General features: G+C 43.2%; 7 protein-coding genes, 2 long non-coding RNA genes and 1 other non-coding gene across 15 annotated transcripts; 2 read left to right on the top strand and 8 right to left on the bottom strand.

The window, feature by feature from the left end:
- The first annotated feature begins 2,723 nt into the window (after positions 1 to 2,723).
- On the top strand, positions 2,724 to 24,371 carry LOC135538297 (junction plakoglobin-like). Its single transcript, XM_064964207.1, has 16 exons — positions 2,724 to 2,902; positions 16,301 to 16,353; positions 16,748 to 16,918; positions 17,165 to 17,418; positions 18,342 to 18,580; positions 18,854 to 19,055; positions 19,477 to 19,621; positions 19,808 to 19,911; positions 20,126 to 20,464; positions 20,789 to 20,941; positions 21,080 to 21,199; positions 21,315 to 21,465; positions 22,396 to 22,517; positions 22,873 to 22,915; positions 23,280 to 23,435; positions 23,612 to 24,371. The coding sequence occupies exons 2-15, from the start codon at positions 16,341 to 16,343 to the stop codon at positions 23,426 to 23,428; spliced, it is 2,205 nt and encodes a 734-aa protein (XP_064820279.1). The 5' UTR covers positions 2,724 to 2,902; positions 16,301 to 16,340; the 3' UTR covers positions 23,429 to 23,435; positions 23,612 to 24,371.
- Positions 24,372 to 24,420: 49 nt separating this feature from the next.
- Positions 24,421 to 27,779, bottom strand: LOC135538305 (uncharacterized). Its single transcript, XR_010455387.1, has 3 exons — positions 27,703 to 27,779; positions 27,263 to 27,486; positions 24,421 to 27,149 (listed from the first exon to the last, which is right to left on the bottom strand). It is a non-coding gene; the product is annotated as an uncharacterized LOC135538305 (long non-coding RNA).
- A 378-nt stretch (positions 27,780 to 28,157) lies between these two features.
- LOC135526463 (uncharacterized) lies at positions 28,158 to 29,695 on the bottom strand. Its single transcript, XR_010453294.1, has 4 exons — positions 29,652 to 29,695; positions 28,709 to 28,819; positions 28,331 to 28,456; positions 28,158 to 28,209 (listed from the first exon to the last, which is right to left on the bottom strand). It is a non-coding gene; the product is annotated as an uncharacterized LOC135526463 (long non-coding RNA).
- Positions 29,696 to 29,909: 214 nt separating this feature from the next.
- On the bottom strand, positions 29,910 to 35,535 carry LOC135538274 (cell division control protein 6 homolog). The gene is made up of 9 exons (XM_064964192.1): positions 35,014 to 35,535; positions 34,082 to 34,381; positions 33,473 to 33,739; positions 33,066 to 33,265; positions 32,651 to 32,805; positions 32,340 to 32,446; positions 31,847 to 32,087; positions 31,228 to 31,450; positions 29,910 to 30,478 (listed from the first exon to the last, which is right to left on the bottom strand). The coding sequence occupies exons 2-9, from the start codon at positions 34,338 to 34,340 to the stop codon at positions 30,248 to 30,250; spliced, it is 1,683 nt and encodes a 560-aa protein (XP_064820264.1). The 5' UTR covers positions 34,341 to 34,381; positions 35,014 to 35,535; the 3' UTR covers positions 29,910 to 30,247.
- On the bottom strand, positions 31,714 to 31,784 carry LOC135540537 (small nucleolar RNA SNORD58). Its single transcript, XR_010455828.1, has one exon. It is a non-coding gene; the product is annotated as a small nucleolar RNA SNORD58 (small nucleolar RNA).
- A 347-nt stretch (positions 35,536 to 35,882) lies between the features above and the next one.
- On the bottom strand, positions 35,883 to 51,008 carry LOC135538285 (WAS/WASL-interacting protein family member 2-like). Its single transcript, XM_064964198.1, has 9 exons — positions 50,617 to 51,008; positions 48,894 to 49,027; positions 48,289 to 48,421; positions 46,852 to 46,971; positions 45,351 to 45,596; positions 44,803 to 45,315; positions 39,006 to 39,242; positions 38,253 to 38,363; positions 35,883 to 37,892 (listed from the first exon to the last, which is right to left on the bottom strand). The coding sequence occupies exons 2-9, from the start codon at positions 48,954 to 48,956 to the stop codon at positions 37,849 to 37,851; spliced, it is 1,467 nt and encodes a 488-aa protein (XP_064820270.1). The 5' UTR covers positions 48,957 to 49,027; positions 50,617 to 51,008; the 3' UTR covers positions 35,883 to 37,848.
- Positions 51,009 to 51,763: 755 nt separating this feature from the next.
- Positions 51,764 to 55,996, bottom strand: LOC135538228 (UPF0669 protein C6orf120 homolog). The gene is made up of 2 exons (XM_064964185.1): positions 55,390 to 55,996; positions 51,764 to 54,501 (listed from the first exon to the last, which is right to left on the bottom strand). Exon 2 carries the CDS (start codon positions 54,435 to 54,437, stop codon positions 53,886 to 53,888), a length of 552 nt encoding a protein of 183 aa, XP_064820257.1. The 5' UTR covers positions 54,438 to 54,501; positions 55,390 to 55,996; the 3' UTR covers positions 51,764 to 53,885.
- Positions 55,997 to 56,086: 90 nt separating this feature from the next.
- Positions 56,087 to 77,132, bottom strand: LOC135538200 (puromycin-sensitive aminopeptidase-like). 4 transcript variants are annotated; one of them, XM_064964168.1, is made up of 23 exons: positions 76,763 to 77,132; positions 73,705 to 73,795; positions 73,449 to 73,526; positions 73,124 to 73,245; positions 72,570 to 72,677; positions 72,049 to 72,249; positions 71,771 to 71,867; positions 71,633 to 71,666; positions 71,281 to 71,395; positions 70,934 to 71,098; positions 70,678 to 70,782; positions 70,446 to 70,506; positions 70,207 to 70,316; positions 70,014 to 70,077; positions 69,728 to 69,867; positions 68,447 to 68,581; positions 64,207 to 64,447; positions 63,594 to 63,736; positions 63,052 to 63,108; positions 62,523 to 62,630; positions 62,029 to 62,184; positions 58,510 to 58,557; positions 56,087 to 58,400 (listed from the first exon to the last, which is right to left on the bottom strand). In XM_064964168.1, the coding sequence occupies exons 1-23, from the start codon at positions 77,054 to 77,056 to the stop codon at positions 58,254 to 58,256; spliced, it is 2,820 nt and encodes a 939-aa protein (XP_064820240.1). In that variant the 5' UTR covers positions 77,057 to 77,132; the 3' UTR covers positions 56,087 to 58,253. The 4 variants fall into 4 exon arrangements, with proteins under 4 accessions (XP_064820240.1, XP_064820249.1, XP_064820256.1 ...); XM_064964177.1 differs by having other exon boundaries at positions 73,711 to 73,795; XM_064964184.1 differs by having other exon boundaries at positions 64,228 to 64,447; positions 73,711 to 73,795.
- On the top strand, positions 77,121 to 84,187 carry LOC135538244 (large ribosomal subunit protein mL45-like). Of its 3 annotated transcripts, XR_010455372.1 has the most exons (5): positions 77,121 to 78,234; positions 78,777 to 78,978; positions 79,284 to 79,476; positions 79,940 to 80,038; positions 83,744 to 84,171. XR_010455372.1 is itself a non-coding variant. In XM_064964186.1 (4 exons), exons 1-4 carry the CDS (start codon positions 78,172 to 78,174, stop codon positions 83,751 to 83,753), a joined length of 390 nt encoding a protein of 129 aa, XP_064820258.1. In that variant the 5' UTR covers positions 77,121 to 78,171; the 3' UTR covers positions 83,754 to 84,187. The 3 variants fall into 3 exon arrangements, 2 of the variants coding, with proteins under 2 accessions (XP_064820258.1, XP_064820259.1); XM_064964186.1 differs by lacking the exon at positions 79,284 to 79,476 and having other exon boundaries at positions 78,777 to 78,994; positions 83,744 to 84,187; XM_064964187.1 differs by lacking the exon at positions 79,284 to 79,476 and having other exon boundaries at positions 83,744 to 84,173.
- Positions 84,025 to 106,100, bottom strand: LOC135538192 (metabotropic glycine receptor-like). Its single transcript, XM_064964162.1, has 14 exons — positions 105,199 to 106,100; positions 104,182 to 104,290; positions 97,113 to 97,197; positions 96,582 to 96,805; positions 94,723 to 94,791; positions 93,655 to 93,764; positions 93,193 to 93,431; positions 92,701 to 92,839; positions 92,048 to 92,150; positions 90,403 to 90,552; positions 87,948 to 89,976; positions 87,114 to 87,887; positions 86,106 to 86,759; positions 84,025 to 85,823 (listed from the first exon to the last, which is right to left on the bottom strand). Exons 1-14 carry the CDS (start codon positions 106,098 to 106,100, stop codon positions 85,441 to 85,443), a joined length of 5,970 nt encoding a protein of 1,989 aa, XP_064820234.1. The 3' UTR covers positions 84,025 to 85,440.
- Between the last annotated feature and the right edge of the window lie 1,677 nt (positions 106,101 to 107,777).

The following is a 107,777-nucleotide window of genomic DNA, read 5'->3' as shown; positions in this document are numbered from 1 at the left end:
TCCCACTGTCCATTCTTCCGCATTAAACACAAGACTACAGTGTCTCACATTGGGGAAACAGACGTTAATAATTTACAACACTCTCCATCAATCCAGCCAGTGAGCTGATGGGGCTGGTCCGGTCCTGGACAGGCGGCCTCATCCTCTCCCAAGGACAATGGGGCCATTTCCTGTCGGGTGTAAAAGCACAGACAGTGGAGTATTGTGAGGCAGGACATCATATCAGCCAGCCATGACCTTGGAGTGAAAGACTGACTCAGTTATATACACTGAGATTCATTGGTCCAGTTGCTTTGAGGTCGGAGAGGGCTGATTGGTCACTGGCACCCAAATGTAGTCATCAGAATGTTCAGATGACCCCTATGTAGTAAGTTCAGAGCAGCTACAAGCCTTACTACAAGCCAATGAATACATCTGTGATATCGCATAGGAGGCATTGTGGTGTGTGCATGCGTGAAAGAGAGAGAGAAAATACAGAGGAATAGGGTGTGTTATGCTTGCCCATACAAGAGAACCAGATGGATGTTCTGTTTTTGATTCTGGAGAAAATCTTTAGAAAATCTACCGCAATGGTCCCACCTTTACAAAGAGTCAACACCCGTCTTTGAAGGCCCCTAAATAGGTGGCAAGACCGAGTCAATGAGTCAGAAACCCACATGAACCCCACACTATAATTCCTCCAGGCTAATGTTCAAGGACAAGGCATGCAGTGTTTAAACAATAGGACCATTCATCTCACTGAAAATCCTATGGCCACTTATCCACAATATCCATTCATCTTTAAAGAAAGTTTAGCAGAGTTAATGATAGAATTGATTTCAAACAAATGAATGAAATTCAGCCTTTTTTTTATTGTAATACACAGTTGTAATCATGTTACACCACTTCAGAAGAAATTTAAAGTGAGTTATTGTGATATGAACAATCATGTGATCTCTTGAGCCAAAGTCCAAGTGTTAATTCACGAATGGACCAGTCAAACCATTTCTCAACTTTGGGAGAAATTGCAGGTTCCCTCACCAATAACTTATTGATCCATTCTTCCTAATAGGTTTGCATGTTAGGTTCTAATAGGTTCACTCAAAACGACAATTTACTAAGAGTAGACTAGGCAACACAATCACAAAGTACACAAGTTTGTGATGAGAAGTGTCAATTAGCCCTAAGGCTTTCAGACATTAGTCTGTCAACCACACACATACTTTTACACCCAGACGCATGGCCTATATAATCGCAGCACTGACCCAATATGCCGTGCCACCGGCTCTGGCCCCTGTCTCATCCAGCTAAGGGGATAGAATATGGCTGTCACAATGGACAGCTAGCTGCTAGCCTGACAACAATACACCCCGAGGCAGGATATGGACTGACCTATTTCAGTCTGTCACATAGCATGCGAGAGACAAACACTTTCCACATGCTCACTTTCTCTCTGTCACTTTCCTCACACAACCTCATTCTCTATCCTTTCTAGACTCCTAACAACCATGCAGGGTGTCACTTTGAATTTTCATCCACAAGTTACTAAAACTCTCTCTGTGCCCACTGAGTTTTTTTCTTCTCGAAAAGACGAATGAGAGTGTGAATGTGGGTTAAAATTATGAATCCAGATTTAACTTGTATTTTGCGTCACTGTCTTGCACTTTCTCCTTCTCCCTCTCCCATGACCTTAGATGGGTGTCTAGGGGCAACAACACCCCATCATCACTGTCTTGAATGGTGTTTGTGTGATTTTCCTCATGGAAAAAGCAGACAACAAAGCAAAAGTGTCAGGTTACGTTAAATCCATGGTGAAAGTCACAGACGTTTGTGATTTGTATGAGTGTATTTGTATGCAGTAGTGTAAAGTACTTAAGCAAAAATACTTTAAAGTACTACTTAAGTAGATTTTTGGGCTATCTGTACTTTACTATTTATATTTCTGACAACTTTTAATTTAACTTCATTTCATTCTTAAAGAAAATAATGTACATTTTACTCCATACATTTTACTTAGCAGGACAGGGAAATTGTCAAATTCATGCACTTATCAAGGGAACATCCCAAGTCATCCTTACTGCCTCTGATCTGAAGGACTCACTACACACACATGCCTTGTTTGTAAATTATGTCTGAGTGTTGGAATGTGCCCCGTCTATCCGTAAATAAATAAAAAGCAAGAAAATGGTGGCGTCTGGTGTGCTTAATTTAAGGAATTTGACATTATTAATCATTTTACTTTTGATACTTAAGTATATTTAAAACCAAATACCTTTACTCAAGTAGTGTTTTACTGGGTGACTTTCACTTTTACTTGAGTATTTTTCTATTATGACAATTGGGTACTTTTTCCACCACTGTGGGCTGTCTTCTCTATAAAAATGTGATACGAATTTATGCCACCACTTCGCGACATAAAAGCCAGTCTACCCATGTGACTCACCTTCTGTCTCGGCAAGTTTCATGACGTAGCCAAAGGTGTGGCCATTCTGTCGGCTACTTTCTCACACAGGTAGACTAATACCCTGTGTGAGCAGGGCATGCTAACCACTAGCATTTTATCCATAGTTGTAAATTCGAAAAAACTAAATAACAATGTTTTATTAATGTAGTTGACCAAAAGTAATATTACTGTACAGAGGTATAATATTAATTGGTCGGTAGACTCAAGTAAACACACCTTTGTTTTGTTCTGGCCAATTGCGTTAAAATTCCAAATTGTGGAGAAAGGGTGGGGTCGGGTCGACAGCGCTTGTGGTAAGAGGGGCGGAGTCTCCGATGTTAGCCTTTTTACTCATTGTTCTGAGGATCATCCTACCGCAGTTGAGGTGAGGCATAGAGAACAAAGTATATCGGTGGAAAAGTCTGTTTGTGGACCTGCGTAGACTTGGAATATTCGAAACAACTTCTTGTTTTTTGACAGGTAAGAAAGATATGTATTTATGGTCACATTTCCGTGTATTGACAGTCTTCGGAGAGAGTAAATTCGTGTCAAGTGAGTCGAGTGGGATAGGATAATTGCAGTTTCTCCATTCCTGTGTTGCGCTTGTCTCTAAACTGGAAACATAATTTCCCAGCGTTCCATAATGTTCTTCCTGGTCAGGCTACATTGTATCCAATCTCAGACATTCTGTCTCCGTCAATTTTTACATTTGTCTCTGAACCTGATGGCAGAATAGCGTAATGTTCCTTTCCTATTGTCAAGTGTCTAGTCGCCACCCAAACGTCGTTAAAAAGTAGGACATTAGTTATCGTGGGTGTATTCATTACACCGATACTGTTGCAAAACGTTATGCAACAGAAACCGTTTACTCCTTCCTGCCTATTTAAGAGCAAATGTTGATGGTTTATGTCGCTACAAGGTTCTGTCAAACGCTGTTCCTGCCAAATAGATGTGCGCATTTTTTTTTTTGACAAACTATTGATCAACTTCTTGACTTCATGTACATTTGAATAGAGCTGAAAGTCAATACTGGTGTGACCGTGTGGGTACACAGTAGAGAGTGAGAGATGATCGAAGTTCGTCTACCCCTCATCCATTGTCAAATCCACTGCCCCCCCGCCCCCCTGGGGCTTTGACAACCCCAGTGAGTTGGGGGTGGGGCATGACATGAGTGCCTGCATGGTTCACACATACATAATGGGTTAGGATGAATAATACTGATACCTTAATGTCCTTACATGACTTTCACACCTACAATACATTCTCTTTTAGGGCAGTTCACATCCACAAGGGAAGTGGTGACAGTAATGTCCAGGTCTTTGTCCCAATTGGCTCCCTATATAGTACACTACTTTTGATCAAGGCCCATTGGACACAAACAAGGTGTTCAGGCTGACATTATCCATACCAGTGAACCTCTATTGCCTCATTCATCCTTTTCCAAAGGGAGCCATATGCCATTAGTTACAGTAGTTTTACTACCTCCTCTATGCCACTGCAATAGCAGAGCACAGATCCTCTCATTTTATTTCACAAGTAAATCCACTTTCACTTCCAACATGCAACTGAAATAGCATTATCTTGTTTGCTCATCTTACATGGTTTAGTCTTTTCAAATACACCAAAGACCAACTTTAATAACTGTCCAAGTCAAATTTGACATGGCACAGTCTGGTATTAGGGCTGGACAGATGTCTGCCAAGATGGAGAGCTGTCACACCAGTCATGATCATGCCATTCCAATGACCAGAAACAACCAAGAACAATCGCATCAAAACAACTAAGTTTTTGGCATTCAACAGCATATTGAATCTGGGCCAGTGAGCCCAGCTGATGTTTTGAATGGATGTCAGGTTGAATTGAGTTTCATCCTTTCACACATTCTCTACACCAGTGCATTCTCCTGGTCTGCCCTGGCCAGGCCTGCCATGCTGCTGGTGCTGTGCCATGAGGTGCAGTCTGGCTCGCCTGGGGCTGCTGACTGCCTCTGGGGGGGTTTAGGCTGAGATTTTCAGCTGCAGCTGGGGTCATACTGGCACTAATCCTTCCCCCTGCTTAATTCCTTGATATTGTCCTACATTAGGCCAGCATGGGGTGAGGGGATTACCGACGATTCAACCAACTTCATATATCTCCTCTTTCTTTTCTTTCCTTTTTATTATCATGCTGTCTTGTTACGTGTGTCTCTAACTTGGTTCCACGTTTGCAACGTCTAAAATGTGACCCTTCCCTCCCTCCCCGGTGGCGTCTGAGCAGAGCAGAGGGCTCAGTTACACCACAGAACCTAATCAGGCCACGCGTGGGACCAGGCCTCGGTGCCAATGTGTGTATCCAGGTCGAGTGTGTTTGCGTGCATGCGTAGGCTACATATGGGGATGGAAGACTGTTTTTTTTTTTTTCTTCTTCTGGTCAGCCATGATATGGACTCGTCTTCTATCTGGGGTTAAAGAGGAGGTGGGACGATAGCGACCTAATCTCCTAAGGGTTAAATCGCCAGGCAGGGGCTTAAGATATCTTCTCAGACAATGCTGTTATCAACTCAAAGCAGATTTACTCTGACTTCTACCCTCCCCATCACCACCATTTTTTAAAATTCGTGGCATAGAACAACAAAGGACGTCAAAGACAAAAATCCTTATCTTTTGATATGTTATCCCCAGACTAAGACGACTTCCATATTGGACGGCTGCTGCAAATGTCAAGGACATTACACAAGGGCAGAACAGAAGATATGAAGTTAAATTAAACAAACAATAGAGTCCCAAAGTGTCTTGGAACCCTCTTCCCAGTCATCAGTGGAGTGGCAGAGGTGGCACGATATGAAAGAATCCATCCAAGCTGTGCTCCCATTACCGTCACAAATATGAATTATTCACTTAACTTTTTTTTTCTTTTCTGGGGAGGCCTAACAACCGTTTTTCCCCATCACTCGGTGCTCTGGAAGTCTGGTACTGCTCTGCCATGTGTATTATTTTCAAGTCGGCTCCTATCAGACAACTCTTCATAAACCACCACGCCACATCTGCTGACAGCACGCTGGAAATGGCTGCATCCATTACTGTCTGTTTCTTTTATGAATATATTACCATTGATCATTTTTTTCATTTACTGACATAGTTTCACAAGAAGGGAGGGACTGGAGTGGACTGGATTCCTGAATCCATGAGTGACTTAAATAGAGATTTTACAGTTGGGCTGGTTCGTTTAGCCTGCACTGAGCAATGCTTCTCAAGAAGTTGACTCGGATGATTACTCCTAGTCATTGCTGTGGTGTCGCTCTTCACTCTACGCTCTCATCTCCCACTTCCTACTCATCCGTTAATTGCACTCCAATGAGCGGGAGAGGAAGGGAGGAGTACGGGTGTGGTGGAAAAGGAACGCTAACGACTGGGAATTCTTCACCGTCGAGACATGCAGTATCTGAGAAGAGAATCATCAGCCTCCATCTAGAAGAGTGACTATAAGTCACACACAGATATGAAGTGTCTGTTAGAATGATTGATGCACAATGACGTGTAGGTGACATTTATTTATGGAAGCAACACCTCACAATAACCTCACTTCCATCAAAGAAAGAAAGTTATCTGTACTCTTCCGTCCGTGCCTCAGTCCCCATGTCGTCTTTTATATCGGTCACGGTTTACGTGAAGAACATTTTTAGAAGTGGAAGCATAAACACTGCAGGTAAATGTAGCTATTCAAGCTTCCCCTCCAAGGATGTCTGGTACATCTTTTGGGCAGGGGGGTTCATTATTTAGCGTCCCCTCAGATTTAATCCCCTCCGTGCTCTCCCTAGCCTCCCTTCCGCCTCTGATCTTTCTGAAATATTCATCATCTGTCGCATCGCCTCAATGCTCACCAGCACAGCCATGCATATATCCAGTATCCACGCTGCAGCAGGTGAAGCCTCCCCACTGACCCTAAAGGAGGGCTTTAGATGGAACCAAGCCAACCTCGCTGTCCAAACGGTGACACATTCATTCTAGATGCTCTGTAGAAAACTCTTGTATGGTCCCCATCGAACTGAGAAACAAAGCTCACTATAAAATACTTATTGCCGTCCTCCCATTCGCCCTAGATAGTGTGACACCAGCCTCCTCGTCCGTTCTACCTCCATACAGAGTAATTGTGGACAGCAGCCCAGCATGTTACATCAGTTCATGCAGCATCTTCCTTCCTTGCAGTGACAACACAGCCTCTCGTTACTCTCTAAACAAGGATATTCAACTCTTACCCTACAAGATCCGGAGCCTGTTGGTTTTCTGTTCTACCTGATAATTAATTGCACCTGGTGTCCCAGGTCTAAATCAGTCCTTGTTTAGAGGGGAACAATGGAGGGGGAAAAAGCAGTGGAACTGGCTTCGGGTCCAGAGTTGAGTTTGAGGGCTCTATAACAATGGAGACCGGAAACAAGGCAAGCTCAACTCTTCAGATACCACAATGACGGCTCAGCCTTCTTCCATAGACCACACAGCCTTCCAATGGCCCTCAGTCGTTGTTACATCAAAGAAGCCACACAGACACGGAGGCCTAGTTCTACTGCTACACACTTTCCTCCTGCCCTTTGCTCTGGCCCCTCCTCCTTCCCTTCTCTGTGTAATCTGATCCTAGTCTGCACTTCCACACTTCAGAGACAACACAGACCTGCTATAATTCATAGTGAGACGAGCGTACAGGGAGTAAACATGAATTACCCATATAGCTCGTCCCAGTCGGAGCCAACTCTACCCCCCTTTGGTCTGATGTAACACTCTTTCGACACATCTACCGATGGATGTAAGCCTAATATTTTAGAATGATTATTTAATCAGTTTCTGGTTAGACATTAGTGTAACGCTATGTCCAATAAAACCTACATTGACTTGGTGAATGACTTGCAAGTCATTGTTTTATTTTTATTTGTCAGTTGACTGCTAGCTGTTTTCCGGCCTGTTTCTTGGGCTATGTCAATTAACACAGTAATAACATTAGCTAAGGCATTGCATTTCTCCTGATGAATCACTGCTAATGACACCATGTAGCTGCTGTAATGTAAAACCATGCTGTTAATTAAAGTCTTGGGAATGGCCACCGTTTTATAATGCTGCCACTGTATTTTAGCTAGGGTGGTAATGAAGCATTTCATCAAGTCCAGTAAGCAAAACACAAACTAGGCCTAAATCCTCTTTTTAATTACATTTTTTTAAACTCCGAGAGACTTCATGCTTCGACTCTTGAAAGCATATTATAAACAGACGTAAAATGTCTTTGACACGCAGGTTCTCTTAGACATGGATTTTCACAGAATCAGATATCGTCCCCTCTTTCAAGTTGGCGAATGTGCGCCAGGGCTCTGGTTCACATGTGATCCTGCCAGCGGGGCCCTGCTTTGTGTACTTAAGCCTTTCAATGTGCCATACTGTAGTGGGGGTTTGGCATGCTAGTGGAGCCGAGAGGGGAGTTCCATCGACTGGCTGTTATCGGTGGACTGATAAATGGACTGTAAGAAAGTAGCTGGAACAGCTCGTAGGGCAGGAGCCTATGAGTGAACCCTCTGGACAGGATGCTAGTCTATCGCAGGGCCTTACCGCCAATCTATCTCCTGAGTGCAAAGCAGAGACTGATCAGGTCCCATTTTTACAGTCGGACTCAGCCGAGGATCGAACTCCCAACCTTCCAATATCAGGGCGGACACTAACCTCAAATCAAATGTTATTTGTCACATGCGCCGAATACAACAGGTGTAGACCTTACCGTGAAATACTTACTTATAAGCCCCTTAACCAACAATGCAGTTTTAAGAAAATATTTACTAAATAAACTAAAGGAAAAAAAAGTAACAATAATGAGGCTGTATACAGGGGGTACCGGTACCAAGTCAATGTGCGGGGGTACAGGTTAGTCCAGGTAACATGTAGGTAGGGGTAATGTTACTGCATAGATAATAAACAGCGAGTAGCAGCAGTGTAAAGACAAGTGAGGGTGGTTTCAATGCAAATAGTCCAGGTGGCCATTTTGATGAATTGTTTAGCAGTCTTATGGCTTGGTGGTAGAAGCTGCTAAGGAGCCTTTTGGACCTAGACTTGGTGCTCCGGTACCGCTTGCTGTGCAGTAGCAGAGAGAACGGTCTATGACATGGGTGACTGGCGTCTTTGACAACTTTTTGGGGCCTTCCTTTGACACTGCCTTGTAAATGGGTCCTGGATGGCAGGAAGCTTGCCCCCATTGACATACTGGGCCGTAAGCACGAGCCTCTAGTGCATTACGGTCGGATGCAAAGCAGATGCTATACCAGGCGCTGAAGCAACTGGTCAGGATGCTCTCGATGGTGCAGCTGTAGAACTTTTTGAGGATCTGGGGACCCTTGCCAAATCTTTTCAGCCTGCTGAGGGGGAGAAGGCGTTGTCATGCCCTCTTCACGACTGTCTTGGTGTGCTCCACTACAGCCCCATCAATGGGAATGGGGTCGTGTTCGGCCCTCCATTTCCTGTAGTTTACAATCATCTCCTTTTGTCTTGTTCAAGTTGAGGGCCACTGAAGTTGGTATAAATGGACTGTAGTCTACACTTAAGTGGGCGCATTCACCTAAAGTAAACCTTCACAGATAGTAGATTCCTGCACCTTTCTTCAATTTTGACTGATAACTGTAACCAAATATTGGCCCAACATTAGTTTTTGATGTGGTTGTATCTGCATGGGAAACTATTCTCTCTGTGTAGCAAATGTCGTTGAGCCTATCCCTCTGACTGGGGAAAAAACAATCCAGACCCCCGGTGCTGCTGAGTCATAGCCTGGTCTGACCGTGGAATAACCAACTTCCTGTAGCCCACACAGTAGATCCATTAGCATCACGCTCCACACCACTGCACATCCTCCTGTATAGATTTTTATACTCCACAATTGGCCAATTAACCCCCATTTCTTTGTGTAGTCCCACAGCGGACAATGTGAAGGGTGAGTGGGAGAGTATGAATAAGAAGGGGAGATGGTGGTGAGAGGATCCTGAGGGCTTTAAGCTTTCTCTCAGCAGGCTAGCTGGACCAAGACCACCTGCCAGACACACAGGGGGCACACAGCTGTGTGTGTACCATGTCTAGAGAGCACTTACTGACCGCGGGGCTCAGCTGGCAAGCCAACCACTCACAAATCCATTTTAGAGAGAGTATATGTGTGTTGAATTTTTTTCCCCCCGGTATTTTACAAGTGTTCATCCCGATTTTAATAAATATTTTTTTCTCCTGGGTAACCTGGTATTTCTCAGCAACACCAAGTAGCTATGACTAAGCAGGACCAAGCTCGTCTCTTTCCTGGCACCCCAACGGTGGAACCAGCTTCCCCTTGAAGCTACGACAGCAGAGTCCCTGCCCATCTTTTCCGAAAGCACCTGAAACCCTACCTCTTCAGAGTATTTTAAATAATTGCCCTCCTTGCCACAACCCCGCCCCCTTACTAACCCAGTCTTTGCTGATCGCTACTTTGCAGGAAAGTGTACTCACTCTGCCTGTGATATGTGGTGGTCCCACCTAGCTATCTTAAGAGGAATGCGCTGACTGTAATTCGCTCTATATAAGAGTGTCTGCTAAATAACATTTCCGTCCAAAACCAGGAGTGTCATATATAAATATGTTAGGATTTGATTAGAGCTCTGATCGGCATGAAAATTCAAGCCTGATGCAACATGAGCCAGACGAGCCATTCATTAAAGACAATTTATTAGCCCGAGCCCCAAAAAAGCCCAAATGATTGTGCCGTTATCCAATAGGCTACTGCACATTACGCACGAAAGTAAAACGATCCAGTAAATTTTTTAACTGGCCTGTATTATTGTTGACATGGACTGGAATTATGTACCTTGTTTAAACCATGAAGCTGGGGAGGACACGTGATGCTGGTGCGGGACATTTGTAAGCTAGTAAATTAATTTTAATTTGAAATATATGGCCTATTTTACATTTTGTATAATTAGTAGGCTAACTCATTAGCTTACCTTTTGTAATATTTCTCCTAATGTTGTACGACGTGAGTAATGCATATTACCTCTCTCGCTCTTGTTGCTTCCTCGTTCTCGTCAGTTAAATCGTTGGCCCTCCTTGTAATGACATGCGTGAATAATATGGGACCAGAATAAGATGCAGACGGATTTAGCTTCTCTTCACCGAGATTGAATGGTTATGGGTCTGAATAAATAAACTGCTATAGTCTATCACCATAGTATTTAACGTTCAGCAAGCTTGCATCCCTCTTAGGACGCAAATATACTGCATTCTAGTCTAGCTTTTCCTGGGACTCCACAAGAGTTAAGGAGAGAGGCCTGCGGATGGCCGGTGAGTATTGTGCAAGAGTGAAGACGCGCACTGTGAATTGCGCTCCATATGCGCTGTCTGTCACCACACAGTGTTAATTATCATGTAGAAAAGTCTGCAGAGAAGACCGATTTTTAGACATGACATTATAAATTAACATTTCCATTTCACATCATGTGGTCCTTAGAAATTATTTACCGGTTTCTCAGTTATTTATCCCGGGAAACAGGAGTAGGTTTGGATGGAAAATCTCTTAATCTTGCTAACCCAGTTCCCACTATTAAACCCTAGTGTGTGTGTGTGTCACGGTGCGTATATGTGTGTGGGGAGGCAGGTCCATCTTATACACAGATGGTGAACGCAGCTTTACAGATGTGTGGTAATGGGACTTAATCTGCTTGATCTGTACCCCCCCCCTCCACCCATCTCTGTCACAACTGTCTCTAGTCTCTTGATCCCTCTGTCTCTTATGGCTGTCTGTGGAACAAGTCTACCAGGATCAAGGATCAAGAAAACAAACCTCTGTCTACGAGACCAGAAAGAAATTCTGCACATTGTAATACTGCTCTCAGATGTAGATTTATGATCGGCTTTAGAGACCCACAATGTTTAGACTGAAGGTCTATGATGCCTCGAGCCACACCTCCATCATTGCCCCCCCCCCCATCAGGCTTTTGACACAGATTGAACCATTTTTATCTCCTGAGATCTGGGTTCTTCCACTCCGTCATTTAGCCCTCTTCATTCCTTTTGTGTGTAGCTTAGGCTATAGCCTGGTTCAGTCAACCTTATCTTGGTAAACCGCTGGATCTTTTAGTGTGTCAAGGCTTAAGCTCATAGCCATTTTTGATTTCAAGTCAGTGTATAAATGGATAGGGCTGTAAAGAGGTTCCAATTTAAATTTAGCAATGCTGCGGTTTATACACTCCAGCGAATGGGTGTGTTTTGCCAGATAGGAGCCAAAGACCACACACACACACACACACACACACACACACACAGCCACACCTTGCCAGGGTTATGAGGACACTCCCCAGTCTGGCATGCCTGTGTGTGGAGGCTGGAGATGATGAGCAGTATTCACACCATCTGTGGAACCTAGTTAATCATCCACTGACACAGCGTCTGTTTTAGTCAGGAAGGGATCGTTTGGATGTGAGACTATAGTTATTATGACTTGTTTGTCTGCGAGGAGGTGATGGTGTTTGTTTGCAGTGGAGAGAGAGTTTAGCTCAGGACTATTTTGGTTGATGTTCGCAGCGGGAAAGTGTGTTGAACGAGGCTAAATGTATGGGGCTAGTGTGGAATGTCACACCAGGATTAGAGCGATTGGGCCAAACCACATTCAACTCTTTCACTCTTGTCCACTGGGGGCTCTCTGACCGTCACATTCCTGCCCTCAATGTGCTGTGCTTCCTGGAAGGCCTGACCATCAGTCCAGAATGCTCTAGGGTAAAGCTTCCCCTAGCTATAGCTAGGATCAGATTCCCCTCCCCCAATCCTAACCTTAACCATTAGTGGGGGGAAATGCAAAACTGACCCAAGATCAGAATCCTCAACTCTCCCAGTAGCTCAGGAAGAACAATAGTGGGGGTGGGCATGGGTTTGGAGAAGGAAAGTATAGCTCCTAGTACAGTGGTGAAAGAGAATGGAACGAGGTACAGTAGGAGGGAGCGAGTCCATCAGTCATTAACCACACTACTTAGAATGCAGGGCCGAGGAGCAAAGTCCACTCCGAAGTACACACCATGAAATCCAACAGCAGTTCCTGGTCACTACCCACGATGTAGCAGTGTTCATTGGCAGGTATACACAGTGTTTTTCAGTCAGTAGACGACATTGCAATACGTCTACTTTTAACTTGTGGTCCACACAGCTCAAGCAATCTGTGCTTTTCATTTCCAGTTGATTCTTAATGGGGGGGGGTTGGTGAAGGAGCCACAAGTTCTAGGTCTGATGTTTTACCAGCACCCAGAACACTGTAAAACACACTCAACATGCCTCTCTCTTATCCGTTCTTCTCTGCTATCATATCAACTGTATCACCATAGCCATCTATAGTCTGGTACAGTCAGGGTCAAGGCTGCCGAGGCTGTTTTGCACAGTGTTACAAAAACGCGTGAGAATAATATTGATGGACAACCAGGAAGAGTTGATAGACCTAGATAAAGTCAACAGTATAGTGTGTGTGAGTGAAGTCTTTGTTACTAAGGTGACGCGATGTGTGTCGCAACAGCGCGACAATCAAATCGGAACGCGTTTGAACCTGCTGCCTTGCCCAGGAAAACAGATGGCACAAACTGACAGATTCACCAAAAACAATAAAGTTAATTTTCATCTTCCAGAGGTGTAGGTGTGTGTGCTTGTGGAACCAGGATATACAGCATGCCCAGTATTTTGGATTTTTGCCATGGTATAATTTTTTTCTGTATAATTTAATTTATTATTACCTAATGGTAGTTGGCACAGTTGAAACGACGAGACACTCCCAAGCTTGGGAATAGAAAAGAGTGCCACACCTCTATTTAAACACACAGTGAGTGAGAGAGAGTAGGAGAGGTGGGGAAAGAGCCTGGGAGACATTTTCTGTGTCCATGATGAGTCAGCTTGTACCTGTACAGTACAAGCTCAGACAGAAACGCCAACGCCCCGTTCACTGTGAACCCCCATAGGTCAGCTAGATAGCTGGCTGGGCTGTGACTTGACTATTCCCAATGGAGCTGAGCTAGGCACAAGTACCTCTCAAGGGCCTAGAGTGAGACCGATGCATACTATATACACACACACACACACACACGCGCATACTGACACTCCCATGGCAACATGGTGACTTGCCTGTGACTCACCAGTCTGTTGTTCCAAATGCCAGTGAGATAAGTACACATGAGGGCTCTCTGGGTGGAGGGTCTAGAATAAACACACACAATCTAATTTCTCTCTGAACCCGGGGGAAAACACAGGAAGTTCATTAGTGAGAATTATACACGCATCACCACTACACTTCTGGTCTCTGTGGGAAATGCATGAAAACTCCCCAGTTCTAGAGATTGAAACATACACACACACATCCCCCATTCTGAGCCCCGGGGCTAACGCAGAAGGGTGTGGTACTATCATTCACATCCGTAACAGGGCTCACTTGCTTGGCAGACCCGCAGAGCAACTCCAGACTCATTTCAGACAAGAATAGTTATGCACGCTGGTACAATAGTTCTACTACCTCGCATGTACAAAAATACTTTGGAGCGGCATAAAATAACTTGTGTTACATGTGATTTCCAGAGGGATGGCAATTATATTTCTAAAACGGTCCTATATATGAGATGATACTAATATGCTTTTGCATAGTAAAGCCATAATCACATATATGCAAATACAGTACCTGTAGGTGCCTGGATTGCGTACAAGGTAAGGCAGAGGTAGCCAGGAATGTTAGTGCATCGCCCATCAAGTACAAACACGCCAGCGGGACATGCTGTCACGACTTGCCACATTATCTCTCCTAGCTACTACAAGGTGGAAAATGGATCTGCTTTCCTTCATTCCTGTCATCCTGCCATACGGTAGTCAGCCCAACCCTCCACCTCATTTCCATAGCAGCATATATTTGGAAAGAAACCTATATTTGTCCGACTTTTCTATTGATGGCAATATTAAGTGAATTTGTAGGCTACTCTGTCTCATGCCTCATAGGAAGTATTTCATATTGTATGTGTCTGCGGCCTGAGTCTAGAAATGAGCAGGTAAATATAATGGTTTTAAAAGCGACAGGAATACCCACTCTCGTATCAGTAAGGAAAGGCGGTGAAAAATAAATCGACTTCGTCATACGTAGTTGATCTTCGCTAATTCTTGGTCGTATGGCGCATTCATGTGGAACTGTGTGACGTCTCAAGCTGCTACATTCATGCGTATGAAAATGAGATGCACGTAAACAGAAACGTGTAAACCCACACTTGGCCTTTTGCTCTTTGGGAAAATGTCTCTAAACAGCCTGACTCTTCCCACCGACTCTCCCACAATCCGATCCAGTTTACAAACACACACAGCATGTCAGTAATGTCTGTGTCCAGCGAAGAATCCCATCCCTTCAATTACAGTAACTCCCTTCACCGCAAACATCTGAACCACACACTGGTGGCATTGTAGAGTGGACTGTGGCGTCACGTGCCGCTCCCATCGCATTTAACTGCAATGAACGAGCCATCATTGATCATGTATTGAGTGAGTTGTGGGTTGAGTGTAGAAGTCGTGACGTTCAGTGAAACTGAGTTTTATATTGAGTGGATGTGGGTTATTCTCCAACTAGCTTTCTCCTGCACCAGAGGTTATTTTGAGTCTGAAGACCATCAGAATTAGGAATGTGTGCAATGTGAGAGACACACACACACACGGAAAATAATATGCCCATAAACACACGCTTAAACACTTGGACAGACTCACACACTTGTAAGAAATGTTTAGAATATTGGTGTAATTCTAGACATTCAGTTAGATAGCGTTGGTTAAATATCCCCATGCAATGTTAATGGTGAGCTAACATGGCTGCAATAGAATGAGTCAGCATGTAACTGCATCATAATGCAGAAAGCACGTTGGGCCAACTGAGTGAACCAGGAGAGGAATCCTTTTAAATGGGGAAAGAGTAGATGAGGTCCAAACCAACACTTCAGAAGGAATGCACTTTAGCTGCATGACGGATAGTTCAGGAGAGAAAGGGGGATATCTAGTCAGTTGTACAACTGAATGCCTTCAACTGAGAAGTGTCTTCTGCATTTAACCCAACCCCCTCTGAATCAGAGAGGTGCGGAGGGCTGCCTTTATCGTCATCCACATCTTCGGAGCCCGGGTGTATGATAGATGGTCACAACAAGAGAGCAGAATAGAGATAAGAGGCAGGTACTGCCGGGAAAATGACTTGATAAGGATTGGGGGGAAAAAAAACTGAGGTGGGAGTGTTTATTTTAAATCAGCCAGTGATAAATGGTCATTAAGCGTTGGGCCTGTATTTACAGGTGGAGGTGTGTTGTTTTGAGGAGGAACTGTGTGTGTGTGACTGTGTCCACTATAAAGGTGTTGTCTTAGGAGGAATAAGGTGTGTATGAATGACTACTTACTTTCTCTCTCTCTCACACACGCACATACACACAAGAAACCTGTCTAGTGGGTTCTGGTGGCTGATACTGTGAGTCGGCATGCAGGTGTCTAGCTCCCACAGCTGTATGTATAGGCGGAGGCTCTGCCCGGGGTTAAAGGCCGCGGGGGCTTAGCAGTTGGCGTTCCTGTCCTGCAGCTGTCCCTCTGCCCCTTCACCCTCCCCTCCTATCCCAGCAGCCTTTGCTGCTGACTCGGCATTGTCATTTCTGGCACTGTTCAGAGGGAGGGCATTCGTTCACCTATCTGTATTCTTACCTGGGAGAAAGAATATGAAATCAAATGTATTTTAACTAACGGCCTAATTAATATTTAGTCTTAAAACCGGTTAGAAGAATATGAAAGTAAACTGTATACTGTCAAATAGTGGTATGATTGTAATTTGTAGCAAAATGTGAAAGATAATTATTGATCTAAATGTTTTTTTTTGTGTGTATTTCAGGACTTCTCCATTGTTGTTGGTTTGAGCCCAGGAGGCCACCATGGAAATGCAGAGTGGGTTCATAATCTGGCTATATTATTCTCAACCTTTTTTATTTCTTCCTTTTTCTTCCTCTTAATTCCTCCTCTCGCTCATATTCCTTCCTCTCCTTTGTTCAACTGAACACAATGTCTTCCCCTTAGTGCAATAACAAGTATGTTCGACGCATAATGGCTCATAGGTAACTTGTAAGTGCAGTGTTGTCTCTTATAACCCCTCTTTGCTTTCCCTCCAGGTGCATTAACAAGTGTCGGCTGTTATTCTAAGTGCAGTCCATAATAACCCCATACATTTTCCCTCTGTAGTGAGCGAGCCCTGAGGGCACGAACAAGTGTGTTGAACATATTATAATATATTACTTCAAAGTGCACTTCCACTCTAACCTCGCTGCCCTCTTTCCCTCCGTAGTGGGCAATGAGGGGAGGGGGAAGGTGAAAGAGTGGCAGCAGACATACTATTCCGGGGACTCTGGGTTCCAGTCAGGAGCCACCACAGTGAGGACCGATGACGACGGGACCGAGTACAGCACCAAGCAGTACAGCACCGTCACCACCACCGTCGTCTCAGAGAACCCTGCTGGTGAGACGCGCTCAGTTTAGTGCTTGAAAACACGCTCTCAAATTGACATAAACAAACATTCAAAAGTACAACCCGCTACAAACAACCACTGTCACTTAGGAACATGGAGTTAAAGTGCACACATCAAAAAAACATTCTCTCACACACCTTATTACTACTTAATACTGAACTATCATTCAAACCCACCATCTAAAAATACAAACCACTCAACCCTCTCCCCCCCTCCTCTCTCCTCCCTCCCTGTAGAAGTGGAGTCTCAGTATGCCCTGACCCGGGCACAGCGTGTCCGAGCGGCCATGTTCCCAGAGACGGTGATGGAGGGCACGACCATCCTGTCCACCCAGACTGACCCGTCCCAGATGACCAACGTCCAGCGGCTGGCCGAGCCCTCGCAGCTCCTCAAGACGGCCATCGTCCACCTCATCAACTACCAGGACGACGCCGAGCTGGCCACTCGCGCCATCCCCGAGCTCACCAAGCTGCTCAACGATGAGGACCAGGTACAGTACTGGTTGTTTGACACGTCTGTCTTTGCGTCAGAGTTGGGCTCAATTCAGAATATTTGAATTGACTCCCATTCAGCTCATTGACTGATTTGGCCACACAGAATGTAGAATTTTTGAGTTTGAGTAACAGGAAGTACAATTTTATTCAGTGCTGTTCAAAGAAATTGCACTCAGTCATAGAACATGAAAGTTTAATTGACCCTGACAGGTCACACTTCCAGATACCAAGGAACATATCACACTTCTCTGGAAACAATGTTCGTGTAGTCTTTCAACCATAGTGCTTAGAATAGACCATTATATTCCCACTAATGATTCTATTTGTTTGGCTTCTTTTTGAATGTCTTAGTTTAACCCTCAAGTTGACCCTAATGCATTCTTGGGGGGGGGGGGTGTGGTATTAATGAAATAACTTTGCTCATTCATTTGAAGTTTGTCCTGAACATCTGTTGTTGAAACAACATTTTATATGCATGTATTTAACATGTTTGATATTTTATCAACTAGATATTCATTTGAATTTCACATTCTATTTCCTTTAATTCATTTGAATTGCAATTCTGTACACTGTTTACTACTACAATTCAAATGTATTAATTTAATTGGAATTTGAGGCATTTTCAATTCTGAATTGATCACAACCCTGCTATGCATGTGTATTTTTCTTTATCTAGCCATCAATCCACCTTTGTCATTTAGACATTGATTAATTAATTCAGTCATTCATTGATGTCATTTACCACCAGTAATCACACTTTCCCCATAAACCTAACCCATCTCTACCCCTCCTTCCCATTAGGTGGTAGTCAAGCTGGCTGTCATTCACATTGCTATACTTTTCCAATAGTCAACCCTTCCCTGTTAATTACTCTGCATTTTCCCTCCTTTCAAACTAACCAAACCTCTCTGTCTTCCAGGTGGTGGTCAACAAAGCCTCCCTGATCGTCAACCAGCTGACCCGTAAGGAGGCGTCTCGCCGGGCGCTGATGGCTTCCCCCCAGATGGTGGCGGCGGTGGTGCGGGCCATGCAGAACACCGGGGACATGGAGACAGCCCGGGCTACAGCCAGCATCCTCCACAACCTGTCCCACCAGAGAGAGGGCCTGCTCTCCATCTTCAAGTGTGGGGGCATCCCTGCCCTGGTCCGCATGCTCAGGTAGGAGTCTGAGGGTCTGCGGGGGGGTGGCTAGGTAGGTAGTGTGTGGGAATGCTTCCTCTCGTCTCTCATTCTCTCTCGTAGCTCTTTTATTTTGTGGCCTTCTATACCAGGGTGGGGGATGACATGTTGGGGGTGAAAGTTGTTGCAAGTCTCTCTCTGCTCGCTTTCTCGCTCCGTACAACCACAAGATTGACTAAGCATTTCAAAGTAAGACTCGTAATGAACTATGTTTATCTAAATCCTTGCTCTCTCTCTCTCTCTCTCCATCAGTTCTCCCATGGAGTCTGTGCTGTTCTATGCCATCACCACCCTCCACAACCTGCTACTGCACCAGGAGGGAGCCAAGATGGCGGTGCGCCTGGCCGACGGCCTGCAGCGAATGGTGCCTCTGCTGAAGAAGAGCAACCCCAAGTTCCTGGCCATCACCACCGACTGCCTGCAGCTGCTGTCCTACGGCAACCAGGAGAGCAAGGTGGGGGGGGGGTGGTGGTATGTTATGCATGTCAATATTGTGAGTGAGAGTGTGTTTGAATGATAGCCTTGTTTTGGCATGGGTGTGGCTACCATAGTAATTTTGTGACTGCACGCTTATGTGCATGTGATGATATCAGACAGGTGTGGCTGGGTATTGATGTCTACCCTGTGTGTTGCCTGTTATTTAATGGGTAAGTGCATGTTTGGACAGGAGCGATACATGGAATGTTTTGACCCTTTGAAGATGTTCCCGTTAACCTTTTTAACGCCTAAACCCCTACTGGAAAATGAGGAATTGTGCACATCCAAACATGCCACGAGCTGTACTAAAAGTGAATGTCCACACTGTTTGCTGCTCATAGAAATGCTATCGCTTGATTCATATTGTTAAACTCCATTTCCCATCATCTCGCCCTCAGCTGATCATCCTGGCTAACAGTGGTCCGGAGGGCCTTGTCCACATCATGAGGAACTACAGCTATGAGAAGCTCCTGTGGACCACCAGCCGTGTGCTCAAAGTGCTCTCTGTCTGCCCCAGCAACAAACCTGCCATCGTGGATGCTGGTAAGTGTTTGAAACACAGGGAGGGGGTGTATTAGATTTGCGACGACTGATACTGTGGTTTTAATAAATAGAAATGGGCTTCTTTATTTTCAGTTGTAAAGCTATGAGATTATGAATGACGTTCATATTTTGCAGTAAAAGGAGTTTGATGAGATTCTATCCCTCTCTCTGTTTCCCCTCTGTCAGGTGGGATGCAGGCTCTGGGGATGCACCTGACAGGTTCCAGTCCGCGTCTGATGCAGAACTGTCTGTGGACCCTGAGGAACCTGTCGGACGCTGCCACTAAACAGGTGAGACTTCTACCTTTCAACCTAGAGACATATAGAGACTGTTTCCATCCTGCTGTCTGTTTCTCTCGTGTTTGTCCTAACCTCTGACCTTTTAACGTGCTATTTTTACCTCCCTTGCATTTCCCCTAAATGTTCTTATTGCAACAGCTATGTTTTTTTTAACAGTTTTTAATAACCACTAATATATTAGATAAACTAAACTCTGTCTCTCTAGGAGGGTCTGGACAGTCTTCTTCAGACTCTCGTTGGTCTTCTGAGCTCTGACGACGTCAACATGCTCACTTGCTCCACTGGCATCCTCTCCAACCTCACCTGCAACAACGCTCGCAACAAGGCCATGGTCACCCAGAGCAACGGCATCGAGGCCCTCATCCACGCTGTCCTGAGGGCGGGAGAGAAGGAGGATGTGGCGGAGCCGGCCGTGTGCGCCCTGCGTCACCTGACGTCGCGCCACTCCGACGCCGAGGTGGCCCAGAATGCGGTGCGCATGCATTATGGCATTCCTGCGATCGTCAAGCTGCTCAACCAGCCCTACTACTGGCCTGTCATCAAGGTGAGAGAGTGAGGGGTGGTGGGATAGAGGGAGATTAATAGTTGACAGATGGTTTCCAAGGGAGAGGGCTTAACCATTCACGTAACCGGCTGCTTAATTAGCTATGAAGTGAGAATTAGGACGAGGATGTGATGGAAGGAGGAAAATGAGGGATAAGGAGGAAGCTACGTAGCGAGAACAGGGAGAGAAATGGTAGCGCGAGATAAACGATGATGAAATGGGTGAAAATTTGTAAAACAGTCTCGAACCAAAAATAATGTTGCTTTCTTTGTGATCACCAATCAAAATGGCGCCCGTCTCTAACCCCGCCTCTCTTGTCCTCAGGCTGTGGTTGGTCTGATCCGTAACCTGGCACTGTGCCCAGACAACCAGACCCCTCTGAGGGACGCGGGGGCCATCCCCCGCCTGGTCAATCTGCTGCTCAAAGCCCACCAGGACGCCCAGAAACACGGCTCCGCCGCACAGCAGACATACCAGGTAGGTGTAGAAACAGATCTATGTACTTAAAATAAAAATATATCCAACTGTTACATCAGTAATTCGCCCTATTCTTAACCTCCCTCGTCTCTTTTGTTGCTGACTGACTCTTGCTTTCTCTCTTTGTCTCTCTCTCAGGATGGCGTGAGGATGGAAGAAATCGTGGAGGGGTGCACAGGGGCCCTGCACATCATGGCCAGAGACCCCATCAACAGGAGAGAGATCGCCAGCATGCAGACCATCCCACTCTTTGTACAGGTAAGTTTTTCTTTCTTAAATATTTGTTTCTTACTTTTAAGACATCAATATCTCTATTTTGCTGCTTTTATCTCCTGTAGATTGTGTTAACCATTGTCTCCCTCCTCCTGCCTAGCTGCTGTACTCTCCAGTGGAGAACGTGAAGCGCGTGTCAGCGGGGGCTCTGTGTGAGCTGGCCCTGGACAAACCGTCTGCTGAGATGATCGACGCAGAGGGAGCCTCCGCGCCGCTCATGGAGCTGCTGCACTCCAACAACGAGGGCATCGGTGAGACCACTTCTCTTAAAACATCAGAAAACAGGATTTACAATGGATGCGTCACTCGTGTCCGTTTTTTTTTTATTAGCCTTACGGTATTAGAATGGTATACCTCGTCCAACGAAATCCTTACTTGCAGCTTCCTTCTCGACAATGCAACAACAAGAAATAATAAGAATACGAACAAAAGTAAATGGCTCAGTAGAAATAGAAAACATTTTAGTACAATGCAGGAAGGCACAATTTATAGTCCAATATTTCCATGTTTTGGGGATGTGGGGGTGGGGGGGGGGGGTGTGTATAACAAGAGTCTGGTAGCAGCAGTTGTGATGTGTGGAGAGTCAGAGCAGGTGGTCAGTCTGAAGGCTTGTAGTTAGAAACTGTCTGAGCCTTTTGTTATCAGACCGTGTGATCCGATACCGTCTGCCCAACGGTAATGGAGAGAATAGCTCGCGACGGGATGTGTGGGGGTCCTTGATGATGCTGCATGCCTTCCTCAGACACGGTTTCCAGTAGATGTCCTTGATGGGTAGAAGCACGGTACCAGTGATGCACTGGGCCGTCATCACCACCCGCTGGAGGGCCTTGCGGTCCATGTGAATAGATTTAGAGGTTGTTGTTTGGTATCCATTTGAGAGGAAGATGTTTTTATTTTTTTAGTCTGACTGCATTTCCATAAACCAGTGGAACCTCAACGGGTGCAAGTCTCTGCTGGCTTTCATCTCTCTCTCTCATAATTGACCAATTATTGAGTCTGGGCCACATCTGATCCCTTAACTCAGTTGAATGAGAGACGAGGATTGAGAAGAAGCATTACACACCACAGCCATTTGATACATCATCTCAGATCTGGGTAGAGATGAACTTTGTCTGTCAATCAATGTGTACATGTGATAATATGACTGTTAGTAATCATGTCACCTTTTTCCTCTCTCCCAGCCACCTACGCTGCCGCCGTTCTCTTCCGCATCTCCGAGGACAAGAACTCTGACTACAAGAAGCGTGTGTCTGTGGAGCTCACGCACTCCCTGTTCAAGCACGACCCCGCCGCCTGGGAAATGGTGAGTGTACCTATGCTCTAGGCCTCTAGTGCCATCTATGGCGAGGAGGGAGCCACTGCAGGATCTAATAACGAATTGCAGCTTTTTTCAATTCCGATGAAACTGAAAAAAAGACTTTGCTTCGATCGGTAATTTAACATTGATAAATGCATGTATTACATTTTCGTATGTTCTTACATGTGAAGTTTTTAGTTTCTGTAAAATGGCAAACGTGTAATATTTTGTATTAAGAGAAAGGTAGGTAGACGATGCAGTTTAAGAAAACAGGTGACAGTGTGACACGGTTTCTGTCGACCATGTATGGGCAACTCGCTGACCTCATTTTGACCTTACACCTCTTGTGACCCCTCCCCAGGCCCACAATGCTGTCCCCATGGAGTCCGGCTATGCAGCAGACGGTGAGTAACTCACTCTGGCGGAAAGGTGCCCATTCTGACTGACTGACACATGGGGCAGGTGTGCCAGTGGGTTAATGTGCTAGTTCGTCACTGTTCCAATGGGCGGTTTCTGTGTAAAGTTAATGTTAGTCAATGTATTGCTTTGCTATATTTGAATTTCTGACATGATTATACTATATTGACAAGGAGAGAAAAAGCAATTATTCTATATAAATTCAACGGTTAACTTAAACCATGTTAAAAGTGAGCCCCCCCCCCCCCCAATTGTTTTATGAATTAAATATAAGGGTATCATCTCCAGAAATGTAAATATTTTGCAAAGTGTTGATCTGAGTGTGTGTGTGTGTGTGTGTGTGTGTTTCAGAGCTGGATGCAGGCTACCACCAATACGGAGACTACCCTGGTGACATGCCCATGGATGGAGAGATGGGGATGTCCGACGTTGAATACCAAAGCGGTGGCGGCGGCATGACCTACGACATGAGGCAACCGGGATGTGCTGAGCGCTATTAGGACAACGGTTAGTGCATACACCCAATAATGCAGACAAATGTACCCATGCTCTTATGGTAAAGCGGCGCAGACACACGAAGACAGAGCAGCCATTAGTTACATACACCTATTATTATAAAAACAAGTCACACACCAAGTCAACCAGTTGGACCCCTTTTAATAAAGATGCTGTTCTCTCGACAGACACTGAAGGGATGAGAGGAGAGCTGGGGGGGGGGGGGGCAGCCGAAGAAGAGGAGAGAAGCGGGGGGGAGCAGAAGAGGAGAAATCACAGAGAATCTTCAAATGGAGTGATGTCAATCTGTCTCTGCTCACCTCGATGTAGTATATGCAATTATCACTGACTGTGGGGCTCAGAATCTAACAGGGCTTAACTTCTGTTTTCTAAGAATGATGATGCACAGGTTTTTAGTCAAGTACGTTTTAAGGTTGTTTGCGCTTTTCAGGTGGGTAATCTATGCCAAAGAGATTTTATTTTGTGACGATAATCATGTAGATTCCTTTTTTTTCCCCCCCGATTTCAATACTAGTTGAAAACACTGCCAGAGGTGACTGGACAACGATGTGTACTATACAGCTCACCTGCTCACATGTTTGCTTTCTTCAGCCTTTGTAATGGACACTGCTGTTTTTAACTTTCTTTTAACACTATTTGCTGTTAACATTCTTCCCACTGTGTTTCTCGAAAGTCTGCATGAGTTAATTCACAAGTTAGTGAGTTAATTCATGAGCTAGTAGGGAGTTAGAGATGGTACTGACTCTGTGGTGTAATATTCTTACATTGACTCACACAGTAGAAGAGAACAACCCAATAGACGGGAGTCTACTGGAGGCCCTAAATCAAGAACCTTAGGTGGAACGCTACTAACAGGGAATTTGTCTTTCTACATAAAGGTTTTTACTTCAATTTTGTTTAAGAAAATAAAGAATATATTAAAGTACAGGCAGACTGAGTTGATTATGATTTTACTGTAGGAATATTGAGTGTGAAATACAGAATATCTGGGGCAATGCCATACTGTTTTGTTGTTGTCGCTCTCTATAGCATATAGGCAAGTAAAGTACTTTTTTTTTTTCCTACCAAAATTTAGGGGAAGTACTCTTTATCCGATGAGGATGCATAATAGCTAGTGCTGCTGATGTCAGAACCGCCACTCATCTTAGGACGGTAGTAGTTACTTACATGTATTTATCGCATCACTATCTAGCGGGATAACATTTTCAGTGGTCTCTCAGCCAAAACTGTCACATTCTCCTCAACAGCATTTTTCATCCAGACACTTTCACTACATAAAATGGTTTGTAGCTCTGAGACCAGGTAACAGAAGTTCAATGGCCTAGATATCTGGCTATAGTATGTGATAACTCAATTAGCCTACATTAATGTTCAACACATATTTCCTAAATTTACAAGTGGTGTTTAAGGCTGTGATCTGGGCACATCTTAGATTTTTATTCCAGATAAAACATAAAAATTCTCTCACTCAGGATGCTTAACTCCTAAATTCAACAAAACCAAAAATGTTTGTAGGTGAAGCAGAGTAGAAAAATAAATGCCATTTTATTTAAGGTCACCGAAATTGTTTGATTTGCACAGTGTGTCACAGATTTAAAATCTGCGTGACTGCAATGAATTATCAAGATAAAAATAGAAGGGAGTGTGGCTAACAACATCCTACCAGGGCTTCCACTAAAACGTGAACGTGAACGTACTTCTAACACCGCAATGCCAAAATCAACTAGATGGAATTCTGGCCTGAGTTTCAAATTGGAGGCTGCTCTACCTGACACAGGCACACTGTCATCATTCCCAACCCTAAACCCTGGGTAAAGAGGGTCAGAAAATGTGGAGTATAATGTATGCAGATGGGTCAGTGTACCAGAGGAGACACTGTAGAAGGACAGAGTGCCAGCCAGTCCAGATACACTCCTACTCTGTTCGAATAAGACGAGGGAGCAGGTAAAGCAATACTCCTAGCATTTTGGAAGGCAATGTAACTGTTGTCAAAGCATCGCAAACTCCAGGACTTGTCATTACGTCCAAGCCAACAGTCCCCAAACTCTCCACTCCTGCCGATTTTTCTCTGTCATTCCCATTTCCTCTTCGATCCGACTCCCAATAACTGCGCCTATTCAGACCCTCTTTACACAGCACCTGCCAACAGCCCTCACATCTCTCTGGGTGATCAGGATACGGCTGCTCTTCTCTCCCCCATGTTCCCCTCTGACAGAGTTTTCTGTGTGCCGTGTTTGCGTCCAGTGTTGGCTCACAGGCTTCTAATGGAAAGACACGATTATTAGTATTTTGTTTTAATTACTGTCCTTTTAATCTTTCTATCCAACAAATAAACATTTTCAAGTATTCTCACTGAATCATTTGAGTTTGCAACTTTCAAGAGAAATCAAGTTACATTTTCTTAGGCCAGATTTTATCCAGCGTTCTGCATCATGGTTCACACTGTAAAAGCAGAACACCCAACAGTGGTTGAGAAACACAGGGAAGATCTCAATTGCATAATGCTTGCGTCTTCATCTCCTCAAAACCCATTCGAGGAGGTCAGAGGGGAGAAACTTCTGGCTTTCTCATCATATGGGCTTTGAGAACGACACGAGAGGATTATTCAATTGAGGTCTTCCCATACAGTACAAAGGCCAGGCAACAATCAATTATGATCATATACATATTGCATACCAGAATTCAGGAGTGAAGCTGCTTTGCTGGACTGGAGGGTCTAAACTGCAGACACTCAGGTTAGTAAAATCAGTTTATGATATTAAAATTACTAAAGTAAACTCACATTTTAAGCATCAAACGGTTTGTTACTAGATTTTCACTCAACGTGGATCGAGGCGGATCACACTCTAGCCTACTTCCAACCAACTACTTAGAGTGAAATTCATATTATTTGCAGTTTGTCCTTCTGTGGAGTCGCAAAGGAAGGCTGTGCTTCTCTAGCTGAAGCGCTGCGGTCCAAACCTTCATGTGAGAAAGCTGGACCTGAGCTACAATCACCCAGGAGACTCAGGGGTGAAGCTGCTCTCTGCCATACTGGAGGATCCACAATGTACACTGGGAAAAACTCAGGTATACAAATTCAAAGTGACTAGCAGCTGCTGGTCAGGAGGTTATCCAGATGTGAGCATAGGGAAGCAGATTCCCCTGAATGAGGTTTGTCAGCAGCACTTCCACTGAGGTTGACTTTGAAACATCACACCAGGACTCGTTGTTCTGGAAGTCAAGGGGAAGTCGACAGTCACCCAGACCAAACAGCACATTATAGTTGTTGAAGTCTGAGGTTGCGGACTCTTATTTCCATTTTTTTTAAAATCAGCTCTTGAAAAGGAAGTGAAAATAACAACTGGATATCTTGATTGGCTTTTCCTTCAGCCCAGTCCAGAATTAACTTCTGCCAATGCCAGCAACTCCCTTTGTCAGGACAGTTCTGTTAGTTTGTCTTGCTCAGGTAAGGGTTCAAAGATGTCATTGCATTTTGAACGGTGTCTCTTGTATTGCTGATCTCCTGGATGCTGTCTTAATCTGTTTCACCTCATGTTCATAATTGACCTCTCCACTTCCACCCTCTGTGAATGTAGAGCTCGGTGTAGATCTGATTGAGAAGTGTTGGGTTTCCTTGTGTAGCCATTCCTTCAAACACACATTCAAACTTCCTTTTTTTAAAGTTGAGTTTAGGTTGACACACAGCAAGCTCACCTAAAAGATCTGAAAATGACAAGGACAAATGTACTTTGAAGCATACTATTAAAGGCATAGTACTTTTAATGCATATTTATGTACATCAAGCCAACTGTTTGTGGGCATATTAAAGATCTTACTGTTCTCCAGTGTGTCAGTGAGCTCTTTCTGGTTCATGTTCCTCAGAATGTGCAGTGTGATCTTCAGAGCCCCCTCTCTGGCACTGCTCTCCTGGTTCTCATCTTCACCGTACACCACCACCCTTCCCCTGACTGTTAGAGCATTCTGGGTGATCTGGACTCTGAATCTTCTTGAACTTCTTTAATTCACTCTTTACAAATGTGATGACTTGGTCTTCAACCAACTGGAATAGGCAAAAACATGACTTAATATGTAAAGAACAAATATTATTTATCTGAAAGTTTAATGCTGTAATCGCATTTCATCATTTGTATTTCCTGGTGGGTCATTGAGCCTTGTGGGGTTTAAAGACTACATACAGTAGTCAGAGGTTAAAGGTCACAAAGATATCACAAAACTATCCATTCACTTTTAAACTGTAAGACATGAGTCAGCTCACCTTGAATATGGAGGACATGTCTGCCGTGGACCGGCCACGGGGAATGTCTGACTCCGATCTCTCTTGCAGGTCTCTGCACACATGACATAACACGCATCACAAGTGCTACCTTATCGATGATCATCATCCCCCCTAGAAAGTATCTGGCACATGGTGGAATACAGCAATTGTCTGTCTCGCTCTAAGATCTAAAGCACTCACCTTTGATCAGTAGAAATGCCTTCCTGCCCGAATTGTGTTTTAGGATGAACCATTGACCAGTCACTCTTAAAGGACTCAAAGCTTGGTCCAGGAGAATTGGCTCTCTCCTCTTAGATCCTGTCAGCAGAGAACTTGGACCTAAGATCAAACATAAGGGAGTCCTGACTCCATGCTTTAATGTGGAGACATAAAGACGATAAAAGAGGGGACCGTGATAAATTCTTACGCATGCCCAGTGTTCCCATCCCTGAAGTGTTCTTGATGTCCCATTGACTGGTCACTGTTCGTGGACAGAACTGGTCTCTGCTGCTGGGCCCCGTAAAGAAGCACATTCAATGTAACTCATAAAACTACAGGACGTTGGTGATTAACTGTTTGCTTCAAAATATTGATTAGAAACAAATGAGCAGAACAAGAGAACACAAACCAGAAAGGCTTTTGATCAGTAGATATATTTTCTGTCATGAAGTTGAACGGAGGATCAATAGACATGTCTGTTTGCATGGACAGACAGCTGGGTACAGGTGAGACTGGTCTCTCCTGCTGGATTTGGCTTCAACACAACAGAGACAGATCTTCGGTCAATATTATCTTCTGCCTTAGCCTGGTTTCCAATCTGTTGGTGCCATTACGCCATTCCTTGCCACTCCTTGTATGCCAAGGAGTGACATGATGGCACAAACAGATTAGTACCCAGGCTACTTCTGCCTTACAATATAATATCACTTCTGAGCTCTACAATTAATATCAATATTTTTGATAGATATGCTGTTTGGAATCTGTCAGTCCCATACATACAACGCACCTTCCAGCTTCATTGTAAATGTCAATTCCATCAGAGTGACATTTCTTTGGAGGCACTGCCCGCCTCCGCTTTCTCCCCAGAGAGACTCCTTTTAGAGCCAGTATGCTCATACTGTGTAGAGAGAATAGAATTGTGAAGGCAGTTAAAGGCCCACTCCTTCATTTGGAAAACAACGTTGCGGCAGGTCACCACTTGGTTTACTATATAATGCATCACGTTCATATGAATATCAGCAGTGTAACTATCCAAGCAAATACAGTCAACCGTGTTTGTCATATGGCATTGCTTATGAAAACTGCTAAGAATAATAAAAGCTGCACTACATTATAGTTGAGATGTTCTTCAAGTGTTGGCAAGCAGGCGGTTGGTAGTTTTCACCCATGTTGAAATGGGATTTCCACCCCGTCACAAACTGTGTAGAACACGTTAAAGGATATCGCCACTAACTTCGCACGACAGCTTTCCGCAGTTCGGGCGATTTATCATGTTTACTATCTTTATAAATACACATGTTGTTCAGTATTATATTTAATATGACTGCCATGTGGGATAGAGTAAAATGTATTGCTGTCCAGATCAGGTGGTCATGAGCACAGGCATTTAGGCTGGTTCTGACGGAAACCTACGAATAAAGATTTCTGTTACAGGAAATTGCATTTTGCAGGCTATAGGCCTGGTCTGTCTTGGAGGTACCCATGCTCAAGTGTGAATCCAGAATAACAAATAAAACTTCCTTTATAACGCAACCTGATAGTAGGCATCTTAACTACAGCATGCTATTCAGATGGACCACAAAGGAGAAAACAGAAATTGCAACTGAACTCACAATATGGATGTGTTGATACCGTTTCCAAATTAAAACTCAAACCTCGGCTTCAACAGTTGAAAGTGCACTGTACAATGATTGTGGGTACTGTATTCAATCAGCTAATGAAGGATTTACCTTTGTTTGCTTCCCTCGGCTGTTTGGTTGTCAATGGATTTGCTGTCTTAAATATTTTACTTTCACTTTTTGTCATTGCACCCGTTTTCGTGCACTGCATATTTCACGGAAAGCTCATTAGTAGCAGGCAGGCCTTTAATTTATTTTTTAATAAGGACTAAGGCTAGATTTCCTAAAAAGTTAATGATTTTGATAGGTATGCCGACAGTTTGCAAAAACATTGTTTTTATTTGAGTTTCTTTTTTTGATTCATCATGATTAACAAAAAATAGTAGACCTCTTGCTGAATTAAAATAAGAGCAACACATTTTTTTTTTTTAAAGTTTGTACATTAATTTATTACAACATAAATGTACATCAGGTTTTCACCCCCCAAAAATAAATAAGCATTAAAACTCAAGTTAAAAGCAGCTGGTCAGTTTGACTGACCATTTGAAATGTTTCCAGTCCATGTTAATCTGTCAATAAAAATCTAACAAATTGCTGCATTTCCCATTGTTCTGAAAAGGGAGGACATAGTTGGATATGCATCATCCCACCAGAAAAAAAAGTAATCCCAAAACAAACAAAATTAAGGCACAAATAAAGGTGAACGGTCATGGTAGGCCAGCAGTCAGGATACTGCCCAGCAGGGTGCGATCCTTCAGAGCATTCTCCACATCCTTCTCCTCAATCTTCAGAGAAACCTTGGTGAGGCGAGCCTCCTTGGCTTTTTTCAGGGCAAAGATGCCCCGGCTCTCCAGCAGACTGCAGAGGGAGAGGCACTCGCCCTGGCCCACACCGCCCACCTGTCTCTTGGCACACAGACGGCTGTACACCTCGTGGAGCTGAGGGATAAAGAAGAAGAGTCAGACTTGAGAAATAATTGGTACTAAGCTTCAGCAACCCAATGACTTTCAGTGGTAACCAGGTCAGTGCAAGAGAAAACGTCTGTAACTGTCGTTTACGTTTAATTCTTACTAGCTACCTAGACTTGTATGATGCATGTACACTGAGTGTACAAAACATTAGGAACACCTTCCGAATATTGCACCTCATTTCACCCCTCAATTCGTCGGGGCATGGACTCTACAAGGTGTTGAAAGCTTTCCACAGAGATGTTGACTACAATGCGTTCTACTCCTTTGGGTGGTGGGACCATTCTTGACACACACAGGAAACGGCTGAGCGTGAAAAACCCAGCAGCGTTGCAGTTCTTGACACAAACTGGTGCAACTGGCACCTACTACCATACCCGTTCAAAGGCACTTCAATATTTTGTCTTGCCTATTCCCCCTCAATGGCAAACAGACAATTGAGTCATGGATTGTGTAAGGCAAAAAAATAGATTCTTTAACCTGTCTCCTCCCCGTCATCTACACTAATTGAAGTGGATTTAGCAAGTGACATCAATAAGGAATCATAGCTTTCACCTGGACAGGGTCATGGAAAGAGCAGGCGTTCTTAATCTTTTGTACACTCGGTGTATATCAAGGTGTATTAGAAAATGATTAACAGCAAAAAACAATGTTTGCTCTCAATTTACAAACTTGTGTTGTAGTACTGTGTTCGCACCAATGCAGTGCCCATCTCTCACCTTGCCCAGTGGGATCTCCTTGTTCTTGCCGTTGCGGGTAAGCAGTAGCAGACAGCAGACCAGGAGTTTCTGCTGGATGGGCAAGCTCTCTCCCTCTGACGAGGACATGCGGTCCCCATACACCTCCGACAGCACCCTGGCCACCTGGGGCACGCTCACACGAGACGATGTAGTTTCTGCTGCTGCCTTTCTGTCATCAGATTCCACAAGCTCTATAGCTCTCCTGTAACACAGAGGAACCGGCTTCATGACACTTTCTGTTCTCAAACAAAACTTCAACCAGTTAACCCACTGTTCCCCGGGCGCCGAAGACATGGATGTCGATTAAGGCAGCGCTCCTGATTCTGAGAGGTTTGGGGTGAATGCGGAAGGCATTTCAGTTGAATGCATTCAAATTGTACAACTGACTAGGAATCCCCCTTTTCCCTTCCCATACCAACTCTCCGAGACCACTTATAACTAGCCGTAGTAAAACGCACATTTTTAGTTGCTCATATTTGATCTTACATTTCTTTTCATGGGCAATCCAAAGGTCTCCTAAGAAGTCATCATTGCAACCAACATGTTATTTATTATTAATACAGTGTATTTAAGATATTTCGTCAATTCATTCCCTTACCGGCAGATATCCAGAACTTTGCGTGCGTCTCCCGACACAGCAGACACCTTCCTGGCACAAAACTGCACGGCCGATGCGCCTAGTAACCCCTCTCCGGACACATGTCTGAGTCTGTCCTGTACAATGGCGGCGAGCTCCTGGCGGCTGTAGGGAGGGAAGTGTAACAGCTGGGGCCGACAACGAGGCAGGGCCTGGAGCCTGGGGAGGATCCTGTCCGTCAGGTCCAGAGCGTTGGCGATACCTAGAATGGCACGACACCTTCATTACACCTGCCTGCATACAGGAAGACCTAACGACAGCCCACATGAGGAAATGGCTGAGAGTTGAATGGATGGAATTTAAATATAGGAGACGGGCAGATGTGTATATGAAGTTTTAGGGTGAAATCTTCAGATGAATCCTTAGATATTAACTAGACATTGTAACATCCAATAAAATGTGTATACCAGAGACAGTGTATATTGTTTAACACTGTATATTAGGGGGTTCTTACCAATGAGACAGAGACGGGACTTGGGCAGGTACGGCCACTCAAAGATGGTGTAGAGAACATCTTGGGCCTTGCTGTCCAACTGGTCCATTTCATCCAGGACTAGAAGACTGGGGAGAGAAGGAGAAAGAAGGCTAATAGACCAAACTTATCGGGCGGCAAAATGCAATTCCTTTCTCAAATATGTGTTTTTTTTAACGGTGTAAATTCAGAGTTGTTGGATAAAGAAAAACTCTACTTTTACCTTTCGGAAAGTGTCATGGATTTAAGTTATAGTTCCGGGTTATGGTTTGGCACAGTAGCTAGATACTTACACAGTAGGCCCCGTGCTGGTCAGCAGTTTCTGCAACTTGGTGTCAGTGTGGCCCCCAGAGGCCCCCAGTTTCTCTGCCAGCAGGGGGAAGATGGCGTGGGAGCTACGCAGAGCCATACAGTTGATCACCACTGTCTGAATCTCCTTCAGTTCATCCTGGATCAAGAGAGGAAATAGTTAAATTCACGTAACAGAAATCAATGGGGTTAAATTTACACAGGGTTCAGGGCTGTACACAAGGGGTGGAATTAAGTGATTCTGCACCTTATGGTAGAGGTATTGGGATCCACTCAAGAGCCAACACTAGGCTAATGAGTGTTTGAATCCTGTCAAGGCAACAGATCCAATGCTAGGCTAATGCTAACAATTAACCCATCATTAACAAAGCGGAGACTAATGCAAACAGTGATGCTAACCGTCATCTCCTGCAACACACAGTTGAGGCAAGCGGTCTTGCCAGTGCCGGGGGCTCCAGAGATGTAGAGGCTGGCTGGGCTGGCCTTTAGGGTCTTGTCCTCCAGGAAGGAGCGGATTGAGGACCTCTCAGCCTCCCGGGATAGCAGGCGCTCTGGGACAGCCGTGTGGAGGGCCTGCTTCACACTATGGAACTTAGACTCTGGAGAGGGATGGAGAGAGGGACAAGGGGTTCATAGTTTGCCTTAAGTCTATATGAAGTGAACATTAGAATAATGAACAAATCAAAATAAAGGCACACATTTCTCTTTGGAGTTTAACGCTTTTCATTTGCACTTGAGAAAAAGCTACGAGGAAGAGAACGTGAGGGAGGAAAAAAGGAAGAGAACGTGAGAGAGACATGTCTTACTTTCAGCAAAGAGGCCGACCACCGTGGCCTTCTCTGATCGGGGACATGATGGGCTCCCACTGGGGGTCTCATGGAGTCTGCTGGGGGAGGCCCTGGGGTGGGAGAGGCGCTGCCATTTTGGTGACAGGGGGGTCAGTAGACTCCTCTGGGATAGAACGGGGGAGTTCTCATCAAAGCCCAGCTTGCGGGGGGAGGCCAGGTTAAGACAGGGCTGTTTGGGAGGAGAGCCCAGTAGGTTGGCACTGAGGTTACAGCCATTTTCATCTCCTGAGAAACACACAGAAAACGCATGGTTAGGTTAGAAACAAGATGTCTGTCTTTCGGATAGCATGTCACGTTTGCATCAAGAGTTTAAAAAAATTACTTAGGTTTCGAGCATGGTGGTTTATCAGCTTAAATGTTGCACAGAATTTGTAAAAATCAAATTACCTAAAGTGGTTTAGCAGTTTAAAATGTTGCACTGAATATGTAAAGATCACAAATGACCTAAAGTGGTTTATCATCTTAAATGTTGCACAGAATATGTAAAAAATGAATAAATAACAAATTACCTAAAGTTTTAGACAGTGAAACACTTTCAAAGTTGTGTATAATAACACAATCCCATACCTGTGCGTTTGCGAGGGCTGAGGGGTTTTCTTGGAGTCCGCCTTGGGCACAGAGTTATGCCTTTGGGTGCCACGGGCCTGCTTGAGCGGGGCATTAGCTGGATCTTCTCTGGAAGGGGCTGTGGTTTAGGAGACTCCACGGAGCAGAGGGACTGGGTCTCAGTCTGGGATGTGCTCTTGGTGCTTTTTAAGTCAACCCTGGAGGACTTGCGTCTGGGGAACTGGAGGATGGGCTGAGCCTGGGAACGTGTGCTGGGCATCTTCGCTGTGAGCACTTAGCGTGTAGATGTGTTTCAAAAGACTAAAGGGGGAAGAGATAAGGTCAGCCATTGTGACAACACCCATGAATAGATAGACTGCAAGAAAAACCATTATCTTATGATCAAGAGTGATTTGAAATGAGTAGATTTCGTTAGAGGTACGAAACCACATAATAGCAAATGATTACCATGCATCCTAGCTATCAGGTCTCCCCTGATCAAATTAGTTTCAGTATTTTCCACACAAGTTAATGTCATTACTGTTAAGCGTGACTCTTTATCTTTGCACGGTTGTAAAAAAAAACTTCCCATCACAAAAGACAAGGGCCATCAATCACAATGGTGTGAATTCTCAGTAACTACTGTATCTGCAGACTCAATGGCGACAACAATATGTGTCCTCATGTGTGGCGCCAACAGCACAACTATTATTAAACACTGAAATTATGTAAAATACCACAGTCAAAGAAAACATGACATATATTTATTGGTGTATTCGACAAACTGTTTTATATCTGACTAACGAGTTTAACTTTACGGATTGACCAAACCCCCCCCAGTACGCAACGGCAACTCGCTCGCCAACATATCTCCCCTAAAATTCTGACAAAACATTCAACAATATCTCGTCAAATCAAGCGTAATGCTACACATGCATTGAAGGTAGTGATACCTTATTTTAGTTATTAAGAAGTATTCGTCTTGATGGATTTCGTGTGGTGTCTCTGGCGCGCTCTAGTCTAAGAAACAAGACTTGCGCCAAATGTCTCAAAAATCCTCCCCCAGTCAGCTGGACTTCCCGCCGCTAAGGTCTGATTTGTCAGTCTTGTTATTTCCCAGGCTCTCATTGGTTCATCTTCGATTGTCAGGGGCGCCAGTGTCTACGTCACACACGTACATGGTGGCGGGAGTTTCAATAATATACATTTCGGCGGACTGGATATTTCCCGGGAAATTCAGCATTGTCTGGTGTAACATTTGACACAATATTCTCTGGTGTTGTTAGTAACTTGATTGCAGTTTGAGATTATTACTATAACTTATGCATATGTGCTCTGGTAAACATGTAATGTGTGTAACTGTACAACCAACTAATTTGAGTTATTTATGTTTCTGTGTCAGCGATATCGAACTTCCAAAATAAATTACTGTAAATTGCATTTACAAGAAGCTTAAAATATGATTGACATGGTGATAGAGTAAAATACAATGGACAATCATGTACCCCTTTCCCCCCCAAAAATCATATATTTATTTCAAAATGATAAAACATGGTTGATTAACAAGTGAAATGACCATGGTAGGAATGAACAGGGTGAGAACATGAGGATCACAGTCAATGACTCACCTGTGTGAGACAGAACATATCCATCAATTACATAAGTTACACACACAGTCAGGCATATAGAGAAGTGCTGCAAAGAGACCAGTCTCTCTGGCTGTCAGACAACACCCACAACTGGCCTGTTGATAAACCTTTTAATCAATTTACTCCCTATATTACAAGCTTTTTTACAAACATTAAAATATTGATAACTACAATTTCCATATTCCTCATACTTTATTTAAATATACATTAATTATTGCATTTTAAATATTTTTTAATATAAAAAGTGAGTATAATTAAAAATGATATATATCTTCTTTACAAATGCACTGGTACCAATAAGTATGACAGATATGTAAGGCAACAACCAGCCTGAGGACTACATAAAAGGAATGGAGAAGAGAAAAGGAATCTATTCTCATGAAGCTTTCTTTCACTGTAGTGGAATCGTAACAGAAATAACAATGCAACAATGTAATGACAGTATAGGTAGCACACATTTAGGAGCTCATAAGTCATAAAAACTATATAAATCCACCATGATGACATTTCTGGGGCCTACTCTGCCTAAATAGTTCCCTGGTGCTCCAGGTGATGTTTCCCCTAGGTACAGATCTAGGATAAGATTCCCTTCCCCAATCCTAACCTTAAGCATTAGTAGGGAATATAGAAAACAGACCCCAAATCAGCATCTAGGAGCAACTTCGCCCTACACATTCCTCTGGCACTTAAGTGTTTCCTTTTTGGTTAGATGCTACAAACGAGAAGTGCGAATACATACAAAACTGTTCCTTGCATAGGAATGCATTAAAAAACTCGAGCACTATTGTTTCCCTCTGGCCATGACACGGTCTATTCCAAAAGGGCCACCAGCAGTAAAATAAAATATTTTAGTTAAAAAAATAAAAAAAAGAGATTACATTTTTTTTGTTCCTTGAAGGAACTCCTGAAAGATGGGGTTGAATGACTGACAGCCCTACAAAGCTACCCTTGGTCCAAAGAAAGGAATGAGGGTAATAATTTAACCATGATCACCCCCTTGTGGCAAAAAACAGGGACAGCATTGAATAAAGTGAAAGTAGAATTTCATACAGTACTCTCAAACGCCTTCCTTGATCAATAAAAGTAAAGGAGCTTTGGCAGCTAATGCCCATTAAAGAAGAGCGGCAGATCCCTGAAGCATTTCGTAGTGTTTTTGTTTCAGATAAACCTAGAATGCAACCAATCAGAGCAGCACTTTCTGTTCTCTAGTGTAAAAACATGGCAATCATAGGTGCCATGGTTAAGCGGTTATGCTGCCACAGAGCAATGCCATGAGGAAGAATTAAAAATATCTAATTGGGAATGCCCCTCACAATGTAAAGACTGTTACTCACTGTCAGAAAGACTCAACCTCTCATAACATGACAAGCATTCAAGTCATTTCTCCTGTCCACATTTTATTACTCAAAGTAATGAAAAACAAGATACCAAAAAAACTAAGCCATTTCTGTGTGATCCAAACAACAGATTTTCTAAGTGTGAGAGGCCCCTCATTCTACTCCACCCAACTATTGGCACATCAAGAAGGGAGAGAATTTTATTCCACACACACACACACCTTCTCCTCAGGGCACTGGAAGCACGGCATTTAAAAAAAACACCACGTACACCAATTGATACGCATTGTTGGCAACGTTGGTGTGTGTCCTATATTTTCCCACTGGTGGCACAGTTACTGCAGTTAACCATAGAACAGTTTAAAAACATCATTCATAAATCACAGGAAATCAACATCATAACCGTGGATTATGCACACATTTCAAAAGATGAAATGCAGAATTCTTAGTTGGTCCTGCTGCTATAAAGTATAATCAATGCAACGCTTGTGTCCACAACAGTCAAACAGGTCTGTTCTTCAGCACCTCAGTTCAGAGTGGATTTGTTCTATCATGCTGAAACAGAAGTGTCTGAAGTGTTTGTGCAAAAGAGAGCGACTGGTAGTGTAGGGCTTTATAAAAACGTAGCGTCTAACAAGACTATTGAATTTTCTATAACGTTTGGGGTTGACTTGTTTCCTTGTGGTCATATAAAGTGTATGTTTAGACCTGTATGTGTTTCGAGTGTCACGCCACTCCCCTGAGCATCCTCTGATTAGACTGAGTTATTAATTAAAGTCATTTTGTTCCCGAGTTCCATAGTTCACCTAGCCACCGGTGGTGCTGGAGGTACTCCTCGGATCATGCCTACAGGAAGTAGAGGAAATAAAAGGTTACATCAGGTCAGTTCTTACCTCCAAAAAAACAACCATGTGGCTCTTTTCTATTAATCTTTTCTCAATTCCTCACATCATTCTCAAAACAAATTGGAGAAGGGGAGGGATCATGGACCTTCTCTAATACAAGTGCAAAGGAGGCAAGTCGACAGAATGCGAGGAATCACGGAAAGACGATTCGAAAGAGCCCATATTCGCTTTATCTCAATCCCAGCTGACATTCCATATGGTAATAACATTGTGACAGTAGTGCAGAGGCCATATATTGGATGTTGTGTACAGTATGTATGCAGGCAGTGGTGTGGAGAATGAATTAAGCCTAAGCCTGTACCTGGTCCAGGTTTATTGCTTTTGCTGGGGTAGATCTTGTTGAAATTCCTATATTCTTCAGGGGGTGGGAAGTCCTCCACTGGGTGGAAGTCAAACTTGGACTCAAAATCCTCTGAGGGTTCAGAAAAGGTAAAGGTCAACAACACCGTAAATCAAGATAACACTAAACTAGCAAACAAATTAAGGCCAACACCTTAGTACAGTAATAGAATGAATAAAGTACAGTAACATTTTAGCATTGGTCCTGCATATAAACAAATTAGAAGTCATGCTTTTTTGACTTCGAGCTTGCTCTAGTAATGTCCATTTCCATTAACAAAGCCATGCACAACGGTCAGTTCTCCTGGAAACTTTAATCTGACTGTGCAATCTATGAACTCTATGAACGCTCTGGATTGGTCACAATGCAAGAGGAACTACTGGGGGACATTTGCATGACTGAGCTGGCATTTGAATATGGGGCTATAATACCTGACAATCTACTACCAACAACAACTAGGCTACTAATGTCTCCAACATGTCTGTTGATTTGAGAGCTAACAAAATGGCATTAGTGATCGAAAGTAGACCGTGTTCAGGGCTGTGGAGGTTAATACTCAACACAAGATAGATTCTAAAAAGCGATGAAAAGCCATCAATCATATATTAATCAAATGCAGTGACAGCTGCTCAAAAACTGGACTTCCATGAAAACCAGAATGTACAGGGGGCACTGAGGACCAGGACTGGGAGAAATTAGCCTGTACTGACTCACCTATATTGGACTTGGAGGATGAGGAGTATCCGTTGCGGATGGGCGGGGGAGGCGGCGGGGGTCCGGTGCGGGAGGAAGATGAAGGGGGTGGAGGGGGCCTGGGCCCCCGGGTGTAGTGGGGTGGCTCCGAGGAGGTGGTGTTGGGAGTGATAGCACTGTGGATCCGGTAGGGGGGCGGGGGAAGAGGGGCTTGTCCACCACCCCCGTTTCGTGACCCAGGATTGGGTGCAGAAGGGGCTGCATTGGTAGCAAACAAACACACACAATAGTAAGACCATGATGATGCCTGATTAAAAAAATCACATAGCAGCAATTAAGGCGAAAAAATATCCCTTCCAACCTGTAACTTTCTGAAAAATGAATGTACTGTACTCTACAGTAACCTGAAAAAAAGTGGTATAGCTCATTCGGAAAGTATTCGGATCCTTTGAGTTTTCCACATTTGTTACCCTGCAGCCTTATTCAAAAACGGATTAAATTGTTGCTCTTGTTGCTCACCTCCCTGACCAAGGCCCTTCTGCCTGGATTGCTCAGTTTGGCTAGGTGGCCAGCTCTCGGAAGAGTGTTGGTGGTTCCAAACTTCTTCCATTTAAGAATGATGGAGGGCACTGTGTTCTTGAGGACCTTCAATGCTGCAGAAATGTGTTGATACCCTTCCACAGATCTGTTCGTCAACACAATCCGGTCTCGGGGCTCTACGGACAATTCCTTCGACCCCAGTGCTTGGTTTTTGCTCTGATATACACAGTCAACTGTGGGACCTTATATAGACAGGTGTGTGCTTTTCCAAATCAACTCCAAGCGGCCTGTCATGTGGCTTTTACAGAGGAGTGTCTTCCGTCTGGCCACTCTACCACAAAAGCCTGGTTGGTGCAGGGCTGCAGAGATGTTTGTCCTTCCCCAGATCTGTGCCGCGACAATCCTGTCACTGAGCTCCATAGACAATTCCTTCGACCTCATGGCTTGTTTTTTTGCGGATATACAGTTGAAGTCAGACATTTACATACACTTAGGTTGGAGTCATTAAAACTTGTTTTTCAACCACTCCACAAATGTCTTGTTAACAAGAAACCTCCACAAGTCTGGTTCATCCTTGGGTGCAATTTCCAAAACGCCTGAAGTTACCACATTCATCTGTACAAACAATAGTAGGCAAGTATAAACATCATGGGACCACGCAGCTGTCATATCACTCAGGAAGGAGAAATGTTCGGTCTCCGAGAGATGAACGTACTTGTGTGCGAAAAGTGCAAATCAATCCCAGAAGAGCAGCAAAGGACCTTGTGAAGATGCTGGAGGAAACCGGTACTAAAGTATTTATATCCACATTAAAATGAGTCCTATACCGACATAACCTGAAAGGCCGCTCAGATACCTGAAAAGGCAGCCATAAAAAGCCAGACTACGGTTTGCAACTGCACATGGGGACAAAGATCATTCTTTTTGGAGAAATGTCCTCTAGTTTGATGAAACAAAAATAGAAGTGTTTGGCCATAATGACCATCGTTATGTTTGGTGGAAAAAAGGGGGAGGCTTGCAAGCCGAAGAACACCATCCCAACCGTGAAGCACGGGGGAGGCAGGATCATGTTGTGGGGGTGCTTTGCTGCAGGAGGAACTGGTGCACTTCACAAAATAGATGGCGTCATGAGGAACGAAAATGATATGGATATATTGAAGCAACATCAAGACATTAGTTAGGAAGTTAAAGCTTGGTAGCAAATGGGTCTTCCAAATGGGCAATGACCCCAAGCATTCTTCCAATGTTGTGGCAAAATGGCTTAAGGACAACAAAGTCAAGGTACTGGAGTAGCCATCACAAAGCCCTGACCTCAATCCTATAGAAAATGTGTGGGCAGAAATGAAAAAGTGTGTGTGAGCAAGGTGGCTGACTCAGTTACACCAGCTCCGTCAGGAGGAATTGGCCAAAATTCACCCAATTTATTGTGGGAAGCTTGTGGAAGGCTACCCGAAACGTTTGACCCAAGTTAAACAATTTAATGGCAATGCTACCAAATACTAATTGAGTGTATGTAAACTTCTGACCCATTGGGAAAGTGATGAAAGAAATAAAAGCTGAAATAAATCACTCTACTATTATTCTGACATTTCACATTCTTAAAATAAAGAGGTGATCTTAACTGAGCTAATACAGGACAGTTTTACTTAAATTATTAAATGATTAAAATGTCCGGAATTGTGAAAAAATGAGTTTAAATGTATTTGGCTAAGGTATATGTAAACTTCAGACTTTAACTGTACACTGTCAACTGCGGGACCTTATATAGACCGGTGTGTGCCTTTCCAAATCATGTCCAATCAATTGAATTTACCACAGGTGTACTCCAATCAAGTTGTAGAAACATCAAGGATGATCAATGGAAACAGGATGCACCTGAGCTCAATTGAGTTTCATAGCAAAGGGTCAGAATACTTAAGAAAATAAGGTATCGTTTTTTACATTTGCAAGAATGTCTAAAAACCTGTTTTGCTTTGTTCTTATGGGGTAATGTGTGTAGATGGATGAAATTTTGCCCTCATCTATTTTAGAAGGCAGCTGTGCCATAACAAAACGTGGGAAAAATGAAGGGGGTCTGAATACTTTGCATGTCCTTAAATAACAGACCATGCCCAAGCAATCAGGACTGGTCAAGTTGCAATAAAGACAAGATACTGTAAGCTGTCAAAGAGAGAGAATGAGAGCGTAAGGAATGCCAGAATATTCCAGAGAACTCGTGGAATGCAGAGAAACCAGGAGGCCTCATGGCAAAGGCCTCAGCTGTCTCATGACAATATGCGGCTGCGTATTCAAAACGTTCAATTCCAAATCAACCCCTCTGTCCTAATTCATGTAGGTCTTAAAAAGGTGGAGCAATTGTTATATTGCAATTACCATTAGGGCTGCCCCCACCACCCAAAAAATAAAAAATATTGGTTGACCGAGAGTCGTCTGTTCTTTCGAACAATCGATTAAAATTTTTGCCAAAGGTGTATTTTTCTATCCATTTTTCAAAAATCAACTATATGTAGGCTACTGAGCTCATCTGATGCTTCAATTAAAATATACAAATTGCTAAAAGAGGGAAGGAGCCAGAGATCTATACAGCCTAACCAGAAGAACAAAGACCTACTCCCGACCCTCTGCTGCCAGTAATAGACGACACCAGTGGTCGGCAACCTTTTCCATTAACTAGCAAACTTGCAACAGTGTATAAAATATTCTTGGCACTCAAGAGTTTCCCACACCAGTGTGCTCCAGACAGACAGACACAGCTGTAGGCTATTTGCGCAAGGGCTAAGAAGTCATCCATAGGTCTATTTTATGATGTGTCCACCGGGTTTGAACATGATTTTTCCCCCCTCATGCTGAGTGGTAGGATAATCGAAAGGGAGAAAGATGGTTCAAATAGGTACATTGAGGAATTATTGTCATTCTCAATGGATGTAAAAATATACTTTAACTTGCTGTTTGAGGCGAAGAAAAATATACTTTGAGATGCTCCACAATGATGGCAAGTTAAGAAAATCAGAAATGGTATCAAATAGCCACATTTATAGGCCTACATTTGCCGCAGGCCAGGTAGACTAGTCCTACTTCTAAATGTATAAATCAGGTGCGTGTCCTTACTCAAGATTGACAATAGCACTCAAAACAAAAGACAATGAACACATTGACAACTTGTAAATCTAATGATATAAACCAAAACTTCACAAGTGTAGCCTAGGTTGTGTGCTCTGCAAACAATGTGTCCACTCCTACAACGAGAACAGTAAGACCGTAATAATAATTTAATGACGGCATTAACAGAAATGACCGTAACCAAACAATCATTGCAGATTAGAAATGGGAATTAACGGTAAATGTACTACTGGTGTGCCATTCCCGCAGCCTCCGTAATGGATTAGTCCACTCAGACAGGCATGAATCGGACATGATTTTTTGGACATGATTTTTAAAAACATATTTGCCACTGCTCAACAACAACAAAAAATATTGGTCGACCATCAGCCTATCGACCAAACAATCGACTAAATGGGGTCAGACCTAATTACCATAGATAGATGACTCTAGTGCCCAAAAGCCCAATTTAGCATGGGCCGTGCTATTGAGGACTTTCTATGGTTAAGTAAGGATCACATGATTCCATCTGGGTCATCAGGAGGGATCAGCCAATAAATTACAGTGCATTACAAAAATATTCAGACCCCTTGACTTTTTCCACTGTTACATTACAGCCTTGTTCTAAAATCGATTACATTACAATACACACACACACACACAATACCCCATAATGACAGGTTTAGAAATGTTTGCAAACTTATAAAAAATAAAAAACAGAAATACCTTATTTACATATGTCTTCAGACCCTTTGTTATGAGACTCGGAATTGAGCTCAGGTGCAGCCGTTTTCCATTGATCATCCTTGAGATGTTTCTACAACTTGACTGGAGTCACACACACCTGTCTATATAAGATCCCACAGTTGAAAGTGCATGTCAGGGCAAAAACCAAGCCATGAGGTCGAAGGAATTGTTTGTAGAGCTCAGAGACAGGATTGTGTCGTGGCACAGATCTGGGGAAGGGTACCAAAAAACATTTGCAGTATTGAAGGTCCCCAAGAACACAGTGGCCTCCATCATTCTTAAATGGAAGAAGTTTGGAACCACCAAGACTCTTCCTAGACCTGGCCACCCAGCCAAACTGAGCAACTGGGGAAGAAGGGCCTTGGTCGGGGAAGAAGGGCCTTGGTCAGGGAAGTGACCAAGAACCCGATGGTCACTCTGACAGAGCTCTAGAGTTCCTCTGTGGTGATGGGAGAATTTTCCAGAAGGACAACAATCTCTGCAGCACTCCACCAATCAGACCTTTATAGTAGAGTGGCTCGACTGAAGCCACTCCGCAGTAAAAGGCACATGACAGTGCGCTTGGAGTTTGCCAAAAGGCACCTAAACACTCTCAGACCATGAGAAACAAGATTCTATGGTCTGATGAAACCAAGATTGAACTTTTTGGCTTGAATGCCAAGCATCACATTTAGAAGAAACTTGGCACCATCCTTACGGTGAAGCATGGTGGTGGCAGAATCATCCTGTGGGGATGTTTTCTGCGACAGGGACTGGGAGACTTTTCAGGATCGAGGGAAAGATGAAGTACAGAGAGATCCTTAATGAAAACCTGCTCCAGAGCGCTCAGGACCTCAGACAGGACAACTACTCTAAGCACACAGCCAAGACAATACAGGAGTGGCTTCGGGACTAGTCTTTGAATGTCCTTGAGTAGCCCAGCCAGAGCCCAGACTTGAACCAGATCGAACATCTCTGGAGACCTGAAAATAGCTTGAGAGGATCTGCAGGGAAGAATGGGAGAAACTCCCCAAATACAGGTGCATCATACCCAAGAAGACTCAAGGCTGCGTTTTTGCTTCGTCATTATGGGATATTGTGTGTAGATTGATGAGGGGGAAAAAACAAATAAATTTTAGAATCAGGCTGTAATGTAACAAAATGTGGAAAAAGTCAAGGGGTCTGAATACTTTCAGAATGCACTGTATACTTGTGAGCAAACATTCTATAACTGCAGGTGGTAGTAAAATCTGCAACTTTGGCTTCATACCTGTTCCAACAACACACTAAAGGTAATAAACAGTATGCCCCCTTTCAGAAAATTGACTCAGTGGAACTGTCCAATGCTCGGACAGCATAATGGGACATAAACAATGTTGAGATGACTATGGCTACTACCCATCCTTTCCGACCATGAAATTGTGTGTGGAAGAAAGGATTGATCTTCTAGTACCTGATCTCTTGCTGGGGGGCTCTCTGGCAGGTGGGGGTGGTCTGCCAACGCCTGGAAGTCCTGGACATGGCGAGGGGGGTGGAGGAGGTGCATGATTGCGTCCGCCGTAGCTTCCGCCTGAGGTGTTCTTCTTGTGCAGAGAGTTGTGCCTCTGGGGAAGTTTCGGAGCCCCATCTCCACCATGGTCCCCCATGGGGCCGTTGGAGGTGCCCCCAGAGGAGTGCCTGTAAGGTGGGGGCGGAGGGGGCACCGAGGACCCACCAGTGGGCGGCCGCGTGGAGGAAGGAGGCAGTCTTGATGAAAGAGGAGGGCCAGAACTGGGCAGAGCCGGGCCTCTTTGGGGCGGCGGGGGGAGGGGCTTCTCCCGGTTGTTGCTGATGCCTACTGGGGCCTTTTGTTGCGGGGTTGATGGTGCATTGCTGCGGTAACCACCTCGGTTAAATGGCGGGGGAGGAGCTGGGACAGATGTGCTGGGCTTCATGGCCCCTGTCGAAGAAGGTGGAGTGGGTGGGGCTGATGTGCTATGTTTCATGCCTGAAGGAGGGGCGGAGCTGAGCCTGAAGTACTGTGCGTCATGCCCCCACTGGAGGAGTGGGAGGAGCTGGCACTGGTTGAGGGGCGGGAGATGTCGGGGAGAGAGGGGCGGTGGGAGCGCTGGGGCTCCGGGGGTGAAGGTTTATCACTTGGGGAGGGTTTGTCTCCTGGGGAAGGGGAGGTAGAGCAGCCTGGGGTGGGCCGGGGGGCTGCAGGTCTGGAGCCTGGGGGACGCAGGGCGGATCTGCCCACTGAGGCGTCTGGAAGGAAGGCATAGAAACACACATCTTAGAACACTATGCATAAATACACCCATTCACATCAAGATTCATAGCAAATGTAGAACATCTAGTTGCCTGGGTGCCAGTCTGTTTCTGCAGTATATTTATAGTGGTGTATTTATATAAAATCCATGTTGTGGAGAACGTGGATGGAATCCAGACAAAATGGAATTCAACAATATTCATAAAAAATGTATTCAACTAAGTCATTAATTTGCTCAAGTTAATCATATAAGACCTGAAAAAAAAATGCATCAGTGATTCTGAATTTTCATTCAACCTTCTTCTGGTAGAGATGGAAAGGCTTTCCCAAAACGTTAACTACAAAGTAGCCTATCCCTACTTGACAGAATGATATGATTATTTGCATTAATCCAGTGGCCATTTGTTTTGCAAACTCTGCAACTTTCTACAGAAACGTTGCTGAACAACAGTCTCTTGCTGGTGCGAACTTGCATTAAACTTCACCCAATAATCTAAATAAGCATTGCTGTGGACTTAGAACATCCAATTTGTTTATTCTATTAAAAGATGCAATATGTAACTTTTTGGGGGTGACTTGACCAAATTCACATAGAAATGTGAGTTACACATGTTATTCTTATTGAAAGCAAGTTTGTGTTAAATTTTAGCAAACAGGAAATGGCGGAGCTATTTCTGCATTGTGCACATTTAAAGTGTGATTGAGCGTGAAAACTTGGGAAAACAAACCTGGGGGAAAAAAAGAAAAAAAAATTACCCCCGTTTCTCCCCTATTTTGTGGTATCCAATTGTTAGTTACAGTCTTGTCTGATCGCTGAAACACCCGTACGGACTCGGAGGTCGAGAGCCAAGCATCCTCCGAAACACGATCCAACCAAGCCGCACCGCTTTTTGACACAATGCCCGCTTAACCCGGAAGCTCGTCACTCGGAAGGAACACCGTGCACCTGGTGAACATGTCAGAGTGCATTGCGCCTGGACAGCCACAGGAGTCGCTAGAGGGTGATGGGACAAGGACATCCCTGCCAGCCAAACCCTCTCCTAACGCGGACGACGCAGGGCCAATTGTTTGCTGCCCCATGGGTCTCCCGGTCGTGGCCGGCTGCGACAGAGCCTGGACTCGAACCAGGATCTCTAGTGGCACAGCTAGCAACTGAAAAACAAATTTAACTAAACAGAACCAGGCAAAAAATAAAGCTGAGTTTATAGGGCCCCATTTACATTCTAATCCTATTTTGTGAATTCTGCTTACCTCCAGCTCCAACTGATCGTAGTTTTGGCATGCCCCCAGCGAAAAGGCCTCCATGGCCTCCCCCTGACCCACCACTGCTCCCTCCTCCTCTACCACAGCCACCACCACTTTCCTTTGGTTCTGGGGAAAGCAAAGGTACAAATTTCCTTGTTACACTGTTGTGTTGATAATGCTTGCATTTATATTGTTGAAAGCTTTGTGGCAAGGACTTTTGCATGTATAGTACCAGTCAAAAGTTTGGACCACTACTCATTCAAGGGTTTTTGTAGTTTAATATTGTAGATTAATAGTGAAGACATCAAAACTATGAAATCATGTAGTAACCAAAAAACTATTTCAAAAAAATAATAATTAAAGTATATATTTGGCATTCACTCAACCAGCTTCACATGGAATGCTTTTCCAACAGTTTTGAAGGAGTTCCAACATATGCTGAGCACGTGTTGGCTGCTTTTCCTTCACGCCGCGGTCTAACTCATTGCTGGAGAATGCTGTGGTAGCCATGCTGGATAAGTGTGCCTTGAATTCTAAATAAAATCACTGACAGTGTCACCAGCAAAGCACCCTCACACCTCCTCCTTCATGCTCCATGGTGAGAACCACACATGCGGAGATCATCCGTTCACCTACTATGAGTCTCACGAAAACACAGAGGTTGGAACTAAAAATCTCAAATTTGGACTCAGACCAAAAAGAAACATTTCCACCGGCCTAATGTACATTGCTCGTGTTTATTGGCCCAAGCAAGTCTCTTCTTCTTCTTATTGGTGTCCTTTAGTAGTGGTTTCTTTGCAGCAATTCGACCATGAAGGACTGATTCACAGTGTCCTCTGAACAGTTGATGTTGAGATGTGTCTGTAACTTGAACTCCGTGAAGCATTTATTTGGGCTGCAATTTCTGAGGCTGCTTCAGCAGAGGTAACTCTGGGTCTTCCATTCCTGTGGCGGTCCTCATGAGAGCCAGTTTCATCATAGCTCTTGATGATTTTTGCAACTGCACTTGAAGAATTTTCAAAGTTCTTGACATTTTCCAGATTGACTGACCTTCATTTCTTAAAGTAATGATGGACTGTCATTTCTCTGCTTATTTTAGTTGCTTTTTTTTCCATAATATGGACTTGGTCTTTTACCAAATAGGGCACTCTTCTGTATACCATCCCTACCATGTCACAACACAACTCATTGGCTCAAACGCATTAAGTAAAAAATAAATCCCACAAATAAACTTTTAACAAGGCACACCTGTTAATTGGAATGCATTACAGGTGACTACCTCATGAAGCTGGTTGAAAGAATGCCAAGAGTGTGCAAAGCTGTCATCAAGGCAAACAGTGGCTGGTACTGTATGTATAAAGTCTGTGTGAGTGTGTGTCAGCGGGAATTGAGGAGAGTGCAAAAGTTAGTTTCTATCTCCTATATGTTTACTACGCTACTTACTCTCTATAATAGGTGCACTTCGGTCATTGACCACTCCAACCTTCTTCAGCCTGGCTCCTTTGGAGATGTCAGAGAGCAACGCTCCTCTCCCCTTCGCCTCATCCCGATTCAACTTAGGTGCTCTAGTGTTCGCCTGAGGAGAGGATAAACACAAACCACCATGTTAGTTAGGTTGACCACGCAAATGATAACATGAACTGCATACCGTACTGTCGTTATAGCAACAGATAAAGTAGATGGCAATGCAGCATTATGGTGCAAGTCGATAGCAATCCACATGGTGCCTGCGTGGGTGTGTGTTTGGCCAGCTTGGACCTTCTTGGTTTGTGTTTGGATTTGTTTAAAAGGTAAAAACTGCATCATTAAATTGAAGCCTTTATAAACATGGCATATCAACCCTAGAAATCATACCATGGGAAATGTGGGCATAATAATATTAGGCATAGTATCTAACATCAGAAGGTGTCGTATCATCCTTAACAATACAACAGCAAATAATGAGTGACTTCAGTTATTTTATCATGTAATCATGAATCTCTAGAAACCCTTCAGAGGGCTTCTGAGTTTTGTCATGTTCTGAACATCGGTTTAAGAGCTGGACTGACCTGGTTGAAGGTGGGGGGAGGGGGGGGTCCTGGAGGAGGGGGGGGAGGAGGAGGGACGGGCATCCTGTCCCTCTGTGGGCACCTTGGGGAGGAGGCTTGTTCACCGTCTCAGCTCTGGGTACACCCTCAAACTCCTGCGAAACAAGACAGAGGGGAGACTTGGCTCAATTAAATGCACACAACAGGGTCAAAAATTAACACTCCTGAACTGGGGATAGAGTAAAATTGTCAATCATGACACAACAAGGATGTACATTGGTAGACTGTATGGAATTCAGGCAAGTCAAGATATCATTGGGACATCTGTTCAAGGACCATTACAATTCACCTCTATTAGTAGTTGTTGACTACAATGGTGGCGTGGCCCACACTAAAAACAGCTATCCTCAAATTCTACATGCATATACTCACTCTAGAATGATTCAGCTCAGGAGAGCTCCCCAAACCAGTTCGCTGGCTGGGCAGAGCTCATTGTGAATACAGACATACAGCACGTTGAGCTAGGCCGCACAGCAAACCCCACCCTCCTTCGCTCACCCCTAAACTCCATTCCACAAGCTACCTGTCAAGAGTGTTTGAAAAGGTTTTCACAGAAGAGGGAAACAAATGGAATGTCATCGGGTGAGCTTGCCAGTGAGGCGATAAGGAACGGAAACGTAGCAGCCGTTGTAAGTTGCTACCTCGAGCGAAACCGAGAGTGGACAGCACAGCCCACCACTTCATGACTCATCCATTGACAGGATTTGATGTTATTGTTTTTGCCCTACCGGCACCAACCATTTACACCTATCAAAATGTCTCTAGAATCTCCCATAAATGTTCAATTGTGTTGAGTTCTAGTGACTGAGGCAGCCATGACATATGGGTAACATCATTTTCCTGCTCATCAAACCATTCAGTGACCACTCATGCTTCCACACGGGGCATTGTCATCCTATGGGGGCATAGCCATGGTAGCCAAAATAATGGCCTGTCCAGCATTTTTGTACATGACCCTAAGCATGATGGGATGTTAATTGCTTAACTAACACAGGAACCACACCTGTGTGGAAGCACTTGCTTTCCTGATTTACTGTAGTGTTTTCATTATTTTGGCAGTTACCACCTGTACATGCGCCTACTTGGAGAATTGCCAATGGACTACAATGTGAATCCTATGTCGGAGGTTTTATGACATTCTTACAAGGTCGGGGAGGTGTACAGCTCCTTCTCCCACCTAATATGTGACCAACTGAGTTATATGCTTTTTTTGACGGGTAAATAAATTAGGGGGGGAAAAAAGTGCATGATGTCATTAACTATTCTGGGCCTAACGTCATAAAACAAACCAGCAACCCTAAAACGTGCAGGCATGAGTCAGAAGTGTCACTTGAATTTCACTTTATGATATGCAGAAAATGTGACGGAGTTTGTTACTGAACTGTAAACACAGATTTGACAAGGGAACATTCCAAATCAGACGTGTTCTCGAGTCGCTAGCCAATGTCTATGCACACTCCGTCAATCTACAAGAGGTGACAGGTGAGCGAGCCCAAAAACATGCAAGTTAGAAAGAAAATGCAATTCCTTCCTCTTGGCCTAAAAGTTGAACTACCTAACTGTGCAATACTGTTTAAATTAATGTGGCAATATAAATAACATATATAAGGTGTGCTAACTAGCCATTATCTGGATAACATGTTGATCTAACGAAAGTTAGCTGGGTGGATAGGCAGTGACTTACCCCGTCTCGAAGGATTTGAGTCTCGTCTTCAATAACAACATGAATGGACACTGCAGTTGTGGCGAGTTAACACAATCCCAGGCAGTAGGCGGCTCTCTTGGTTACTTGCTTAGAAAATCAAATACAAAACACTAGCAGCTAGTGAAATCAACTAAATCCGATACCCAAAGTTAGCTTGCTAGCTAAGTTACTGTTTACTCGCGACAGCTGTCAAGTGGAATTTAGCTGACGTTTTAACTATGGCTGTAAACAAGTTCTATTTATGTGCATAAACTAATTCGCGGTACGCGTGTCTCCAGTATATATCCTATTTCATGTACTTTTTATTCTGCTCTCGTCTTGACCAGCAAGCAAAGCGAGATTCTCCCTTCAGAACTCGGAAACCCGGAAATGGGCCGTCCAACACAAAATGGAGGCAGGTAACAGGATCACTGCCGACGAGTTTATCAACTGACCATTTATTTTGGGACTGTTCTTGCGTCAAGAGGAGATTTTATTTTAAAAGAAACGACTTAATCTCAGACTGTTTTATTTTGATCCAAAACTATATGGACCCTGATTTAACTTGTTAATTTGTTTATTTTTCTTGGAAGATCCTTTATCCATCAAATGAAGTGGGCAAAAAACAAGCCCCTCTTCACATTGTTTAAATTATATTTTGAAATCAGTAAATGTAAAAGCAATACCCACCATAACTTTGACAAATTGAAAATGTATTCGATATGCAATGCCCGCCTGTTAGGTGTATGTACTCTTGTTTGTATATTTGTTTTTGTATTTGTGTTCATTAAAAAAATAAAAGGAAAAAAAGGAAAATAAAAGGTTTGGCAACTGGGAAAACAGCAACCTCCATGGAATGAAACCTGTAGGACGCTTGAGAAACGATCTATAATTAGTTTAAAAACTTGGGACACCCTCGAGTGTGTGCAGCAGGGTCCTCTTCTTGCTTTTGCCTCATGTCAGATGTGTTCATGCATGCATAATGTTAAGAAAAATGTACAAATATTGCTTGTAAGAGAAACCTATATGCATTTCACTGAGTCTGATACGGTCAAGTGAACAAACTGGGATAATCATTGCACTTAGTGAATCTGAATTCATTTTACAAAAATATTGTGATATCCCAGACAGACAATCTGACACTAGGTATTTTGCAAAGATACATCTTTATTTGAAAATCTTATAAAATGACTCCATTTGCATGAGATGTTGCATTGCCATTCACCCAAGACTTGACAGATCAAAAGGCACTGTTGAACATCTCTGCTCTCTGGTGTACTGATATTTAGTTGTTGCATAATTCAGACCCAGGACACCAATTTAGACCTGAGTCTTGTTCATTAGGCACACATGGGAGCAAACATTTTCAAATGGAAATGCAAAAGATCATTCCTATTGAAAAGTTTCAGGTAGTGCCTGCCGCCTCCACTTCAAGTAATTTGTTCCCATTTAGAACCTATTGAACAGGGCCCGGTTTCACAAAAACATCTTAAGGCAAAGTTCATCGTTATAACCTTTGTAGGCGCATCGTTAAATCTGAGCGGTTTCCAAAAACCATCTTTGGACTTAAATGCTCGTAATCGAATGCCTGGCTCAGACCACTCGTAGCACAGCTAAGTACATTGTTAGATGCTACTTGCCCTCCGGCATCACTTGATACACATATCTCCACGAAACATAAAATCACAGTTTATTTGCCTCTGACTGCTGAGAACTTCAGAACGGAGTTCACTACAAATACAAAGATGCCAACATCTTTGCAATTAATACAAACAAACGAGGTATAAAAACAAGCTTCAAATTAAAACCGAGATGACTGCATTAAAACATAAATAGCCTACAGTAAGTAGGATATAGACCCATTTTAAATCATATTGAAATACATTTCATGTTCAATCAAATGAGTTCCATTTTGCTACTTGTATGATACTGTCTGTAATTTGTCTTACTATACATTTCACGTCGTGCCAAATCTTGGTTTGCCTAATATTTTAGTCATATGTGATATCTTTCTGTGAGCTGATCCATCGTCAGTATCGTGGAATAATTAGAATGTTAAGGTAAGATTTGAATGGAGAAAGCTGATCAGAGAGCAGTGTAGTATTTATCCGATCCTATCAGTATCGACACATGCCTCAAAGACACACTTAGTGAACGCTCTCTGCCTGGTGTTTTGGGATGCATTCCAGCCGGTGTCTATTCTAAAAATTAGCACCGGCTAAAGCTATGACGTTGAAATACCTATCTCCCATTTCTTTTCGACTAGCAGTTGATTTTCAACAGCGGAGACTTGTATACACCTTGCTGTCCATCTCTGACATTTGCAACATTGTTTCAAAATTGAAATTCGATCTCCAGCTATCCCATAGTAATGAATGTGTGTCGGGAGTTGGCAGGCAGGCAGCTATTCTCAGCCAATCGAAATCATGAATCAACTCGCATAATTTTTATGGATATACACAAAGAAATGTCAATAGGATGGGTAAAACGAAATGCAGCTAGTTTGTAGTCTTTCCAGCTTCAGTTTGAAGGGATTGTGTTAGCTTACTCATCTGAACAGTGTCCTGACGAGAAATGTCTCTGGAAAACAGGTTAAACAAACGCAGTTACTTTACTGTTATTCTGGTTGCGCTGTTTGACGTGACTAAGTTCACCGTAGTTGGCTAGCTAGCAAGCAAGGGATAACAATGTTGCCAGCCAGCATGGCAAAGGAACATTTCGAATGAACGACTGGGTTGCGTCCACAGACACAGAACAAAAGAAGTGAACGACTGGGTCGTGTCTCTGGTAACCGATAGAATTAATGACCAGCCTGCCTGGGTAACAACCTAAGATTTGTGTCTGGCTTGCGTCCATAGATACAGAACATAACCCAGTCATTTAAATCAGATGACAAAATTGATATAGATATGCAAATAGTGGTTTGATTCAATAATTTTTTCAGAGGTATGCCTCAGCCTAGAGGCTGATTGACAAGCAACGTAATTGAGGCATTGCCTTTGTCATTAATCAAAAGACAATCAATTGAATTACGAAATTTAAAAAAAAAATATTCCCTTAGATTTTTCCGCTTCTTCCCCTCAGGTTAATTTCAGATCACCAATGCCAGGCCCAGGTTTCCCAAAAGCATCCTATGGTTCTAAGATGAACTTAGCCTTAAAATGTTTTTGGCAAACCAGGCCTAGAGATTAACACATGCGCTCAGCTGAAATAGCCCACAAGTATCCTCATTCTTAATGCACATGGCAGAGAGCAGCAGCACACATTTCTTAGAACAAAATTTCAAGTATAATCTTGAGAATCCCAATTAAAATAGTCCAGAAGATGGACTCCTCTTCCTCAAAGTCATCCTCTGGAGCATATCTCTGCTTCCCCCCTTCCTCCTCAGAGGGGTACGACCTTTTATCAAACGGGTCCTGGAGGGAAGTCTGATCGTAAAACACCCTCATCTCAAACTCGCTCTCCTGGTGCGACGGGTGGCCATAAATGCCAATCCCCACGGGCCTCACAAAGTCTCCAGGCACTACGACCACGTCCTGGCCGCAGGTGACCGACTGCAGCTTGTAGGTGTCGAAGCTGGGCCGCAGAGTTTTGTCCGAGACGTACAGGTCTGCGTCCCCCTTGAGGCTGCGCATGTGCAGGATGATCTTGCCGTCGTGGTTGAGCCGCAGGTAGCTGTAGTTTCCCGCCCCAATGTGGCCCTGCACCACGTGGAGCAGGACCCACTCCTTAGGAAGGACATCCTCTTCCAAAGAGTGCAGGAACCCCCCAGTCTGAGACAGGAGGAACACCACAGCCAGCAGGCTGCTGCACAGCACCATAGTGTAGATGGATGGTCAGAGTCACCAACTGGACAACACCCACCTTCTACCATCTGTTGATAACCTGAAGGGCAACACAGAAACAAATGCATTACCTACAGTACAATATAAGCATGATAAAGCTTGTACAGGGCAAATCCTCAAGGGGAAAATATGGTCTTCAGCCAGAACAGTGTCAGACTGCCAATTGACTTTTAAGGGATGTTTAGAAAACTGACACCTGTCTGTAGAGCACTGTATTGGCTACAAGCCAAGCCAATCTCTGCTCTATAAATACAGTAGCAAGCTAGCTTCTTCTAAAGATTAGCAATGTGTGACCTCTGCAACCTTGTACTATACTACACATGTTTAGCAGTTACTTCTTGAGTAGCCATCTGTAAAGACGTTACGCCCACCCTATCTGTCTGCCTTGCATTGACTGCTGGCAAATGCTCACTTGCACATGTCCGTTTAAATCGCTGGCCTGTGAATTAGTTATTAGAGCAGCCACAGACTGGCTAATCCCATTAACAAAATAGCTTATAAAGCTAGACTCAGTTATGTGCTAGCGCAGAATATAGTCCTAAAGCAATTGTTTGCTTTCCAACGTTTGACAGCGCGTGGCCATGATATGGACACTTTAGCTAGATAGCGAAACGTCAAGTGAGTATTTTTCTTGTGGCTAGTTGACTATATGCAAAATTCATATATTTAACAACACATATGCAAATAGCTTTCACTTGATATGAACATAGCTACATTTCATCAGCCTTGCAAGGAGCAAGCTACTGCTGCCAGCGTTCTTCATCCGAGCAAGCTGGCTAGCTTGCTAACTGGCTACGCTAAATTAACGTTACATTGCTATCTAACGTTAGTTGTCGAGCACAAACAACTTTCCGGGGCGACGAGAAGCAACAATTACTATTATCACAATATTTAGCAGGTTTGTGGAACAACAAAATTAGCTACTCACCAGCACATTGTTCCGAGCACAGATTTAGTAATGGTTATTGTTTTGCCAGTAACTAACGAACCAGTCAGTGTAAAGTTCACTTCTTCCGTCTTCCGGGGTCTCTCACACCTAAACATCCACTGGCGCCGCCTACGGTGCAGGGAAAGTAGCACATTCATAATTGAACACAAACAAGAAACACTGGGCCTATATTAATCACGTCATCCTAAAAATGTACATTTGATATGGGAACTTCTCTATAAATAGACAATTGTGATCTTGACCTGTTCTCTAAGTTATTTACAGTAACCTGATCTATTTATGGTCATGTTCATACCCACACCCCTCAGTAACTTGGTTGTGAACTTCACACAGCAGTAATGTAGTTGCTAGGGGAGCTCTGAACCCCAAACACAATTTTAGAAGCCTACAAAGAGATACAAAAAACGTTACTACACATTGGTCGAATGATGTCAGCATTATTTCTTTGCAGAAAATGCTTCCACATTACATCAATGCATGAAGTGCAGTTAGACCAGCGGTCCCCAACCCCGTTATATACAGCCGTCAAGATCAGGTTTCTAGTATTAGTTTCCAAGCACTGTGCGTTGGTTTATAGAAAGGGGTAAAAAATAAAAACTGGAATTGACGACTCATTAGCATATCAATGCATCATCCGATCAAGGTACTGTAAACCAAGGTGAAAAGAATCTCATAGTGAAGGATATTACCACGTTACTTTATTGTACTGTATCTTAATTTCTGTTTTGGCAACACCAGCGTCACAGCCGTTCTGCCCAAAACGTTTTTTTTTCCTCTTCTCGGAAGCAATGTGACATTCAAAACGAAGTTTGACCAATGAGATGAAAAACGGAGTCCTTTTTCCCCCACCCACTACCCCAAAGCGTTGGACTGCAGCGTAATACTGCAATGAAAATATAACGGCATGTAAATCTCAGATATACCAACATCCCCCACCGCAAGTTTACACCTTGTGAAACAAAATGTAAAGACTGATTTTGCCTCCCACCATCTACACATCATACCCATTTTCTTTATTCTCATTTAGGTCAACTTTAATTATGTACAGCGTCCATTTCTATTGCAGTTTTTCCTAGAACCATTTGTAATCTATTTATGATCATGTATTTGCTTATTAGGATCATACAAAAAATTATTAAATTGTATTAAGAATTGTTAAATTACATAACTGGTTTCCAGGCATGCACACTCACACCTCAATCATAAATCAACTCTACTTGTTTGACATTGAAGTCTTTTTCTTCTTTTTTTTTTTTACTTTAATGAACACCAACTGTATTTTTAAACAAAAGCACAACAAAATGTTCCAGGGAAAGAGGGACAATTATTTTGATGATCTTCTCCGGTAAATGTTTTCTAAGCCACATCAAATTCTATATAGATATACTCGTTCAACAAGTCTGTGTAGATCTGTTATGAAACAATATTTTTACTTTGCAGTGGAATATCACCCACTTCAGTGTAATAATTATTGCAAACCACTTTACCAATTTAAGGCTTCAGAGTTCAATAGCAGTGTTAAGTAAATCCTATCATTTCAAAGTTCAAACTGGGCCAGTACATCATTAAGTTTTTAAACTAAAGTGTCCTGGTGTTAACTGCACTAAAGGCTCAAGTAGTGTTGTTTTACTAATTCTTAAGAATAAATGAACGTTTTTCCTCAACATTAAAAATCACTGCATCTTAAAAAAAAACAGGTTTTTGAAAACAAGATGTAATTTTGTATATAATGTGGCAGATGAAGAAACCATTTAATTATGCATGTTTGTCATTTGCCATACTATACATAATTCTGTAACTTTACCGAGGGCTGATAATACAGGCTAATAATACAGGGGGGTTGATGTGGGGAAGGTATGTATCAAATGCCAGAGTAGGATGATGGATGGAGGGGGAAGAGGGGCAGGTAAGGTAACGATGAACATCGCTATTCAGATTTGTGGAACGTCTTTGCAAGTATGCTTGCATTAAACAGTATACATGTAGTACCATGCTAGCGCTGCTCACCTTTTGTCCTAACCATTATTAGAGATGGAGATCAGTGCCATGAGTTCATTTAACTACCGCCAACAAAACATCAAACGCTATATTATCCCCATTCTGCCCAGCTGTGCTCTCACCCAATCACAACACCTGTTGGGTATAAACCAGCAACTGCGAAATGCCGATGGCAGGAAAAAAAGAAAATAATTTGTTTGTACAGAAAACAAACAAAGTGAACAGCAACACAGGATATATCATATAATTCATGCTTTTTTTTCTCCATAGAGTAGGAGCAGGTGATGAGAAAAATAAATTCACAGTTTTCAAACTACGATGCAAGGCTGTGTGTGTATGCAAGTGTTCATGTGTTGCGTGTCGTAACTGTATGGGAGTGTGAGTATGCACTCAGACTTGGTGTGCATCTCAAATGGAACCCTATAAAGTGCACTAACCAGGGCTTATTTGGCTCAAGTCAAAAATAGTGCACCAACATAGAGAATGGAGTACCATTTGGGATGCACCCTGGGATAGCCATTTCGCAAATCATATCTGGGAGTGTTAAACCCCATTAACCTAACTCATGTATCATCTTCCGATGGGCAGAATGGGGGTAACTACATTCCTTGTCAGACAAATGAATTTGCTTTGTTATTTATGTATAATAGTCTTTTCTTTTTCAACGCTTGGTTAAATTCTTGGCTTGTTTGTTGACGTCATCGTCGTTTGTATTTTTTCTTTTCGAGAAATTAAGCCTGCTTGGAGTATGCTCGCTCTCCGTCCATCTATGGACTGAGAAGGGGGGGGCCGAGGCAGCTATGATGCAGGGAGGTCCGCGCTGGAAGGGGGGGGGGCTGGGTTGTTCAGACCGGGGGAGCTTTGCGCTTCAGTAGATACTGGTGAATGTCGTCGGCGTCGCGCTTGAGCCAGGCGGCATTCAGGAGAATGTTCTCGCAGCACTGCTGCACCGTGCGCTCAGCCGCCGGCGCTTGGTGGCTCTCGAAGAAACTCTGGAAGACACAAAATGGCCGCGTTTAGAATTAGAACTACAGAAGTTATTTAACCATTTTATTGAGTGAGACCACTATATTAAAAGACGTATAAACCAATGATGCTCACCTTCACTTCAGCAGCCATTTTGTCAATGGCGAATCCATCCACAGAGAGCTGTGAAGATGGGTGAAAATACAAGTGAGTTGGCTTAGGTCATTGGGTCAAAGGCAAAAGCTACCAGTCTTCCATAATACATTCCTCTTATAATATATACAGAGCATTCAGAAAGTATTCAGACCTCTTGACTTTTCCACATTTGTTACGTTACAGCCTTATTCTAAAATTTATTAAATGCCCCCCTATACACAATACCCCATAATGACAAAGCAAAAACAGGTTTAAAAATATTTGCAGATTTAAAAATGAAAAACAGAAATATCACATTTACATACATGTTCAGACCCTTTACTCAGTACTTGGTTAAAGCACCTTTGGCAGCGATTACATCCTCAAGAATGACGCTACAAGCTTGGCACACCTGTATTTTGGCACACCTGTATTTTGGCACACCTGTATTTTGGCACACCTGTATTCTCCCATTCCTCTCTGCAGATTCTCTTAAGCTCTGTCAGGTTGGATGGGGAGCGTTACTGGTACCAGGTTTCCTCCAGACGTGACGATTGGCATTCAAGCCAAATAGTTCAATCTTGGTTTCATCAGACCCGAGAGTCTTGTTTCTCATGGTCGGAGAGTCCTAGGTGCCTTTTGGCAAACTCCAAGCGGCCCGTCACGTAGCTTTTACAGAGGAGTGACTTCCGTCTGGCCACTCTACCACAAAGGCCTGATTGGTGGAGGGCTGCAGAGATGGTTGTCCTTCCCCAGATCTGTGCCGCAACAATCCGGTCACTGAGCTCCATGGACAATTCCTTCAACCTCATGGCTTGGTTTTTGCTCTGATATACAGTTGAAGTCAGACATTTACATACACTTAGGTTGGAGTCATTAAAACTCATTTTTCAACCACTCCACAAATTTCTTGTTAACGCACCCATGCCGTTAGTGGGATAATTTTAGTCAACAACAGCTGAATTGCAGAGCGCCAAATTCAAATTAAATTACTAAAAATATAAAATTTTCATGAAATCACAAGTGCAATATAGCAAAACACAGCTTAGCTTGTTGTTAATCCACCTGGCATGTGAGATTTCAAAAAAGCTTTTCGGCGAAAGCATACCAAGCGTTTATGTAAGGACATCTCTCTCAGCAGACAAAACATTACAAACAGCTAGCAGCAAAGTAGATTGGTAATGAAAGTCATAAAAGCAATAAAATGAATCGCTTACCTTTGATGATCTTCGGATATTTGCACTCATGAGACTCCCAGTTACACAATAAATGTTCCTTTAGTTCCATAAAGATTATTTTTAATTTCCAAAATACCTCCATTTGGTTGCCGCGTTATGTTCAGAATTCCATAGGCTCGAGAGGTCAAGACGGGGCAGGCAAAAATTCCAAATAGTGTCCGTAAAGTTCATTGACATGTTGTTTTTTTTAATGATAGAAACATCAATCCTCAGGTTGTTTTTACAATATATAATCGATAATATTTCAACAGGACTGTAGCTTCTTCAACAGGAGAGAGAGAGAAAATGTCTGCTCCACTCTATTGGCGCATGCAAAACGCTGCTGGCACCCAGCCATCCAATGATGGGATGTGATATTTCTCGCTCATTTTTCAAAATAAAAACCTGAAACTATGTCTAAAGACTGTTCACACCATGTCAAAGCCATTGGAAAAGGTACCTGGTTGATATCCCTTTAAAATGGAGGGAAGGCATGCAATGGAACAGAGAGCTTTCAGGAAAAACAGCACTTCCTGTTTGGATTTTCCTCAGGTTTTCACCTGCAATATCAGTTCTGTTACACTCACAGACAATATTTTGACAGTTTTGGAAACTTTAGTGTTTTCTATCCTAATCTGACAATTATATTCATATTCATATTTGGGCCTGAGAAATAGGAAGTTTCATATGGGTACGTTTTTCATCCAAACATCAAAATACTGCCCCCTACACTCAAGAGGTTAACAAGAAACCTTCACAAGTCTGGTTCATCCTTGGGAGCAATTTCCAAACACCTGAAGGTACCACATTCATCTGTACAAACAATAGTAGGCAAGTATAAACATCATGGGACCACGCAGTCGTCATATCACTCAGGAAGGAGACATGTTCTGTCTCCGAGAGATGAACGTACTTGTGTGCGAAAAGTGCAAATCAATCCCAGATGAGCAGCAAAGGACCTTGTGAAGATGCTGGAGGAAACCGGTACTAAAGTATTTATATCCACAGTAAAACGAGTCCTATACCGACATAACCTGAAAGGCCGCTCAGAAAGGAAGAAGCCACTGCTCCAAAACCGCCATAAAAAAGCCAGACTACAGTTTGCAACTGCACATGGGGACAAAGATCATACTTTTAGGAGAAATGTCCCCTGGTTTGATGAAACAAAAATAGAACTGTTTGATCATAATGACCATCGTTATGTTTGGTGGAAAAAGAGGGAGGCTTGCAAGCTGAAGAACACCATCCCAACCATGAAGCATGGGGGTGGCAGGATCATGTTGTGTTCACAAAATAGATGGCGTCATGAGGAATGGACAATGACCACAAGCATACTTCCAATGTGGCAAAATGGTTTAAGGACAACAAAGTCAAGGTATTGGAGTGGCCATCACAAAGCCCTGACCTCAATCCCATAGAAAATTTGTGGGCAGAACTTGAAAAGTGTGTGTGAGCAAGGAGGCCTACAAACCTCACTCAGTTACACCAGCTCTGTCAGGAGGAATTGGCCAAAATTCACCAAACTTTATTGTGAGAAGCTTGTGGAAGGCTACCCGAAACATTTGACCCAAGTTAAGCAATTTAAAGGCGATGCTACCAAATACGAATTGAGTGTATGTAAACTTTTGACCCACTGGGAATATGATGAAAGAAATAAAAGCTAAAATAAATCACTCTACTATTATTCTGATATTTCACATTCTTAAAATATAGAGGTGATCCTAACTAACCTAATGCAGGGAATTTTTACTAGGATTAAAATGTCAGGAATTGTGAAAAACTGAGTTTAAATGTATTTGGCTAAAGGTATATATTAACTTCAGACTTCAACTGTTTACTGTCAACTGAATGACCTTCTATAGACAGGTGTGTGCCTTTCCAAATCATGTCCAATCAATTGAATTTACCACAGTTGGACTCCAATCAAGTTGTAGAAACATCAAGGATGATCAATAGAAACAGGATGCACCTGAGCTCAATTTCTAGTCTCATAGCAAAGGGTCTGAATACTTATGTAAATAAGGTATTTCTGTTTGTTGTTCTTCAGAAAATGTGCAAACTTTTCTAAAAACCTCTTTGCTTTGTCATTATAGGATAGTGTGTACATTGCTGAAGAATTGTTTTTATTTCATCCATTTTAGAATAAGGCTATAACGTAACAAAATGTGTTAAAAGTCAAGGGGTCTGAATACTCTCGAAATGCACTGTATACAGTGCCCTCTGAGGAGCTGAGGAAAATATGAGAATAAGAACAGTTAAACAATGCTTTGGAGAAAAATGTCTTAATGAACGGAGCCTTTACCTTGATGAGCCGTGATATGAGGAAGCCGCCCTGGTAGCGGTTGTGAAGCTCCTCCCAGTTGTCTTTGACAAACTTCCAGGCGGCTTTCCTTCCATGCTTACTGCTTCCGGCCACGCCCCCGATTACTGACACCGTGTCCTGGGGACGCACATCCTCCTGGGTAGGGGAGACAGAGGGGTCTTTTTGCCAATTTCCATTAATTCATCATGCTCATCCTATAAGCAAACTCCTATGACCAAAACAACTAGGAAGGCTACAATTACAAAACTAGTTAACACCAGTGTTAACAATTGCACCGGCTATATTCAAGAAAGAATACCATAAAAGCGAGACCAAAAGAACAAGGTGTAAATGGAACACCAGGTGTAAATAGAACAAAGTGTAAATATTAATGTTTCTAGGGATTTTTGTTTTGTCTTTAATATTCACCTGACAAAATAGCAGGCGCAAGTAACACACTCCAGTTGCTAGGGCAAGAATGGTTGTGCACATACCGAGAGGGCAAAGGTGAGGACTTTCTGGATGAGGTCAGGGGCAGAGATAGCTCCCAGCACTCTCTCTATGCGGTTCTTCTCCTCCTGCATGTCAGCCTGTTTGTGAAGCTAAAGAGGATGGGAGAGATTAGACCGCAATAATGTGAGAGAAAAATATATACATATTATACCTTTGTGACATTTATGTGACAAAATCAAATTATATCAATTGACTGTGATTAAATCTTTATCTGTCAGATTATTGGTGAGGTTTTAACGAGAGTCTAGGACATGGAATGAGCTGGTAATCCTGTTCATCTGACTGAGGAAATGTAATTGAAATCGTTCATGATACAATATATGACTCATGATATTGAGGAGGCTGATCTCCAACCAGCTGTCCTGGCTGGGGTGTATTGTCTCGGAACCAAATGAGCAGAAACAGGGAGGGACTAATCTGAATTTATCCAATAAGAAATGCTTGGTTTCGTCGCAAAACATTTTGCTATGGTGTGCACTAGTGAATACACCATTAGCTGGTGTGACTTACCTTCAGCATTGTGTCCAACGTGGCACTGTCGCCATGCTTCAGCACTGTTAAGTACACCTGAAGAGAAACAAAGACCATACACATGGGCATTCAATATGGTTTCATCACTTGATTTTACAAGCTTTTTATGTCTTTGTCTCATCATAAAACAGCATCTACTTCCAGTCATGATGGTACTAAATAACTATCATTAGCACTTAAATGATCTACAAATGAGAAGTCACTGTTTGAAAGTATAATCAATAACATGACTACAGGCCCATTGTTGAAATGTTGAACACAATTGATTGAAATTAATGGACAGGTGAAAGCAGTACTGAAGAAGCGTCACCTAGCCAACCAGAGGCATAGGTGGAGACATTATCAAATTGCTGACCAATCAAATCCTTTAAACATTCCCGAAAGTCATCAAGAGCCTAGGGTTAGAGGGCAAAGGTTAGTTTGGAATGGGGCCTTTGTTAACGTAACTACATGTTAAGAATACGTGTGTTTCTATAAATAAGTGTGTGTGCGTGTGTGTGGCGGGGGGCAGAACAGCTTACTGGGCTTCTGAGGTCTGCAGAGAGGATCTGCTTGCCTTCCACATGGTCTTTGAATCTCCGCCGGGCCTCCTCCAGCGTGGGCTTGTGTCCCGCCTTCCCCAGCTTCCCCAGAACCAGGCCCCTCAGCAGGGCATCCAGGTGACCTGAGAGAGGGGGGGGGGGAGAGAGGAGAGAATAGAATAACCAGGGGCCAGAGAACAGAAGGTGAAAGGAAAAAAAGCGCCAGTCAGTCTCAAACATGTTAAAAACAAGCGCTTTGATACACTGAACTTCATCCAAAAGGACAGAATTTATCTACTGCTAGGCAATCCAGGAGCCAGTAAATTCATACGTCACCAGCTCTGGGCTGATGCCCCTACTACAGAAAACACTAATTCCAAACCTGACCCTTAGCCCCTAACCCCTAAGCACTTGAGCAGATCTGAAAGGATCGTATAGGTGTCAGCAATGTAACAGAAAATAAATCCCACCAACCCTATCAAGAGTGCAACATAGATTGATTACCATCTCTCTTACACCTATCCAACACAATCAGAGCGACTTCAAGTGACTTGGGGCTTAAGGTTGAGGATCGACTCTGGAATAACTCGGGAGCTCAGTTCTTAGCTCTTACCACCGGCCCCAGGGGGCTCACCTTCGCCCTGCTTGCATTCCCAGCCCAGCTTGAGACCGATGGGAGTGAACAGGTCCCGGATGAACTCCTGGATCTCCTCGTGGAAGTCGGTGTGGGAGAGCAGGGAGGAGAGCACGCCCAGGTTGCAGCTCAGGTCGCTCCACACCGTGTAGTTGGGCTCGTTGACAAAGGCCTCCATCAGCTTCAGCACCTCCACCGTGCTGATCATGCCAGCGCGCGACTGATGAAGATGATTAATAGGATGAACATGGGGGACAAGAGAAGGAATGGGGGGGGTGGAGGTAGAAGGAGAATAGAAGAGGAAAATGAAGGAGCGGTAAAAGAGGAATAGACGAGAAGGAATATGAATAATGAAGGGAAGAGGTGAAAGAGGAATAGAAGAAGTAAGAGCAGGGGAAAAGTTAGTAAGAGTCACAGTATTGTGATGTTATGTACAGTTTTTGTAATTGAGCCCTGAATGGATGGGACAAAGCTTTTGAGGATTAGGATCCAGCCGGAAAACAAGTTGATTAGATTACACAGTTTATCTAACGTCTACAGTAAACATCTTCATAAGAGGCTTTGGTGAGAAAAAAGGCCAAAGAATCAATGCTTAACAATTCACATGACATATCTTAGTCGACGAGCTTAATACTCATGGGTACTGAAGGAGAAAGGAGAAGTATCGTTACCCAATCATAAGTTACGTTTACATGGTCACACAACAATAACATGTACAGGTAACTGCCAAAATAATGTAAACACGAGTAAATGAGGGATACAAAGTATATCGAAAGCAGGTGCTTCCACACAGTAGTGATGTGCGGGTTGATCCGTGGGGCAGGTTTAGGCTCATTAAATATTATATAGATGAAGGGCAGGTTGAATAAAGAGAAAATACATACATTTTTAATTTATATATCTATAGGCTACATTGAGGTTTTTCTTTCATTATTTTTAGGCCATCTGGCATTTGTATGTAAGCCTATAAGCTTTTGGGCCGAACTGTATATGCACCAAATAGCCTACATGCCAATCACCAAATACTTTTGGAAACGGACAGAAAAAGTGAATGTCGATCCACTGAGGAAAAAAGGAAAATGGCGGAGTTTAAATAAGAGAAATGCGGCAAAATGGAGGTGAAAATAAAGAAAAGGGAGGCCCAGAAAAGTAATGTTTGGGGCACTATACATATTCGACAGTCAACACAGGGAACTTTAGCCTACTGCTCAGGTGAATTAAATGGAAACTGAAATGTGGACACTGACTGTAGGTCTATAACCTCTCACGTCGCCTTAATATTAACTCCTGCAGAATTAATTAAGCATTTCTTGCAGCACCAAATGTACATTTTGAAATATGTGGAGAAATATGATATCAGCATCTTGAGAGAATGCGATTGCAGTTAGGGTAACAGCTGTAGATGTGCTCTCTTAAATCAGCATCATAAAAGCTGATCATAATTTCCTACCATGTAAAATATGCATCCAAGCCGAACTGAAAACTTATCAGAAACATGTTGGGTCGTTTTCATAGCTTTCTACTTCCTTCACAACCGGTCAAAATGACAGAAAGCTTGGGTGCCATGTGCAAAAAGATGATTGAGATAACTGGCTTTAAAGTTCCAAACCTTCATTGGTTTGAATGGTGTTAATTTTTTATCTTGTATTCTTCTGAACTTAACATGAATTGGGGTATTTAGAGTACTATATAGGTAGAGACCATTGAACAAAACAAGTCAATAACTAGATTGACAAAAATGTAGATAGAACCTTATTAGGGCTGAACCCATTTAGACGACATGGTCGATAGTTCGGTCAATAGGCTGTGGATTGATCAACCAAGATTTTTTGTACTCGAGCAGTCCCACACAAACAATTTTTTTAAATGGCACATGAGAAACCGGTCTGATTCACACCTCTGAGTGGACTAATCCATTGTGTTGGCTGCGGGGATGGCACACTAGTACATTTACCATTAATTCCCATAATTTCTAATCTACAATGTTTGGCTAGTTATTTCTGTTAATGCATTCAATATATTATTATTACAGTCTTAACGTTCTCATTCTAGGAGTGGGTATGTTTGCAGAGCTCACAACGTAGGCTACACTTCAGAAAAAAAAGTTTTGGTATATTTCATTCCATTTACAAGTTGTCAATTTATTCATTGTCCTTTGTTTGAAGCGCTACTGTCAATTTTGAGTAAGGACACGCACCTGATTACGCATAGAAGTAGGACTAGGACTAACTGTATCCTTATAAGTGATCTGATACCATTTCTGATTGTCTTAACTCACCATTCCTATGGAGCTTCTCAAAGTAATTTCTTTGCCTCAAACAGCAAGTAAACAAAGTCTGTTTTTTCATCCATTGAGAAAAACAATATTTTCCTTAACGTAGCTATTTGAACAATCTTTCCAGCTCTCTCCCTTTCGATTATCCTACCACTCATCATGAAAGGGGAAAGAAAGTAAAGCTTAGATCCGGTGGAAACGTCATAAAATATGCCTTCCAGATTACTACTTAGCCCTTGCGCAAATAGCCTACAGCTGTGTGTCTGGAGCTCACTGGTACAGGAAACTGAGGGCCCAGAATATTTTACACAATGTTGCAAGCACCAGCTTCCGGCTGTTTATACAATATTTCAAGTTCCTGGCAGACAGGCAAAGCCAATGTGATTTATAGGATTTTTTTTTTTAAATCAGGATATTTTCTACCTGCAGGTTGCAATACACATTTTTGGGCCTTATGTAGGCTATTTTTACATATTGGCAATATAAGTTACTTTTAGAATTGTATCATTTAGATTAAAATGTGCATATGAAAATCACAGGGACAACCTGAGGCCCAAGCTCTCGAAATAGCCTTCCAAAATGTCAGATTTATATATATTTTTAAATCAGAAATGCATCTAAATTAAGCAAAAATAAATCCTACACCCCTGTCAAAAAAAACATTCTGCCGTCTGACTGTAGCCTACAGTACAGCGTATTTCCTATATTTGCAGATTAGGGTCCGGCCCAAGGCCTCTTTTTTTAATACATATAGTCGCGTGCAGTTGCGGATGACCCACGCACCACTACCACAGATGTGGTTCCTGAGTTAATTAAGCAATTATCATCATGATGATTAGGGTCATGTATAAAAATGCTGGGCAGAGAATTCCTTTTGGCTACCACAGCTATAGACAGGTTGGCGAAAATGACATACATACGTACGATGCTAAACAACCAATCCAACTACGCCCCCATAGGATGACAATGCCCCCAGCCACAGGGAATAAGTAGTCACTGAACGTTTTCATACTCATCAAACCAATGTAAACCAGGTCTGTCCAACCCTGTTCCTGGAGAGCTACAGTCCTGCAGGTTCACTCCAACCCTAAACTAGCCAACCTGATTCTAATAATTAGCTGGTTGATAAGATGAATCAGGTTAGTTACAACTGAGGTTGGAGCAAAAACCTACACTGTTCTGGCTAGTGGTGGCCCAAGTGGGGAACCCTGACGTAAACCATATGACATGGCTCTCTGTCACCAGATCTCAAACCAATTGCACTTATGGGAGATTCCGGAATGGCACCTGAGACAGTGTTTTCCCACGACCATGAACAAAACACCAAATGATAGAATTTCTCATGGAAGAACGGTGTCGCACCCTCCAATAGAGTTCCAGAAACTTGCAGAAGCCATACCAAGGTGTATTGAAGCTGTTCTGGCTAGTGGTGGCCCAACACCCTATTAAGACATTTTCATTTTTTTACTTAACACGTATTTTTCTTAAAACTGCATGGTTGATTAAGGGCTTTTATGTAAGCATTTCACTGTGGCGCATGTGACAAATACAATTTGATATGACACTTTATGTTGGGGTTTCCTGCACAATTACAACATTGAGCGGCTAGAGTTTATTTTAGGGGAAGCTTTGACCCTGGGCTTCCTCAAAAATGATCTGGTTATACACGAAAGGGTGTGTTTCTTTGCTACTGTAGCGCTAGACAGATGGGGCCTTGCTATATGGAAGAGGAAAGAAGGGTTCTGTGGCAGAAAGGATGGAGAAAAAAAAGTGACTTTCAAGCCATTCACTGAATATGATTGTTACAGGAACTGACCCTTTCCCTGTCCATGACTGACTTTATATACAAGCACCATAACCATACATATCCAATTTATTATTGAGCTTTAGCGTCGAGCTAAAGGGCATGTTGGTGTAGTGTTGACGGTAGTCTGTGCCACTCACCAGGGAGAAGAGGTCGTTCTGCAGGCCCAGACGGTCAACAGGCAGCAGGGTGAGGTCTCTGATACCAGGCAGCAGGCCCTCCAACATGGCCGAGCTGTACTGGATCCTGTAGAAGCCTACTGTTCCTGGGTTGATCTATAGGGGGAGGAGGAGGACAGTTGAACAGCGGCCAAAGACTATAGCCTTGTTGCCAATCTGTTTTCTTCCACTACTTTTGTCAGCGTCATGCCAAACCATTTGCGGTTCCAAACTTGTTAGCAAAAGCAGAAAATAAATCTGCCTAACAAGCAAGTGTGGAAGAAAGCCTTTATATGCTTGAGTGACACCCACCCAACAAATAAACAAAATTAGGTTCTATTCTAGCCACAAAAAGTGCAGCTTAGCATTAAGGAAGAGATACTTTCTATCCCTTTGATCAACTCCGTACATAGAGCAGACTCTGTTCTGAATGGCACACTCATAGTTTCACTCTCCCTACCACAGCCTTGGGCAGTGGTTCCCAACCCTTTTCAGTCACTGTACTGCCAAATGAAATTCGCTCTGTCCGGAGTACCTCTGAAGTATCCACTTGTGCATTTTAGCAGTAGGCCTATGGTCTTATGAGTCTTATCAAGTACCCCTGTGGATAGGCCAAGTACCCCTAGGGGTCCTAGTTCCCCTGATTGGGAACCACTGGCCTTGTGGATCCTCTTTAGCATTGATAACTAGATAGGAACTAGCCAGGCTATGATCCTACTCAAGCAACTACTAGTCCCAATCAAGTGGTTATTCTTTAATAGTTCTCAGTTCCTCAAACTTACTTTGACATTAATGATGTCCTTTCAGTGAACAGCAATTTATATTGTCCATTCACAAATCCTGACCCTCTAGTGACCCCTTCAATATCCATCTGTGTGAACTTTTGACCCCTTTCAAAGACCTTCAAGGGTCATCGTTTCCTTAACTTCTCGTCCACCCTTTTGGTCAGGTGATTGGTTTACTGAACTCCCAATGATCTCCCACCCGTTAGTAAACACTAAACAGACTCAGAATCATGAATGTTAAGGCCCATTCACAAACGTTTATAATTCTCCAAGCATGCAGACCTTCAAGGTCATCAGCATTCTTGTATCCATTACGCTTTTATTAGGCAGATTTCTATTTCCCTAAACATGCAACTCTGTATAAGGGTTATAGTTCAGATTATAAGGGTTATAGTACAGATTGTAAGGCCTCAGGGCTTGGTTTTCAACTCAATTCTATATTAGACAGCTGTAATAGGTGGAATTTTGTTGTCATCACCTTGACCCACTGGTCAGGGCTGATGTTGTTGATCGTGATGGTGGTCTCTGGGCTGTCCAGCAGCACCTTGAGCTTGGTACAGCCGGGGTCCTCACCCGTACAGATACTGATTGGTACCATCCAGTTAGGGCAATCCTCACCTGGTGGATGATTGACACAAGCAAGACCCAATGAGATGGAGCAAAGTAGGAACTTTGTCTCAAATAGCTAATAAGTGACAAGTAGTGAACCAGCGATTTGTACTTGGCTTTTTTGTGTGTTGATTTATTGGAAAATATTATCTTACCATTATGTGGTCCACTGGCACAGAATTTCTTCTGAGATATCTTGAGGATGCGATCATCCCCTTGCTACAAAAACAAAAAGTATTTGATTTAATACACAAACTGCTATATCCACAACAGAGAGATCTCCTCTCACAGGACATAAAACAGTAAATTCATATTGTCCAAAGACAATTTCCATTGTGGTCTATTTACCTGCTCCTGGTCCACTACGATTATAGGGAAGCCCATCTGCTTAGTCCAGGAACTCATCACCAGGGCGATGGGTTTCCCGCTAGCCTGTTCCAGACAGTCCCATAGGTCCTCTGGGAGAGGTGGTGGGGAGAGAGTTGGTCACCAACCAATTACAACGCTCAAATAATAATCTTGTTATAATGGACAAGACATGTCCATTATAAATTCATGAGAAATTATAGGAGACTTGACAGTGTTACCTGTTGCTGCATTTCTATGTTGGAACTTCAACAGATAGGAATGCATTCCTTTCCTGAAATCCTAGAGACAGAAGAAACAAATAGGTTTACAAAAGAAAAACGCCCGAGATGAAAATATACAAATACTTACCAGAGACACTTGTTCACACAATACCCTTTTAGCTAGTATATGAAAGAGAGCTAGACTAATTAGTGGACAACATGGCAGTGTGCCTGGGCAGCAGCTCCTCACCTCGTCTCCTATGTAGTTGTGCAGCATACGGATCACAGACGCTCCTTTGCTGTAGGATATTGCATCAAAGATTTCATCCACCTCCGACGGGTGGCCCACGTTCACCTGCAGTCCAGGGGATCAGTCAGTTCATGCTTTCAAAACGCAGTACGAGGGTCACTTTCATCTGATAGAGATAACTCACGTACATTCAAATCTACTGGAAAACTTTGGTCCAGTACACACACAGAATCTTACATATTTAAAGCCAACACACCTCGATGGGATGACTGTTGTCCAGCGCATCCAGGTCCAGGGCGCGGGTGTAGTCGGCAGACACAAACTGTGTCCAGATGTCGTAGTCAGGGAAGCAGTGGTCCACACAGAGGTACTCGATCCATGATGCAAAGCCCTCGTTAAGCCACAGATGGGTCCACCATTCCTACAAGGAAAGGGGCGATCATATTGACTAAATCCAATTCAGGACAACAATGTATACCCCAATGCAATTGAAGAATGTTGTTCATATAATTTTATCTTCAATAATGTAATGTCCTTCTGTCATTGATCAGGAGACTGCTTTTAGTTTCTACATAAGCAGTAAAGAGCGCAGTGGTCGTTTACCATGGTGACCAGGTTCCCGAACCACTGGTGAGCTAGCTCGTGTCCCACCACCAGGGCTACCCACTGCCGTGAGGACGAGCAAGAGTTCTTCGGGTCAATCAGCAGCGCCGTCTCTCTGGGAAACGAGGTCAAACAGCGAGGTCAACTCGAAGAAAAACCAGCGCAAAAGCGATTCATTTCACACTGCCCCTAGTGGTAGCATGCATTAACACAAAAATACATTGAATATAAAAATCACATACATATCCCGCTAGTGGTAATCAAATAATCTTTTTGTGGAATAACATGACTGGCAGGCTAACTGTGCATCCTCTCATTAGTTGCAAATTTAGCAACATTACTTTAGATTTACCTGTAGGTAACAAGGCCCCAGTTTTCCATGGCACCTGGGGGGGGGGGGGCAGCACCAAGCGTGTTAGATCTTGACTATAATTCCTATTTTTCCATCACAATATAATAATTGAAAGAGAGTCATATGAATTCTACTTACCAGCAGCAAAGTCAGCGATCGCTATTAGATCAATTTTAGGCAATGGGTAAGGAACATTGAAGTAGTCGTTGTAGAAAGGTAAGGTCTTTACAGCAACCTGTGAGAAACATGGATAGAAAAAAATAGATATCATTTCCATTTTACACTTGACGCCAATAGATTGTTGTGCTAGCACAACAGTCATTCATCAATATGACAAACAGTCATAGTGATACATGACTAGTATTTTGTACTGGTCTAACCATTATCCAAGTTTAAAAGAAGTAAAAACAACTCACCTCTAGTGCAAATTTCCCTTGTTCCGCCTTTCCGGTAGGCGTGTAGACGCGTACGGTAACGCCATCCGACGATTGGCCTTCTACAAAGTCGTATTCGCCGATGACGAACGCTACAAGGTATGTGGACATAATGGGGGTGGTGGCGAACTTCACTTCCAAAAGGCTGTCATCTTCTGGATGTGGCTTTCGATCGATGACATTCTGTGTCATTGAGGACAAGGGCATATTAGTACGGACAGAAAATGTAATCAGAAAGTCATAGGGTCAGCAATGCTTTTGAAGAATGAGCTCATAGCCTTTAACAGTCCACAGGGCAGACATCTTGGAAAAACATACTAATTCAGTTGCATTTTGAATGCCAGCAGACTTACTCTTGTAGCTAGATGGGGAGGAAAAGCAGTGACCCAACAAGACTATCTTATGTTACATAAGCCAATGTTAGCAGAGCGCAACAACAGAGTAGCGAAATGTGACTCAAGCTGTTTGGTGTCCCCAGGCAGAAGAGTTAGTGTGACACGTACCATATTTGACAAGGCTACTCGGTCCTTGGGAACTATCAGAGAGATGTCAAAGGTGGCTTTGATAGCTGGCTCGTCCCAACAGGGGAAGGCCCGGCGAGCGTCCGTGGCCTGAGGAGAGAATAGAGGAGAAAAGACCATGGGAGGTTAAGCAAAACAGAGTGGACAACACGTTTCACAGCGTGTTAGGTCAGGCAAACATCCTGGAGGGTGTCTGATGGCTGCTTTATAATAAAGCTCCTCCAATGACCTCTAGTAAAAATGAAAATAAACAACATGCCGTATATAGCAGCTGGACATGTCATCATCCCCCCCCACATTTTTTCTAAAGATAAGACATTGAAGTTGAATTATCAAGAATCTCCAACAATGGTTGCTAAAACATTCAGCCTATAGCCAGGGTGTGACAATCCTCAAACATTGGGGTCAAATGGCAGTCACATTCCTTTTACACTATTTCAACATGGGTTAAGCAATCAACTCTGCTGCCTAGAGAATCGGTCCTCGTTATGGTAACAGAAGTAATGCAGGACAGGAGGAGCGCCTAGTTACTGTACCTCGAACTGTGTGACAGCAGCATAGCGGATTTCTCCTGCAGGAGTTGCATATTTACTTCTGTAGAAACCTTTCATTTTGTCATTCAGCTCCCCAACAAAGTCAATCTTCAATGTACCGGATCCTGGGAAACAGGTGCAAAAAAATCAGCATGTGTTTATTCAGCCTTTGACAAAAACAAACCTCTTATTGTCGTAACTACAAACAAAAAGACATGGCATGGTGTCAAACACCAGGAAGAATAATTAATGGCAGAGAGTGGAGTGTTCATTAGAACCCTAAAAAGCACTGTAACCATTCTGGTTAACGGCGAGTCCTTCAACTTACCTTTCTGTAGAGCACTAGGGAATGACAGAGTGACTTTCTCGTCCTCATTTTGATAGTTGAATCCTGTAGCGTTAATTTCTAAAGAGAAGGAAAAAAATGCAAGGCTGATATTCGCTGCCATAACACACGAAAAGAATATACAAACGTGCCTAACAAGCCTGGAAAGCAGGTCTAATCAGGAAATAGAATACATTAAATATATAATAGTTTGTCTATATTTAAGACAACTGTGAAAAAACTATTGACAGAATCTCACCCTCACCTTCCCCTCCCTCTGGTACAAAGGATGCTGTGATGATGTCGATGTCAGCACAGTTCATCACAATCTGATTAGTTGCCAGGTTAACCTGGAAAAACGACAGAAACACAACTACTAAGTAAAATCGGGGACTAGCAGACCCTTGTATAAATACCTGGGATGACATAAGAAAGCCATATTTTTAATTTGTGTAAAAAACATATATATTCATTCTAGAGTCCCTCAACGACAATACTACCTCAATATAATACTTTTAAACTAGGATGTTTTTTGTTTTTCCTGCCATAAGCAAATCCACTATAAGGGTAAATCTAATCTGTTATGTGTCAGACAGCAGCGATAGGGATCAAACAACTTACAGTAGGCCAAGCAGGCTAAACCTACAGTGGCTCAGTGTCACCGTGAAAACATTGTGGCTTGTCAGGGAGATCGGAACGGGAGCAAAAGATGGTTTGGAGAGAGAGGGAAAGAAAGAGACACCCTGTAGGGCGTCTGACTAGAATGCAATGTGATAGCGGTCGACGTCCGACTTATTGAGGGCGGAACGCAGCAGCACACTCAGATGCAGCTTTGAGAGAGTAGGCTAGTCCCATTTATTGACGGTTGGGTGCTGCTGTAGTTTATTTTGATACTCAAATCGAGAGCTGCGAGGTTGTAACCGAGAAGGCAGGGATGTAATTATAGAGCGCGCTCAGTGATGGCACGGTGCCGCGTCGCTATGCGTCTCGTTGGCTATTGTGCGGTTATCTGACAACTTCTAAATCATGTTCTGGCTTTGTCATTAACTTGGCTAATGAAATTATAGCATGTGCATGCAAATAACAACCATGCAACTGACAACACAGCCCATGTATTGCAGTTGAAATTGCCCCACTTGACAGCCATTTGTCACTTAAACGCTAAGAGTAGCCTAATCTTTCATGTAGCCTAATTTCCTTGGAAAATGCTGTTCATCAACTACGTACAACAATGTGCCATCCTCCTATGGATAGACTACCAAACATAGATCAGTTGCACATAGATAACCATACAGTAATCTCTTAGATTTAGACAATGTGTGTGTGGAAAGTACTAAAATAGTTTAGCCCAGCAAGTGTCATTGAAACACAGCCAGTGTTATGTCCACATGATGACTAGTAACTTGTGTTCCTAGCCTGTGTTCTGAGATGAAGATGGTGTATGCAAACATCCGAGGGCAATATACGCACCATATTCGGCACCAAATATGACATCCATTAGAAACTAATTAAATGAAGCAAGTCTGTAATACACATGTGGTGTAGTATTAGGGATGGGCAGTTAACATATATGTCAACAGATCGCAACAATGCCTAATTCATCATGAACATTACAGATAACAAATCCTAATTGCCCCACACAGACAAAATGTACAAAACATTATGAACACCTTCCGAATATTGAGTTAAACCCCCTCCTTTGCCCTCAGAACAGGACCATTTCGTCAGGGAATGGATTCTACAAGGTGTCAAAAGAGTTCCACAGGGATGCTGACCCATGCTGACCCAATGCTTCCTACCGTTGTGTCAAGTTGGCTGGATGTCCTTTGGGTGGTGGGCTATTATTGATACACACGGGAAACGGTTGAGCATGAAAAACACAGCAGTGTTGCAGTTCAACACAAACCGGTGCGCCTGGCATATTTTGTCTTGCCTATTCACAATCTGAAAGGCACACATACACAAGCCATGCCTCAAGGCTTAAAAATCCTTCTTTAACCTGTCTCCTCCCCTTCATCTTCTACACCGATTGCAGTGGATTTAACAAGTGACATCAATAAGAAATAACAGCTTTCACCTGGTCAGTCTTGGTGAATCCAGCGGAAAATAAGCTGGAGACAATTATTTCCAAACTGCTGTTCGTTGTTGAAACACATTTTCCTACTTCAACCAATCCATTTATAATTTGTGAAAACTGTCATCATTTGGCAATGTTTGTGTATCCCCTCAGTTAGATACATTTTATAGGCATTTATTTATTTAGGACTAACAGGAGCTTGTGATGCGCACTCAGCACGCCTGTGTGTAGGGAGCAGTCAGAACGCAATTGAGTGAATGAGACATGGAGGGGAAAGGGAATGTTGGGAGAGAAACGGTGTGATGTTTGGCTTGCTTTCTTTGTTGTGTCCCGAAAGTCAAAAGTTGTCTTTAAGACAAATGTTCGGGTAGCCCAGGCACATTCCACCAAATAGTTAAGTATATTTAAAAAATAATAATCTATGGTTAAAGAGCGACCTTTGACATTGGTTTGAGAACTCATGCCCATCCGTATGTAGTAATTGGTTAACACCATCAACATACCAACAGGCAATGATTATGAATCATTTAGCTAAATTTGTCGTGCATATCATCAAACAAGATTAGTTCTAGATGTTACACGTCACGGGTGTTGTGAATGTCTAGTGTTTTGTCATTTCGTGGTCTGCTAGCAACACGCTTGCAAAATAGGTTATAACAGAGGCGGAAGCTGGGCGGTCTTCTCTAGTAGGAAGACATTTGCTAGTTATGATTTAGCAAACATTAGCTTAGTTAGCACTAGCGCATGTTAACTGGGTGCGCTGGCATGCAACTAACGTTAGCATTTAAGCTAAATCCACATCTTTGCATTGACGTTGATCATACTATACATTAATTTCAAGTGAGAGGTAGTAGTGACTTAACTCGTTGTCATTTTTGCAAATCGTTAACTGGCTAACGTTAATGTGCTTACCTATCTAACTAACTAGTATTAACAGTTAACTAGCGAATGACGGTTCAGCTAGGTAACGAGTTACTCTGGACAGTACCATTCAGGGCAGGTAAAGTGCTAATTTATTTTCAACCTAGCTAAAGTGAGCTAGGCTAGCTGTTTGCCACCACTATCAGGGGCTAGTAGATAACGTTAGTTAGGAGTTCGCTAGCTAACGTTAGATGACTAGCTAGTTAGCATTTTGCCGTTCGCCATTCGAACGTTGTAAATTAGGCAAAATAGATTACACATGGGAGTCCCCGCCATGCTCAAAGTACTATACAAATTATCTTTCAATTACTTCACCTACCTTCACAATCGCCTCTAGCTTGCCCTCGAAAGTGAAGTCGATGAGGTCGGGCTTCAAGCACAAGCCGTAGTTGACCGGGTAGACGTCAGTGGGCAACCTTACGAAGGGCCTCCTTTCAGGCATGGTGTCTGTATTTTGTCTGGTAGCGCTTGCGAAGACGGTGCTGCTGTGTATTACTCTGAATTTGATAGTTCTGAAGTCCTGCAAAATGGGATTCGACAACAAAACTGGATCTTGGGGAATGACTCGTTTTACGAATGACAGCGAAACCCGACGGCCGAGAACCAGCAACATAAAATCCTTAGCTAGAAATGTTGCCAGCTAGAGTCCTCCCCTCTCACTTCAAATCCACCGAAACAACGTGTGTAGGAGCGCAGTATGACGAGAAATAGCGTCATCGCGTTGAAGCGGAGGACCACTGAAACAAGGGGGTGTATTCAACATTTTTGGTTTTTAATTTGTTTGTTTGTCAATTGCTGTCACTTTTTTTCTCCAAAAATATAGCTATATGTTATGTAAAATTTTTGACATAAATCATAATTGATAATTATATGCTTTCTGTTTGTGGCATTCCTTATTAGTAGTAGTAGTAGATAGTAGCAGAAATAACAACAATGAATGAAATAATCTGCACTCTGAAAATAAGTAAGAATTTGCATCAACAACAGGTTGTTTACCTTGTTATGTTGTGAACGTTTTTATGGTTGCCTAGTAGTGAGTGTGTGTAAATCACTTATGGAAACCAGTAGTCAGAGGGCTTAGCTACTCACATGGCTCATGTAGGTCATTGCAGATATCTCTCTATCAACTATGTGTTGTTTGCTTAAGAATCCTACTGCTGCCAAGAAGACGTGCACTGCCATTGCAGGTGTTCGAAGTAGCTGCTGCTCAAGTCATGAAAAAGCAACCAATTTAAGAGACAATTCCATCACCTAAACGCATGTAACTCTTTATTATCTGTGTCCAACGGCTAAGCAACTGGTATTGTAGCCTGCATCCATAAGAGCCAATTTATGCTTGATCCAAAAATGTGGTCGGATGTGTATGGATGGTGTGTTGCAGTTGCGAAGCCAAGCATAAATTGGCTCTCACCATAAATGCTGAATGGTCTATGCAGACGTTGGAATGACCATGTTGCACAGAAGGTTAAATGTTGGGCCACACCTTGTAGACAAATCTTAGATTGTTGGTCTTCTGATCTATACAGCTTTGATCTATAAACCAACAATAACTGAAAGCAGATTCTCAAGATAAAAAAAACTAAACAGTAATAGTTTATATTAAAATGCAGAGCAAGGTGGAATAGCCAAAGTGACCCCCAAAACGTTTCCAGAAGAATCGTAACAAGGCGCAGCACAGCACAGGTTTATTGTTCTTGAACACACCTCAAACTGAGTCTGACAGCAAATATGGCGACGTCCATGAGAAGGGCATTAATGCCTTTGCATCGGATGAGATTCAGCAATTTGAAGGTATTATTTTAGAGAGTTTTGATTACATTAGCTATAAATTACACATAATTTATTGAAATATTGACTGCTCAGCCCCAGAAAATGCCACCGAAAGCTGTAGGTTTATAATCAGCAGTGGATAGCTAAGTTAACCTAGCTCAACCCAGCAAGCAGATCTTTCTGGAAGGTAACTCAACTGAGTTTTAAACCAGTTTAGCTACCTTGCTAGTCTATACTCATTAATCAATCACCGTAGCCAACCTAAAATACATACAACTTAATAAGATGTCATAATTGCATTTTATAACAGTTTACTTCAGTCTCTTTGACTAGCATTTTTGTATTTATTTCCAAAACCAAGTTGTTTGTTCAATTTAACGCAGAAACGAAAATGTACTCGAATGTGCCATCATATTATGATATCAACCATACAATAATAACGATGTGCAAATCTCTAATCTCCATGAATTGCAAACCACATTAACAAATTATGCTATAACCTTTATGCATAGACTGGTACTCCATGACTTCTTATCTAATCCACCTGCTTTTCCCTCATGCAGAATGCAGAGGCTTCGCTGGAGGTACGGTATCCCCTGCCCTTTGTTGTCCCGATAAGGACCAAGAAGTGCTACTTCGTTCCCCCCGCAGTGGGGATAAAAGGAAAGGCAGCAGCGTCGGCAGATCAGGAGGCCAAAGCCAGAGCGGCAGGTGTTGTCCTAAGGCAGGAGTACATGGAGAGAGACATCAACATCGCCCGCACTGGTACAGACCTGTTTATGTGCGTATACACTTTTCAAAATGTCAGACAGTCTGACACTACTGCTGATTACTGCATATCAGCAGTAGTGTAAGACTGACAGCCATTTTGAGAAGATATGTTGTAGACTTGTTCTCAAAGCGAGCTAGACCGGTACAGTATCAGCCATATGCATTATGGTTATCTTAAAGTTCAAACCTTCCGTTTGTTGTACACAGAATCAAAGTTAAGAGGGTTGCCACTGTTACAATGAAGCTTATAATATACGTAGTCACAATAACCAATATCTCTCTCCTTTCCACTACCACAGCGGGAGTGTTTGACCCCTATATCCCCCCAGAAGGTGATGCTCGTCTCTCCAGTCTGTCGAAAGAGGGCCTGAAACGGAGCACAGAGCAGATCAGCTAGCCTCCCAGCTAGCGTGGGGCAGCAGGGTAGCCTAGTGGTTAGAGCGTTGGACTAGCAACCGAAAGGTTGCAAGTTCGAATCCCCGAGCTGACAAGGTACAAATCTGTCGTTCTGCCCCTGAACAGGCAGTTAACCCACTGTTCCTAGGCTGTCATTGAAAATAAGAATTTGTTCTTAACTGACTTGCCTGGTTAAATAAAGGTAAAATAAATAAAAGCGTAAGACAGTCTTCCTGGGTCACACTCTAACATTTATATTTTTGTAGGACATTGAGCGATCATTCCTTATCTTTCATACACACTCAAATACTCCCAGCTAGCAAAGACTGTCTGTCATGTACTTGTTAGATATTCTTACTCTCCATTAGACTTAGACTGAGTACCTATTTGTCTCTTATATTGCATTAACGTCTTTGGCGTTGAAACAAACCCGGTCACACTTTAAACAAACGTATAAAGGTTTTATAGTCCATTCATGAAAGCCTTATAAAGGGTTTATGAAGGCTTACAAGTTGTAGGTCGTTTAAAGTGGGAACACCAAACCTTCTCTCCACTGCAGGATACGCAAGATCAAAGAGCATGACGCTGAGTTCACCACAATGGCATTCCCAGTGAAAGCTCAGGAGATCTTCGTTGACGCGCACAACGCTCTCACACAGTAAGAGATACACTCACTCTCATATGACCCAAATCAACTGCTCCCTATCCTGCTTACACTCTTGGCTACCAGGCAAAGATGATCTGTGAAAGGGGTGGGTGGTGTCCCAAGTTATTCCAGTGAGGCATTTCTAATGGAAGTGAGATAGTGACTCACTGGTCATAATGGATATATTCCTTTCACTGATATAGCTTGCTGTGAAAGTCTGTTTAGGCTAATCTTGTTTGTCAATCTGAACTACCTGATTTGGTTTAGTTAAGGCTTGGTCATTAAGAAAATGCAGCGGGGGGGTTAATATGGGTGTCTTTTGTGTGTTCGCACATGGTAAGTGTTTGTACATTCACTCTGCTAAAACAGTACACAGTTAGTCACTTGGTCTTCTAGATAACTTGAAACAGTCTAACCAGGTCTTGTCTTGAAGTCACCGAGGCTAGCTAGTGCTAGCCAACTTCTTTTGCCAATTAGCTTCAGCTGACTAGTGTGTCCGTGGCGAAGTTGATTTGACATTGGATAGCCTATCTCTGGGGCTAGTTAGGGATCGTCAATAAATTACACAATGTAAAGGGGACTATATTTTCATATTGCGCATCTTTTAGATGTCTCAAATGCTTTTAATATTTGTATATCAATTTCTACAATTTATAGTTTGTTATTGAAATAAAGAGCTCTTGACATTTAAAATGTTGTCCCATGTACATTGCATTCGGAAAGTATTCAGACCCCTTTACCTTTTCCACATTTTGTTACATTACAGCCTTATTCTAAAATTGATCATATATATTTTTTTCTCATCAATCTACACACAATACCCCATAACGACAAAGCCAAAACATAAAAATAAATTGAAATTGAGCTCAGATGCATCCTGTTTCCATTGATCATCCTTGCGATCTTTCTACAACTTGATTGGAGTTCACCTGTGGTAAATTCAATTGATTGGATATGATATGGAAAGGCACACACCTGTCTATATAAGGTCCCACAGTTGACAGTGTATATCAGAGCAAAAACCAAGCACTGGGGTCGAAGGAATTGTCTGTAGAGCTCCCGAGACCGGATTGTTCCCAGGCACAGACCTGGAAAAAGGTACCAAAAATAACTGCAGCATTGAAGGTCCCTAAGAACACAGTGGACTCCATCATTCTTAAATGGAAGAAGTTTGGAACCACCAAGATTATTCCTAGAGCTAGCCTCCTGGTCAAACTGAGTAATCGGGGGAGAAGGGCGTTGGTCAGAGAGGAGATCAAGAACCTGAAGGTCACTCTGACAGAGCTCCAGAGTTCCTCTGTGGAGCTGGGAGAACCTTCCAGAAGGACAACCATCTCTGCAGCACTCGACCAATCAGGCCTTTATGGTAGAGTGGCCAGACGGAAGCCACTCCTCAGTAAAAGGCACATGACAGCCCGCTTGGAGTTTGCCTGAAAGACTCACAGACCATGAGAAACAAGATTCTCGGGTCTGATGAAACCAAGATTGAACTCTTTGGCACAAGCGTCACGTCTGGAGGAAACCTGGCCCCATCCCTACGGTGAAGCATGGTGGTGGAAGCATGCTGTGGGGTTGTTTTTCAGCTGCAGGGACTGGGAGACAAGTCAAGATAGAGGGAAAGATGAACGGAGGAAAGTACAGATATCCTTGATGAAAACCTTCTCCAGAGCATTCAGGACCTCAGACTGGAGCGAATAAAAAACAATGACTCTAAGCACACAGCCAAGACAGTGCAGGACTGGCTTCGGGACAAGTCTCTGAATGTCCTGAGTGGCCCAGCCAGAGCCCGGACTTGAACCCGATCAAACATCTCTGGAGAGACCTGACAATAGCTGTGCAGTGATGCTCCCCATCCAACCTAAAAGGTCTTGAGAGAATCTGCAGAGAAGAATGGGAGAAAGTCCCCAAATACAGGATTGCCAAGCTTGTAGCGTCATACCCAAGAAGACTTGAGGCTGTAATCGCTGCAAAAGGTGCTTCAACTGAGTAAAGGGTCTGAATACTTATGTAAATGTGATATTTCAGCTTTTTATTTTTAATACACTTGCAAAAACTTCTGAACCTGTTTTTGCTTTGTCATTATGAGGTATTGTCTGTTGATTGAGGGGAAAAACAATTTAATAAATTTTAGAATAAGGCTGTATGTAACGTAGCAAAATGTTGAAAAAGTCAAGGGGTCTGAATACTTTCTGAATGTACTGTAAAGTGTGTATTTTACCGATGGTCCCTAACTAGCTCCATAGGTATATCGAATGTCAAACCAAATTGACTGCGGGCATTAAAATCTGGTTGTGTGCAGCTGCGCTCAAAATTGATGATTACTTGGGTGCTGCCTGCTTTGGGTATGTGGGCAGGATGGAAATAAACACAACCCAAGGAAAACTGTTACAGTACCCTTTATTCCGTCATATACCATTTTTTGCTATCTCGCAAATCTCAGTTTTGGTCGAGACGACTTATTTTATGACCGAAATAATCCTATTTACACTTTAGTAAATTTTGACACCAGAATAAATGTTTTTTGGCTCATCAATGCCACAGGTTGCTATCAAATCAAGATGTTGCTTTTTGGGGGCAGTCGCTCTTTTAAGCGTATCACTCCCTTGTGACAGAAAGATGTTACCCTGTAAGTTCTCCCTCCTTCAGGCAGTTGTCACCATCACCAGTACACTTTCTTTAACTGTTAGCCTGTGTGTTGTATAAACAGTTATTTATTTCACCATGTATATTTATCCTCAGTTCTATTTGCACTGATACAATCCCAGTGTTATCATGATGTTATAAAAATGGCTGCTTCTGCTGCAAATAGTGTGTTTGTGTGGTTGCACTTTAGTGTTGGGCGGTATATGGATTGTCATACCGTTTCTGTATCATACTGTGTTATGCAAGTGCACACATGTGGCTCTGTTTTTTAAATGCTCAAAACAATTTAGGCAACCGGGCTCTTGATCCAAGAGGGAATTGAATGTCCCTGCTGTAAGCGAGACGCTTGATCTTGACGACATCTAGCCATTTAGCAAACCAAATGCATAGCTGCAGCCCTGAGTTGGATATCATTTGTTTGACATTTCTTAGTTATAAGTAGTGGGCTAGCACATACCGACCTCACGTGGTCTCTATTGCCCAAGCCTATTGTACTTAATTCGCAAACACACAGTGTGTCACTCCGAAAAGGGTTGTCATAATTTTGGAATAGTGTCATGATGAGCCGTTAAACAAGTATTTAACACACAGGTTGGGTACTATGGAATCCCACATTTTGAAACATTAAAAGGAGACAATGGCGCTATGCTTAGCTTTAGCTATATTTATAGACTGAAACGTTCACATTGCAATAGCATTAGCATAGTAGTAAAGAGTGAACCAATTAGTAATGAGTGAACCAATTCTCTCTTAACGCATTCGCTTTTTTCCTTTCCCCCCTACCTTCTCCGGACCCCTCAATCTGTCCCACTCATGGCTACATCATCGTGTCACCGTAATCCTCTAAGGGTTGTGTTACCTTGATGTGTTACCTGAATTAACATCATTCCTAAATTGTTAACCTGTCTGTTCTGGGGGTTAGACCTTGGCCCTCTACGACCGCTTCGGCAGACTAATGATGGGGAGCGAAGAGGAGCCCAGGGATGTGCTGGAGTACCTGATTCTGGAGAGGCATTTGCGCCCATTTGTCTGGTTGTAATTTCTGCTCACTGGCTTTTATTTCCTCCGTTTCAGACTGTTATGATCCCTGGCCTGGAGCTCAAGCAAGGCGAGGAATTCGAGGGGCTCAACTATGAAGTGCCCAAGCCTAAGGCTGTGCAGTGGCACAATTAGACCACAGGTGGGAGCTGTAATTCTGGGCCAACACGTACAGACTCAAAATCAACTGTTAAAATGAACATTCCATTTTTTTAAAGAAAACATCATGAAGCTACATTTAGTTTTCTGCCTTTTTATATAAAAATGCACTGTTGTTCCTTACATCTAAAACAATAATAATCCATATTGTCCAGATCTGTACAGATTGTATGGTTTATTTCAATGGTGAATATATTCCATGTTAATTTAAAGAATACAAAAATAAAATGTCCCATCTCTTTTTTCATACCTTTTTGATTTCAGTGAATGTACTTTTCATAGGCAAAACATACAAAAATAACTGAAATCAACAGAAATCACTTTCAACTTGCATACAAAAAGGATGCATTGTGTAATGATGGTGTTTCATTCTACTTAACAAAAAGACAGCACACCCATTCAAAAAACACTCACAAAACTAAGTTAGTCCATTGCGAATAACATGATATCACCACCGCACAAACTTTAATTTCCACTGAATGCGGAGATGTGGCCAAGATGGATGGATACATTTGGTAAATAAAGCATGGAAATGGTGAATAAATCAATGACAATGGCCTTATGTACAGTTTTAGCAGGACTATACTGGGGTGCAGTTCTTTTTAGGGCAACTGTTTCCAAATTGAGTTGTATGCTTTAAAAAAAATAATGTGAAAAAATGTTTGGTCTTGCATTCTCCTCAAAGTGTAGATCTACTTTAAAAAAAATGAATTAATGTATTTATTCTTCTTCTAATAAAATTGGTATTGCAAATGATTCAAAAGAACAGATCATACATAGCTAGTTCTTCACAAGTCAGTATTGAATTAGTATGATTTAAGTTCTCTGTTAAAGTTAGATGTATTATTAATATTAGCTCTGTGTCTGTGGGGACATGATCATGTTGTTGATCCACATTACTGACATTACATTTGATATCCTTGTAGCCACGACTTTGTAATTGACACAATTGACTTTGAAAAAGCACAGATTTATATTACAGCTGGAAAGCTGTCCTTAAATTGTTTGGAATGTGTTTATAGCAGACAACAAAAGGACATGCATCACCACCATTGTAATCAGTGATTTCCAAAAATGCTGGATGTGCTTACAGGTTAACCTGAAGGAGCACTGGTCTAGTGTAGATTATTTCCCTGTGTGTCTATAAGGAGTTATCGGCAGCTTCGTCAAGCTCAGGCTGTTATTTAAGCACATTGTCAACCTTTCACAGCCATGGCGATGGGGTTTTAACTGTGTGATACAGAAGAGCCCATTGTCACTTAAACACAGAAAGACTGAAAACAATATACATTTCTAAAAGGGGTCAAAGTGGTAAGAAGAAGAGGGACTGCATCCAGAAGCTTTCTCTGATTGAGAACCTGGGAGGGTAAATGTACCTCTGGTGGGCAGAGCATTTGAAGATCCTGGCCCAGGGGCGTATTGCTTGTGGAGCAGTGTTTTTCTGGGGAATGTTATGGATGGACAGTCCAGGGGCCTTTGCTACATTCAGGTTGGCAAAGGTCATGTCCGATTCATTACCCCCCCTGCTATGGGACAGCTTTGCTGTTCTAGCCAGTAATTGACAGTCTTGGCGTTTACAAGTCAGATGGGAAGACGAAGGCTTCAGCAGCACTCTCGGCATCGTCTTCCTCCTCTTCCTCTTCCTCTTCAAGAATGTTTTCAGGCTCCCATGTAAAAACGTCAGAGTTATTGTCGTGTTCTGTGATGGATGACGGGGATGATGGTGATTTGGTCCCTTCCATCTCCCAAGGGCACATAGCATCACGCCGAGCCAGGGGCATATTAGCTTTGGCTGCCTCTGCCGTCTGTGTGCTGCCGGCTACAGGTTCTGCAGCGTCACCCTCTTCCATAGAGAGTGCACCCTGGGTCTCTGTGATGTCCTGTATGACACTGGCAATCATAGTTTCCTCTTTCTCTACAGACTTTTCTGGTTCATCAGTTTCCCATGAGCAAACGTCTTCTCGAGCACTTTCTTGATGTTTTATCTTCTCTGGTTCTATAGGATCCCCGGTCTCCCAAGGACAAATGTCCGCCTTGGTGCTGTCCTGGCTTTTAGTCTTTTCTGACTCTTCAGCTGGACCAGTTTCCCATGGACAAATGTCTGCCTTGGTGCTGTCCTGGCTTTTAGTCTTTTCTGACTCTTCAGCTGGACCAGTTTCCCATGGACAAATGTCTGCCTTGGTGCTGTCCTGGCTTTTAGTATTTTCTGACTCTTCAGCTGGACCAGTTTCCCATGGACAAATGTCTGCCTTGGTGCTGTCCTGGCTTTTAGTCTTTTCTGACTTTTCAGCTGGACCAGTTTCCCATGGACAAATGTCTGCTTTGGTGCTGTCCTGGTTTTTTGTCTTTTCTGACTCTTCAGCTGGACCAGTTTCCCATGGACAAATGTCTGCCTTGGTGCTGTCCTGGCTTTTAGTCTTTTCTGACTCTTCAGCTAGACCAGTTTCCCATGGAAGAATGTCTGCCTTGGTGCTGTCCTGGTCTTTTGTCTTTTCTGACTCTTCAGCTGGACCAGTTTCCCATGGACAAATGTCTGCCTTGGTGCTGTCCTGGCTTTTAGTCTTTTCTGACTCTTCAGCTGGACCAGTTTCCCATGGACAAATGTCTGCTTTGGTGCTGTCCTGGTTTTTTGTCTTTTCTGACTCTTCAGCTGGACCAGTTTCCCATGGACAAATGTCTGCCTTGGTGCTGTCCTGGCTTTTAGTCTTTTCTGACTCTTCAGATGGACCAGTTTCCCATGGACAAATGTCTGCCTTGGTGCTGTCCTGGCTTTTAGTCTTTTCTGACTCTTCAGTTGGACCAGTTTCCCAAGGACAAATGTCTGCCTTGGTGCTGTCCTGGCTTTTAGTATTTTCTGACTCTTCAGTTGGACCAGTTTCCCAAGGACAAATGTCTGCCTTGGTGCTGTCCTGGCTTTTAGTCTTTTCTGACTCTTCAGTTGGACCAGTTTCCCAAGGACAAATGTCTGCCTTGGTGCTGTCCTGGCTTTTAGTATTTTCTGACTCTTCAGTTGGACCAGTTTCCCAAGGACAAATGTCTGCCTTGGTGCTGTCCTCGCCTTTAGTATTTTCTGAATCTTCAGTTGGACCAGTTTCCCAAGGACAAATGTCTGCCTTGGTGCTGTCCTGGCTTTTACTATTTTCTGACTCTTCAGTTGGACCAGTTTTCCAAGGACAAATGTCTGCCTTGGTGCTGTCCTGGCCTTTAGTCTTTTCTGACTCTTCAGCTGGATCAGTTTCCCATGGACAAACATCTGCCCGAACACCGTCTTGCTTTTTCATCTTTTCTGGTTCTTCGGGGACATCCGTGTCCCAAGGACAAATATTAACTCGAACACTATCTCGTCTTTTCTCTTTTTGTGTTTCCTTGGAGATATCTGCTTTAGTACAGTCTTGTCCATTTGTCTTTTCAGTCTCTCCAGTTTCCCAAGGACAAACATCAACTTTGACACCATCTTTCTCCTCTGTCTTTTTTGGATCCTCAGTTTCCCATGGACCAATGTCCGTTTGAGTGCCATCTCGTCTTTTTGTCTTGTCTGGCTCATCAGTTGCCCCTGTTTCCCAAGGACAAACATCTGCCAGAGCGCTGTCTGGTCTTTTAGTCTTTCCTGTTTCTATGGAGACAATAGCCGGAGTGCTTTCTTGCTGCTCTGGTTTCTCAGTCTCCCAAGGACAAATATTTACTTGAACGCTGTCAGTCTTTTTTGGATCAGCTTGAGTTCTGCCTTGGGTTTCCCAAGGACAAACATTTGTACAAGGGCTGTCTTTTCCTTCTGTCTCTTCTTGGTCTCCAATGTCCCATGGACAAATATTGTTTTTTGCAACAGTGGTCTCCTGGGAAAATGATCCTTTGGTGATCTTTATGGCTATGGGTGGCATTGGACTCTCCACCTTTTCCCAAGGACAAAGTACTGTCAAGTCTTTCGGTGGGTCAGGGAATTCCCATGGACATGCTTTCGCTATGGGGACACTTCGTTTTTCAGGGGCAGATTTAGGTTGCTCTGTGCTTTTTGTTTGTACATCTTGCTTCCCAATGCTTGGCATGTCCGTTGATTTCCAAGGACAGACATTCTCCCGTACACTGTCTTGGGATTTTGGGGTCTCTTCAGATTCCCATGGACAGACATTTGCATGTATTGTCTCCTGACATTTTGGTGACGCCTTATGCAATCCCTTGTTCTCCTGTGGATGAACATTTTCATAAATAATCGCCACCTTTACTTTTTCAGGGAAGGAATCCCCCACATCCCAAGGGCAGACATCAACCCGTACACTCTCTTGGGGTTTTAGGCCTTGAGAAATCTGTGGGGTTTCATCGGTTTCCCAAGGACATACATCTGTTGGTTTCTTGTTCAGACCCTCTGATTTCTTCTCAGACTGGTTGGACGCTGAGGTAATTGGGATGGCGGAAACACTAGCTTCCGAAGGGCATACTTCTCCCCGGATACTCTCCTGTCTTTTCAATACTTCTTCTGATTCCCAAGGACATACACTGACACGTGCAGGCGCCTTTGGATCCTCCTCTGGTTCCTCCACCTCCCACGGGCAGATGTTTGCTATGATGCTTTGTTGTCTCTGTGGGGCTTGCTGGGAGGAAGCAGGAACATCCCGTGGGCTAATATCTGATTGGGCAACACTCAGAGCAGGCCTAATTTGGCAACCCCTTCTGTGAGTGGAAGGAGTCTTAGCTGTGCTATGTGCAGTGTTTTTGCTTGAGATGAACACGTTTTCATACATACTGTCCTTTTGTATGTCCTCTGACTCCCAAGGATAGACAGTGGACTGTACAACCACTATTCTCCTAGGACTTCTTTCAGAGGAATCACTTGAGGACAGTCTGATTGCAGCCTGTTTAACGAGGGCAGGTTTCACATCTACTGTTGTCATACTTCTTTTTTGCTGTGTCCTTTTGTCTATGCTTGAAACATTATATTTCTTCTCCAAGTTTGAAACACTTTGTGATTTCACTTCTGCGCTTGAAATGCTTGGAGTTTTTAATTTTAATGCTGCGATAACGGCGATGGTGGCTACACTCCCCTGGCTTTTTTGTGATATTGAGTCTAGTTTCTTAACCGTATCTCCTGCTGTCTCCTTTTTGTCTTTTTCCTTGCTGCTTGCATCCACAGATCCTACAAAAGATTTTACAGAGAGCCATTTCTGGGTGGAAGTGCGGAAGGAGAAGACCCGCATGTTCTTTGGGGACCCAGGTACACTAGCGGAGATGGGAGCCTGGGGTCTCGGGGACTCACATTCTGCCTCTCCGCCTTGTGAATCCCCAGCAGGACTTTCTGCTGGGGTAGGAACTGGTAAATGGTCCCAGGGGCAAATATGTTTCAGTATTGGTGATGATAAACCCTCTGGGCTCTCTGGTTCTTCCTCAGAGGGAGCAAAGGTAACGTGTGGCTGGTTCTTGTTGGCAGGGCGTTCCTCCGCAAGCTCCCAGGGACACACTTCGGCCTTGTCATAGGACTGGGATTGCACAAGGGCACTTGAGGTCTGGTCCTTAATAGCGACATCCTGTTGGGACTGCCCGTGTTCGCCTTGGGTATCTCTGCCTACCTGAGAGGTGTCTTCCAGACTGTGGGTTTTACTGGGCGCTAAACTCAGTGACTTGTGTAGCTTGGTAGGTCCAGGAATCAGGAGATTGTTATCGACTGTAAGGTTTTGGGCACTGGCCGACTTACAGACCAATGGTGCCATATACAACGAGTCTGTCTCAGAGCGCTGTGAGCATCTCTTAGCTAGAGTCGCCCTTAACATGGAGTCGTGCAAGGAGAGGTTTTTATCGGTTACATAGTCATAGTCACTTTGAGATTTACGCAGCACTGGTGAAGGCTGCTTTACTGGTTGATCTTTGTAATTTACGCTAAAAGTATCTGGCGCTCTCTTACTGGACTCGGCGTGCGTAACATCCCTGCTGCCCAAGTTGACCTCTTTGCCATCACGGCTGCACTGTCGGCTCATGGACTCTGGGATCTCAGTGATACGCTTTATGATGGACCGGCCTAGCCCGCGCCGAGAGCTGCGCTTCTTCTGCAGGTGGGGGTTGTTTGCTGTCATCTTCTTGGTCTTGTGGACCTCCAATTGACCATACAATTTCTTCAGCTCATCCTGGTTTCAGGTGAAAAGGAAGAGAGAAGGAAGGATAAAGGGAATTAGGGAGGGTATTGGTATGAGTGAGCAGAGGGGAAAACCATAGGGAACAGTTAGTTGGGAAAGAGTTATTGTTAAGGACAAGGAGGGCAAGTTTAGGGAGAAGAGAAGGGGCAGGCGGAGGAGAAAACACAGGTCAGTTCTATGCCAGGCCACAAAATGTGAAATACACACAGGGCTTTCTATGTCTATAATGAAAATTAGAATTGTTTTAAATTAGTATAAAGTGATCCTGCAAATGGTTATAGCAGTAATTCAATGTTTATAATTGTTTTATTTTACTAAGGTTTAAATTTGATTCATAATTTCTCCCCCTCTTGGCCTAGACAGTGCCTGAATAGAAATGGTCACTTAGTAAGTGTCCAGGGCAGAAAAGGAGTTTACCCGAATGTCATCGGGGTCTAAGCTGTGGTCACTCCAAACTGCTGAGGTAAAACTGCTGTTGAGGTACGAGCCGGATCGCCGTAATTCCACCTCATCCTCATAAACCTCCTCTGCAATCTCCTCTCTCCCCGCCCTCGAAACATGGAGGAACTACAGAACACACACAGTAGTTATTATGTGTCAGATTCAGATTTATACTTATATTGCTTGTGAAAGAAAATTGCCATGTACACTACTGTTCAAATGTTTGGGGTCACTTAGAAATATCCTTGTTTTTGAAAGAAAAGCAAATTTTTTGTCCATTAAAATAACATCTAATTGATCAGAAATACAGTGTATACATTGTTAATGTTGTAAATTACTATTGTAGCTGGAAACAGCAGATTTATTTGATGGAATATCTACATAGGCGTACAGAGGCCCATTATCAGCAACTATCACTGCTGTGTTCTAATGGCATGTTGCGTTAGCTATTCCAAGTTTATAATTTTAAAAGGCTAATTGATCATTCAAAAACCCTTTTGCAATTATGTTAGCACAGCTGAAAACTGTTGTTCTGAGTAAAGAAGCAATAAAACTGGTCTTTAGACTAGTTGAGGATCTGGAGCATCAGCATTTGTGGGTTCGATTACAGGCTCAAAATGGCCAGAAACAAAGACCTGAAACTCGTTAGTATATTCTTGTTCTGAGAAATGAAGGCTATTCCATGTGAGAAATTGCCAAGAAACTGAAGATCTCGTACAACGCTGTGTACTACTCCCTTCACACTACAGCGCAAACTGGCTCTAAGCAGAATAGAAAGAGGAGTGGGAGGCCCTGGTGCACAACTGAGCAAGATGACAAGTACATTAGAGTGTCTAATTTGAGAAACAGACGCCTCACAAGTCCTCAACTGGCAGCTTCATTAAATAGTACCCGCAAAACACCAGTTTCAACGTCAACAGTGAAGAGGCGACTCCAGGATGCTGGCCATCTATTTAATGAAGCTGTCAGTTGAGGACTTATGAGGCATCTGTTTCTCAAATTCATGTACTTGTCCTCTTGTTCAGTTGTGCACCGGGGCCTCCCACTCTTCTTTCTATTCTGGTTAGAGCATTTTATGCTGTTCTGTGAAGGGAGTAGTACACAGCGTTGTACGAGATCTTCCTTTTCTTGTGAATTTCTCGCATGGAATAGCCTTCATTTCTCAGAACAAGAATATACTAACGAGTTCCAGGAGAACATTCTTTGTTTCTGGCCATTTTGAGCCTGTAATTGAAACCACAAATGCTGATGCTCCAGATACTCAACTAGTCTAAAGGCCAGTTTTATTGCTTCTTTAAATCAGGACAACAGTTTTCAGCTGTGCTAACATAATTGCAAAAGGGTTTTCTAATGATCAATTCGACCTTTTAAAATTACAAACTTGGAATAGCTAACACAACGTGCCATTGGAACACAGGAGTGATGGCTGCTGATAATGGGCCTATGTAGATATTCCATTAAAAAAATCAGCCTTTTCCAGCTACAATAGTCATTTACAACCTTAATGTCTACACTGTATTTCTGATCAATTTGATGTTATTTTAATGGGGGAAAAAAGTGATTTTCTTTCAAAAACAAGGGCATTTCTAAGACTTCCTCAAACTTTTGAGCGGTAGTGTACCTTGGGTATGAAGAGCAGGGCCAGTGTCACAGTGATAGTGACATGCGTATGGGTGAAGAACAGCAACAGCATCCAGTCAGGATGCAGAGAGGGCATGACAAACCTAAGGAAAATATAGAACAGAAAGACATGTTCTATGTCCCTATACAATATGCATTTCTCCTGGTGAATAAACAGTGATGTATATAAACCCTGGATTGCTGATGCTATGTATTGGCCAATGAGAGGCTTTGAAGCCACCGGTCGGCCATATTGGCACTCCCCAGAAGAAGCAGTCCTCCATAGGAATTAAATGTTTCAAAGACAAAATTACATGAATTTAGGTATTTTTTTTGGAGTGGGCACAGTAACTTTCAAAAAATCATACTTTAAGGAACATGTTTTTTTATTTTTTATTTAAACGTCCAGCTCACATAATATAATTTAAAGTATGCATTGTGTCTGTAATAAAATAAACATATTGTATAAAAAAACATGTAGACATGAATAATAATATTTATCACAATGGTTGGGGAGTGCCGAGATGGAGGTGCAGTGGCTTCAAAACAGTGCCCCCTGTCGGTCATCTAGCGTAGGCTTATATACTATAAATAATATTCGTTATCCCAGTTTACTGCCTCTGTTTAGAGCCAAGTATCATGTACGCTGGTTACCGTAGCAGGTGGAACATGGAGGATAGCAGCAGCTCGTTGTGTATGGCGATACCTATGTAGCGAGGCTCGTGGAAGGCTGAGGGCACTGGCTTCACAGCACTGCACAGTAAACTGCCCCAGCACAGAAACATCAGCTCGGCTGAGACAAAAAAGAAACAGACATAACGTTTATTTTCTTCTCATACACAAATAGCGTCAGGCAGTAATGTTGTTTTTGTCCGGGGTTTTGAGCTCAAAATCACGTTTGTAAATTGATTTTTACCCCTGACCTCAATCAGGAATGTGATTTGTAGCTCAGCGTTCTTTTATTTGAAACCAGTCAGAAAAAGCCAAATCGATAACAGTAGCATTCACTGGATTTTTGGTTTTGGTCAAGAGGTCTACACAAGAATGCTCGTGTGCTGGAGTTTCTCTTTTCAATATAGATGTTTTTCTCTGTATCACCTGGAAAACACACACAACCCTCTTTTTCAATTAGTGTTATCCACTCACCCACGGCCATCATGTAGTCCCAGCGGTCCAGGTCACAGAGGCTGAAGCCCTGACCATCCGATGTGGTCGATATGATCAGTAACGGAACGTTACGGTCACGGTTCTGTAGAACGCCCGCGGTCCACGCACACAGGAACCAGCTGACGGTCACAACCATGACTCCCAGCAACCTCAGCAGGTGTATGCTGGACATGTAGGGCACTCTCTGGGCTGTGCGCGACAGGAACACCTTGAGAACCCTGTATGTGTGGGAAGTTGACTTGATGTTACTCATTCCGCAGAGAGATACATATACAGACACTTTTTGACACATTTTGAATTACATTACAGCATACAAACTGATCTGAGTTCAGTGAAAGATCTCACAACATATTGTTAGACCTGACTATAACGAGGGGATACACATGAGGTGATACTGACAATACATGAAATGTAGTAGTGAGAGAGTGCAGTAGTACAGACCTATATATCTTCAGTGTTACCGTTCCATAGACTATGGCAAAGCCCAGAAGTCGCACCCAGCGAAGCAGGATGCATCGGAAGGTACTGGGCTTGAAGTACAGGATGAAAACCTGAGGGGGAGAGATAGAGAGAGGTATTAGCAGATGTTCTATCACGCGAAATCACTCCCTATGAGCTTAGTTGACCTTGTCTTTGTAGTTACAATAGGCAACAGGCTTTGTGGATAAAAAATCATACAGAAGCATAATTGATTATAATGTGTTCAAATTGAACATTTCTACCTACCTCAAGAGGGGAGACACACGATGCACTTAGTAATCACAACTGTATACAACAGTACAGAACGTATACAGAAATGAGCAGTGTACATGACTGTGTGTGTACATGAGTGGAATTGTATGTGTGCTCTAGGTCGGTGACCGCGGCAACAGTAGATCAAATGGCTGGAGGGCTAAAGGGGGCGGTGTGTGACCACCCCAGGTGATGCCCTACAGAGATGAGAGAGTCTGTCCCTCAGTTGCCCTTTTGTCTGGGCCAATGCGCCACAGCTACAGCAGACTGAAAGGAATTTCACCTTTGTATCTGCCTTTTAGCGTCCGAATCCCCCATAGGTGTTTCTTTAGTGCATCTGTGATACCGTAGTGAAGTAGGAACACGGCAAAGCTCCTCTGATTTGAACGGAGGAAGGGAACACATTAATATGTGTATATCGCACATATGTAACTCAACCTTGTGTTCTAGCGAGCGAAGTAATATGATCAACGACTTACAAGGACATGCCCCCATCACTTACCATTGGCTTGAATGGGATACTTTGATCAGTGATTCAGGCTAGATACATGTATGAGTGAGTCTTGCAACGACTACTTCATTGACATAATGAATCACACAAGTGATCGATAATCTATCGCCGGCCATTGAGTAATGCAACGAATACATCGATTGAGTCCCAGATGGCACCCTATTCCCTATATAGTGCACGACTTTTGATTAGGGTCTATACGGGTGCCATTTGGGATGCAACCTTCCCCTCCCTCCCCTCACTCGCTCATATACTCTCTCACTCACCGGGAAGTACAGGAGCAGAGAGCCAAACAGGATGGTCTCTAACAGTATGAGACCTGATGCCCGGATCCTCTATAGGTGAGATAGTCAGAGAGAAGGGGGAGAGATGAGATGGAGGGAGGGAAGAGAGGAGGGATGGATGCGGGAGAGAGGGAAGGTGAGGGGGAGGGAAGGGGTGAGGGAGGGCAGAGAAGACGGAAGGTAGAGGTCGATGGAGAGAAGGACGCGCGTGATGAGGCGGAGAGAGGGAAAGGGTGGATGAGGGAGAGAGAGGTGGAAGGGGACATGGAAAGTGAGGGGAGGGGGAGAGAGAGGAATTGAGGAAACATGATTGGTTCAGTATGATGTGCTTATCTTACAGTGCTTTGATTTCTGATGTCTCTGTGGACCATCGCTGCTCCGTGTTTAACCATTTAACTCTAGATGTGTTGATGTATGCAGAGACTAGATCCATGGAGCACTATCTTGTAGAGGAAGAATGGCCAGGGGGAGGTACAATTATACTAATGCCCCTGCTGTAATGCGATGACACATGAAGATATACAGGTAACTGCCAAAATAAAGGAAACACTTGAGCAAAGGAGAGGTACAAAGTATTTGAAAGCAGGTTCTTCCACACAGATGTGGTTTCTGAGTTAATTAAGCAATTAAAACGGCCATTTCCATCATGCTTGTATAAACATGCCCAGTTGGCCATTAATTTGGCTACCATGGCTAGAAGAGATCTCAGTGACTTTGAAAGAGGGGTCTCAAAGGAGTATGGGGGGTTTAAAGCGTGTGTGTGTCTCAGTCACCAGATCTCCACCCAATTGAACACTTATGGGAGATTATTGAGTGGCGCCTGAGACAGCGTTTTCCATCAACAAAACACCAAATTATGGAATTTCTCATGGAAGAATGGTGTCGCATCCCTCCAACAGAGTTCCAGACACTTGTAGAATCTATACCAAGGTGGATGGAAGCTGTTCTGGCGGCTCGTGGTGGCCCAACGCCCTATCAAAGACAACTTATGTTGGAGTTTTCTTTATTTTGTCAGTTACCTGTATGTTGGCCATACTGTATGCATACATCTGATATTGGATAAATGTATTAATTCATAAGCTGTCACATAGAACATGGCTTAAGATATTCAATTCATGTTGACACTCAGGGCTCATATTCAGGAGTCTTAGAGTAGTGCTGATATAGGATCAGTTTGGTCTCATAGGTCATAGTGAATAATATTATATGGACAGGGAGGACCTAATCCTAGATCAGCACTCCTACTTTGAGATGTTTTTTAAATTCAAGCACAGAGCCCAGAGTTAGGTATTTCCATATTTCTTATCTAGAGTGACAACGACTATGATGAGTAATGACAGAAGACGTCAAGATGACTAGATTACCTATGATAGAGCCACAGAGCAGAGTTTCAGCATATGCTATATACAAGGAAGCAATATTCTAGCACTGACAGTGTTTCAAAAGAATGAGGGAAGAACTTAATTGTTACTTTTTTAACAGAGCTTGATATCAATTTTCTTGTAAGTATAGACTAAAGTAGCATTGCGAATAAACTTAGAAACTTGAAGATTAGTGAGATCTTCATAATGAAACCGCACAGTTAACCATCAATGATGGCTTGTTGTAGAAGTTGCCCCTAACCACAGATCTAGAATCATATGACTCTACCATTAACCTTAACTGTTAGAGGAACTACTCCAGAGGTGTATTCATTAGGCACTACATGGAAGAAAACATACTGCAACAGGGAGGGACTACCTTAACTTGTCCAACAAGAAACACACATTTTCCATTGCTATACATTTTGCTACAGTGTACCCTAATGAATATGACCCTCTCACTCACTAGAACTCACTCACCCTGCTGCGTCTGAACTGGTAGGCCACCAGCATGCTGATGAACACCAGCAGCATGAAGAAGCCCTGGACGGCCAGCACCCCGGCTCTGAGGAACCGGTCCTCCTCTACCCAACAGGGGGTGCCGTCCTCGCAACGCTTGCAGCCCGGCCAACAGGGGAGACAGATGGGCAGGGCCGGGTAACACACGCCACCCCCCTCCCCACCGCTGCTGTTCAGAGCACCACCTTTTGTATAAGACATGCATGGGGATAGAAACAAAGACAGCTAGACAATGACAACAATAAATCTTTAAGTATTGTCTTAGAGCTGTTTTTGGCATACAAGTCAAAAGATTACATCACCTTGACCAGGGTCTTATATGAAGTTAAGTTCTTAGATAAATATTGAATAGAAATGTTCTTGATTGTGTATGCATCCCAAATGGCACCCTATTCCCTACATGGTGCACTAGCCTGTGGGCCCTGGTCAAAAGTAGTGCACTATAAAGGGAATAGGGTGCCATTTGGGATGAAACCTGTGTATCTTCTTTACCGTCCATTGGGGGGCTGTAGTATCCCTCTCTGCAGCGACAGCAGTACTGGCCCAATCTGAATCCCTGGCCTGTGATTGGCTCACACTGGAGGGTAGTAAAAGCAATGGGGGTTAGAGTTCACATCACAGTACAAGGACAGGGGTGTAAATATCCCGAGGCTAGTAGTTTGAGTTTTGATCAATCAATGTCTCTAATTGGCTGAAACCTGATTGGCTCGACGGAGTCTACGCACATGATTACCAAGGATGAATAGGGTCTAGGGAATAAAAAAAATATTTAACTATTTATTTAAATGCAAGCAATACTTTTTCGTTGGCATATCTGCATCCATTGCAAAGTTTCCAGCTGTGGATGTCAGAAAAACCAATGCAACCAAGGCATCATCTCTGCTGCTGCTGTAATACCAGCATTTCTGGGTAAAAATGGCCAAAAACACAATGTTCTCTTGTTATGGTAAAAAGGGCTTTGTTGGTATGAATTATTAGTTAGGTGACTGTATTGCCTATGCCTGATTGGACTGACATGCTTGGACGTTCTTGAGTTAATGGAGATGGAGTGTGTTCCATATGTTCTCTCAGCCAGCCTGGTGTTAGTTTCTCCACCATGATGGTTCCCAGCACAGCAGTATTCAGTCAAGGAAACAGCCATTTGGACGCTCGCCTCTCGCCTCCGTGTTAATCTAAGTTAAAACCTAAATGGATATGTAATGCTTCGCTACCAAGAGCATTATCCCCTTTATGCCAGTGAAATCCCATATGCACATACACACACAAACACGCATGCACGTAACACACACACGCCCACACTCAAGTACACGTGCACTCCCACATCAGGTAGTGACAGACCTAATGGCATGCTTAAAATAGCAAAGGTCATCAAAATTGTTAAAAGGTTTTTTAAACTATTCTAATAAATGCAGCAGTTGGACAATGGATGAAGATACTCCAAACTTTTTGAATTTTTATAATCCATGAAATATTGAGTTATAGCACATAAATAAAAACATTTCACTGGCACAGACAAATAATGAATGGAGTTCAGGGATTTTGGTGGGAATGCAGATATTCAATTTATTGTCAAATTTCACTTTTTTTTCTTCTTCACTCATATACATTTACTTATTGTATCAGGTATTTTAAAAATTATATGTACCTCATTTGCATAAATACACCAGACGTATTTGCATATATGCGTAAATTAACACAAAGAGGAGGAACAGGGCCGCAACCACCAGACACTTGCTCGGTCAACCCTACCTGCACTGTCTAGACCGCCTCATTTTTTACTGTTGTTGTCACGTTCTCTTGCATAATTCAACAAGTGTGTCAATAGCAGGATACCTTCACATTAAAAATCAACACGCTTGTCTCTAGATTACACCTACAGTATCTAAACATAATTTACATTGTTTGCGAGATCAGACATATCACTATAATTCAAGTCTTCATTTTCTGAAGTTGGTTTCACTTCAGTGCATCTAATTTGTAAACATTTCAACAGTATTAAAATATATTTACAAAAATAGTGTTTTTGTATACATTTTTTTATTTTATTTTTATTTAAAAAAAGTGTTTTTATTGAATATCCGAAACATAAAATATATTTTCAGTGAAGCCGCTCAACAACTCCATCATACCAGTCATACAACAGACTCCCATTCAGAGTGACACACAGAAGCATCCAGGGTCAATGCCCTGCTCAAGGGCACGTTGACAGATCTCCCACCAGGCCAAAAAACGTGAACCCGAACCCTCCAAGATCCCCCCAAAGTTCCCCAATAGCTGTCCCTCAACCATTCGAAACCCTTCCCACAGTCCCCCCAAGAATAAAAATACAATTCATTCCATTCCCCACCCCCAAGAATCCCCCAATGCATCAACAACCAAGAGAATGAACTGAAGAGAAAAAAGAAAAAGACAGAAGAAAACAGCAAACAATGCAAAAAATAAATAAAAATACACAAAAAGAACAAAAAAAGAACAAAAAAATTGACAAAGGACATCAAAGACAACAAAGATCATAACTGCAACGCCAACTGTATATGTTTGTGTGCATGTCTGGCACTATTACATGTATGTGTGTGTTCTTGTATGCATTTATTTGAATGAGAGTGTGTGTATATGCATGTGTACAAAAACCTGCACGGCATCAGCCTCAGGCAAACCGGCATTAGTTGTAAAAACACTGCCCCTCAGTGTCATTCAAACATACTTTTCATTATGTTAAAAAAAATGTTTTTACTTTTATCTTTGACTATCATTCTATCTCCCACACAATAACTCCACTCCCAGTTGTCTCCAATTCCACCTAACAACCCTCATCCCATCCCATCTATCTCTGCTGGCCACCCTCTTCGGATTTCTACACAACATATATCTTTCAACTATGCTGTGATGTTTAACGTACAATTTCAATCTATATAATCTAATAGAATCCACAGATTGTGAGTTGAAGATTAATAATTTTACTTAGAGTATTATTATATTAGTAATTGACTGACACGGTCACTCCAGATGTCTTAACAGTACTATTTATAGGGTCAATTTGACATCAAAGCTATGCATTTTCAGCCATTCCTGAACCTGAGACCAGAAACAGGCTACCTGAGGGCAATACCAAAATAAATGGTCTATTGAATCTGTATCCTCACAACAAAATCTGCAGAGCTTCGATGATTTTATGCCCCAGATATTCAACGTTTTGTTGGTGGCAAGAATTCTATATAATAATTTTAGCTGAAAAGCACGAAGTCTTGAATCTTGCGTTGTTGTATATATCAACTCATACACCCTGTACCATGGAATCGGCACATTAAAAAATATTTCCCCAACTATTTTGCAATCTGTATGGCAGTGTTGTCAACATCCTGGTCCTCAAATGAAACTGGTATACTTTCCTATTTATGCTATTTTTATTCCTCCGCCAGTTTTGACCCTTTATATTGGGCAGACAGACCAGTTCCCTACGTCTATTAAATTATTACTTTTTAAAATTCCACAAAAATGAACACCATCAAAATAAGGTCATATTGTCTTCTCATTTTTCTGATGTAAGCGTCGAGACGGTGTGTTAAATCCCTGGCGACGCTTTAGCTTTCGTAAAAATTCAACAAAAAGACAATGTAGCCCACCCATTGCAGCCATTACCGCGGTGTGTTCGACAGGTCATAACAAACATTTCCACGTTCGTAACGTTAACGGAAAAAACGACAGGCACAAGCAAGAGTATGAAAGAGTCGGAGGATCAAAATAAAAGCTATCAATATAGCGGAATTTAATTGACGTGGATTTTGCATTCCTCAAACACAAGAAATAGATGCCGGAAAAATACAGATCCTCAGGTGGGCGGGGTATTCTCGTTCCTACTTAAAGGGTTAAATATTTGTATGTGCGGTGGATTCAAGTAATTGAACGCAGGCATGAAGGCAATTTAATTCTCTCAGATGGAGATGGCGTACATGGTAAACCTAGCATGGACTTGCACTTTAAAGCCTCATGATGTACATATCAAGCTCACTCCAGAGGCGTATTTGCTCTATGGCTAGACTCACTTAGTGTCTATCTAATGTGGTTCATTGTGTTAATTTATTTTTATTGCATTATGTCATTTTGATTGAGAGATGTTTTTTTTATTTTGTTTAGTTGACTGTTATATGGATTTAAAATTGAGTTGGTGAGTCATTTGTATGTAACACACACATACACACAAGTGAAAGTGAAAGACACATCTGTTGCCTTTGAAAAAATTGGATAAAGGTATCAAATCACTTGATTTAAGTGTAGATATATCATATAGTTTAAATACATTATTACCTGTTTTAAAATTGGTTTCAGCATACAAGCCATCTCTTCCCCTTTTTAAAGAGGCCTTAGCCCACAATTAGACATTAATCAATCCACTCCTTTTGTAGGAAATTAAATAATCTCTAATAAAACATCCCATTCTACTTGAAAATCAATCTCTCTCTTGTTCCACCTCTGACCTGTCTCTGGATGTTCCATGAGGGGACAGGATGAGACTAGAGAGGGGATGATGCTGATGAGATTGGGTTATGGTTGTGCTTCTGAGTTGTTTCTGTCTGTCAGATGAGTGATGGGTGCATGGGGATTGGGGGAAGGATGTCATTCATTGCTGGATTATCATCTTAATCCTGCAGCTCATCCCTCCGCCACCCAGCACAGCTATCTTTTCACAGAAGGGCGGGATGAGAGGGAGAGGATTGTGTCAGAAAGGACAGATGATGATCAAACAAGAGAAGGGGAATAAATTGGGGGTTGAAGGTAAAGGAGGAGATGGAGAGAGAGTAAACCTATTTAAAGCGGTTAGGGTTGATGAGTGTATTTATATGCATCATATGATGTAACAATACCCACGACTGCTACTTAATTGGTGCCTATATGGTGACTTACAAAAGTGTATAGGTTAGGGCTTGGAGTATTGTAGTCGTGTCAAAAACTACAGATTTTAGCACCCAAAGAATAGCCCGCAATTACACAGAACAATGTTGTGTGTAATTGCGGGCTATTCTTTGGGTGATTTAATCAGTAGTTTTGAATAAAATAAACATTTTATGTGGCGTCGGAGCTCCAGTACCCTCAACTCCAGTGTAAATCGTGGAGTTGAGCTTAGTCAGTTAGAGATTTTGCAGTCTCTTGTGACAGAGTAGCCCACTCAAGGTTTGGTCCTAGAAGATGTAGGGCTCTATTCAATCACATCCGCTTTAGCAGACATCCGCTGTTGTTTTGGCATTGTCGGAAGGGGAAGTGCATTAGAGCGGTCAAATCCACAAGTGGCTCCTGGCATTATACAGTGCCTTGCGAAAGTATTTGGCCCCCTTGAACTTTGCGACCTTTTGCCACATTTCAGGCTTCAAACATAAAGATATAAAACTGTATTTTTTTGTGAAGAATCAACAACAAGTGGGACACAATCATGAAGTGGAACGACATTTATTGGATATTTCAAACTTTTTTAACAAATCAAAAACTGAAAAATTGGGCGTGCAAAATTATTCTGCCCCTTTTCTTTCAGTGCAGCAAACTCTCTCCAGAAGTTCAGTGAGGATCTCTGAATGATCCAATGTTGACCTAAATGACTAATGATGATAAATACAATCCACCTGTGTGTAATCAAGTCTCCGTATAAATGCACCTGCACTGTGATAGTCTCAGAGGTCCGTTAAAAGCGCAGAGAGCATCATGAAGAACAAGGAACACACCAGGCAGGTCCGAGATACTGTTGTGAAGAAGTTTAAAGCCGGATTTTTGATACAAAATGATTTCCCAAGCTTTAAACATCCCAAGGAGCACTGTGCAAGCGATAATATTGAAATGGAAGGAGTATCAGACCACTGCAAATCTACCAAGACCTGGCCGTCCCTCTAAACCTTCAGCTCATACAAGGAGAAGACTGATCAGAGATGCAGCCAAGAGGCCCATGATCACTCTGGATGAACTGCAGAGATCTACAGCTGAGGTGGGAGACTCTGTCCATAGGACAACAATCAGTCGTATATTGCACAAATCTGGCCTTTATGGAAGAGTGGCAAGAAGAAAGCCATTTCTTAAAGATATCCATAAAAAGTGTTGTTTAAAGTTTGCCACAAGCCACCTGGGAGACACACCAAACATGTGGAAGAAGGTGCTCTGGTCAGATGAAACCAAAATTGAACTTTTTGGCAATAATGCAAAACGTTATGCTTGGCATAAAAGCAACACAGCTCATCACCCTGAACACACCATACCCACTGTCAAACATGGTGGTGGCAGCATCATGGTTTGGGCCTGCTTTTCTTCAGCAGGGACAGGGAAGATGGTTAAAATTAATGGGAAGATGGATGGAGCCAAATACAGGACCAGTCTGGAAGAACCTGATGGAGTCTGCAAAAGACCTGAGACTGGGACGGAGATTTGTCTTCCAACAAGACAATGATCCAAAACATAAAGCAAAATCTACAATGGAATGGTTCAAAAATAAACATATCCAGGTGTTAGAATGGCCAAGTCAAAGTCCAGACCTGAATCCAATCGAGAATCTTTGGAAAGAACTGAAAACTGCTGTTCACAAATGCTCTCCATCCAACATTACTGAGCTCGAGCTGTTTTGCAAGGAGGAATGAGACATTTCAGTCTCTCAATGTGCAAAACTGATAGACATACCCCAAGCGACTTACAGCTGTAATCGCAGCAAAAGGTGGCGCTACAAAGTATTAACTTAAGGGGGCTGAATAATTTTGCACGCCCAATTTTTCAGTTTTTGATTTGTTAAAAAAGTTTGAAATATCCAATAAATGTCGTTCTACTTCATGATTGTGTCCCACTTGTTGTTGATTCTTCACAAAAAAATACAGTTTTATATCTTTATGTTTGAAGCCTGAAATGTGGCAAAAGGTCGCAAAGTTCAAGGGGGCCGAATACTTTCGCAAGGCACTGTATCTAAAGCAGACGTTGCCATTGAGTGCATGGAGTTGGGTGCATGGAGTTGCATTAAGATAACTCCAATGCAGCCTTGTTTACAAGTTCCAAAACTGGAATGTGAGCTCTACACCTCGGTTAGGGTGATAGAAATCCTCATTATTTCGTTGAACGATTTTCTATTTGAGCGTCATTGTGTATATGTAGCCTACACTTTCTCGTTGGGGGTTTCACCAACAACGAATTCAGCAGGAGAATTTGTTCCTCATTCATTTTCAACAAGGGCATGCAGAGAAATGTGCGGGGGATTGTGAGAAGGTGAGCCGCGAGAACCCTGCTAGCAGAGCATTAGAAAAATGCTCTACTTTATACAAATTTCAAGCAAAGTGAAGCGTTGGAGCAAAGGATTGTCAAGAGGAGGCTTTGCCTCTGGTCAACACCCAGTGTAATGCGAGTGGGATGGGTGTGGATTCGTGACAATGATCAAGAGCAGCTGCTGACTGATTTTGACAGCTCCAACACTATCACCAGTTAACGCTTGATCTGATTGAATCTAAGCCTTGGTCAGAGACAAGGGGTTCTGTAACTCTTCAACAACAATTTGGAGTTCAATTACTATTTTTCCAGGTCTTAAATGTTTTGAGAAGATCTTTACCTCCATGGTGGTGCGGTTGCACTGGTGTGTGTTGGCAAACCAAGCGTCCCCCATGTCACACTGGTTCACATCAAGGCCCTGTACGTTTACATCCACACGGATTACGCCCCTGGCACAAGTGCGTGCGCACACACAAAGAGAAACATCCATTTCAGTAAAAGAGAATATCCTGGAAACTAACTGGACACAAACAAATAGCAACATAAACAACAGGACCTTTTATGGGAACAAATATATTATTATTATAATTGAATCATCCATATTCAACAATATCGCCTGAAGCTTGACATTTTCTCTCGATAAACTTCTTTGGCCTTTAAAAGTGACTTACTTTGAAAAGCGAGATGGTTTCCAGCAATGGGTAATTCAATCATATCTGCTATTTCAAATGCTTATCAAAGTATCTCCAGTGTGGCTCTCTGGTTTCTACTACACTACTACTACTACTACTGCTGCTGCTGCTGCTGCTACTACTACTGCTTCTGCTACTGCTGCTGCTACTACTACTGCTGCTGCTACTACTACTGCTGCTGCTGCTGCTACTACTACTACTGCTACTATGACTGCTACTACTGCTGCTGCTGCTACTACTACTGCTGCTGCTGCTACTGCTGCTGCTGCTACTACTGCTACTGCTATTGCTACTGCTGCTGCTGCTACTGCTGCTACTACACCTGCTACTGCTACTACTGGGGCCAGATATTTTGAGAGCCAGGCACTAAACGTGAATTATAGCCTACTGGGGGCAGGAGTAGTGGGTTGGGGCCATCATATGCCTTGATGATGGTACTTAACCTATCTACATCAATTATGTCATCAGTATGAGACACAGAGAGAGACATGGGTTTGTCCAAATGGCACCCTATTCCCTATGTCGTGTGCTACTTTTGACCAGGGCCCTCGCCCAACTCGCCTTGGTCAAAAGTAGTGCACTATATAGGGAATAGGGTGACACTTTGTCACACTTTTTATAAGCAATATAGTGCCATTTTAGACGCAGCCAGGGCCCTGACTGACCTGAACTCAGGGCTGAGGTCGGGCTTCAGGCCGTAGAAGGAAGTGGATAGGGTGAGCAGCCAGCCTGGCAGGAAGCGGCCGACCTCACACTCTAGGAATGGCCCATTGGCCCAGCGCACCCCGCTGCGATTGGTTACGTAGCTATCACCCCGTCCCCATTTGGGCGTGTCCAGGGTGCTGAGGTCATTGAGGAGGACTCTTTTAGATAGGGTCGAGGTGGGCTGGTTGGAGGTGGTGGGAAACTTAAAACTTCTGAACCAGGTGTCGTCGGGTGCGGGGGCCGGGAGGTGCAGACTTTCCCATTGGCTAGAGAGGTCCTGGAGGAGGATGTTCTGGTACCTGGGGGGGGCAGGGTTCCGGGAGGCGCGGAGCACAAGCTGGGGGGTGGTGGAGGCTGGGTCGGCGTCAAAGGTGAGGAGGGCCTGCCGGATGAGGGGGTCGGCCTCCAGAAGGGCACGCACCATGGCGTGGTACCACTCCATGTCCTCCCGCACACTGCTCTCCCGCAGGTCGCTGGCCTGGAAGATCATGTTGAGGAAGTTGGCCGTGTTGGCCAGGGCGTCCATGGACGGTCGGAGGGGGCCATAGAACCCTCGCGGCAGGGGGCCGTTCTGGCCCGTGAGACTGTACGCCCGGTCGCATTCCACCATCCCCAAAACGGAGTAGTCCCCGCTGTAGAGAAAGACCTCTGCCGGTGTCCAGTCCTCCTTTGGGGCTTCCAAGGGGATTGTGACTGACCCTGAGGGATCGGGGCTGTAGAGGGTGCCCGGCTCTCCTGTAGTGCTCACAACAGATGCCGTTGGGTCCTCTGACTCGGCTGTAGTCCCCAATTCAGAAACTATGCTAACCTGTGCTGAAAGGAGGGGTGTGAGCAGCAACAGGAGGAGCCAAACAGGGCCCATTGTCAAATCCACTCTAGTTGGGGGGGCCATATACTAATGCTATTTTATAATCTCTAGTTTTGACCTTTTTCAAAATCCTCAAATAAATGTCACATTTTGGCCTAGGCTTGGATAGCCTCATAAGCCTCTTCTCTCATCTCTCTTTACATCTCTTCTCCCCAGTTGTAGTCATACAGGCAGAGGTGCTCCAGCAGGTGTCTGCTGTAACGACAAGGGTGAGTCAATCATCTGTAGCACTGTCTCAGACACACAAGACACCGTGTTCATTTGTGCCCCATATTCCCCCTCTCCTCACACACACACACACACACGGATAAAAATCATACTCTCTACCTCCGATGGGAATTGGGGGAATCCAACTGGTATTCCTGGTTAATCCTGCATGTCGGTGGGAGGGAGAGGGAATTGTTGGGGAAATCCAGTGGCGTTCCCACTCAATCCCACTACCATTCCCAGCATGTCCGCAGTCAATCTGCCTGTCACTCCCATGTTTGTATTCCCGTTTCCCAGCGACGAGTCCCCTGTGAGAGCAGCAGCAGAGCAACAAGAGACAAAAGCACCCAAGATGAGAGAGAGAGAGGTGCGCCACACTCCCAGCCCAAAGCAAGCGCTAGCGTGTGCGATAGGAGGAGGCAGAGAGGGAGGAGGGGAGGGAGGGAACAGCCCACAATTGAAGGTCTGAGGCAAGGTGGGAGGAGAGTGAGAAAGCAGGTATAGTAGCGTGTAGAAGGGGAAAGAAAAAGAGCAGCTTTCCTCCGTCTCTCTTCTGCGCTCCTCCTTCTATCTGCCTGTTACATTCTTTCTCGCTCCACAGCTCCTCTGTAAAGCGTCTCTTGCACTCACTGTCCACTCTCTTGCTCTCTCTCTCTCTCTCTCTCTCTGACTGACGGTGATTACCCCTGCTCCTCAACCTCTACCTCCCCTCTCTCTCTCTGCCCCTCCCTCTCTCTCTTTCTGTGATTCCCCCTCAGTATGCTGCTGGAGATGCTAATGTAACTGTTGTGCCCGTGGAGTGATGAGAGTGCACATCTGTTGGTGGCAGGGACAGCCGTGTATGTCTGTGTGTGTGTCTTTGTGTGTGTTTTAGTGTGTGTGTTTTAGTGTGTTTTAGTGTGTTTGTGTGTGTGTGTGTGTGTGTGTGTGTGTGTGTGTGTGTGTGTGTGTGTGTGTGTGTGTGTGTGTGTGTGTGTGTGTGTGTGTGTGTGTGTGCAGCTCAAAGAGGAGAGAGGAGGATGCAGGATGAGGGTTAATCCGCCTGTATTTGGGGATCCATCAGAATCGTGCACTCGATGGATTAACCCCTGGCATTCCAGCGGGGTCAGCCAGGAGAGTGGATGAGGGACCAGGCTGCTCTTTGATCATCCTGGAATATGTACACAGTGACACACACTGTAAGGGAAGCCAGGGATTCTATAGATATGATGATGCTTTCAGCTGTATGATGTGTGTTGACAAATAGATTGCCCATGTCTATTTAGTGAACAGGTGGAGATAGATTCATATTGAGTGTCGTTATGTTTGGCTATAAAATGGGAATCTCCCTTATCACACGATTCAGTATTCATCATCACTTAGAATGATGGAAGAAGGGAGGTTGGGAGAGAAGGAGAGAGAGGGGGAGTGTTTGTGTGTGTGAGAGGGAGCGAGTGTGATTGTGATAGAGAGACAGAGAGAGAG

This window comes from Oncorhynchus masou, chromosome 5, assembly GCF_036934945.1.
Source record: "Oncorhynchus masou masou isolate Uvic2021 chromosome 5, UVic_Omas_1.1, whole genome shotgun sequence".
Taxonomy (NCBI): Eukaryota; Metazoa; Chordata; class Actinopteri; order Salmoniformes; family Salmonidae; genus Oncorhynchus; species Oncorhynchus masou.
The sequence above is the reverse complement of the archived record's forward strand: the minus strand, read 5'-3'. Positions and strand labels throughout refer to the sequence as shown.

What these genes read in the sequence shown, in the direction of transcription:
- LOC135538297 (XM_064964207.1), top strand. An exon ending in CCATCCCACTCTTTGTACAG is followed by an intron (nt 21,200 to 21,314) that starts GTAAGTTTTTCT and finishes CCTCCTGCCTAG; the next exon opens with CTGCTGTACTCTCCAGTGGA. An exon ending in CTCCAACAACGAGGGCATCG is followed by an intron (nt 21,466 to 22,395) that starts GTGAGACCACTT and finishes CCTCTCTCCCAG; the next exon opens with CCACCTACGCTGCCGCCGTT.
- LOC135538274 (XM_064964192.1), bottom strand. Translation starts at nt 34,340, where the DNA reads ATGCCCAGCACACGTTCCCAGGCTCAGCCCATCCTCCAGTTCCCCAGA. An exon ending in ACCAGCACGGGGCCTACTGT is followed by an intron (nt 32,447 to 32,650) that starts GTAAGTATCTAG and finishes TTCTCTCCCCAG; the next exon opens with TCTTCTAGTCCTGGATGAAA. An exon ending in AGGAGATCCCACTGGGCAAG is followed by an intron (nt 30,479 to 31,227) that starts GTGAGAGATGGG and finishes TTTATCCCTCAG; the next exon opens with CTCCACGAGGTGTACAGCCG.
- LOC135538285 (XM_064964198.1), bottom strand. Translation starts at nt 48,956, where the DNA reads ATGCCCGTCCCTCCTCCTCCCCCCCCTCCTCCAGGACCCCCCCCTCCC. An exon ending in CTCCCCCCACCTTCAACCAG is followed by an intron (nt 48,422 to 48,893) that starts GTCAGTCCAGCT and finishes TCCTCTCCTCAG; the next exon opens with GCGAACACTAGAGCACCTAA. An exon ending in ATCCTCCAAGTCCAATATAG is followed by an intron (nt 38,364 to 39,005) that starts GTGAGTCAGTAC and finishes CTGAACCCTCAG; the next exon opens with AGGATTTTGAGTCCAAGTTT.
- LOC135538228 (XM_064964185.1), bottom strand. Translation starts at nt 54,437, where the DNA reads ATGGTGCTGTGCAGCAGCCTGCTGGCTGTGGTGTTCCTCCTGTCTCAG.
- LOC135538200 (XM_064964168.1), bottom strand. Translation starts at nt 77,056, where the DNA reads ATGTTGCTGGTTCTCGGCCGTCGGGTTTCGCTGTCATTCGTAAAACGA. An exon ending in CTGCAGACCTCAGAAGCCCA is followed by an intron (nt 63,109 to 63,593) that starts GTAAGCTGTTCT and finishes GTTTCTCTTCAG; the next exon opens with GTGTACTTAACAGTGCTGAA. An exon ending in TCCTCACCTTTGCCCTCTCG is followed by an intron (nt 62,185 to 62,522) that starts GTATGTGCACAA and finishes TCCCCTACCCAG; the next exon opens with GAGGATGTGCGTCCCCAGGA.
- LOC135538244 (XM_064964186.1), top strand. Translation starts at nt 78,172, where the DNA reads ATGGCGACGTCCATGAGAAGGGCATTAATGCCTTTGCATCGGATGAGA. An exon ending in TGAGATTCAGCAATTTGAAG is followed by an intron (nt 78,235 to 78,776) that starts GTATTATTTTAG and finishes TCCCTCATGCAG; the next exon opens with AATGCAGAGGCTTCGCTGGA. An exon ending in ACTGGTACAGACCTGTTTAT is followed by an intron (nt 78,995 to 79,939) that starts GTGCGTATACAC and finishes TCTCCACTGCAG; the next exon opens with GATACGCAAGATCAAAGAGC.
- LOC135538192 (XM_064964162.1), bottom strand. Translation starts at nt 106,100, where the DNA reads ATGGGCCCTGTTTGGCTCCTCCTGTTGCTGCTCACACCCCTCCTTTCA. An exon ending in CCCTGCTCTTCATACCCAAG is followed by an intron (nt 90,553 to 92,047) that starts GTACACTACCGC and finishes TGTGTTCTGTAG; the next exon opens with TTCCTCCATGTTTCGAGGGC. An exon ending in CGGTGTTCGGGCAGATGTTT is followed by an intron (nt 86,760 to 87,113) that starts GTCCATGGGAAA and finishes GCACCAAGGCAG; the next exon opens with ACATTTGTCCTTGGGAAACT.